Consider the following 110195-nt stretch of genomic DNA (forward strand, 5'->3'; position numbering starts at 1 on the left):
AATAATTAACTAATGATAGAAATGTCCATTTACGTGTTTTTAGAAATGAAATTCGTTCATTAAGACTTTTCTAGTTTTACGCGGTATTGTTTCGAAATAATTTGATTTTTGAAATAAAATCGATGGCATTGTTTAATAAAAGAAAATAATGGGTTACAATTTCGAAATGATAGCAAAACAAACAAGAATGATATAAAACGAAACTCGTTCATTAAGACTTTTCTAGTTTTATATGCTTTATATGAAAAGCATGTCTTGTCTTCTAAAAAACTGTTATTCTGATACTGAATCAATTTATATATCTCGTATATAAAAATTTTGCCGAATGACGCCTCTATAGAAGATGCGAACTTTTTATACTCACTTATTCTCAGGACAAGAAGCTAGATAAGTTGATTTACCTTCAGATAAAGACGATTAAAGCTTAATTCAAAACACATGTTACTTACATTTCAGCTCCTGCTTCATCCTGTCTGTTCCTTGCCATCTGTCAATTTGCCATCTAGTTCAAGTTCAGAAACGTATCCTTCTATTCGACTTAGTTATCTACGAACATATATAAAAATCTATGTTTTCAAATATATATTTCTGTACGTATAATTGTTTTATCTATACAGTTTTAGTAAATCTCTGAGCCGAGAAAACACGGCCATCCGTTTGTCCGCCTATTTTTTCTGAGAAAGATGGGAACTGCCTCGAAATTACGACCTTGACCTTTCTTTCGCTATAACATTTTAGATATATTATAACTAATGAAAATATGTCAAACGGTTTACCCATGTTTAATCATACTAATCCACAAACAAAAATTATATAAACATGGGACATGATTTGGTTACTTATGATTATAGCTATTTATATTTTTTTCTGTATGCAGAAAAAGGAAATGCGTCACATTTTTATACCATTTTTTAAATCGCATTTGATAGATAAAACAAAAGATATATATGTATGAAATGTTCAGAGGAATTCACAATGCTTCTACATTTTTTTTTTTTTTTTTTCATTTTTCAATCTCGAATTTTTACTAAATCGCGTTTTGTCTCTTTTTTTCTTTTCGTGTAAAACGTTTTTGTTAAAATTACGTGAGGTATTTCTAATTCTATCGTATTTAGGAACATAACAACCATTACAAGCATGAAATTAAGGCGGAAGAGGTATTATACAAGAGCCAAAGAATGGAATTACATATTAAGTAATGTAACAGATACAGTAGGTGTAATGATGAACACAAAAGTGTATCATACAGCTGTTCAGTCTCTCAAGGAATTGTCAGTGATGCTAGGGACCTAAAGAATCAAAATACAGTAAGGAGGGTAAGGAGAATTTAATCGAGTGTAGACAAATGTTTGAGTTAGAAGGAAGGTATACGAAATACTTTCATAGATAAATATTTACATTAAATCTTACCTTTAATAGTAAAATTCCATCTCCGTCGTTTTCTTCGTGTAGATGAATGGTTTCTATATTTACAATTAAATGTAATATGCTACACTATCAGTGAAAATGAAAGTGCAACACGTGCATGTACGGCCAATTTACTTCGCCAGACTTGTTATATATAGATACATTGAAGTACTAAAGTATCAACTTTTGCTGAAGGTTTTTTTTTTCTTCTGTGTCTTGAAATAGGCCACGATAATCTAGGCCACATGTGGATGTGATGATGAGAACAATGCCCGCCGCTGCTAGCCTGTTTAGCACGTGTCAAAACTTGTTAACCCCAGGTCCTCAACTATGCAACTAATAAAGACATACATATCCGTGCACAGATGTCGATTTCACCAGCTGACAAAGAACGTGTGGGACGTGTATATATCATATTAGGTGTGATAAACACGTGCATTTCATGTGTATTAGACTTATAGTTATTTTCGGTTTATTCGCTGTTTCTTGTTGAGAATTGATTACTATTTGTATTTTCTAATTAATATTTAGAGTAATAATTCAGGGATAAAAACTTCTTGGTAGTCTGTGTTACTAAACAAAATAAACTATTTTTCTCCTTATGATAATCAGAGGACAATTTCATGAGTAATTTGGCGTCGTCATTAAATTGATATATATCATTTATGTGTCTATTATAAATATTATGCACTTCAATTTTTTGTTGTTTTACGACCAGGAATTGACAGACAGATTGGAAAGAAGAAACCCGTCATCTTGTAATCAAGATCGATCTCTACTTCATTTATTTACAATGCAGCTCGGTTAATTCTTTGTTTCCAAATTACAGTATCTTAATCCTTAACATGAACTTTTTGAAATAATATTCGTGATTATATTTTTGTATTTTAGTAAGTTACGAGTCCACTGCCTCCACAATTACATTTTTGGGTAATTTTTGCTTATTGTCTGTCACGTTTAAATATTTCCATTTCATATTTAAAACGTCATTAATTACTTTATTTAATTGGAATATCAACATTATCAATACTTTTTTAAGTAAGTTTTCGCTTGCGTAGATTTTGTATCTTTGGAATGATTTTTGTAGTTCACTTTATTATATTTGTATGCTGTCTGTCATAATCATATTCTTACATGTAATAAACAATTTGCGATTCATCAATACAAATTGATGATTAATCAACACAAATTGACGATTTCATCAACACAAATTGATGATTAATCAACACAAATTGACGATTTCCTCAACACAAATTGATGATTAATCAGCACAAATTGATGATTAATCAACACAAATTGATGATTAATCAGCACAAATCGATGATTAATCAACACAATACACAGTTATAAAACAATAACTTTTCTATTTCTTTTATTATCTTCGCTGGTAACACTTGGGTTTAACGAAATGCGCCTTGCAGCAGTATACATATACGACATCATTCGTATCTATCATTCTGTTTCCTGAGTGGTTTATAATTACTTCCGACGGAAGCTCCAGAGTGAATAAACTTTTATCAGTTATTACGATTCTAATTACCGTTATTAACCGTAGTTCCTCTTTGTGTAAATTTTAATGCATAAATCATCAAGCGAGTCATTGGAATCATCTATGGTTTTCATTTCTAAACAAATAAAAACCAACTTTTTTTTTCTCTAATCAAATAAATAAATTTATTCATGCTTGGATATTTTAAAAACAACATATCTCTGAAATATTATTCGATACGTGCATCGCGTTGTCAGTTGTTTTTAATATTTTGTTTCCTTTTTCGTCAGCTTGCAAAGTTTTACATGGAAAAGGGTTGGATCATCGGAACAGTTTCTGCAAAATAAAAGTGGACGAGCTGAGACGTTGAGGAAAAAAACCATTAACAGAATAATTATATATTCAGGAATAGCATCATCATCATCATCATCATCATCATCATCATCATCATCATCATTTATTCAGTTCATTTGGCTTATTAACAACTCATTACCCTATCAATATAAATATCGTAATTAACGAGTTCAAAATTAATAATATATCGATGGTCCTTTTAAGCAACATTGTTGTAAGGGAGATTTATTTGCGCTTTAAATTTACATCAGGGATTAAGTAAAGGATACGTCATTTCTCTGTCTTTCTGTCTTTCTTTCTTTCTTTCTTTCTTTTGTTTATTTACTTACCCGTACAGGTACTTGCCGTGTAGTGCGTATCCGTCCGGTATTTGGAAGTCAAAACCAAGTTTGAATGAATAGAAAACGTTCTGTTTGACGCAGTCAGTCAGGCAAATATCTGTATAGAGGACATACGCAAATAATCACTGAAATTGTTTATATTATTTGCCGATGTGTGCAATCATGCAAATATATACTCAAATATCCGTATCAGCCAAGTACAAGTCTTCTGGGTGTATCCTGTATATGATATTTTTTCAGAAAATAATGACTTCTTAATTCTTACGTGAGGCTTGCCATTTAAAGCTCGATAAACAGCACTTATATAATGCCCATTGTGCAAAGATACAAGGACTTGTGTCCAAAGCATGGCTTTACATTGAAAAATTAAAAGCGAAACCAAAATCTGCGAACATAGTGCTACGCATGCGTGCCAGACTTAAGGATGGATCAGTTGTCGTAATTGAGTTCATGACGCATTAATGCTGTATGTATGGCGTATATCATATATTTTACTGATGGTGATAATTGTATAAAAATAATCGTTTAGTTTCCTACCTGGTTTCAGCTTGCAGCAGACAGGCCTATTGTTGTTCGTGCCGACCACCACACGGTTGTCAGGGCAACAGAAGGATTCTGTTTTAAATAAGGCCACTATGCAATATAAAAATTACAATATGTTACGTATTTAGCAACGCACGTTGCGTAATTGTCTAATCGATTAATACTTTATTTTCATTTCTGGACTTCAATTCATTAAGAGTTGTCTCCCGTAGACCATAATTCAATATGGTATTAGTAGATTTATTGAACCTCATCAGTATTCTGTCAAGTGAACCCAATATCTTTCTCAGTGACTGTTAAAGAAACTGTCTACAACTAACTTTTATTTAAAGGTTAAATGTAGAGATATGCTGATAAACCGGAAGTCTCCATTTCCCAAATAAAGAGTCGACGACACACTGAATGCAATTCCATTTAACTGACCGACCGAGGGTCGCACCGACTAAAGTGGATCGTTTCGCCAGACGGAACACACTAAATTGCGGAAATGTGATAATAATGATATATTGATTGATAAATACTTACAGAGTGAAATACAATCATCCGATATTTTTTTCGTTTTTTTACACTCCACCTGGAGTGTCCCGACGCTGGGATCAAACAAACACTTGCTAGGAACAGACTTTTTCTTACATATTCCCGGAAGAGCTGGTTTATCGCATGACGCAGGACTGAAATACACCAGACGGCACAGAGTATGCTAAATTGTGATGACATATTTCAATCCTTGTGATAATCAAGAGGTAGTATGTATCATTCGAAAATTATTCTGATATAAACATGAACCTCACATTAATTCACAGCTTCAGCTCAAAAATCATTTTATAAATGTATATATTTTTAAGATTTTTAATTTACACGTTACATAAGTCTTAATGTCGTTAAAAGCTTGGTTTAGCTTATTTGATGACACTTGATTGTCATTTCTTTAAGAGGAATGGTTTCATCTCCATGCATGTTAATATACCGGTTGAGCATTCATTACTTTGTTTTTCCAATAATTATAATATTAGAATATCAATTTATATTAACAAAGTTTCGAATTTACTCACGTGACGGGTTGCATTACTCTCGACTCGACAATATTAACACTCAAAATTATAACCAGCAAAAGCGAACAGATTTCCCGTGTGGACGCCATGATTTGTACCCGGATGTTAAAAGACTGTCAGACTGTGAGGTATCTGTTTAAAATGATCGAAAGAAAGAAAATAAAAAGCAAAGAAAGAAAATAAAAAGCAAAAAAAGAAAAAAAAATTGCCCAGTAGACCATGCAACTAACTTGAAAGTTAAATTTGGACTGGTAGTTGGGAGACCAATCGGTGTCAACTAACCATCCCTCATTTTCCGCCATACTATGATTAGCTAAAACACTGGTACCTACATTGTATGTGTTAAGCACTTTGTGGAATATGGAATTTTCGGTAGCCTAGAAATTTATTTCCATGATTGAAATAAGCAATACCTTGGTACATCTATGTAAAGACAGAAATAGGAGATCATAATTTCGAGTTGTCCTCTGTTTTCGATCTAAAAATCGTAAACAGTCTAGTCCTATTCTGGTCAATTACTGTTAAAGACGGTAACAAGCCCTTTTCGGTCTCAGTTCAAACCCTCGTCAGTAACCAAGACACGTGGCCACAGGGTAAAGATGGACAACGAGGACTTCATACAACTATCCCAAAGGAATGTAAGGAAGACCCAAAATGCGAATAATACTATTGGTTGTGAATTAAGAAAATAATAAAGTTTATACGGAAAAATTAATTAAGAGGCATTAGCTGTTGCTCATGTTACGAAATAAATGCCAATATGAGTTAAGAATATATTTCGATTGAATATCTTTCTTGTTACATTATTGATATTTAAATATAGAAATAAATACACCATTCTACATATAAGAACAATATATCTTCCCTTCGTCAGAAAGATATTTGCATATCACTTTTATGGTTAAATAAAGTCTAATCTTCCCCCAGGAATGCAAGTTTAGGATTTATATAAAATACAGAGTTATGAAGATATGTTCATATTATGATGTAAATGTTCTGTACTAAATGATGTAAGTGTTCTGTGCTAGTGTATTCTCTGTATACATACAAGTATTGTAATGTCTATCATTCTTTATCCTAATATTAATCGCCACATGCTTCAGAATTTTTGTATAATGTATTATGCTCTGAAATTGAACTTGGCTAATGGAATCTGGAAAATATCATTATTACAAAAAAAAAAAAAAAAAAAAAATAATTTAAAATAAAAAAAACACAATACCGAAACATTGACAGACGCCTTTAATATTATAAATGGATATATTGTGGTATATATAGTACATGCAGTATGACTTTGATAATATGATAATACCGGTAAATATCTACCTGTATATATGCACATTCACAGAACAGACTATAATTGGCGTGCCATTGTTCTCAAGTGTTTATATATAATTCTTTTGATCTCCAAAAAGTGGGAGAAAGGCGAACACACCCGAATATATATGTATAATACAGCAAATCACGTGTTTCTGAATCTCTAAAATATCAAAGATATAACTAAGTAGCAATGTATTTTACACCTACAAAAATTTCATGTTATTTGATTTTATAACGTCCGGATTTAGGGCGAATTAATTTTTTGAGAAATACACAAAATTTCACAAAAAATGCCTGATATAAAAGCAGGAAATTACGCGGTGGCCGTGTGGTTAAGGTGTCCGGCCCCTTTATCACTAGCCCCCAACTTCTGGATCGCGAGTTCAAAGCGTACGTAGGGCAGTTGCCTGGTACTGACCGTACGCGGATGGCTTCCCTCCAACTTCAAAACCTGGCACGTCGTTAAATGACCCTGGGTGTTAATAAGACGTTAAATAAAATAAACTTAACCAAACGATTTAAACTAATCAGCTGTCAAGGTTGCCAATTTGGCAAAAGGTATCTTTAACTAGAGAACTGTTATGACCTCCTCCCACTCCCCTCCCCAATTTACACACATACCATCTACATAAACACCAATGCACACATATAACATTGAGTCGATGTACTTACCTGTTGGTTTGAGCTGACAGATATCAGACAGGGTACAGGAGATGTTTTGATGAATGTCGTTACGACGGCAACAGACGAAGGTCGTTTTTACACACACTTACCAGCTTTAACACAGAACAATCATATTTATACTCCAGCTTTCGTAATATTTGATTCAGCTGACACTTCGAAAGTCGTTTCAACGATTATTATAATGGAAAAATCAGCTGTTACGAGTCATGAAAAATCCATCAAGAATGTCATTATGCGTGGTATGACTTTCAATTTCCGTTTGAAATATGTTTCTCATTCAGGAATATCTATAATCAGGACAATGGAGATTACGTTTACATAACGTTGAATCTTTCAATACTAATTTACAAATATTGAACAATGTTACGGCTCAGTGGAAACGTCACACTGTTACAAATATTAATTTTATTCAATCTATTTTTCCAATTGGATATGACGTCACGTATTTATGGGCTTAACATCACTGTTGATTCATCTTTAAATATTATATTCTAAGAACTATCTCACACTTGTTATATAATTGTTTAAGGAATGAGTTCTTTTTCAACATTCATGAAGTCATCACAACGTTGACTTCTGAACCAAATATGTCCAGAAAGCCAATGCTGCGCTTACCTCATGAATGTTGAAAACTAAATTCTATTCCTGATAATTTATATTTTTGCTCTTTTTTTTATTTTACCTGTAAAAGCACCAAATGGTCCCCGACGTTACTATACACTGTGATGAGGCCAATGTTGTTATGAACAAATGAATACAATTTTCGCCAATGCTTTCAAGCATACTGAATGTAAATATATACGAATGAAGGCATCTTAACTGTCAGTAATATGGAGGAATCAATCTATGATATCAAATTCATATTTATCTTCAGTGATTTCACAGACAGTAAGGGTTTTTTCTCTCAATTGTATCACAGAACGATAAGACACCTGTTTGCACCTGGCAAACAAATGCATTTTTGTTATGTCGTTAAGAAAAAAAGATGGTCATGTCTCAGATAGCAACACATTTTCTTATGTCGTTTACTTGTTTGTAGACATTTTCTGGTGACGCCTGTATACATGTATAAAGTCTGGTTTAGATAAACCTATCGTGCAGATTGTCAACGTTTATTGAACGGTCCATATCTGAGCCTTGCTTACTTTTCGCAAGTTGAAGAGCAGCCAATTTTTGAAAAAAACATCTTTCATGTTATCCGAAATACATTCCAGTACCTTTCACAATCAACGTTTGTTTCATGTGTTTTTTTGTTTGTTTTTTTGTTTTTTTTTTTTTGTTTGTTTTTTTTTTTTTGCTTTTTTATTTATTTTTTTGTAAGCACATAGATCTTTTCCAGTCAGCTGTATGCTGAACTACAATAATGTATAAGCTCAAGCTAACACCCTTCATCTCACATCAGATAACCCCTTCTGTAAGCCCATGACTATCCTGCATCTCTCTACCACATCCCCTATTCTAAATATAGACTCTCCTCCGGTTGTTTCCAGTTCCCTTCATTTTCTTCCTTTTCCATTGCAACCTGTCTATGATAGCATCGAAATCTTTTCAAATGTCTGCAATAACATTGGTAGAAAATCTAAACGGTTTACGCTACCATTGAAACGCTACATCTATACTGTCTGATATATTTGAAGCGATATATATGTAGTGTCTGTGATATCATTGAAGTGATATATCGATACTATCTGTGATACCATTGTAGCGATATTTCTATATTATCAGTGATATCATTCAAGCGATATATATATATATCTACTGTCCGTGATATCATTGTAGCGATATATATATGTGGCAGGATTATTTTTATGTATATTTTGTATTTAAATTGTTCCGTAATTACCTAGTTGTAATAAGTATTATGTTCAAAATGTAATGTTATATCGTTTCGTTATATTCTCGTCCGTCCGTATTCTGTACTGTGGTCAATGGTCAAGTCTTTTGTTTTACGTCATAGAGATATGTACATTTTTATTGGTCCAATGTTTTGGCGCCAGATCGGTTTTCCGGTCATTGTCAAATTTACGATCGTGACAACCAGAGGTCGGACTGTACTTTTTTGTCGCACTGGCCAAACATTGAATGTAAGTTGACTTATTTATATTTGCCACTCTTCCCATGTTTGTTTAGTAAGATATATATATATATATTATAGTTTGTTCAATGTAATTTAATTTTTAACTATAGTAGCGAATTTCAGATCTTTACATGTATTTTTACATGGCGATCTATATGACGCCACGAGTTCAAATTAAGACATTTGATCTTTTTCTGAAAAGGGCAAGTTATTCCTTTATGTCAGTTAGTGTTATTATTACATAATTCTATATGCTATCGGTTGTCTTTTATTTGTAACTTTACAGATACAGTCCTGATGTAATATTTTCAAGTCTCTAGTATGACGATACCATGAGTATCTTAGACTTTGTGACACACGCAGGTAACTTTACTTATATATATATATATATATATATACAGATAGTTGTAATATCTATCTGTACTATATTGATTATGTGTACGTCCGAATTTACCTTGGACACATCTATGTATTATAAATATGCGAGATGTTTATATATGTGTGTAATGTAATTTGTATGTACTAACTACAAGAGTCATGTAAAATTCTATATCATATATTTTATATATTGTATCGTCAGTTTGTTAGGATAGAGTAATACGTTTAGTACGATGTGCTGTCAGTACTGTAACACGTTAATACGTAGTGTCTGTCTACACTGTGAGAGTCTGTTAACGTAACGTCCACTGTACTTATAGTGTTTTATATTTCTGTTTTGTAGAGAGTCTGGTATATATATCAGCACAGCTAGGATATACTTGAATAAATGGTCCGAACTCAACACAGGATTTCGTTTTGTCCGTGATATCATTGAAGCGATATTTTCAGTACTGTATTGTATATGTGAGCTTATTGAAGCGATATATCAATATTTTCTGTGATATTCACTGTCTGTGATGTCACACACAGTACGTATAGGTACTGGTCATATGCATGAATCATATGACGTCATAACTAAACATCAACATTAAATGTAACAGAACAATATATTCTACACCATGTTTTCTCTTTATTATTCATAGAGATATAACTAAAATCATCAACCTACAACAGGTCCATGATGATGGTTGTGTCCGAGCTCTGTTGCGATATGCTAAAACAGAATATATAATATTATAAATGACGTAATAGTGAAAATGAAATAAGATAAACAAAAACTTAATGACGTCTTCAGGTGTTAATGCGTTATGAATGATAAGGAGGAACAGTGATATTTTATTAACGAATGCACAGCAGAAAAGTTATTGATTATGATGAGTTATGAAGTTTTGTGCAGGTTTACACGATGATAGCAATACTTACTGTAGACAAGTAGTGCAAGAACACGTGAGTTTCAGACGGTGCCATAATGTCTACAAAATAAATAAATAAAAAAATAAATAAAGAAAATAATAATGTCCTGTCTATATATCATCAGACATATATGTAAAGGTAATGTAATAGCTACTTACTAACATCTTGATACTTTTGATAAATTTCGGTAGATATATCTTTCAGATAGATTTTGATATTGCATTATATATTGGATTTTACTACTGTAAATGCTGCTTTATTACAAGGTATTCTAATTATAGCTATTATTTTCGAAGAAATCGCGAAAATGTATACTATCTACACAAGTAAATTGTTTGCTTCATGATTTAAACAATACGGAAAGGACATTATGTTGTCCTCACATTTCTAGTAAATTGATAGTCTACAGAAAAAAAAAGAAAAAAAAACTTGCACAGGACTTTGTGAGGGGACAAGGTCATTGGTGTAGTTTTTTTCATTTAATACAAAAAAAAATTAGTAGGTTGTTTAATACTCCCTTATATTAATATCGGAATGGGCAAGTTCTATTTGAGCGAACTTCTCCTTTAGTGCTGTGAACCAATCAAGTACGATGTCGATGACTTTGTTTTAGACGATCTTAGGAATTGTCATTAAATCTTCCTTACAGGACCAAACTCTCAACCCAAACACCACACTTCAGGCAATGTCATGGCGCCCATAAGTAAAACGGAAGATAACCATTATAAACTGCATAAACAAAGCACGCGTACTATTGTAGTAGGAGTGGGAAAATGCACCGCCAGACTGGGGTTCGAACCCGAGACCTTCGACCACCAGCCGGATGCTCTACCGATTGAGCTACCTGGCGCCGATGATCGACCCGGTCCAGTTCCGCTACACTCTTCCATCCCTTTACAAGTCTTCAACCCCGAAGACCTAACAACTCACAACCAAGGTTCGGCTATTCCCTTGTCAAGTATTCACCTCACTTGAAACAAGCTTTGGTTACAGGCACCAAATGTAAGAGGAGTGGGGAAATGTACGGCCAGACCGGGGTTCGAACCCGGGACCTCCGAACACTAACCGGATGGTCTACCGATTGAGCTACCTTGTCGCCAATGACCGACCCGGTACGCTTCCGCTACACTATGAAGTTACCACTTACGTTCCACCAAGGCGAGGATCCTTGAGTATCCGACTTGTTCCACATATTGTGTAGCGGTTCCACTCTCGGCCGCCTTAGCAAGATCTAACATAACGTTTTGGTCGTCGGTAGATAGCGCCTTGAATGCTGCGTTATTGGTGATGGTACTGAGAACATCTTGAAGACTTCGTCGACCGAGCTGTCGGTATATATAATATACATGTAATACAGTTTATAACACAGCAATAATGCGTTATACATTTTCAGAGGAAAATATAACATTTACTCATGCTAATGTGAACTTTGGCCTCACGAGATTTGCATATGTTAATGTAACAAATGAAACAATAGGAAATTACAGCCAATCATAACGTTATGTCTCGAATAGATTATGTCCAATATTGTATAATTCTCTTGTGACTCATAGCTACATAACCGATGGATTGTTTTTAAGTGAAATAATTTCGTTTAATGCATGCTGTTTACAAACGGGTTTGGCCGCAGGATGCTCGGTCATTGAGTACCACTAATACTTTACATGGGTGTTGATACAGCATCATACACGCACAAGTGTATACAAATCGTATAACTTTAGCGAAAACGGTCGCAATATTCAGGCCTCTGATTAGGCTGAAACCCCATTTGCCTGTACCTTCTATTTCATTTTTGCCCTCACAAATATCTTATGAACTTAATTTATTTCATTTACTTTGCAACAATTGCGAAACAAGTTATATCAATCTAAAGTTATCACTGCTGGCCCGGATGAGGAGAACGGGGAATACTAAAAGAGGAAAAACCAATTGGAAGAACGTCAATAAAAACAAGCGATGCTTTTGATCATGAAACCGTGTACATTGTATGATTTTGGTGAAATTTCTGTGTGATTATAGCATAACACAAAAAATATTATCATGACTTCCGTTTGCTTATCTGACAAATTGCTTATCTGACAAAGTCCACCAGTTCATGACCTCTGATAAGTCGAACATGTGAAATGTCCGATTTAATCCTAGCATCTAGTATGTAGGTTATCATGCCGCAGCAAGTATTATTACAAATTTCAAATGTGGGATTTTAGAAGAGCAGTTCTGACCAATAACATTTTACAGGCGATATTCCAAATATTTTCAGGTAATATGTCAGAAATATAAGTTGAAGAAATAAAAGGTCAATCATTTAAAACATATTTCGTATTTCCCTCGCCAGAACTATTTTTTTTAATGTTTATGCATAAATTTTTAAAAGGAATTCCCCAATATGACTTGTTAGACTCTGACGGTGCTTCACTATCAAGACTATTATTGGAATTAAAAGATTTCTGATTACGAGAAAAAATATTCGGGTTAAATGTAATCCTCATTGAGGAAATTGAAACAAATAAATAAATAGATAAGAAAATAAATGATACTCCAATCCCCCAATAAAATGAATAAATCCAGGGGTTCATGAGATGCTTAATACAAAACTCTTCATTTTGGAAGTAGCTAAGTTTGGCCTTTGACCTTTAAGCTTAACTATTCAAAACAGAAACGTTATTAAGTGAAGAATTTAATGGAGTGACTTTGAACTAAATCTTCAAAGGGTTCAATAGATGATATATTTGTTTCAAAAGAAGTCAAGTGCGGCTTTTGACCTTTAACCTTGACCGATAACCAAGTTTAGCACTTATAAGAGTGATATCATCGGGGGATTATTTTTCATTAAGATGTTCATGAAATATTACTTTACAAAATCTTATCACGAACGGACGAACGGAAAGACGTACAAAATGATTACTGTTTGAATGAAGCCATACGTAATCAATTTAGAAATAAAAGTATCTTACCCCTGGCACTGTTGTTGTTTCTTCCATTCCGAGCTCCTAAAATAGAACATTCAGAAATAACATGTCTACCGGTTGCCATTCAGAATATGTTATTTTGCGTACACTAGTTTAAGCTTATTTTGACATTGATTGTTTTGAACATAAATATATCATCACATTTAGTTATTGTGATTAATATAATTTTTTTCATCATAACGTTGTTGGTTTTTTTTCAAAAAAATATTCAAAGTTGTTTACGTTATATCCACACATTTTCTTACACACACAGAGTATTGTGCATGGATGTGTATCATAATCATCATGGGTTCAATACACCTCACCCATAAAACAAACATCCTCACCATTATGAAAATAAGTTTACAAATGTATATCATGTATATCATCATCATCATCATCATCATCATCATCATCATCATCATCAAATTACCAATGCATCAATACAGCTATCATCAGCACTTTCACTGTTCTTTACAAATGTTCGAACCAGGAAATGGTCTTTGATAAGATTGATAACATTGATGAGTCCATTTAGGTTTCAGTAGTTGCTGTAGCATCAGGTTTTATAGATATAGTGTTCGATAAAAATTAAAATCTTATTATCTACATAAGTACAGTGGAAAAACGTTATAGGTAAAATGATTACGAAATAGGTCAAGAAAAGTTTCAAATCTCTGAAGTGAGTTTTGCGCCTCCTGACACTGAAAAATGTACATAATAAAATTAACAATGGGCTATTGTCTCATGTTCCATGACGTACATGAGGTCGAGCAGCTGTGTTTAATTTATAAAGGAAGGAGTTTGTAATAAAAAAAAATATGATGTATGATTCTAAGTTGGAACCGCTGTATTTGTGAACTATTTGTGACTGAAAAAAGGGTATTCTAAATATCTTGGTTCATATTTCCTTATCAAATTCAAACTCATGGTTCAACTTCCTGATCCGAGTTGGCGACGTTTTTGGAGTAATAATACAATTATAAAAATCTTTTGATCCTCTTTTACTTTTGAAAAACATATTTCCAAAAGCTGTGGTATAGCTGACAGAGAGGACCTTCTAAGCATTAAGATTTCTTAAAAAATGTTTGAATGCATTAACTGTTCCATGATATTGTAGAAAGTTGGTGCTCGCATGAAAAGCATGTATAAATTCATCAAAAGAGTAAAAGGTCAATCTATCAGAGTTTTTAATAAGGTCACTCAATGTAATCACATCTGCTTGAAACCAAGTAGAATAACACACAGGTTTATTTTTTTATATCCTTATTGTACTATACAGCAGTTTTCAAAATAGTTTTTTTTCTACTAATCTTCAGAATGTCAATACTCTTTAGTTTGACTTTAAAAAACATCTTTCCAAAATAAAATTGGACAATTGCTCCGCAAAAAAATATGTATTTATTTCCGCAATTACACAGCTTGTATATATCCATCTTTGTGTTGAGAACTAAACTCAATTTTCCCCGAGATTGTACTACTCTCTTTATCCAGTCTAGGTAAGAGAATCTATAAAGGCGCAAACATCAATCATCTTTAAACCTCCGTCCTTATAATTTTGAATTATCACATCTTTCATAATCTTATGACATTTTCCATTCAATGAAAAATCAAATAATACCACATTAAACTGAGCAGTATATATTTTTTCTGGTAGGTTTGGTAAAGTAATATACAAACAACTAAATTGTGCATTCAACAATGACTTAATAACATGTTTTCCCTGTTGGCGTAAGGTTTCTTCTATTCCAAACACTAAATAGGGTTTTAAGTTTCCCAATTTTGTTTATATCAAATTATTTTTTTGTCAATTTCACTTAAATCCACATTGAAATCTATCCTCAAAAACGTTTTCTTTTCACCACTTTATCACTGTACTTTCTACTGCCTATCCAGATGACTTGTGTTTTGCTGGTGTTTATGTTTTAACCTGAAATGTTGGTGTAATTATTTAACGAGTGATTCTCTGATGAATCTAGAATCAACCCTGTGTCATCAGCATACTGAGCCTTTAATATTGTTGTATTTTTAACCTTGATATGACGATTTTTTTTTGTGTGTTTGTTTGTTTGTTTGTTGTTGTTTTTTTTAGGTAAAACGTCAGCAAGGAAAATGGAAATATATGACGAGATAGGATCGCCTTGCCGGCAACACGTTGAATCTTAATAGATTTAGAAATATTGCCACCTTGATTGATTGATCCATTTACATTATTATGAAAAGTTTTGGCCCTTTTTCTTGTTTTATTCTCCAAAGTGATACACAATGAAAATATTTTTGTACTATATGTTCCTACCTGATAAAAAAAGTGTCAGATCTTCATTGATGACATTTCCCAATACTGTTTTACTCTTATTTGAGATCGCTCCAGATGTTATTTCATAAGTAATATTTAAGAGAGTTATAGGTGTTTTAAAGAAATGATGTGGCTTATCTCCCTTTGAAATATAGGTTATAACACCGAACCTCTGAGTAATTGAACACTGACCAATTATATAAGCATAGTTTATGGAACAGACAACCAAATTCCGCAGTGAAACCGTCTGCCCTAGAACTTTTATTGTTTTTTCGTGTTTTTGAAAGCTTACCTGCTTCATCACAAAGTATTTAGCTTTAACATTACAATTTTAAAGATGGGTTTCCAAATAAGCCAAAACATCCTCTTGGTTTGTTAAAAACTCATTTTCCTTTCTGATATTTGGAATAATGTTTGAGGTAAAGTTTCTGTTTTTCAGATTTAGAAAATAGGATGTTGCTTATTTTCCTTCTTCAACCAAATTGACCTAGCTCTTAATATGCTACCCCTCTGGTTTTTTTTTCAAACGGACTGCCTCCAATTTCTTTTGTGTTGAATCTTGTTGCTCCTGATCTTTATGAGTTTGGCTTACTAGTCTTACGCTCAACCGATCGAGCAAAAGAGAAGATCTCTCTAGCCGGGCTAGTATTTACTAGGGTTTCAATATTATTAATTGTTTATACAGGTACAAGTATGTACAAATATAATTGTCGTGTTAGGCTTTTAAAATGTACATGTTATGAACATACCTGTATCAGGTATTTTTCCAGCTGATGTGCTTCTACCTGGTTTATTTGGTTGACATCTACAATAGAACAAATGCAATGTTAACCAACCTCTCGCCGAGTGAGCCATAATTTGCCCTCTTAATTTATAACTGACCATTTAGTGTCAATAACTACGGGGTTTTTCCCCCCAGGATAGTTCGTTCTATGACGATACTCCGTTTTGGATTAATTGTGTTATTCACTCCAAGATAGGAATTACAGCTTGTACAATGTATATTAAGACTGATAACGTCAGATTTAAAGCTAGGATTAATACAATATAACGATTTGACTAGAGTTTACTACAGTCTAAGTATACATGAGAAGAGTAGTTTTCTTCTGAAATAAATAGATATAAATAAATGCTCTTCATCAGATATAGTGCATTACTTTGTTACAGCAGAATATTTCTAGTACCTTTAATATTTGCTATTTCGCATGAGTAATTTTCTAGCGTCACATTTTCACAAGCTATTTGCTACATTTCCACATACTATTTGATATAGTTCCGAATGTTATTTGCTACAGTTCCAAATGCTATTTGCCACATTTCTACATGCTATTTGCTATAGTTCCGAATATTATTTGCTACAGTTCCAAATGCTATTTGCCACATTTCTACATGCTATTTGCTATAGTTCCGAATGTTATTTGCTAAAGTTCCCAATGCTATTTGCTACATTTTCAAACGCTATTAGCTACATATCCACATACTATTTGCTGCAGTTCCAAATGTTATTTGCTACATTTCCACATGCTTTATTCCATATTAATTACAGAGTTGCTTATAAATATATATAGAAATGCACGTGAACGAGTAAGAGTCACCAATGGAAACGTATTAAAATATGCAGACTTACGATCAAGGAACTGAAGAAGCCTGTCGAAGCCAACCCTATCCACATAATGGGTGACGGTGTCTGTTTCCGCCGCTGCAATCAATTCCACAAGAAAAATCTGTTCCCGCGCTGGTAATTGATTAAATGTTTTGCTACTATGCGCAGCCTGTAGTACAACTAGGAGGTGATCACCCTGAGGAACAGTCGGATGGGCGGCAGTCGCAAACGCTATCAGCGACACCAACACGGCGGGAAATAACATCATCTATTCAAATTGTACCAATACGTCAATATACATGGAATGATATGTCATAACACCAACTCACTGAGGAGACAGATAATAATGTCATTATAATACGATTGTAGGTATAACGGAATCGACAATAATCAAAGGGAACATTTACTGACACCAAGACACGCCAAAAAAAAATATATTTAGATGCACCATAATGACAAAAACATATAATTAACATACAAAAACAAGACCAAATACTAAATCAACATACATGGAACAAAGACAAAATTCTTAATTTATTTACATAGAACAATGACAAAACACAGAATTAACGTACAAAGAACAAGACAAAATACTAAATTTATATGCATAGAAAATAACAAAACACTAAATTAACATACACAGAACAATGACAAAATATTTGATTTTATATACATAGAACAAAAAAATAACAAAAACCAAACTTTCATTCTCTGATCAAATTGAACATTTCTATTGATGGAGTATGTTGATGTACAAAATGTATTTAGAATTGATAATCAGTTATCTAGACAACTCACCATGGTGTAGATCGTGGAAGGATAGCCCGATAGTGTATTCTTATCTTCCACGAACTTATATATGTACATGTTTATAAAAATACCGTGGCCTTCCCTTACACACGTGGTCTGTCAGTAAATAACAGGTGTCTAATTCACGAGCTGATCGCTATTCCGGACAAAACACTCGCCTTTCACGTGTGATCATAGAACATTGGCAATCTTGACCCTTACGACGGCTGTCGTTATTAATATACTAAATCAACTCGGAGACTACATGTATTAAGATATATTGGCCTATTTACATTATATATTAAATGTGAATGCTGTAAACTGTTTATACTACACAAGCAAAATTCCATCTCTTGAAATTCACATGAAATTGACATGAAAATGTTCATCTGAAATTTTACATGAAAAAAGAAATTCCACGTGGATTTCACGTGAAGAAATTTTGCCTGTGTAGTACCAAACGACAACAATATGCATTTCACAGCAACATAACATCTCAAAATTTAGATTCAATCCCCCACAAATCCAAAGAAGATTTGTTGGTATTAAGATAAAAACGTATTGAATTGTGTTGTGTTACCAATACATTGTCCCCTACCGGCGCCCTCAAGTTAAAACGTTAGCGAACTTTGAGTAAAAAGGTTAAGCCAAAACTGAAACATGATCGTTTTATGAAAATAAATTCATTCCCAACAATGTGTAAATTCAACTCTATTGGATTGAATAAACAATGTTTCCTGCCCATAACAGATATTCAGGTATTCTTTTGGTATGTCTACTGTACAGAGTAAAAGAATATTTTAAAGTGAAATTTGTAATAACAGCATTGGAATGAAATATAAACATGATTCTGCATAGCACAGCATAATAGTACATAGTAGTAGTAGAAGATGAAATGTTAGATGGAATTGCACTGTTCATTCAATTCAATGGAGATGCCAGTAGGTTACATGTATATAATATTTCAATTTATACTCAAGTTGGACTCAATGAAACTACAAAACTTAGTCTGTTTCATTTGCTCATGAATTTGACCAGATTAACATTGATCATTGCGTATGAATACCTAGACAAAATCCTTCCGCGGAACGATTTCACTTTTTCTACATTGTTGTTATAAACATGGAATAATTATCGAAATTATCCAATTTAAAATGTATTCTTGTATTTTATGAAAGACCAGATATGCTAAATACTTCTATTTTGACAAAATAATGCTGTTTTTTAATCCTAAAATGGCGGACTATTTTACTCGACCGACTTGACATGCACAATCCGGAACTACTCGGGCTTTTTCCGCATTTGGACTTGAACAAGCGTCGAGACATTAAGTCTAGCGACTTTTTTATTCGAAAAAAAAAACAATTGAAATATAAGGATTTAATCTTGATTTGGTCGATTTCATGGGGTCATGAATTGAGTTGCTCTTGAGACAAATTCAACATGAACTTTGTTAAATTTCTTCATTAAATTTGTCTCAAGAGCAACTCAATTCATGACCCCATGAAATCGACCAAATCAAGATTCAATCCTTAATTGATTCATTAATACTCACAATTAAAAAGCAGCATCTTAATACCATTATTAAGTGAATGGAGAGCCATTACAAAACTTTAACCTTTAGAATACAGAGAAAACAGTCAATAATTTGGGAGGGGAGGGGGGGGGGGGGGGGGGGGGGGGGGGGGGGAATCAAAAAAAAATATTTTTTTCATTTTTAACTGTACAAAAGTAATGCCACACACCCAAAGAACCTCTATGCAAAGAATCAGCATTCTAATAATATTATCAAGTGAAAGGTGTGCCATTATAAAACTTTAACCAAAACTTTAACCTGAAGAATACAGAGAAAACAAGTTAAGTTCATAATATGCAAAAAAATTCAAAAAATGAAAATAATTTTTTCAGTTTTAACCGCACAAAAGTAGTTCCACACATCCAAAGAACCTCTATGCAAAGAACCAGCATCCTAATACCATTATTAAGTGAATGGTGTGCCATTATAAAACTTTAACCAAAACTTTAACCGGACGGACTGACGTACGGACTGACGGACGCAGGCAAAACCTATAGCCCCCCCCCCCCCCCCCCTGGTGTCACCGGTAGGGCACTAATTACATTAAATAGACAATAGTTGCACTGTATTTAAAGACTTGTATTTAATATGAAGGTAGCCGTAGTTTCAGTCTCGAAATAACTTCATGCAATGAAATCTTTCTGTGAGCCTGTACCTTAAGATTTGGGATATGATGAATCCATTGGTTGTACGTGATAAAGGTGTCAACATGTATCTGTGGAGCAAAGTCAGTCTCTTTCAGGAGAAGATGTCAACCGTGTCCAATTCGTGTCAAATTAATACAGGATGCAAAAATGTTCCTCCGTTATCGGACCTCTTATGTAACATTTGTGTTGTGTTAATTAAATGCTTAACGAAATAGAATCTCTACGGATTTACGACTCAGTTTTCGCGTTCGTAGTATTTGGTACACACTTGTGAAATATAAATGCCCAGTCTTTGACCACATGTATTGTTTAACTCAAAAAGTGTAGCTATTTTATGATAGACTTTCGAAATATCCAGGAAAAATGCATGGTTATAAGTCTTTTGGTTATTTCATGTACTACCAAATTAGCACTGGGGTTGGAAATAGAAAGTTATTGCTTTTGAAAGCACAACAAGAAATTGTCATTGACTTTTATGTAGTTCATGAATACTCCGATTTATTTATAACAACTCCGCTTACCTAGAGTGCTACGAAACTCTCCTTTCGTATTAAGCATCATTGGATATCAAAGTTTGGAATAGTTAAAACCAAGATCGCTAGTTTCGAAACGGCAGGTATTGTCCCATTCTCAAAAAGAGATATACTAATCCGCAAAACTTTAATTAACGTCACAGGAATTTATATTGCAATACTTAATGCATTAGTTAAAATAAGACATTGCGGTGAAACTGACATGTTGTTGATTCTGAATACAATTCCTCTGTGTTGTATATAAATGTAACCCGTAGCAACACCACTGTCGTGGCGAGTAGGCAGCTTAACAAATAGCACATGAATTGCATAATATGAGAATCGACTGTATAAAAAATTGACATAACTAACCTTGAAATAATGGGAGACCGTTATGAATATTCATGTATAGAATTACAAATTAGTTTCATTTCTAATACGCCTGCAATACAGATATTTCTCAATAGTTCTGACGGGATATATACGTTGACCATGAATTCAATGCCACTCGAAAGAGTATCGTTACTTATGGAGCTCCAATTATATGAATATTTTCCTTGTAGCGGAGCAAATATTTGCATACAAGCATCAACGGGAAACTCTTATGAAAAACGCTATTGATTAGATTTTAAAATTTCAAAATTCAAACATAATCAAGTGATGGAGAACAAATTAAGAGGTAGGTGGTATTTAAATTGCTATCTATAATATCGCATTGTTAATTTGGTGTTGAGGCCAAAAGGGGCAACTCTCGTTTCGGACGTTCCAGGATCGCATGAAATGCATTTTATTGCGTTTGGTCAGTGATGTAAACTACTGCAAACTTTGCAGGTCATTCATTACTAAACGAAAGGGGAAATTTTTGCATTTTACCTGGAAAACTTTACAAATGTTCTTGGTCAAGTTCAAATTCAATTGTTAATACCATAGTCCACCCTATTTTCCTACTTAAACTTCATTTTTAATGGTGCCTCCTCATTCCACTCCATTCCCGGTCACCACAGCTATGTTACCGAATGAAGTATACCGTCATGGCATTCTAGGTAAGATGAGGTGTTAAATGGTCCTATGTTGGCCCCATGATCAGTGTACACCGCCTTCGTGCCACTCAAATATCCTTCAGGTGATCAAAGGAATGGATTAACAAATATATAACAAAAGATACAAAAGCGATACAATCGATCCAACAGGGACGACGAAGGGGTTATCATTTCCGGAACCAAACAAAACCATACTGAGCTACAATGAATGCCATCTGAAGGTCCTTGAGGCGTTTATATGGAGTTTCGTGTTTAGGTTTCAATAGTTACACATGTCGCATCGTCATTTAAAACTTGGAATCAAGAGTATACGTTTAGTCGTTACCATAGTTTATCTATTTGAATAAGTGATTGAAAGCGTGTATAATTATTAAAAAATCGAAGTATAAATATTTAACCAGTAGCACTCATAATCAATATAAATTATGGAGATAAATTTAGATACTCACAACTATTAAAACAGGTATATACGTCCGTCGTTACAGTGACAGACCTGCAATGGAGTGCTTGGCTGATTATTAGAATATATGGCACAAATGTACGTATTATCGTAGACTCACAGTTACTGCGCCGTTCTTCCACTGATGAACAATGGGACCTGGATGGAAGCGGCTAATCATTGGAATTGGAGTTTTTGTAATGATATCCCTTTCAGGTATTTATTATGACGTTTCAATTGTATTACTATAAACCAACGTATTTTCACGGTGACTTATTTTCGCGTTTTCATGCCAAACGACTTTTTCGCGGCGATTCAATTTCGCAATTCTCAGTCCTATTGAACATGTGATTAAAAATATTTTTCGCAGCGATTAATTTTTCGCAAATTTTGATCTCTCGCGTAATTCGCGATGCGAAAATAAATTGATTCATAGTATGATGCTAAATATGCGACGTATAGTTGGCAGGAACACATGTAATGTTAGATTAACTTAAGTTGGGGTCAACATTTGGCCCCACTTCAATTTCTTTTATTATTTTTTAACATTTGTAGATGCATGCAAATGGACCACAACTACATGAATGACTTGTTATTATCACTACTGATAGTCGTAGTGGACCTCCTTGCATAACACCAAGTTGTGTAAAGGAGGTAACCTCACAAAATGATTAATAATTTTCAGATGACAATGTACATATGAAAATCAATTATAACAGTTTAGAGTGAATAAAGTTACTGTTATTTTGATACCGAATATCTTATATTGACATACATGAGGTAAGAGAAGTGATACATTTAATTAGTAAAACATACAAAATTTCGATTATCGTTGATTTTTATTTCAAATACCGATATATTTTCTTTGTAATGTTTATTAAAATACAACTTCATTATTTTATACTTTTTTACGTTATATTCGGTTGTTTTGACTCATACATTTTAAAAGAAATATATCGTCTGAAGAACTACTTGAGGTGAAAATGGTTTTGTGAACATATGTCAATATATACAAGGACAACAATTTAATTATCGTACATAAACTAATATATGTGTGGCTTTATTCTGTCTTTTTCCCGATCATTAAACAAAACACGAGGGCATATTACATAATTATTAATCCTCATCTCTAAATGACACTTAAAAACAGAGAACCCTTGTCTAACACACAATACAAGTTGGTTCAATCCCATCAACAGGGATATAGTATCATAAATTCAATTACATACCTTTTAGAAAGCTCACTTAGATGTAAGTGAGATATTCCGGAAAGTTTACCTCCTACTACCGATCATTTTAAGATAATTTCCTCGATACCCACGATAGATAACATATGTGCTTGGCTTATGGATGTAAATCACACTGAAAGAATTATCTCAAAGGTCCAAAGTTCACATATGACATTTCTATTTGTTCAAATATAATTTGCTGTAGGCGAACATACACACATGAAAAACTAGAGATTTGTTTTTGTGAATAAACACGTATTTCTGATTCTCCATGTTAAAAGTTTTAAAGGATGGGACTAGTGACATTACCTTGGCGAACTGTCAAAAAAATTGAATCTTCAGAGGATTGATTCCAGAATGCACGTTTGTGCGACATCATTGTATGTAACAAAAACTCATGTTTAAGATGGTGCAATTGTGTTGTAAAAGACAAAAATAGAAAATATATTGGTTTTCAAAATAAAAATCAATAATAATCAAATCTTCATGATTATTGGAAATTATGCATTGGACATGTTTGACTTGCTAAAAATGATCTTATCGATTCTTATACTTCCTCAAATTAATTCTGCAGAAAGTATGTAATTAGGGAATTATTTAAAGAAGTATAAAATGTAGACTGTGATTAAAAGTTGACAATGTTTTTACATTTTAATTTTCGTGGAAACTTTTTATGTTTTTCTAATTAAATATATTATAACGCGTACCTCATGCATGCGATATGACATATTTGGGATCAAAATAACAGCATTTATACACTGCACACTGGTAAAATTGATGTTTTTAATCTTCATTAGCCGGTGAAAAATATTTACAATTTTGTTAGAATACCTCCTTCCCTCAACTTTGTGTTATGCAATTAAGTCCACTATGGATATCATTTGATATAATGACTACTCATTTATGCGATAATGGTTCAATTTGATGGATATCTACCTATAATATGATATAACTGGGGGCCGACGCGAATGTTAAATATGCACAGGCGTTAACCCAATCTTTTGAAACACCTTGCTTTCCATTTACTGTGGGCATTTGTTTACTTCCTATTGTGCCTATACATAATGTACAATGCTCTATACATACATATGTATATTGATTGTTTGTTTGTTTTGTTTATTTGTTTGTTTGGTTTATTTTTGTTTAACGTCCTATTAAAAGCCATGGTTAGTGGAGGAAAGCCGGAGTACCCGGAGAAAAACCACCGGCCTACGGTCAGTACATGGCAACTGTCCCACGTAGGTTCCGAACTCGCAACCAAAAGGTGGAGGGCTAGTGATAAAGTGTCGGGAATTTTAACAACTCGGCAACCGCGGCCCTTTACAAATAATTAATCTCTCATTGTATCGGTCTTGATTTCTAAAATTTATTTTTTACTTAAAATTCATTTAAATGTCTACATTTTGCCTTTATTTTCTCTAGTTTGGCATACTACTCCTTTTTTTATTTCCTTTATTGCATCTTGTGCATCTTTGGCATACATTTGTGTTTAGTTCATCAATTCGTACTGAATTATGTTTCCATTTGAAACTAAATCAGGTAAACGTAGTGGACACTTCCTGTTGTTTATGTTGACAGGGAATAAATTGTCTTTTAAATTGTCTTTTGTAGGTCCAGTGTATAGCGATGCGAGGATTTTCTCGTACATGGTAGGATTTATGGAAAATACCCTTACTTCAGAGGAAGATATTGAGCTTGAGGTTGTCACTACGAATACTCGTAGGGAACCAGCATCTCTGAATATCACGCTCCACTCAGGGCAGATTGAAGAAGTTGTACTTGAAGAAAGGTCATTTCGGATTCATAACATTGCGGCGGCATTACTGAACATAGATTCTAAGAAAAGCTTTAAAGGCATACGGGTTGATTCAAATGCAACAATCAGTGTAGTTGGAGTCAATCGTGTTAAAACGGATTCACAAAATTCCATGGATTTATTTGCTGGAGTCGAATATTCCTCTCTCGGGGCACAATACTTCGCGGTGACGTCATATCATTCTTCTGAGATTCTTATAATAGGCACAACAGACAACACGCGTGTCACTGTAGCGCTTAGAACCGATAGCAAGTACGTGGTGTACGAAGGCACAAACTACGAAAATGCAGACATCATAAATGAGACTGTTGATGAATTCAATACTATTCAAATACAGAGTGCAGGGGACCTGACAGGAACAAAAATTACAGCCACACACCCTATCAGTGTCTTCAGTGGAAACAAATGGTTTGGATTTGAATCAGGATCAAGAAAAGGCTCATATCTAGTTGAGCAACTGCTTCCCCTAGAACAATGGGGAACACGCTATGTGGCTGTGCCACCAGAGGAATTCAGCTACGTCTTCAAAATTGTCGCATGTGCGGACGACACTGAAATTTATTTAACTTGTGCTGAAGCAAATAGTGATCCTCTCATTTTGAAGGAGAGCGGAGATTTCTACATGTCAGATGAGTTAAATCACGCATGCGTAATTACCTCTAGTAAACAATTCCTAGTTGCAATGATAACTTCTCATATTTCAGATAAAGACCCGTCCTTGATTATAGCACAGCCTATGGAGACACTCCTGGCGGATGTCTTCCTTTATGTACCGACAAGTTTCCAATCTGCTGAACTCATGTTAATAACAACGGAAAACCAGTCTTTACCAATATTAGATCCGCAGCCCCTTGGAGTAGAATTCTTTAGCATCGACGAGGAGTTCTTCGGGATGCGGATTCGTGTCAGTGAAGGAGTGTCTGTTCTTGCTGCACCTCAGTCTTACATGCATGTGTCGGGGTACCTCCATGGAACAAGATACTTCGGCTGGGGGTTCGAGTCGTTCGGATATCCTTTGTTGCCAAATGACTTTCAGGTAAGATCACAATTTATTCTATTTCGGTAAGGTGTCCTGCTTTGAATACTGATTCCTAACCATTAGTGGTATGCTAATCGGAGGAAGAGGGTAACCATCGGTGTCTTTAGCGAAAATATAAGTCTTGTGCTTGGATGATATTTTCTATATTTCACGAGAGTGTTGCATTGGTGTAACCATGGTAGGTACTACCCGCAGTATAACGCTCGGCTGATCATAACTTCTCATTTGCTCGATCTAATTGATTTGATTTGATTTTTTATTTTCATTTTCATTTAGTCAGGAGCATCTATTATGACAAATCAATTGAAGTTAATCAAGTACGTCTTTCAAACTTCATTTATTTTTTTTTTGCAGTTTTTATTAGTTCTCTCTGCTTCCCGCCAAGAAAGACTGTAATTCCCGCGTTATTACACCTGTAATCCTACCTCATTCTATTTTAAGTAGGATTGTATACTTTTGATTTTCAAAATTTCAGGACCTTACTTTTTTCGGATATGGAAAGTACCAATTTCAAGTGTTATTTACTCAGGAAAACGGCTACAAACCTAAGAAACAGATTTTCTTTGGGAACTTTGTTCAAGTGAAACAGCAGCTGATATGTATCGTCGCTAAAACCCTGTTTATTTACATTTGTTTGTTCATTTTGATACCTAGAAATGCCGAGTGATTGAAAAAGAAAATGTCGTCAATATTTTGCTTGTGACGTCAGACATTTCAAACACGGATCCAATAACTTCAATTTTGTTATCCACAGTAACGTAATATTACAAGTTACGAATTCAAGGAAAGCATGACAATAATTTAAAATGAATGTGAATTTAATGACTTATAAATGCATAAATTCTGTGATAAGGATGTTTACTTCCACTCAGAAATAAGTTTGTATGTGTCTGCTTTTCAGCATCAGCCGTCAACAACTGACCTAACGACTTCATCTCCTCTGACCTGCAGTACGAAAATATGTCTTTGCTACACCAGTTACACCGCCGATCAAATAACTGACCTAACTAAGGAACTTCAAAAGAAGCTTACAGTTAATAAAACACAAACAAACAAGTATTTACGGTCCAAAATTTCCGCATCAGACGACAGAACGTCCTCAGCCGCATTTGGTTACGTCGCTGTAGTCATTCTTGTCACACTGGGTGCGTGTGTGCTCGCTATAGACGCTGGGAGATTGTTGTGTATCGCAAACAGATGAAGTCCAGCACACGTAAATTTTGCTTTTTGATAATTGCATGCTTACTGTTAACCATATATTTTTGAAGAATTCCTTGAAATTTATTTCAGCTGCAAGCTAAGTTTGATTTAAAGAAATCAAGGACGCTTCATACTTTTCAACATCAGCTGTTTACGATGAGTTTGACTTGCAACGTATTGAAAAGCACGATTCCTGTTTTAACACAAATGTATTTAATTTTTGGATATTTAAACTTACCATGTCCCAGTTGATTTGATATCGAATGACTTCTTCGAATTGTCATCATCAAGATTTACACGACGCTACAAGTGGAAAAGACTAGCAATGTATAATTTTAAGAAATAAAACATCATCAATTTCCTGATCTCATTTAGGTATTGAACTGTTTTTGTATGGTATTTATGATATATTTGAATGCCAGAGCTTTGCAAGCAAACAACATAATGTACGTTAGCACATTATGATGTGTTTGTTTGCAAAGCTGCCCAGGCATTCAAATAGATCATAAATACCATACAAAAACATGTCAACGCCTATATTTACATTCCTTTTACTTTTTTTATTTTTTTTAAATGCTATAATTCATATTAAAAATTCATAATTCCCGTTGGACCAGCCGGAACATGGTCGCATGCTTTTTGGCAAACAAAATAGTACATGGAAAATTCTAAAAAAAAATATCAATTTTGTCAATCATTTTATTATCAACGTAATGCGCAAATGTCATATTTTTTATAACAAATAATGTAGACAAAATAATTAGTCGTCAAACTTAATTATCCTGGATATTGTAGTTCCGGTTTGTGTTGTATTAATACGCTGATACGTGTAGCGCGTGATGGGTTGCATTTAAACGTACATCAATGCCAGAGCTCTCAAACAGACAATGCCAGACAAATGTAAATATATGGATATATTTTCCCTGAAACTATGTGAAGTCAGACGTTGCGGATCACCTGGTCTTACTGTAAACGTGATTTTTTTTCGCGGGGGGTTAATTTCGCGATTTCAATATGTAAACTATACGCGTGGGGATAATTTTTACGATCGATCCACTTTCGCTTGTTGTTCAAGATTATGCAAATTGATATCAAATTAATACGCGTTGTGGAAATTTTCGCGAACAAAAGGAGTCCACGTAATATGCGTAAATTTCCCCCTCGTGTAAATTTAAACGTTTACAGTATTCATAATGTACTCTGTGTAAATCTAGATTTCGTGCATATTTTATCTTTGTATTTTTCACAAGTTAAATGTAGCTATAATTACGATTTTATATTCATTTTAGCTCAAGGGTATGCGTATTTTGGTGTCGGGTAAGGTGTGAAAACCTTAAGATCTTATTTTGAATTTTATGGTTACATGTGTAATTTAGTTTCCGGTGCAATAGCGACGCCAACATGTACCAAGGATATTCTCAGAGGATGTATTTTCTCGCCTCTTGAAGAACTCTCCGTTTCTGCGTTGTTTTAAGTGTTAAAATTTCAGTGTTTCGGTCAAAGTGTTCAAAAGCAGGAAGTAACCGTTTTACGATTGAACTCCGTAACTGATACTGAGTTTCTGCGGATGGGATTGGGTGAGTGTGTGTGCGTGTGTGTGAGGGTGTGTGTGTGTTGGGGGGAGGGGAGCTTTCATCAAGTGAAAGATATGTTTTTTATTTATTTGTCTGGTTGTTTTTTTAAGTAAATGCTACCGAAAATTGATATTCTGTACATATCCAGATTTTGGTCCATATTATCACTGGTGATTATTATTTTTTCTTTGATGCTGCGTCTTTAACACAAATAATATTTAAATGTGATTTTCGCAAAATGTTTTGTGCCTTCATAATTTTGATAAATGTTATATCTTCAATTTCAGGTTTTTTTTTATCTAAATATGACCATTGGATTTGTTTGAAATATTCAAACTAGTCTTTTCAATTTGTTTACATAAGGACGGGTAATATGTTAAGCACAGTAACCTTCCACACTACCCATAAACAACAGATACATTTACTAAATATATATACATATAAATATATATACACGCTCACTCATATAGGTGATAAATAATTCAAATGAACAATTACAATGCAATTCGTGTAAATATTAGATAAGTGTACTTTATAGCAATGATTTAGCAACACTAAAACGTATGTTGGTTGCGTGTTAAGAGACTTCCATTGTTTTGATATATAGAGTAAATAACACACATTTGGGGCCGCGGTGGCCGAGTGGTTAAAGTGTCCCGACACCTCTGGGTTGCGAGTTCGAAACCTACGTGGGGTAGTTGCCAGGTACTGACCGTAGGCCTGTGGTTTTTCTCCGGGTACTGCGGCTTTCCTCCACCTCCAAAACCTGGCACGTCCTTAAATGACCATGGCTGTTAATAGGACGTTAAACAAAAACAAACCAAACATGCAGGAACTTTGCTATGACCTATTTCAGGGGTCCGAGAGCAGAAATGAAAACGAACTCCAGCATTTTTTTAAATTTGTTTTTTAGTATTTTAGTAATTATGAATGAAATCGTAAATATAGTTTGGGGATAGTATTGCTATGGCGACACACTGGTTGCTATGGTAATTACACAACAGCTTAATACGTGTACAGGATATTTATGTCGTATAATGGTATATATTGTCTACTTCTGAAAGAGCTAGGTTGAGGGGGAGGGGGTTGCAATATACTAGATAATATTTATTTATACTTTCGATCTCCATATTCAAGAAAGGTGCATGTTGAAAAAATCCTATGTAGAGGAAATAGATACAAAGGTATGTAAAATGATATTTAATCACTTGGTTCTCGTCAACGCAACATACCATTGATGTCATAAATCTAAATGTATTTTTTCTATAGTATAGAAATAAAGGGAAAACATATTCCTTGTTGTGAAAAATTTCCTTGTAAATCTAAACAGACTTTCCATGCTATCGTAACATGTACGTATTTTTTACGTCTATTATTTTAGATTAATATCACATTACATATATATCTACAACCAGATGGAAGCAGGAAACCCCAGTTATACGTTTTTTAATCATTTTATTAACTACAATGTATTTAATTATTTAATCAAATTCCAACTGATGTTTTCTCATTAGGCTCTACTGTCATTATGATACGATGTTGTGTTTTATCATGTCTATGCTGTTATGTAACGTCAATCTATATATATAGATGTCAGATTTATATAAGTGTCTTGACACTTGTTTCTGATTTCTTTTTGTATAATTTAAATGATATATATATATTATTAAATGAAAATTGACAAATAAAACAGTTTAACACAAAGAAAAATCCTGCTCATACATACAATCTCATTGTCATATGGAGAAATGATTAGGTGTAAATTGGTACTATATCAACATATGTACACCTCTTAACATCTATATTGACACAATCACCTAACCAGACCAATTGAAAAGAGTAACATCTGAAATAACCAAACAAATAAAACAAAACATTCACATTAATTAAATCGATATCTATTGGTGAAATCAGCAATGAAATTGACACTATTCTTTTCTCGTTCACGATAAAATGTATTCCAACTTCCGGTATTTTTTTAGAGAGAAAAGGCCTTATAGTATTTTTTTTTTATTTGGACGACTGTTGTGTGAATCAGATATAAAATTGACATTTTGATATCGTAGTTATGGTTTAATATATACATACACTTGATGTATTTGATTTGAAGTTGCACGAATATTTAGACAAACATTTTCAGTACATTGATATCAAAGTAAAACACACTTCAGGCTAATGGGACAAACAAAACGCCCAGCGTTGGTCTTTTCATAGCTAACAATTCTGATATATATCTAAATGTCAATTTCGATTCAATATCAACAAAGGCGCCCATTGTGATAAAGATAAGAGTATCCTGATATCGGAAAACAATGGGCGGAAAATATATTGATTTTGATGGTTAGACCCACTTGTGAATTGTGTACACCTCTCGCGATGTATCATAGAAGCTATCCAGCGAGTCCTATTATTTGTAAATAAAAGGATTATTCCATTTTGCTATCGCCATGTTCTATTGTTTTGTAGAATAATAGTTTCTTTCGTGTCCTATCGCCATATTCTTTTGTTTTGTTTCATTTGATTTGTTTACCTGCAATATAAGGTCATGTATCTTTAAATTCAGCCTTGGTGTGAGCAGATGTATATAATATTCATACAGTATGTGTTTCACGCAGAACAGAGAAATTTGTTACAGTGATATTGGGCTTAAGATTATCACAATGATTGCAGACAGAACACCAGCTTAGTACAAGCAGCATGCGTTTGCTACACAAGACACACAAATGACAAATAAGTATTTGCGTTCCAGAACTGATTGGAGAAAGCCTGTTTAGGGACAATGGGTGTTTGTATAGGGGTTATAGACTTAGAACAATTTGTAGGCGTTTTTACACAGATCAATACAAAGATAATCCCAGGTTGACCGTTATTTTAATGTGTATCCATCATTTGATGTTTAACCAAAATTGACAATTGGTTTGTGGAAAAATGATAGATAACACCAAAAGATCTTCGTTATTGCAAAAATTATTGATAAATTAACTTCTTGATTTTCTATTGATAATTGTCTGATGAAGACGTGGCCTCCAGCTGTAACTTGTGAGTGACAAGTACTGTAAGAAGGGAGGTTACTCCTCAAATGATAAAACTGGGCAAAAATTGTTAAAACCTAATTAGATTTTTTTTCAAACACTTGTAAAAGGGAGTTAACTCTTCGATATCACATTTAATTGCTTTAAAAGTCTTTGAATAAATAGAGCACAAAACCTTTTTCAATCTTATAAATTGTATGACGAAATATTTTCAACAAATCGAACTCCATTACACAGATTTAAAAGGACTCACGTTCCGTTTTCGTGTAGAATACAAATCTGCATGAACCACTATTTAACAGATTATAAGTACTCTTAAGAAAAAACAAACTTTTAAAGAGTTTTGCGTAATGTTGGGGAGATCGCTTTAATTTTGCATTTTTACTTGTATAAAGCGACTGTGGTTAGATCCCATACTCATTAAACAGATATTCCTTCTCATACATAGTGAAATCGGTTTAAGACAGCGTGTCTATATCGCACACAAATTTGATAAAATATATATGTTTACGTGGTTTCAAAGCCTGTTAATCTCGGTGATGTTGTAAACAACGCTATACACGGAGAAAGCCGAATGCAGTCACGTGATTGTTGGTGACATGCCGCACAGAGTTGTTTACGAGCGGTCACGTGTTCATTCTTGCAGAACCTACCGAACTGTAAAGTTATTGTTTTACAAGACACAGTTGCGGACAATTTTATTACTCGTATTAAAAAAAAACCTTTAGATTGATGATATATATTCCCTTAAATGCATTTATGTAAATAATCAACAACACGATCTCCGAGTTGTTTACATGTTATATGATTCATGAGGACACATGACTTCAGAGGAGTGAATGTAGTTCCTAAAAGCCATATCAGTGTTACTCACCTGAATGAAAAAACAGGAGGTACATGTACGTACATAAACACAAACGATTACTGGGAACTTGTAATAATCTGGTATATTGTGAGCTAGGACGACTACCAATTAGGTCATGCAGGAAGCTCAAAATTCGCAAATATCGGTCAAAACTGAAGTCGACAAATAATCGTATTTTCAAAACATGTTTTGAAGAAAGGGCAGCTTCTAATGACAGTCGGGTATTGAATATTCAAGTTGAGCTGAACAAATAATAATAATGATTTATGGAATTCTGATTGTAGCGAGAAAAGAGCTTTTAATGTGATGAAACAGATTAAAGATTTTATGATGTTTATCAACAGGAGCTTTTATCTAATATTAGTGATATTTCTAAAGGTAAACTATATCAACATGTTATTGATAAATTCTCTTAACAGTTCTACTTGTGTAAGCCTATAGATGACCAGTATAAAAAACAAATAGCTAGATTTATATTAAGCTCTTACAATCTCAATATAGAAGAAGGAAGATACAGAAATCAACAGAGAGAGCAAAGAATATGTACATTATGTCAAGATTATGATATTGAGGATGAATATCAATTTATTCTCAAATGTAATTTTCATAACAATATTCGAAGTACATACATACGGTTTATGAAGAGAGTACACTCCAGTTTTTTATGTTATGGCTGTATAACAGAAAAAATAATTAATGTTAATTCTTATAATTTAATTTCGTCTTATACACACCAAGATATTTCACTTTCTTTGGCGAACTCTTTTCTGTGATAAATTATTACGCAACGTCATCAGCCAATCAAAAATGACGTTACATTTTGCAACGTCAAAAATTTTGTTATGGAGGTATAACAAAATTATTTCAGCCAATGAAAATGCGTGCTTCATCCAAAATTAAATTATATAGTAATACTTAAGTGTACTTATACACATATGTGTATGTTAGACTATTAAACGTAATGGACATTTAATTTTGTAATTTTGTATTGTGAAATATTTTATTACATTGTATTGTTTTGTTTTGTCTCTCTGATGTGTTGAAAAGCATAAAGAAATAAAAGAATCTGATTCTGTACATATAACAATACACCCCGACAATCTATTGTATTTTCTCAGAGCTCATAATACGCGATAATGAGTAGTTCATGTTAATTGGAGACCTCATTGCAACAAATATAATTTGCATGAGTTTTTAAATGGTTGGGTGCCTCGACGTTCCTGGAGAACAGGTAGAAACTGTACTTATGATTTTCAACAGTGGTTATGTGTGCTCTATTTGATCAAAAATTAAGGACCATGTTTATTTTTTTAATCAGTACAACATGAAGAGGACCATTGGGACTTATTACCAGGTATATATGAAAATAAGCAAGAACAATTGCTGACATTTTATGAGTGAACCGATACCCATTATAAAAAGATAAATAAAAAAAAATGCCTTAGTAGATCATGTATATACGGAAGAGCATTAGGGCCATGAAGCAAAAAAAATAAATTCATTTTTTCGTGTTAATAACTCGAAATTTCGAGATAATAACTCGAAATTTCGACTTACTAACTCGAAATTTCGAGATAATAACTCGAAATTTCGACTTACTAACTCGAAATTTCGAGATAATAACTCGAAATTTCGACTTAATAACTCAAAATTTCGAGATAATAACTCGAAATTTCGACTTACTAAGTCGAAATTTCGAGATAATAACTCGAAATTTCGAGATAATAACTCGAAATTTCGACTTAATAACTCGAAATTTCGAGATAATAACTCGAAATTTCGACTTAGTAACTCGAAATTTCGAGATAATAACTCGAAATTTCGACTTAGTAACTCGAAATTTCGAGATAAGAACTCGAAATTTCGAGATAATAACTCGAAATTTCGACTTAATAACTCAAAATTTCGAGATAATAACTCGAAATTTCGACTTAGTAACTCGAAATTTCGAGATAATAACTCGAAATTTCGACTTAGTAACTCGAAATTTCGAGATAATTACTCAAAATTTCGACTTAATAACTCGAAATTTCGAGATAATAACTCGAAATTTCGACTTAGTAACTCGAGATAATAACTCGAAATTTCGACTTAATAACTCGAAATTTCGAGATAATAACTCGAAATTTCGACTTAATAACTCCAAATTTCGAGATAATAATTTTAGTTATGGAGATTGGTAATGCACTAGATTTAGTGTCTTCATTCATCATTTGTGTTTCTATGTTAATCATAAGTATATTCAACACAATCTATCATATTCACTTAAAGGGGGATCTCACGAAAGCAAACTAATTTTACTTTTGGTTATTAAGACGAATTGGCTATAAATCATCCTGACCTAAACTGATAGAGAAGATGAAGTTGATTTCCCATTCTTGTGTGTATATATGTATGTGGGAGGCCACTTAAAAGGGGCCAAGAACTAAGAAGGCTTATAGTAAATTGATAGTGGAGGTAATAATGACTATAAGGAGGGGCCTTTCATCTATGTTTTCAGTCTTAGACAAATCACGGAATTACAAGTACAGATGCTATCGAAGACTTTGATTAAATGAATTTAACAATTCTGCTTAAAACTTCATAAAAGTTTAAAGATGGTCACACATGTACCTGCATATACACGTCATAATGTGGTAACCTAGACGTTGAATAAATGAATCGCCTGAAGATGGCCGTTAGGCCTGAAAACGTTAACAAAACACAACAGTTGTCATGTTGAATTTATATTTTTCACATTTATACATAAACATACAGTGCATTCCTCTTAATATCATGTCCTATTTGTCAGACAAAAACATGATATTTACAGTAGTGACATTAAGAGAAACATGTTTTTTCACTAAATCTAGTGCATTACCAATCTCCATAACTAAAATTATTATCTCGAAATTTCGAGTTATTATCTCGAAATTTCGAGTTATTATCTCGAAATTTCGAGTTATTAAGTCGAAATTTCGAGTTATTATCTCGAAATTTCGAGTTATTAAGTCGAAATTTCGAGTTATTATCTCGAAATTTCGAGTTAGTAAGTCGAAATTTCGAGTTATTATCTCGAAATTTCGAGTTATTATCTCAAAATTTCGAGTTAGTAAGTCGAAATTTCGAGTTATTATCTCGAAATTTCGAGTTACTAAGTCGAAATTTCGAGTTATTAAGTCGAAATTTCGAGTTAGTAAGTCGAAATTTCGAGTTATTAAGTCGAAATTTCGAGTTATTAAGTCGAAATTTCGAGTTATTATCTCGAAATTTCGAGTTATTAACACGAAAAAATGAATTTATTTTTTTTGCTTCATGGCCCTAATGCTCTTCCGTATGTATAGCCGTTTTGATATAATACCTGCTATCTGTTGAGATTTATAAAACCATTTAAAAAAGAAGTTTAAATAATACAGCATGAATATAGATTCAATGAAATATTATATTTGTCATATAGCTAATAAAATCATGTGAAAAACAAATTTCAAAAATTTTGTATACTTTCAAACACGTCATTTTTGACAATCAATCTTTTACCAATATCAACCTAATTTGAAGGCTCACAAATTTACCAAAATCAAGAATCTAAATTTCCCTGTAAAGCTACAAGTTTGAGTCGACTTTCTTCAATCGTCACTAGCGGCTGAGAATTGAAAACAAACCCTAAAACTTCCAACGTCAGCCTGGTCTCCAACTATACCTATTTTTTGTTCATACCCTAACTATTCATCTAAATTATGTACACTTTGTATTTAGTGTTGAATTAACGATGTTAGTTACTTATCTCTATTTATATCTATTTATATATATTGTTTGTTCATCATCTAATTATTCTCACAAAGTATATACTTATATTAGTTATACCTATTGTTTGGTAACTACTATCTATCTACTCTTATAAACTGTATTATTTACTTTTTAATTATGACTTAAGGTACTCGTCTCCAGTTATGTTTATTGTTTTGTCCACCCACTGACTACTCTGACAAATTGTGCTTTTGTTGTTAAAATCAATGTTTGCGGATGCTTTTCACCAGTTACGCCTACTGTTTTGTTCATCCTCTATAACAATTAGTTACGTATTGTATATATGTGTATGTTGATGCTTCTATGTTATACTTATGAGCCGTAAGGCTTCAAGTTAAATAAACTATACTATACTTTACTTTGATACCGTCTCATATGTAACATCACAAGGCGTGGGGGATAATCTCGTGTTTATGAATAAATTAGCTTTATAAGGGTAACGCATAGATTTAAATTTGTATCGACACGGACAGTCTCATTCATAATGAATTAATTCACACAAATTTGTCCTTGGGGACATGTCTTTGACTTTACAATCTGGGTGAACTTTGATATATCCCTTTTGTACGACTCGGACGGGTTGTCTTCATTTCGTGTGGTCAATGGAACTTAAGTGGTAACATCTTCGTCTGGTCAAGGGACAAATTACGTGATAACATTTTCAACTTCTTCAAGAAACTTACGTGACAACTATGGGACAGGAGGATGAGTAAGTATTAAATGATTAAATTATTTATCTATTACTTATCAACATTTAAACATAATCCGAGGACGCAATCAATGATTCTAAATTATATTCACACATAAAAATGTATGTCATTACCTGTTGTGTGTTTGTCATAGAGACATATCTTATTTTCTTACATAATCAGTGATTGATTGACTTTGAAGGCCTTGTGCAATAGAACAGCGGTCGATTACCAGGCCTTCGGCCTCGTGCAATAGAACCTCGGTCGATTACACGTACCTCGTGTCAAATATTCTGGACTATTGCACAGACACCCATGATAAAGTTGTATATCATTTTTTTATATAACCATCATGCATGTACAAGTTAAAATTGTGATTTCATTCAAAAATCAAATAATATATATATATATTTTTTTCATTTAAGTTTCATTCCAAATCAATCTAGAAATCGAAGGAATGGTTCATGGGTTACAAAACGTCCAGTACTAATTGTCGGACTTTGTCTGACCTTTGTTGTCATCTACACCGTTGCTTTGACGCTTGGAATTGTACTTTCTCACCAACGGAGTGATGGACACACGGCAAACGTCCGAAAGATCACGATTGCTGTTGGCGCAGTTGTCAGTGACCATGAGACGTGTTCAGAAATCGGACGGTATGTAGGAAAGACCAATAAGGAAGATTTAAACGCAACGACTGTGTCTTTTCGTAGAAGGGCAACAACATCAAGATGCTGATAATCAATTGTCCTTTTACCTTTATATAGGTTTCTGTTTTTGAAAGTGTTTAAAACATAACCAAATGTATGGCACCGTTTATTTGAAAAATACATTTACAAATATTTACGTGTACATGTAGTTGAACGTGAACATGTTGATGTTGATTATCCTCTAAGAGAAAGAAACAATACGTTGGCTGTACACATTGTACAAAGGTAAACAGCTGAGAACCCTTGGATTTAGGTAGTAGACCCATTCGATACATAACAAAGAAACCACTGGTTAGTTTAACAGCTAACGTATAATTGAGTATGTGTATGACGTCATAATATATCACGCTGTTTTAGGGTAAATATTCATTATATAAGAAATTCGAGTCATTAAGTATGTGTGTGATTTATTTCAGAGACATGTTGGCGAGAAACGGGTCTGCAGTTGACGCCGCAATTGCTGCACTTCTCTGTGACGGGCTGATGTCAGCACATAGTATGGGGATAGGGGGAGGTAATCAAGAACATTATTCAGCAGGTTACACACCACTAAATAAACAAAATGAGACACCAAATCTTGACCAAGTCTCCATATCCAAAATAGTCAAATGTTGTGTTTGGTGTCCTTAACTTACGCAACTTGAGCGGGAGATAAGATTTTAAAAGATATATCCAATTTCTTTATTAACATAAAAATATGCTATTTTTAAGTACTAAGAGTTCAGAAAGTAATTAACTTGCATATTTTGAACATATCCAAAGATATGTAATAATTCTGAATCACGAAATTACGTACATACTTGCAGCTTGATAAAAACGGAATTGACCAATATTACGGGATATTGTTGGTGGAAATAGCGATTTATAAACGTTTTAAGGTACATGTATGTGCACTCCGGGAGAAGAAAACAGCTGTGTTTGATACGGGGAATAGTCGTTGATAGTCATATTGAATTTCAAATCAGGCTTAAAATCAAAATCCAGCAAGCAATATTTTGATAATACAAGGTTTGAATGGCTGATGCAAATGAAAACACCGCAGTATGAGTTATGGCGCTGAAATGGGTGAGGGTCGAATGGGGATGGAACTGAACCTATGGCATTTATATCTAAAATTAAGTCCAAATTGAACAAATTGAATAACTGAAGACGGAAAACGACATTACGACATATCAAAGCGCTATATATGGCACGCCGAAACTTCCATTTGATAAATCACAAAGCTCAGACTCGAGAGATGAAATTTGAGAACATCTCGTAATATCTAATCCATACAGTGGTGTTTCATAAGATAGATTACAAGTCGATTTGAAGTGTGACCGATTAAAACCGGAAATACCCGAAGTCATCTGATGTACATTATACATTACAATGTACATCAAATGGCATCCGGAACTCCTCAGTTGAGGTATAGCCAGTCCGAGGATGATCCGAATGCATCAAATGGTAGATTTGCTGTAATGACAAGCAGTTCTCATCCTCTGTTCCCATAGTGCAACAAAAATATGGCGCCCGAATAAAATCTAAATATAAAATGACTTCCGTTTCAAATTTTTTTCTGTAATTTGCCTTAAATGGTAAAAATATTGTCTTTAATCAGGGACGTACATACATCTATGCATGTCCCTGCTTTCATCCAAGAATTAAAAAAATAACTGTAAAAGTAGAGATATTTCAAGTGTGTAAAATTTGGCATATTTCTTCTGTGACGAAACTAACACTGTACTCTGTTATAAAAGGAAGCTTCTTCGCCATCTACGATTCCAAAACTAGACAGACCAGGACAATAAACGCCAGAGAAACAGCTCCCTCAGCGCTCACATATAGTCTAAATACACAAAGGAGTGTGAACAGCAGTAAGTATAGTGATATTTAATCTGGACGATTAGGATTTAAGACTTGTGGTTTCACCGAGGTACTAAGAGACTTTTAACGTGAAGAAATTATGTCAATATCAGGTCAATTTCAGGTCAATTTCAATGACTTTTACCATGAAAATAATTATGTCAGTTCTTGGTCAATTTCAGGTAAATTTCTTGACATGAATTTGAGATGATTTTTTGTCAATGTGAAACCCAGAAAGAACACGTGTCAATTTCATGTATTTTTTTTCAGACCAAATTTGTTTCATGACATTATATCCGTGTAGACAACGTTTCACTAAATTCGTGTCAATATATGCACATCAACAGCTCCTTCAATAGAGATTCAAAAAGGTTATACTTTCGTTGTGGAATCAAAGCTACACCCATAGAACAAATTCGGTCCAACATAAGCATGCTACTGAAATTACAAACAAATATATTTTTTCTACAAGGAAATTACTGTAACTGGAAAATATTTCGTTTTTTTTTTTTTTTAGTTAAAAGGCAAATGAAAGTCAAATTGAAGCCAATTTCAGGACAGATTTAGCTCAATTTCTTGACATGAATTGACTAAATTGTTCTTTTCATGTCAAATTGACCTGAATTTGGCCTGAATTGACATGCAAACAAGTTCCTTGTGTAAATAAGTGTTTGTTTGTATGATACCGTGATATTTTGACAAAAAATTGGTGAAACGTTGTCAAATTAAAAATTTACGTGTATGCGTTAGTGCGACAATGGAAAAATAATGTAAGTTTGTTAATTTACAGGTTTGTACAAGGAATTTGTATAGTGTTTGCTTAGATAAAAGTGGCTGCAAATTTACTGTAGAGACAAACACTTTTAAACACATTATCTAAATATTTTAATGTAATAAAAACGCCAATTACTCACAACTCCTAGAGGTGTTTTCTTTGTAGTATTTCAGCTGCAGTTGTCGGCCTTGCTTCGACCTGCATACTGGTTTCATTTCTTTATTTATATTTATTTATTTATTATCTATTATTATTATTTATTATTATTTATTCATTATTTATTCATTATTTATTCATTATTTATTTATTTATTCATTTATTTAACCACAAAGAACAAGCTTATTTGTCCTAGTTAGTTATATCTTATCTGTCCAACAACAGAAGTCCTGTCGATAGGAGTACCCGGGGAAATCCGTGGATATTGGGAAGCCCATAAGAGTTATGGACGACTGCCGTGGGCGGACCTTTTTCAACCTACTATAAATCTGGCTGAGAACGGCCACTACCTCTCCCAACCTGTTCACAGAGCATTTAGGGTCCTCAAGCAGAAATTCAACATGGATTTCGCTAACAACACGGAGTTCTGGTAAAGTGTTTCGTTTACAAATGCTAAGTTTTGGCAAAACGTCGTTTTGAATATTTTGTGGGAAATATCAATGTCAAAAAGACAATGTTTTGAATGTTGATACAATATGTCCGATAATTATTTTTATTCGGAAGAAGCATGTCATTAAACGATCGTGCATATCACGATGTGACTTAAAAGAAAATTTGAGAGATTCATATTTATTATTCAAATTTCATAAATAATAATTTTGTCAACTCGTTTTAGTAAGATATATTGTGACGACACTGGACAAATAGCACCCGAAGGAGCCATCATCAAGAACCCACGTCTGGCCCGGACCCTGAGAGGGATCGCTGAAAATGGACCGTCCTACTTATATGAAGGGCCGATAGCCGATACAATTATTCGAGAAATTCAAGAAAAAGGTTTGACACGATGTGATGAAACTTAACTACACTCTCTGCCCTATCGACTGTCAAGCTTATCGCTGATTGGCGTAGAATGTTCACGTGATCAAGCCTCGGTTTAGAAACTATCGATGATTACGTCAGTGGTAATGGAAGAGTGGAACGAAGAGAAATAGATTCCTAGTTCCAAATGTCATCACAATTAATAGCTTGATTGTAGTGTATAACAGCGAAATGCGAGACGGATTTTCAAAATCAAATAAAACTAGTGTTTTTGTCTTTTTATTCCATTGTAATTAGGAAATATGTCCTTTTATTTAATCATGAGTAATAACTGCTACATATATAAAGAATGTGAAATTCAAATATCTTGTAGGTGGTGTTATGACGAAAAAAGACCTCGCGGAGTATACCCCGATTGTGGAAGATGGTATTGCCGTAGATCTTGGTGACGTCACGTTGCTAACCATGGGTGCCCCTAGCGGTGGACCAGTTTTAGGTCTCATCTTAAATATACTGAAAGGTACGTTATCTTTAAAACTTCGTCGTCATGGGAACAGTTGAACACGGCAAGCTAACCTCGTTTTGAATTACAGGATTATATCCGTGCGAGATTTAAGTTTGAATACTTTATTTTATTTAGTTTTTTCTTACGTCAGTGTTGTTTTGTTAATTTGAATATAAATTATTATTGTCATAATCTGTTAACTTCCAGAATATAAATATATGACATGGATTATTGACTAAATATGACAAATCACAGATGATCACATGAACATATGTATCAAAACTGCTTGACAAGACAATGGTGAAGATTATCAGATTATAACTCTCAAATTTGAAAGTTGATGTCTCCTGTTCACAAGAAAACCATTGTCGTTAACATGACTACATCACTTCAGCACTTTCCAGGTTGTATGAGTTTTGTGCCATATTGTGTTGTGAAACGTTTATAAGGTATTGTTTAATATGTTGCATATATCTGTCCTCATTTTAACGAGAACATTTTAATCTACAGTAGAAATGCACCTTACACATATCGTATACTTTCGCTGAGATTGAGTTGCCTCCCCTTAACAGTTAGTTATACCGTAAGGCTGTATGCTCAGGATTCGATAAAAATTGTATGAAATACTACATTTGTATCTCAAGGTCATATGTAATTATGAAAGACCGAGTGCTGTCGATTTGTACACTGAAAATAAAAAGTAAGGACGCATGAATTTTGCATCGTCTATACCATTTGAACTTTTTAGTACATTTGTACAATGGATGGAATGAATGAACATAGCTCAATCAGACAGTAGCGAGTATAAAAATATAAACCCACTAAAGACAAATGGTTACCGTTCTACAATAAATTTCAGTTACAATATTGTATGAACAATGCATACTTGGCTGGCAAAGAGATTCCACTACGAGTGCCTAAATGCTAAAGGAACCAATTTTCCTTTTGACGTAAAATGTTTTCGTTTACTTTTTGGGGTTGGTATTTTGGGGGATGGCTATTTGTGGGTTGGTATTTTGGGGTTGGTATTTTTTGGGTTGGTATTTTGGGGGGTTGGTATTTTTGGTGTTGGTATTTTTGGGGTGGTAATTTTTGGGGTGGTAATTTTTGGGTTGGTATTTTTGGGGTTGGCAATTTTGGGGGTTGTTATTTTGAGGGTTGGTATTTTTGGGGTGGTAATTTTTGGGTTGGTATTTTTGGGGGTGGGTATTTTTTGGGGGGTTGGTATTTTTGGGGGTTTGTATGGTGTCTGATTTTGGTCATATCACACTGCCGCATTCAGCCCCATATTGATATAATACTACATTGCTTAGCTGTTGTCTACTATTTCATAATTTTGAAGTTTCTAAACGGAAGACGAATAAAAATAGTCTTAAGATCACATAAGAATAAAAAATAGAATTTAATTTTTACCAAAATTGTCCAAATTGCAACACTTGGAATCTGAAATATTTCAATCTTTCCTTTCTTTCCTCATTACCCTGTATGTCTGTCTCTGTTTTGATATCGTTCTCTAGACGTTCATATGATCCTGGCTGTTCGGCTGTGAGGAGTCCGTTAACCCTCGTATTTTGGCGTACTGAACCAGTATCATTATTCATTAAAATTTTAAAGGGGCATACCTTCATTCGGCCATCAGAAACATGCACAATTTCTATTGATGAAATCTATGTCTGAACGATGATAATATGAATGTCTGCGCCTACGTGTTGTGAAATTAACGCCGAAATGTACAAGAAAAAGTCTGATAATATACAAATACTGTATGTCTTTGAAGTAATTAGCGATACTTCGGGTCGAGTTAAGAATTTTCAGGACTTAATACTCGAAGAAGTTTAGTTTATCTTGAGAGTAAAACTGCCTTATTAATGTAAAGATTATAGCTTTTACTATTTGGAAAAAATACGTATTTCACCAGTAAGTTTAATTTTGACGACCTAAACCTAATTCAAAGGAAGAAATGTCCCTTTAAACGTTTTTTGTTTTGATACAATATCTTCAGGAAACCAATCATGTATGCGGTCAACAAGTTTCCTTCCAGTATTTACAACACTGCACCTACTCTTGTCAGTTGAAAGTTGTATTTTCACTTCACTAAACTAAAAGCTAGGAACATGTTTTTATTAAACAGGAGTGCTTCATCTTGGGAAATCCGACATGGCTACACCTAACAAGCGCTCTGCTACTTTCCATGCTTTGGTGGAAGCCACGAAGCTAGCGTATGGCGATAGATGGCAGCTGGCTGACCCGGCTTTTGTGCCAGACGTGAAGCAGGTACCACAGTTTGTCATGACAGTTTCCTCATATTTTTTTATTTTTTAAGATGCGTTTTTGATAATCTGTGTTATTAGATACTTTCCGGAACCAATTCACCGTACTCTAATTAATCCAGTTCGAAAAAATTATAATATTTTATTTTCATGACAAACACAAAAGTGACTAATGAGACACGCAAATCACATTATTTATGAACTTTTAAACAGAATCACAGTTTATTATCCTAATAAATGTGACCTCAAGACAATATTCTCTTGTGTCTAATCCTCTGATCCGTATGGATCTCCAACATACACAGGACTGGTTTTCAAATCTGATGTCTTTTTACACAAATACAAAATTCCTAAACACTCTTCGTCTACATTTTAGGTTGTTGATAGAATGATTTCTGATTCGTACGCATCGTTTCTGAGGAAGGAAAAACTGGACATGCGCAGAACACACGAGTGGTCGTATTACACCAATAAAACTTACCAGCCGAAAGACCACGGTACTGTGCATGTGTCAGTTCTAGCTCCGGACGGAAGTGCTGTTTCTGTGACAAGTAGCATCAATTATTAGTAAGTAATTGATATCTTATGACATTCTGGTGGAAAATTAAGCTTTGTAGCTTGTACTGTAGTTAAACATGTCCTGAAGACGAGATGGTCTGAAAAGGAGAAATGAATAAATCATATTCTGTAGAAAAAGAAACCAAACAAAAACAATTTAAAAAACAAAACAAAACCAAATAAATAAAAACTAAACAAAAAACAAAAACAAACAAACAAACAAGAAATTTCTTTAAAAAAGATAAACGGCATAGTTTTAATGCTGATGGTTAAAACTGCTGGTGAAATAAATTAACAAACATAATGCGTGTCAGCACGGATAACAAAATTATATCAGTTTGAATCATTCAGGATATAAGTTTACTTTTGTGTCATTTGAAAAGATAACTCCAGCTTGCATTCAATCTTAACTTTGTTTCGTTTTAAACTGCCTGTCTGCATTTTGCATTTGCCGCTACATTGACCAATCACATACTTCATCTTGACCAGTAACGCCACCTGTCGCGTCATATTCGGGGCCAAAAGAATATTATACGGTTATGCCGAAAAAACAAAACAGCATTCCTTTTGCTTTATGAAGCATTAATCTAAAAATAGATTTAAAACCAAATTACCTGATGCATCTAAAGTGAAATGTTGAGCATATTGAGAAGCATCTATTCGTTAGAGAAAGCTAAAAATGTATTGAATCCTAAGAGAATTTCGAACGATACCATGCCAATTGTACAATGTAAGCCTACCAAGGTCATATATGTAAACTATTTGATTAGGGTCTACTGGATTGCGTAGATGTCGTTATTCAAGCCGACAATAATCACATCACCAAAAATAGTCACAGTTCCTAGCCAACACAAGCCATGTCCCTATTTCTAATCACCATAGACGATGTTCTCATTTCTAGTTACCACAGCCAACATCTCTATTACTACCCACTACAGACCCGCCAGGGACATTTGAAATAACTAAATCAATTTCATACATATATCTTTCAAACTGATATGCAACATATTCCTTCTTTTATTACAGTTTTGGATCAGGAATTTTATCCGAATCTACTGGAATAATTTGGAATAACGAAATGTCCGATTTTTCTAAGGTAAGATATTTATATTATACAAATATATCAAGGATGAGAAGTCAGGCCTCGTGCAATAGAACATCGGTTGGTTACCAGTACCGAGGGTCAAATATTCTGGACTATTGCACAGGCACCCATGATATACGTGTTTTATTACATAATCACTAAAACACAATTATAATCACTGAAATCTCGACTTTTCTGTAGGCCTAGAAGTCACCATGACTGTCGTCTGGCAATGTTTGCATCTGAGTGACTTTGACGCTTGAAAGGGTAGGACTAAATTCCGAAACGCCACCAGTGTTCAATAGTTCGCACGTGGCCGACCTCCAAAATGCCACAGGTGTTCAATAGTTCGCACGTGACCTTGTAATAGTCATTTAAGCCGTGCAATAGTTCAAAATATCACTTGTGAGTATAGTTTAGGAAAATGAAACGCAGTATGTAATAAAATGAAATGTTGTATGACGATCTTGTATATATTATCATGTATATATATATATTTGCACAGTACATAGTACACTTGTGGGATTGCAATAGCACACTAAGAATTGTAAAACTAATTTCTTACACGATATATTTTAAATATAAACCGTTCATCATATCTGTGAAAGCTTTAGGTAGATATGTTTTAACCTATTGCCTTTTTAATGAAAACCGCTTTATATCATCGAGCTTCGTGTAGCGGTATGCCGGATATTCCCTTAACATAAGTTTGATATAGATTTAACGCGAACAGCATTGTATTACTGATCAGCATATTATATTAATTCAAGTAGGTGTCATGTGATCAGACCGTTATACTTCAAAGTATAATAACTGATCTATGGTGAACTTGTTGCGGGGGCCGCGGTGGCCGAATGGTAAAGGTGTCCCGACACTTTATCACTAGCCCTCCACCTCTGGGTTGCGAGTTCGAAACCTACGTGGGGCATTTGCCAGGTACTGGCCGTAGGCCGGTTGTTTTTCCCCGGGCACTCCGGCTTTCCTCCACCTCCAAAACCTGGCACGTCCTTAAATGACCCTGGCTGTTAATAGGAGTTTAAACAAAAACAACAATGATGCACCAAAGTCCCATTATATTTAAAAAGCATGTTTTAATTGACTATTTGATAGAAATGCCTCAATCTTTTTGGGATTTGCTGTGTCTTTTACGCCGTTACATGCTAAAGAGTTAAAATACTAAAAGATAATTTTGAATCGTGTTATGATATTACCGAATCTATATTTAGGTAATGCGTCAGCGATTCGAGACCGTCCTTCTTCACGTTTGTATATATCTGACGATTTTCATGTGAGAAGCATGATAATAGTACATATGCATTTAGCTTATCTGATCACGGTGTCAAACTTGAAATTCATTTCAGTTAGACCTGTTTCGATTCTTATCGGTACATGTTCTAGAACATGACACCATTTAAACATGATATAGTGGTATTGCATTACAATTCTGATCAGTCGATCTAAAGCCTTCTTCACTACAGACAGTACTTGGTATCGCTTCACGGAACCAGAAATAGAATAACGGCACGCGCTGTATCGTTGCAATCAAAATCATTAAAATGAACTGTAAACGAGCTTTATGGCACACTTTTATTATATGGCTGTGTTTATGACCAAGTTGCTATTCTAATGTGATGTTCACTCGTATGTTTATGATCAGTAAATTTGTATTGATACATTTTAACACAATGACACTAAAAACCATATGTTTCTGAAGAATAAGCGTCTTTTGGTGTATTTAGATCTAAGCCAGAAAATAACCTCAGAATAAGAGCAGGTTGACCATAGTCCCGTTTTGGTATGGCTTGTTAGAATACCGGTAAACAAAATTGAAATATTAAAAACAAAATTATATATTTATATATCAAGCACAAAATTATACACATATGGCGGTCGCCATGGTTACTACTGTACATGTCACAATATCAGCTTCCTATCGAATAAGGAACAAGATATTTTCAAATTCTATACTCTGATAGACTACAAATAGCAAACAAAAAATTCACCTTTATTTCTTTTATCACTAACATTTCAAAATTGTTAGCCTATCCCATCAAATGGATTTCTTTATTAAGTTTAGCGAGAACTGGACGAAGTTTGACTAGTGACCTAGTCATACGAAATCTTAAACCTGGTGCAGTGAACACAACTATTGCATGCTTGTGCAAAAGACTATTGAATACTTGTTTGATACGAAGACATCAATTACCACCTTACAACTGAACTACACATTGCATTTCTAAAGCCACTTCCGTAATGCCATACCAATACTTGAACAAGTGATGCTAGAACGTGAATGTTGTTATTGCACGGTGACGCTGGAATTTGCTGTGAACATCGAGAACTACATATGATGTATCTTCAAAAAAGATAAACGGCATAGTTTTAATGCTTGTTATTATAATGTAAAACTGCTGTTGAAATAAATTAACAAACTAATGCGTTTCAGCACGGATAAAAATATATATCTATCAGTTTGGATCATTTTTGGTGATATAGGACCGTATTTGTATCAGGAATATAATTTTATTAATGTGTCATTTGAAAAGATACATTCACTTATTCTGCTTTCACATTCAATCTTAACTTTGTTTCGTTTTTAACTGCATATCTGCATTTTGCATTTACCGCTACATTGACCAAACACATACTTCATCTTGACCAGTAATGCCACCTGTCGCGTCATATCCGGGGCCAAAAGAATAGTATACGGCTATGCCGAAAATAACTGACCTAAATATAGATCTTATGCATTACAAAAGGATGAAATATGTAAACAAAATAAAATAAATTCTAAGAATGACCGAAAAATGAGGTAAATTATTATTTATTTTTTAACTTTTCCGAAGCAAGTTTCATAAACGTTTAAATGTACTAATCACGCTTGTTGACACGTGTGGAATCGCGCGCGGGGTCACACTTAAATTGGGGATACACAGAAAATAAAAATGGTCGACCGATGATCCCATTCATGGATCTTTTTACGTCAGATCATTGAATCCAATCCCGGTCACTCAAAGGAAGGGGGTATGCTATGTGTGTATTTGTCCCAACAGCACCATCAGACCATCCAAGTGTAGTTCTAAGTGAAAACATATTAACACTGTTGCTACTACTAAGCATTGTGTCTTTAACGACGGAAATCTCGTAGACTATTTGCATATAAAGTCATTGACATTGAGGTTCGCTAACCTATGGACAAAAGCAATAGCGTTGAGAGCGATATGGTGTCAAAAGACTTTGCTGAAGCTAGGCGCCGCCTTGGTGACTTGTCGGCTGGTGTCCTGGAGACAGTTGACATCTCTCACGGCACAAACATGTCAGTAATTATCGACTAACGAACGATTTGTTTTCAGATAAAGGTGCCATGTTGTTGTTCAGGAATTGCTAGGATATTAAGCATTTCTCTGAAAGTGTTAAGCAGATGAACTAGTTTCTTGGATACGAATAGCTCTAGTGTTTGGTGTTTTGATGGATACGCCCATCATGACTTTCATTTTGTATTTCTCTATGTACAGTTGAGTGTAGACTAAAGGTTACACAAAGTGCACTCCGTTTGGATTCGGAGTACACTCCGTTTGGACTCCAGGTAAACTTGAAGTGCACTCCAAGTGCACTCCAAGTTTACCTGGAGTCCTATCAGGCTCCATTCTACCTGGGTCCACATGTTCCTGTAACCAAGTACATATATCCATAATGTTTATAGATAGATGTATACTCATATACATTTAGACTCCTAAAACATGTAACAATAAGATTTATCTTTGTATATATCATCTTATTATTTTGTTGGTTAATTTTTAGTTCGTTAACTAACAATGCATCTGATATAATTGATTTTTTATTAGGGTTAATGATTTTATTTATTAGAAAACCCTATATAAAATATATAGATGTATTCTGCACACACTTTTTGTTGGTGTTCTGGAATATTTTCTTAGGTTGGTAAAGTCAAAATGATAGAAGTTATATGACACAACCAATATGATATATATGAGTGTGATGTTCGATGACCACACTGTCACCTTCATCAGACTGATGACCAATGTAAAGCACTGTCTTATGTAGTGTCCGAGATGGTAAAAGATTAGATTTACTCTGAAGGATGTTTCGTCTTTTCCATGATCCTATTGACACCAACTTCGAAAACAGTGGGACGAGATGGTAAAAATAAAAAAGAATCAGAAAGAGATGGTGTGACGTACTGTAGTCGAATCGGCTATGCTTTGTTTAACACCTGGTCATAGATGTGCGAGAGTCTGTTGGTGTCTTTCCCGACTTAGTTTAGCTTTCATTTTTGTGATGGTATATGATTTGTAAACGTTAATTTATTTTTTGCTAATTAGACATTTTTGTCTCTCATTGTCATTGACTTAATTTAATTCAATTATATTTATTACATATCAATTCAACAACAACAAAACTTGTTCCTTTAAAATTGATATTCAATTTGGACTCTTCCAGACCAACCCTCGTAATTTTGTCGAGCCAGGTAAGCGGCCTCTGTCGTCGATGGTTCCCGCCATATTTGTGGACAAATCCGGGGAGGTACAAGTAATAGTCGGTGGTAGCAGGTGGCGCCACCATCACGCCTGCCGTAATGGAGGTAAAATATCATACATTATATTTGACTAAATCATATCAACATCATGTCTAAATCAGAGCTGCATATTAACGTGCATTCCTTTATTGGGTTCTTACCAGTTGTACCAGATAGGTACGATATATTCTAATGGAACGCAATTTAATATCAAGCGAGTTCCCAAGATGGCGGCTATCGCTCGCTTCATATATAAAAAAAAAAACATTTTCCTTTTTGACAACGCAACGGATGTGAAATCAATACCTGAATAGTTCCGTCAAATATTGTCATATATGATTAAAAGGAAAGAAAACTCACAAAAGGCAGTCCCATTCTCGTTTGTAAGAAACGGTATTCGTTCATGACAAATGAAGAATCATAATACCGCCATCTTGGATTCAAATGGTACGCTTAAAATACGATTCACGAGAACCGATTCGGTTGTGCTGTTACATCGCGTTCCGTTATGAGTACAGCAGATCTGTACCGGTACAAATGGTCGAACTCGATAAAGGAACGGACGATTAGAGTTGGCTAAGTATTTCCTGATTTCTTTCTAAATTTAGTTCATGCTTTGCCCCTCGCTTTTGCGATGTTGGGTTTGAATTAAGTATCGTTTACATGTTTACTAAGGAAGCTCGCTGGTTCTTTTACATACAAGTGCTGAGTAGGCTACAAACGTTTCAATATACATTTTTTTATACCATATCAAAGAAAACTATATGTCATTTTAAAATCTGTTTGCATTTAAGGCCCTTAGCATCACTGATGAGTCCTACGATGGCAAAACATCTGTATGGTGCTACTCTATCGTACCATTAATTTACATTGAACAGCTTACATGTTTTTCGCAGTACACAAACCCTCATATTGTGTATTGAACTTACCATGCATTCATTTCTTTCAATATTGACACAGAATAAATACAAATATACAAAAAAACAAAAACAAAAAAAAAAACAAACAAAAAACAAAAAACAAAAACAAAAAAACAATTTCTATAAGGACATATTTATTTTCTTCAAATATCTTTTTATACAAACCAATAAGTGATATGTATTATTTTCCGTTGGCAGGTTTCCGCTTTCCTACTCTATCTGAAGGACAGTGTCGATGAGGCTGTAAGGCGAAAGAGGTTCTTTCATCGTATAAAAACAGATACTGTTGAATACGAGAAAGGTTTCCCACAGGTCAGATTAACTCTTCATAGTACATTTTAGTTTTGTTTGGTGTCTTCCTATGAACAGCTGTGGTCCTTTAAGATGTCAGAGAAATCACTACATTTATATATGGAAGCAGACAGTGATATCCCTTAAAACGGCTCACGTGCCTCAACCTCCTTCATATGATTGGTTGGATTGTAATATTGCATTATGGGTACACGATTGTCACGTGATTGTGTGTTTACTTTCATATGTATTGATTTCTCCGACCTGTTGAAGGACTCATACGTGTTATGTGCTAGCTTCATGCGTGAGGTGGTCTGACTGATGTGTTTTAAGAAATGTTGGTACATTTTGTCCTTGTTTGTCTCCTAGTGATAATGCGGATCTGATCCAAAGTTTATAGTGCTGTCTCACTGAAGCATACTGACGAAAACACCCAGCAGGACACTCCACCTGGTCAAATTTTAATGACAGCTTGAGAACCAGTAGTCCGAATTCAATCGACTGAACGTTATGCAGGGATAAAAAAAACAGAATTTAGAGGTATATCTCGACCAGGGAATAATTAGAACTCGGAGTTTTCCTCGCAGATGCGAATACTCAACTAAAAGTAAAAAAAAAATATGGGCGTTCCAAGGGAGATATTAGGAAAAAGAAAGAGAAGAAAAGATAAAATCCCAAATTTAGTCGCCTCATTCGAATCTTGCAATGACAGTAGCTAAATTTTCACGCCCAACATGCAGGTTTATTGTGATATATAAGGAATAGTACAAAAGTCCCTCTACTGATGTGTATAATGGTACGATACAGAGTATACACAAATAGCTATGTGCTTGACGTTCTTTCCAAATCCGACATCGGAAACTTTTTTTATATTTAATTACTTGACTAGTACACATATCCATCATAATTTTGATATTTCAGTTGCCCATCGCTCTCTCGGGCCTCCTAGATAATTTAAAGCCTCAGCGTTTTTTAAACGAGTCCCAGAATGATAAAATGTGTAGCTATATAATGTAGATAGTTGTATTCGCTCTAATGTATCAAACTCCCAATTAGAATTTGCATTATCGAGTGTGCCTTTTATAATCCTTAGATTGACATTCCTACTTCTGTAAATTTTACGATAATCCATTGTGTAGGTTTTGGTAAAAAAAAAACGAAAAAAAAAAACGAAAAAAAAAACCCGTAAATTAAAAGCATCAAATGATTAAATCTAATAAGAAAAGTCTTTAGCTAAAATCTATAGTGACTTAAAATTGAAATATTTTGCAAAAACGAGACAGCTGAAAAGGTGTAGCAGTTTATCTTCCCTGCTAACTGCAAGGAAAAGCAAAACGCCTGCCAAGAATTCCTGTCAAACATTCAATCTCCGCTGAACTCGAATCGAGCAGGCTTGGAACGTTAAGATAGTTTTTACGGATTTCCGTCAATGCTACAAAGTATTGAATTATCTTTTCCTGTGCGTCAAAATATTTATCTAATAAGATGCTATCAATAAATCGATCTGAGGGAAATTTGCAATTACCAGTTATAAATACAATGTATGTCGTTTTAAAAGCTTTTTTCACTTTAAAACCTACTCTCTGTACATACAGACCATTACCCTAGGGATTCTTAGCTTAACGAGACGCCAGAGAAACAAAGGGATATTTATAATATTAGAACAATAACGAATAGCAGAATTGATTACAGTGGCTGACAAGGAAGAAACTAAATAATGTATCTTAATATAGACTTTAAAAAGTAGTTTCTGCATCATTGACGGATTTCTACGGCTCTATTATATATGGGTAAAGTAAATCAAGCGCGCGCGTTGTATACTTGGCAACTGACTGAGTTTTTCGCGTAGAATGAAATGAGTTAACAAGATGTTGGATTATTGGAAATTTAAAAGTATGGTCGGACGAGTAATATTTGTTTAACACTTTCACAGTGACAAGCAAGTCGTACGTTTATATAACTGATAAATCATTGATGTTTTAGTACAACAAAATAGCTTCACTTCGAAGGAGACGTATTGTTTGACAATTCAGTCGTTTATCAATAAAATATGTATTCAGGATTTCCCTCCTTAGAAAACTCCGATCTACTACCGCCATTATCATAAGCTGCCCCCCCCCCCCCCCCCCCTCCTAGTACATATGTATCATTGTGTCATGTATTGTAATTCATGTGCTTTACGTACAAGTGGAGTAGAGATAACAAAATTGTGGGATCCACATGTGGGGTAAAGGTAACAACATGTCGGGTACCACATGTGGAGGATATGAAACAACAAGGCGGGTACCACATGTGGAGTAGAGTTAACAATATGGCGGATACCACATGTGGAGGAGAGGAAACAACATGTCGGGTACCATATGTGGAGTAGAGGAAACAACATGTCGGGTACCACATGTGGAGTAGAGGAAACAACATGTCGGATACCACATGTGGAGTAGAGTAACAACATGTTGGGTACCACATGTGGAGTAGATGAAACAACATGTCGGGTACCACATGTGGAGTAGAGTAACAACCTGTCAGGTAACACATGTGGAGTAGAGGAAACAACATGTCGGGTACCACATCTGGAGTAGAGTAACAACATGTCGGGTACCACATGTGTAGTCGAGGAAACAACATTTCGGGCACCACATGTGGAGAAGAGGAAACAACATGTCGGGTACAACATGTGGAGTAGAGGAAACAACATTTCGGGCACCATATGTGGAGTAGAGGAAACAACATGTCGGGTACCACATGTGGAGTAGAGGAAACAACATTTCAGGAACCACATGTGGAGCAGAGGAAACGACATTTCGGGTACCACATGTAGAGTAGAGGAAACAACATGTCGGGTTCCACATGTGGAGTAGAGGAAACAACATTTCGGGTACCAAATGTGGAGTAGAGGAAACAACATTTCGGGTACCACATGTGGAGTAGAGGAAACAACATGGCGGGATACCACATGTGGAGTAGAGGAAACAACATGACGGGCACCACATGTGGAGTAGAGTAACAACATGGCGGGTACCACATGTGGAGTAGAGTTAACACCATGTCGGGTACCACATGTGGAGCAGAGGTAACAATTTGGCGGATACCACATGTTGAGTGGAAGAAATAACATGTCGGGTACCACATGTGGAGAAGAGGAAAGCAACATGGCGGGTACCACATGTGGAGTAGAGGATACAACATGTCGGGTGCCACATGTGGAGTAGAGTAACAACATGTTGGGTACCACATGTGGAGTAGAGGAAACAACATGTCGGATACCACATGTGGAGGAGAGGAAACAACATGTCGGGTACCACATGTGGAGTAGAGGAAACAACATGTCGGGTTCCACATGTGGAGTAGAGGAAACAACATGTCGGGTACCACATGTGGAGTAGAGGAAACAACATGTCGGGTACCACATGTGGAGTAGAGTAACAACATGTTGGGTACAACATGTGGAGTAGAGGAAACAACATGTCGGGTACCACATGTGGAGTAGAGTAACAACCTGTCAGGTAACACATGTGGAGTAGAGGAAACAACATGTCGGGTACCACATGTGGAGTAGAGGAAACAACATGTCGGGTACCACATGTGGAGTAGAGGAAACAACATGTCGGGTACCACATGTGGAGTAGTGTAACAACATGTTGGGTACCACATGTGGAGTAGAAGAAACAACATGTCGGGTACCACATGTGGAGTAGAGGAAACAACATTTCGGGCACCACATGTGGAGTAGAGGAAACAACATGTCGGGTACCACATGTGGAGTAGAGGAAACAATATTTCAGGTACCACATGTGGAGTAGAGGAAACAACATGTCGGGTTCCATATGTTGAGTAGAGGAAACAACATGGCGGGTACCACATGTGGAGTAGAGGAAACAACATGTCCGGTTCCACATGTGGAGTAGAGGAAACAACATGGCGGGTTCCACATGTGGAGTAGAGGAAACAACATGTCGGGTACCACATGTGGAGTAGAGGAAACAACATGTCGGGAACCACATGTGGAGTAGAGGAAACAACATGACGGGTACTACATGTGGAGTAGAGGAAACAACATGTCGGGTACCACATGTGGAGTAGAGGAAACAACATGTCGGGTACCACATGTGGAGTAGAGGAAACAACATGACAAGTTTAAAGTGACAGGCACCAGAACAAACACTTCCGTCTGTATCATAACCGATAATGCGCTCCCATGAACTTCTGTTTGTTTATTTGTTTACTGAGCTCTATTTTCACTTTCTAGATGTAGCATCTCTATGTTCCGATTTTGTTCATGTTTTAACATTCATTTCTAACAGTATTCGTAGTGTTGTAATAGAATGCTATGCATCCTGTACAATGGCAATTTTTGTCAGGAATGACCTGCTTTAACCCACTGTATGATCACAGAAACCAGTTGATAAAGGAAATAATATAGATATATTGCAGACATTGGCGGCTTGTCTCTGTGACCCATTCTTGTCACAAATGAATACCAAAATTTGAATTGTGGAAAAAAAAAAATTACATTCCATTTTTAATTGTTCATTTTTCATTATTGTTCTTTGTAAATCAAATTTCAGATTTTTGGGGACCAGATGTGGTATCGTAGTATTGTTCCCAAATTATCCTCTTCCACGGAACCTACATATTTCATTACCAGTAAAGTGTACCTTCAATCAGTCCGTATTGTCTCCGTAATGTTGTTAACAGCTGCGTAGAAAAAAAGTTAATCAATGAAAAAAAGATAATCCAGGCTTTATCGACAAAAAATAGCATCGCGCGGTTTCAAGGGAGGAAGGTTGATGAAAAAACGGGACATTTTACGCTCAACATCGTGATTTTAATTTGAAATTTTCTTGTTCGGTGTGAAGTCATATGTTTTGGTTGCAATAGTGGACTTGACCTTGATTTGACCTCGTTTAATAAGAAACAGAACATGTTATTAGCTCCCTACCGTGAAACGGGGGAGGGACATCACTTTCTGGTATGCCGGACACAGCCGACAGCTTGTTGGGGTAACAAAAAAATCAGACAATTTTAAAAGACCATGATATCTCGGACAAGTTTCAGGGTTTTTGGTCAAGGTCAAGGTCATTGTTACTATTTTTAGCAGGGAGCCACTAGGAGACATATTGCTACACCCAATTTACCTGTTCTCCTTGAATATTTCAAGGATTTCAAGGTAAATCGATATTTAATTGTGTATCGCCATGGTTTGATCGGTTAAAGCCGGTTGGGACCATTTTCGTAGAAGTAAATAATTTTTTTTTCGCGTTATTACGCGAAACTAACGCGTTATTACACGAAACTAACGCGTTATATCGCGAAACTTTCGCGTTATTACGTGAAAATTTCGCGTTATAACGCGAAAAAAAATTCTTCTACGAAAATGGTCCCCATCGGCTTTCGTATGATTAAGATATTTGGTTTAGTTTTGATTTTCCCTATTATTGGTAATTCCTTTTTTTTACACAGGACATCATGAAGGATCTGGCGGCGCGGTATGGCCATACGGTAAAGGAGTATAGGGGAGAATATATGGCCGTTATCCAGGCCATCGCAAGAAATCCTAGAACAGGGGAGATAACTGCATTTTCAGACGAAAGAAAAATATCAGGAAAAGCGAAATTCTTAACAGAGGAGATTGAAGTGACTTTGTAATTAGATATTGATTATTAATCAGTAATTAGTATTGACTAATTATGCAGATTATTATATTTTTGCTTTTCTTACATGATGTACATCTAGATTTTGCCCAATCGCATACTCGGGGAAGCTTATTGTATGCCTCAATCGATACCTGTATATATACTGGACATACAGTTGATGTATTTTGCTTTCAGAAAATGTTTTTTTTTTTAAATAATTAGAGAGAATATTTACTATACTACTCGACGGATGTGCATCAGATTATATATGTATATTTTATTTCATACTGTCACAGAGTGTGCGTGTGTGTGTGTGTGTGGTTTTTTTTTATATATTATTCTTTTATTTGAGAGAGGAATGATATTTAACATTTTAGAATTAGGATATTTATCGATAATTTTACGTAAACGAATATTGAAACGCCAGTCAATAAATCTGACCGTTGGTTGTATGATGGAATAAAAAACTAAATAAAAGTGTTTTTTTAGACATAGCTATGCCAAACACCAATGTCATGGTAATACGCGACGTCAGTATACAAGAAAGATTTCTCGGAGACCATTTTTTCTTCATTGACGTCTACTGCTTCCATTAGAATACTTGTTACCAATGTTTTCTCTTTCCGCTCGGATCTATTTTTAGTCTAAGACCCTTAAGCCTAAATGAATTATACGGCGCCCTTTCCGAGGACCTTGGATTGAAATCCAGTAAACAGACATTATATATATATATATATATATATACATACAGCATGTGTCTCGGTTTATAAATCACCTCTAAACGGTAATGGAATATTTCCATTAAAAGTAATCAATGTATTTTGCAATATTTTGAATGACAGAAAGGAACAAGGATGTGATCATATTTCATGTAAATTCCTTTTATTTACCATGGTAACGTAATCAATATCCGTCAGTGGTGCCTTGCAATAGTGCGGAAAGCAATGTTGGCGAATTATGCGGCCAACAAGTTGTTATTTAATGAACGAAACGCCAAGATGACGTCATAGCGAGCCGCCGGAGTAATATGACGATGGATCATCAGAAAAATGTAATACCGAACACCGCGGCTACGATGACGTATTACCGAATCACCAGAGCGACGAAACAACGAAACAACCGTTACAATTTACCTAGCATTCAGAAACGCAAAAGCGACGTAACGTTGGGTAGACTAGGATTGCTTTTGACTATCTATCCAGACCTTCAGCCGACCCGGCACGTGGCACAAAAACACAAACTGAAGAAACAATATAAGAAATAATAATAAAAAAAAATAACCCCCCCCCCTCCCCCCCCCCCCCCCCCCCCCCCAAACAAAAAACAAAAAACAGAAAAACAGTAAAATCAATTAAAAAAAAAAAAAAAAAAAAAAATGAAAAAAAAAAAAAAATAATTACAATTTTTTAAGACAAATTTATGCCAAAGATCGTGTCATGGTAATAAGCGACTTACAGTTTACATACAAGAAAGATTTCTCCGAGACCGGTTTTTCTTCATTGATGTCTGCTGCTTCCATTAGAATACTTCTTACCAATATTTCTCTTTCCGCTCGGATTATTATATTTTTTGCGGGGATTAAGGGTTGGGTTGGAGGGGGTTGAGGTTCGGGTGTGTCTTTGTGTGTTTGGGGTACATGGGGGAGGGGGCATATTGAAATAAGGCTAGAATAAAATTTCCTAAAAATGACACCGGATGTAGGCTAATGTACATCGTGCGTCATTTTTACAGAATTACATACATGTATATACACTAGGAAAGGTTAAGACACACGTAGCCATTCACAAATTCTCACTTCCCTGTGTCATGGGATCGCACGCACGAAGTCAGTACTTTCCGCTGTTCAGACATGACGAGCAGAACACATAATGTCATCCATACGGTCTGCCATTGTGAGGAACTGTTGTTTCGAATTACCATTAAATCACCTCTCATTATGTTTGTCAACAATCACGGTTTCAAGGACGGAACACGTTACAATCGGCATTAATTTCAATCCGAATTCGATTTCTTTTTCAAAGCATACAGCTGATGTGCTATCAAACTTAATGTGGTGTTACTGTTATTTGTAGTTTTTGTTTTTTGTTTTTTTATCTCCAGTTTTTAATTCTTTTTGTTTTTCATTTTTTTTTTCATTTTTTTTTTTTAAATAAAAGATGAACAAATGATCAGCAATTCTCCTCCTTCTAAATGCCGTTTTCTTCACATGTAATCAATTCAAATTTGAGAATCTTTGTATGAAAATTGAATTATGATTTCACCCTTTTTTATCGATAATTCAAGATGCATGTTTTATCTTCATTAATTCAGAAATCCATAATTTGTTCCAAAATCAATGCAAATCGAAGATAAGCTGAACAAATGTAAAATACAATTTAATGAAATTGCTTGAGAAGTGTTGGCCTTATATATAGCTGAATCGAACACAAATTATCAATAAACCCACAGTAAGAACATAAAATGCATGCACTCGCCTTATTGTCGTTATTTTCAATCAAGCCTCACTCTTTCGATAAGATTTTATGTTTTACGTTAAGGAAATCGAATATAAACTGCGGCCAATATATCTGTCTAAATGTCTGCCCTTTTTATCAGTTAATTATCATGATTTTGAAGATGTCATTGGCATTTCATAACTCAATGCTGTTCGTCCTGTTACAGCAACAACTGAACTTAACGAGACCAATTTAGGAAAATATTCTTGCGATTTTTTGTTTTTCTTTTGTTTTGTTTTTTTGGTTTTGTTTTTTTTTCATTTTTAGTTTTTGTTTTTTGTTTTTTTTTTTTTGCTTTTGTTTTTGACAGAATTACCGCGAAATGTATTTAATATGTTCGCGCGTTGGTTATGATGTAAACATGACACGAATCATCAAGTTTAATTGACAGTTTTCAATTTTTCATTTTCTCATTTTCTTTTAAACTTTGATATCTAAATAAATCAATGTGTCAACAAATTGAAAAAGATGATTTAGTAAATACTTAAATAATTAAATGCTTAAAATTTTCAAACAGTAAAATCAGAGTGAGCGTAGTTCACTTTATAAGAACAGAGAGCGTTGCCAGTAATGTCTCGCAGACCCATAAAGTACTTACAACTTGTACATACAATATTGGCGATTTTTTGTAGCTTCAAATGGTCATTATCGATTTTGATTGTCCCTAATGTGTATCTAGAAGATGTGGACATGACCGTTATAAGAGCTAAGCGTGAACAATTACGATAAGCCTTTTGGCCACGCGCACTTACCTAAACCGATGACCGCTGATGTACTTCCGGTGAGATTTTGTCCCTAATGGCGGCAATAATTTGCCCGAAATAGTTATCAGTGTTTTTACAGATACGATTGATATAATTGGTCTTTATTGTTCAAATACAACAAATAAATAGTAAAAATGGGATCACAGCTGGACAGCATTGTCTCGTCCGCCGCTCGAATGTCAACTGGAGTTCAAGACGTTGGTTAAATGTTTATAGCCGCAGTGACGGAAATATCTGTGAAATGAATATTTGATTTTGTTATTGTCCTTCTATCCTATCAATGCCACTTAAATCCTGACCAATAGGATCATACATACCTGTTAATCCTCCGATAATAGCGTCCGTTATTAGCTAGGATGTATCTTTTTACCAAGCATAACGTGAGCTGTCTTTCTAAAGCGAGTATGTTACACTACATGTTCATTGATTGGCTGACAGCATAACCCATTATCCAATTAAAGAAACCAGAACAATCATCAATTGTGGATATTAGTCATTCCGAGAGGGTTATAGCTCTGAAACTATAAACCGGGCGATAGTAGTCAAACATAAAATATGTCCCGGTGATTGCACAATCTAATTAAAATTAGACTTGTAATTACCGCTCCTTAACGATACACTGCAATACTTGTATTACAGTGTATCGTAGAGTATCGTAGAGGAATGGAAATTGCATGTCTAATTTTAATTAAATTGGGTGATTGCAGATATTGGCCTTATTTTAGGATTCATATTGGAAAGTTCTGCTTGTCTTCTGGTTTGGTTCCGGCACAGAACAATAAATATATAGACAATCATAGGGTCCTGTCAAGAATTTCCAACATATATATATATGTATTATAGTGGCAAGTCCCTGTGGTAAGTGGACAAAAATGAATGCGTTATCTTTGCAAGAAGTACTTCACTATTTCGTTAGCGATTGATAAAATGAAAACACAATTAACAGTACTAAATCTTGTAAACTTTGTAGAACAGCGATGATCATTTTACTGAAGGGTTCTTCAGCCTAATGAATACATATCATAAAAGTGTCTCATTTGTGGCGATACCTTACAATTCTCGCAAGACAATCACTTTTCGCCTTCCGGAAACCACTCGTGGAAGATTCCTGGAAAATTTTGTGTTCAGAATCTATACAAGGGAATGCGGTTAATCTGTCCCCGAACTTAAATGGGAAAACATACATGCTTTGGGATTACCAAACTCCTAATCCAGTAAACGGAAGCCTTCCACGTGTGAGGAAACATTGGCGGGAAGTATGCGGATGATACATGACATCTCGTGCGTTCGCTTTCCGTCAGCCAAATACGAGGAAAGATCAGAACTAGTAACGATACACTTCTTCTGTAAACCAATATGAAGGAAGAGTCTTTAAGAAGGTGTTCAGTAGTCGAATTCTTTATTTGCTTAAATTTTACAACCGATCACACTAACACATGTCATGACACAATATTTACATTCATCGCGAACTTTAGAAACAGCAGAGTGTTTTGAAAAGTGAATAGTGTGAACTTCTGCTATCGGCATCGGAATAGTTTACTTGAATTGTTTATTCATTTGATAATCTATAGTCATAACGCGACCATATCGCCGCGCATTGCCCGAGTTTCCCCTAACCTTGGTACCATGTCTGGTTTATAGGCCCTACACTAGACATGGTGTCAGGGCCAGATGAAACTTGCTGAGAAAATGTTAAGAAAAGCTGGAAAAATAAATATACATATATAAATCCAGTTTCTGTGCCTATGCATAAGGGCCTAGTCCTATCGAGACACATTCTTACGGAAGTAGTCAGAGAAAGTTTAAATACAAACTTTCAACTGGAATCTAAAGAGAAATTATTGATAAAACAAACGGAAAAAAACTATCAGAAATATAAAAAGTTGGTTTGGTTTTTCAAACGTTTTCAAATGCAATTTATTCGAACATCAGTCGTTCATGCCATCAGATTTTAGCAAATTGAGTGGAGAGTGTAATAAAATTCAGCGGTATCTGAAATGCTCGTGAATTCGTAAGTAGAAAGGCTTATAACGTTGTTCAAATTTGATTTATAGCAAACTAAAAAAATGGTAATAATAATTATATAAAAAAAATGGGAAAAAAAGATCAAAAAGGCAAATAGTGATTGGGTGGCAATAAAACAAATGGATTGGACGTCCCCGGTCGATGTAGTAAATCTAGTGGCTATCGCTCACCAATTATCTACACACGACATATCCATTACGTCAAGTCACGGCTGACTGACGACACTGCCGTCGTCGGCCGTTACGCCGCCATATCGGATATCACCACAAGTGTCGGCAGCGATAACGAGGCTGATATACAGACATTTAGCGGGGTTGTCTTCCTGTTTTATCGGTCGGAAAACTTAACAAATGTACACTGTAGCGACAAATTTAGTGTGAATGTGGAGAATGGCTGACTCAGGCTCAGGTTGGACATTTTTTCTGTGCTGCAGCGAGCGTATTACACTGTATGGAGGTCAAAATAGCTTTAATATGTATTGGAATAATTCAGCTTTGATGTTTAGATTATATATGGTAAGTCACGGTGTGAAACAAAACAAGAACACAAAAAAAACGAGAAAAAAAATGTCGGAATGATAAGTTACAAATAGAAGTTACACTGACCTCTAAGTTACACTGACCTCTAAGTTACACTGACCTCTTAGTTACACTGACCTATTAGTTACACTGACCTCTTAGTTACACTGACCTATTAGTTACACTGACCTTTTAGTTACTCTGATCTATTAGTTACTCTGACCTATTAGTTACACTGACCTATTAGTTACACTGACCTATTAGTTACACTGACCTCTTAGTTACACTGACCCCTTAGTTACACTGACCTCTAAGTTACACTGACATATACTTTACACTGACCTCTAAGTTACTCTGACCTATTAGTTACACTGACCTCTTAAGTACACTGATCTCTAAGTTACACTAACCTCTTAGTTACACTAACCTCTTAGTTACACTAACCTCTTAGTTACACTGACCTCTTGGTTACACTGACCTCTTAGTTACACTGACCTCACAGTTACACTGACATATAATTTACACTGACCTCTAAGTAACAATGACCTATTAGTTACACTGACCTATTAGTTACACTGACCTCTTAGTTACACTGACCTCTAAGTTACTCTGACCTATTAGTTACACTGACCTATTAGTTACACTGACCTCTAAGTTATACTGACCTCTGAGTAACACTGACCTCTGAGTTACACTGACATCTAAGTTATACTGACCTCTTAGTTGCACTGACCTCTTAGTTACACTGACATATACTTTACACTGACCTCTAAGTTACTCTGACCTATTAGTTACACTGACCTCTTAAGTACACTGATCTCTAAGTTACACTAACCTCTTAGTTACACTAACCTCTTAGTTACACTAACCTCTTAGTTACACTAACCTCTTAGTTACACTGACCTCTTGGTTACACTGACCTCTAAGTTACACTGACCTCTTAGTTACACTGACCTCTTAGTTACACTGACCTCTCAGTTACACTGACATATAATTTACACTGACCTCTAAGTTACAATGACCTATTAGTTACACTGACCTATTAGTTACACTGACCTCTTAGTTACACTGACCTCTAAGTTACTCTGACCTATTAGTTACACTGACCTATTAGTTACACTGACCTCTAAGTTATACTGACCTCTGAGTAACACTGACCTCTGAGTTACACTGACATCTAAGTTATACTGACCTCTTAGTTGCACTGACCTCTTAGTTACACTGACCTCTAAGTTACACTGACATATATGTTACACTGAGCTCTAAGTTACACTGACCTCTTAGTTACACTGACCTCTAAGTTACACTTTCTTCTAAGTTACACTGACATATACGTTACATTGACCTCTTATTTACACTTACGTCTAAGTTACACTGACATATACGTTAACTGACCTCTAAGTTACACTGACCTTTTAGATACACTGACCTCTTAGTTACACTGACCTCTAAGTTACACTGACATATACGTTACACTGACCTCTAAGTTACACTGACCTCTTAGTTACACTGACCTCTAAGTTACACTGACCTCTAAGTTACACTGACATATTAGTTACACTGACATATTAGTTACACTGACCTATTAGTTACACTGACCTATTAGTTACACTGACATATTAGTTACACTGACCTATTAGTTACACTGACCTCTTAGTTACACTGACCTCTTAGTTACACTGACCTCTAAGATACACTGACCTTTAAGTTACACTGACCTCTAAGTTATATTGACCTCTAAGTTACACTGGTCTCTAAGATACACTGACCTCTAAGTTACACTGAACTCTAAGTTACACTGACCTCTATGTTACACTGACCTCGTAGTAACACTGACCTCTACGTTACAATGACCTCTTAGTTACACTGACCTCTTAGTTACACTGACCTCTAAGTTACACTGACATATATGTTACACTGAGCTCTAAGTTACACTGACCTCTTAGTTACACTGACCTCTAAGTTACACTGACCTCTGAGTTACACTTTCTTCTAAGTTACACTGACATATACGTTACATTGACCTCTTATTTACACTTACGTCTAAGTTACACTGACATATACGTTAACTGACCTCTAAGTTACACTGACCTTTTAGTTACACTGACCTCTTAGTTACACTGACCTCTAAGTTACACTGACATATACGTTACACTGACCTCTAAGTTACACTGACCTCTTAGTTACACTGACCTCTAAGTTACGCTGACCTCTTAGTTACATTTACTTCTAAGTTACACTGACATATACGTTACACTGACATCTAAGTTACACTGACCTATTAGTTACACTGACATATTAGTTACACTGACCTATTAGTTACACTGACCTATTAGTTACACTGACCTCTTAGTTACACTGACATCTTAATTACATTTACTTCTAAGTTTCACTGACATCTTAGTTACACTGACCTCTAAGATACACTGACCTTTAAGTTACACTGAACTCTAAGTTATATTGACCTCTAAGTTACACTGACCTCTAAGATACACTGACCTCTAAGTTACACTGAACTCTAAGTTACATTGACATCTATGTTACACTGACCTCTAAGTTACACTGACCATTAAGTTATACTGACCTATTAGTTACACTGACCTCTATGTTACTCTGACCTATTAGTTACACCGACCTATTAGTTACACCGACCTATTAGTTACACTGACCTCTTAGTTACACTGACCTCTAAGTTACACTGACCTCTAAGTTACACTGACCTCTTAGTTACACTGACCTCTAAGTTACACTGACATATACGTTACACTGACCTCTTAGTTACACTGACCTCTAAGTTATATTGACCTCTAAGTTACAATGACCTCTTAATTACACTGACCTCTTAGTTACACTGACCTCTAAGTTACACTGACATATATGTTACACTGAGCTCTAAGTTACACTGACCTCTTAGTTACACTTTCTTCTAAGTTACACTGACATATACGTTACATTGACCTCTTATTTACACTTACGTCTAAGTTACACTGACATATACGTTAACTGACCTCTAAGTTACACTGATCTTTTAGTTACACTGACCTCTTAGTTACACTGACCTCTAAGTTACACTGACATATACGTTACACTGACCTCTAAGTTACACTGACCTCTTAGTTACACTGACCTCTAAGTTACGCTGACCTCTTAGTTACATTTACTTCTAAGTTACACTGACATATACGTTACACTGACATCTAAGTTACACTGACATATTAGTTACACTGACATATTAGTTACACTGACCTATTAGTTACACTGACCTATTAGTTACACTGACCTCTTAGTTACACTGACATCTTAATTACATTTACTTCTAAGTTTCACTGACATCTTAGTTACACTGACCTCTAAGATACACTGACCTTTAAGTTACACTGAACTCTAAGTTATATTGACCTCTAAGTTACACTGACCTCTAAGATACACTGACCTCTAAGTTACACTGAACTCTAAGTTACATTGACATCTATGTTACACTGACCTCTAAGTTACACTGACCATTAAGTTATACTGACCTATTAGTTACACTGACCTCTATGTTACTCTGACCTATTAGTTACACCGACCTATTAGTTACACCGACCTATTAGTTACACTGACCTCTTAGTTACACTGACCTCTAAGTTACACTGACATATACGTTACACTGACCTCTTAGTTACACTGACCTCTAAGTTACACTGACCTCTTAGTTACACTGACCTCTAAGTTATATTGACCTCTAAGTTACACTGACCTCTAAGTTACACTGACCTCTTAGTTACACTGACCTCTAAGTTACACTGACATATACGTTACACTGACCTCTTAGTTACACTGACCTCTAAGTTATATTGACCTCTAAGTTACACTGACCTCTAAGTTACACTGACCTCTTAGTTACACTGACCTCTAAGTTACACTGACATATACGTTACACTGACCTCTTAGTTACACTGACCTCTAAGTTATATTGACCTCTAAGTTACACTGACCTCTAAGTTACACTGACCTCTAAGTTACACTGACCTTTTTCTTAGTACAGTAACATTGACGTCTGAGTCATCCATACTTGTAGACAGTACACAGTTCTTTTACACGGGTACGCAAACAACGTCACTGCCGTTATTTCGACGGCCATTTTGTACATGTACCATATCTTCGGTAAGTTGTCAACCCGCGTTGTACAGACAGACCTCGCGGAACCCAGACAAACACGGTGAAGTTAAGTATGATCTAATTTCCCCCCAACAACGCTTAATCTGTTTATATCGCATAACAGGGCTACTGTATACCCTATGTACGGCTTTGTAACCTTTGTAGATTTCTGGCTCGGAAATCCTGTCTTTCAGAAATCCTGTCTCTCAGAAATTCGGTTTCTCAGAAATCCGGTCTCTCAGAAATCCGGTTTCTCAGAAATCCGGTCTCTCGGAAATCCGGTTAAGAAACATACATTTTTCATTTGCCCATTTTATACATATATATATATAAATATCACAATGTTATATCAGAATTTACTTCATTATTGTTTTAATACAGATGTATTTAGACATGTTAACGAAATATGACCTTTTTCTCAAAAGTCAATATTGCATAACAAATTCCACAGCGACGAGAGAATTTGCTAGTCTATGTGCATTTGGAGTACATTTTTCAGATTTTTTTTTGGAGAGGGGAGGGGTTAGATCAAATGACAGTTCTCTCGGTTTCCGTTATAAGGCATTAAATTATGAGGGGTGTCATTTTTGCTGAATTTTAATCTTCCTTTTTTTTCTACATATTGAGATTGGTTAATTTTTATTGAATACGAACATACGAGTTCACGTACATATACAAAAATAATATTGATGAATCTTTAAATTGATGAATTATAAATGATAAAAATTACTGAATATCAAAATGGATACAAAAATAAATAAATGAATGAATATTAAATACATGTCAAAATAATTTAAAAAAAACGTTGCATTTGTGTATGAATCACCAGTCCATCTAGCTTACAGTAGATTAAGTACGGGGTTGCTCTATACAGACAAACTATTTCCTAAAAGGAAGGAAACCGTTAAAGAAACTGTTTTAGGAATTTAATGTGAAGGAAAATGTTCGACCGACATTTAGGTAAGTTTAGATATTGGTACTTGTGTCAAGCATTGGATTCTTGCGTTCATGCATAATATCATAACGAGTCTAAACGGCGGGTACTTCATCGTGACGAAAATGGAGCAAACCCCTCAAAGAAAATCAATATCATTCAATGAAATGGACATTCTTGGGCAAAGTAATACCAGCTGATAGCCGCCATTATCGAAAGTGTACTTCACCGACAAAATGTCGTCAACACAGCTTGGTCCATGGTCCAAGAGGCTCAGGCGAACACGATTCTATGAATGCGGACGTTGGCAAAGTACTTGTTGGCTTCAAAGGGAATTTTTACCGGGTAATTCATGAAAATATGGATGATGAAAATATAAATGTATAAACGATGAAAATAGAGACAATTAAAGTATATAGGATGTCGATGAAAATAAAGACGATGAAAGTATATAGGAAAACGATGAAAATATAGACGATGAAAGTATATAGGATAGCGATGAAAATATAGACGATGAAAGTATACAGGAGAACGATGGAAATATAGACGATGAAAGTATAGACGATGAAAGCATATAGGATTACGATGAAAATACGGATGATGAAAGTATAGACGACGAAAGTATATAGGATAACGATGAAAATCTAGACAATAACAAGATTATCAATATTGATAAATCTGATTCAGCATGAATCCTCAACGCTTTTCATTGAATTTTGTCTTTGTTCATATGACATTCATATTGCACATGAATGCCAACCAAAAGCAGCTCGATTTTGAAATTAATGCAATGATGAATTCTGGTAGTATGTGTACAAGGACCTGAGGTGGAATGCGAGCCTCTTTTTTATTTTTCAAAGATTCATTCTTTTTCCTGACAAGACTCGACACCTATAATTAATTAAGAGAAAACTCCGTTTTGATATTTCGTTTGTAACTAGAAAAATCACAATCGCGGGGTAGACTCTAATTAGTCTAAAAGGCTTCCTAATTAAGATGTTGTTTCTTTCTTTGTAGGAGAAAAATGATAATGAAAATACGTATATTTCCGAAGTGATTTGTTCTTTTAAGTCCAACATTGTCCGATATAATGATATCTTATATTTGAAGTGATATTGACCTAAGTTTCGATACATGTACACTGAATGATAAACTTTGAAAAAATCTATGAATACCAAATCAAAGCTCTGTTAATAGATTTACAGCAATGTGGCTGCAAATACGAAGTTCGTAGTTACAAATGTCATGTAAAGCGTGGCTAATTAAATGACGCACTATTCGTACTTTAGCTTACCAATCATTGCCAAAAACAGAGCTAGCGAAATTAAACCTTCCCTGACCTTGGAAATGTAAAACTAATATCCTTACGTCATCTTAAAAGATAGAAAACACAGAAGATGGATATCAATGACGAAGGATCGAAATGCCTTAATTACCGAAAGACTCCGAAAACCGGAAATGACTCGTATAGCAATTTGTCCAATCGCTGTCCTTTATAGCTGTTGTTGAAACTGTATCTATAGATCTTAATTGATATGAGACACTCATAAAATGCGATCTCCCGAAAAGAAAAAAATCAAATTGGCTCGTTATTTTCTGACCGTTTCGTATTTCTTTAATTAAAGGAGTTTTTATTTCATGAGATTTTATGACGCGACTCTCTCCAAGGTTCGCATAATAAAAACTTAGTGACAAGTTACTTTTTTTATCACATAGTTTAAAAAACCTACATGTAGGATTTGAAAACGTTCTAAAGTATATCACGTTACTGCAATACATGAAAGATATTTTATGGACGAAATCGCTGGTAACAATCTGATTATGGAATAAATGTGGTTTCAGATAAAATTTTGTTTCGTCTTTTATTTTACAGAAATTTAACTTAATTGTTATGAATGCTGCAGTATCAGACATAGGACAAGGTACATGTATGTTTCATGTTACTGAGTGGCCGCGGTGGCCGAGTGGTTAAGGTGTCCCGACACTTTATTACTAGCCCTCCACCTCTGGGTTGCGAGTTCGAAACCTACGTGGGGCAGTTGCCAGCTACTGACTGTAGGCCGGTGGTTTTTCTCCGGGTACTGCGGCTTTCCTCCACCTCCAAACCTGGCACGTCCTTAAATGACCCTGGCTGTTAATAGGACGTTAAACAAAAACAAACCAAACATTCATTTTACTTTATAATAGTCGAGACATTATGCATGAGGATTTTTGATAAAAAATCTAATTGTAAATATTTTCAGTTGCAATTTTGTTTTAAATGTTGTGCAATATAAAATTGAAAAACATAAATGCACCAACAGGAATATTGAACAACTATGTTCTTGATTGCACAGGCGCTTGCATATGAAATGCTGATTTAAAAAAGTATACATATGGGAGGGGTCTGGGTACTTTGGAAAGTTTTAGAAATTAACATTTTATATGCAAGTGTCTGTGATTGACTGTACACTAAAAGGATAAAAACAAACAAAAGGTGATGAAACAATTCTTAACCCAAATAATGCAACTATATACATGTATACGGAGTAAATAATACCACATCAAAATATGTATCAGTAAGTTTTGAGATGACCCCTATATCTGTGCCAGCGTGTAACATTCCGTGATAAGTTTTGAGATGACCCCTTATATCTCTGTCAGCGTGTAACATTCCGTGATAGGAACACATCTGTTACAAAATCGAGTGCACATACGACATCCAGATTTAGTTGTGCCAAACGTGTACCATTTCATTCGGAACTCCTCGGGATTTTTTTTCGGCATAGGCGTCTAATTTTGTTTTGGCCCCGGATATGACGCGACAGGTGGCGTTTCTGTCAAGATGAAGTACGTGATTGGTCAATGTAGCGGTCAATGCAAAATGCAGATATACAGTTTAAAACGAAACAAAGTTAAAGGGACCTCACGGTAAACCAATATTTATTTTGTATTTTCTATCATATTATTGGGTATATCATTGCCAACGTGTAATTGTCAAAGGCAAATCATCGATAACTTACCCAGTAATCAGTGGTATTCCCCAAGGAAGTGTACTAGGTCCAATACTGTTTGTAATATATATAAATGATCTTCCTGAAATAACAGCTTCCCAGTCGCCATTATTTGCAGATGACACTAAACTATACAGGCAGATAAACAGCAATGATGATGTTAAAATACTTCAAAATGATCTGGACAAACTTCAAATTTGGTCAAATACATGGCTACTGAAATTTCACCCAAAGAAGTGTAAAGTTCTCTCAATTAAATCTTCTGAGAAAAGACAATACTACATGTCAGGACCGGGTGAAGAAAAATTTCAACTAGAAAACATTACGTGTGAGAAGGATATTGGTGTCATGATCGACGAAGATCTGAACTTTAAAAAACACATACAATTAAGTGTCAACAAAGCAAATAGCATAGTTGGATTGATACGGAGATCATTTGTGTATTTAGATGAATCAATGTTTACATTACTATTTAAAGCACTAGTAAGACCCCATCTTGAATATGCTGCGAGCGTCTGGAACCCTTTCAGAATTAACGATATTGATCTGATTGAAAATGTGCAGAGGAGGGCAACTAAACTCATCCCAGGACTTAAAACGCTATCGTATTCGGAACGTTTGGAAAGATTAAATCTTCCAACACTTTCACATCGGAGAACTAGAGGAGATGTCATCAATGTTTTTAAAATAATGAACAATATATATGATAGTCGAGTAACGAAAAACTTTTTCCAAATGGATAATAACAACAGAACTAGAGGTCACTCCCAGAAAATTTTCAAAAAACGATGTCGACGGGATGCAAGGAAACACTTCTTCAGCTATCGAATTGTTGATCTCTGGAACAGTCTTCCCCAACATGTCATAAATGCAGAAACTGTTTATCAGTTTGAAATCCTAATGGACAATTATTGGAAAAATAACCGGTTTATATCTAAAGAACAATAATCTCCAAATGCTACATGTTCATTGCACCGGACTGATATTATTTAATTATTATTTCTTTGTAATTTACTGGATATGGATATAGAGGCTTTCAGCCTGCGTCCATAATGTTTCCTAATAAATCCTAATAAATATATCTTTTAAAAAATTAACCTTCTGAACAATAACCATTCGAATTTGATGATGTATGTACATAAAAAATCAATTATCAATTATTAAAAGGTTATCACTCTGAATATGCAAATTTTGTGACATATACGATAAACGCATGCGCACAACAAACTAAAACACATGGAAACAAAAATGGCTTCCATTGTGAATCGACTGCGGTTGGAAACGATAACAGCTTCCGCAATGAAGAGAATAATAGGGAAATGGGTCAAACACAATCCTAGAATTAAACTTGGGAAGCAGTACAATAGATTGTAACAGTTCAAACATGAAAACAGCAGTAATACGGACGCCGCTCGTATTCTGCTTGATTGTTTGATAGTAGGTCATGACAATCTCTGTAATATTTACACAAACTCTGTAATATTAACACAAACTCTGTAATAGTTCCACAAGCTCGGTAATATTTACACAGTCTGTACCGGTACATTGCTACTGTCACTATACTATATGAACAGTGTTTACACTTATTTACACATAAATATGTGTGCCGTAATATATGTACAGAACGTGTTATTTAACATTTAAACCACTGTATAATATCGTTATCCAACTAACCCAGGCGGAATATAGATATCGCCTAGTAAACTATCGTCTGTTTGTGTTGCCACGATTTCAAAACAGTCACGTAATAATTTAAAAATAATTTCCGCGCTAAATTAAGAGGGGGATTCCCAACTAAATCGAGTGGTCAAGCTGAACATTGGGACAGCACAGAAACATAACTGGAAAGGAACAAAACGCGTACATTCAGTGAAAATTGCAACGTTTATCGTGATGTCCCTTTTAAATTGAATGCAAGCTGAATAAGTGGATGCATCTATTCAAATGACACATTTGCAGTCCTATTATCACCAAAAATGATTCAAACTGATATAATTTTGTTATCCGTGCTGAAACTGCGTATTTATTAATTAAAATGTAGTTCATTAATTTATTTCACCAGTAGTTTTACATTATAACCACCAGCATTAAAACTATGCCGTTTATCTTTTTTAAAGATATTTCTTGTTTTAATGAAACCCGAGGAGTTCCGGATGTTACCATTTATAATGCCAAATTAGCTTAAACATAATACTTTAGAAGCTACAATTACTACTACATAATCAGAAGGTTTAAACCCCCGAAGTGTTTGATCAAAGACACATCCACAAGAATTTGACACAAGAGTTTAAACCCCTTGAGGTTCGTAACCACACGGTCGGTACAAACCGCGCGGTTTGGAATTTGTTTCCCTGAGGACACATCCACACAATACGAATATATGCACGGTCTCGGAATTTTTATGGAACTGTATCCCATATATCTTGGGTTTTTTTATCTCCTTTTTTGTCTTTATATTCTAATAGAAGTCTTTACGTAATTTAGATATAAGAGTTTCCGTAATGACCTCGTATGTTCAGATCGGCTATCTGATACAGCCCCGTACAACATAATCTATCGATAATGGAAAGGCAGCCCCTACATGGTCTCAGAAACATCCACATACAATTGCCAATGCTAGCATCTCTCATTGTCAAATAAAACTGTTCTTGGGAGTCGTATTATCCCTAGAAAACATAAGATACAGACTTACACAAAAAACATTGCTGATTTTGTCTCGACAATTTTCCGGATAAGATGTATTCCTAATTTCGCTATAGTAGATGGTCTATAAATAGACACTGCACGTGCTTTACGGTTATTGACCATTAGTGTCCTAAGTAAACGAAATGCATATATCGTATTGCGTGATCTGCTGGTCGATCGAAGAGTCGGAAGCAAAGCTATCAATATAAATGGAGAGTTACTGATGAAATACCTGATACCGGGAAAATATTATTGTTATGGCAATGGAGAAAACGCTTAGAGATAGGAAGAGTAGGGAAGAGAGAGAGAGAGAGAGAGAGAGAGAGAGAGAGAGAGAGAGAGAGAGAGAGGGGGGGGGGGGGGGGGGGGGGATTCCTTCCTCGGGCGGCATGGACCATAAACGTTCTGAAATATTGGACGTTAGCATAAAGATAAACAGAAACCCGTGTACCGGTATGAAAATTCGCATCAACATACATACTTAAGAACGAACATAAAAGATTCCGTACGTATGAATGTCTGCTTGAACATAATTATTTTCTGTTGGTATAAACACCAGCATGAACAAAATATATTCGTTCGGTAGTTAAAACTTCGCATGGATAAAATATAATCTTTCTGTAGGTATGAACGTCCGCATGGACATAAATATAATCTTTATGTAGGTATAAACGTCCGCATGGACATAAATATAATCTTTATGTAGGTATGAACGTCCGTATGGACATAAATATAATCTTCTGTATGTATGAACGTCCGTATGGATATAAATATAATCTTCTGTAGGTATGAACGTCCGTATGGATATAAATATAATCTTTATGTAGGAATGAACGTCCGCATGGATATAAATATAATCTTTATGTAGGTATGAACGTCCGTATGGATATAAATATAATCTTCTGTAGGTATGAACGTCCGTATGGATATAAATATAATCTTCTGTAGGTATGAACGTCCGTATGGATATAAATATAATCTTCTGTAGGTATGAACGTCCGTATGGATATAAATATAATCTTCTGTAGGTTGAACGTCCGTATGGATATAAATATAATCTTCTGTAGATATGAACGTCCGTATGGATATAAATATAATCTTCTGTAGGTATGACCGTCCGTATGGATATAAATATAATATTCTTTATGTATGAACGTCCACATGAACATAAACATAAGCTTGCATGTAGATGTCCGCATAAATATGAATTTTTATTTTAGAATGACCCTCCGCAGGATCTTAAACATGCCTAGTTAACATGTACAATGTCAGACTTTATATATTGACGGTAGTATGAATGTTAACAAAAGTTGCTGTAGTTCTGGAAATTGGCACAAGCATCCTTCAGCATAAACTATATAGGACATAAGCAAAAAAAGATGTATTATTATACATGTATATATATACATCCATGCTCTAAATAAAAAAGGATCTTAATCAAAACATGACCTTAATAAACAAAATCTTAATAAAAACATGATCTAAATCAAAACATAATCTTAATAAAAAAAACATAATCTTAATAAAAAAACATAATCTTAATAAAAAAAACATAATCTTAATAAAAAAACATTATCTTAATAAAAAAACATTATCTTAATAAAAATCATGATCCTAACCAATCTCAGTAGTCTTAATTAACATAACACTGATCTACATCAACCTTCTTTGTGTGTTATAAATAAATTCACATACATACAAACAACAACAAAATCCACCACCCCCCGTCCGTAAGTATTTAAATAAACATTAACATACCGTAAAACTGTTCATGTTTTTTTTTCTCTTCATTTTGATAAAGACGATTTTTAACAAATTAATACGTTTAGCTAGAAATAACGTTTGATGAAATATTGGCGGAACAACGGTACCGGTAATAGCTGTAAAACAAGATTTATTAAATCTCTGATTAAAGAAAGCCTAAGAAATCCCAAGTTCGATAAGACCGCAACATCAACTGTTTGTATTTAAACAGCTTCGCTCGCTATGTGTCCTATCGATCATACACAATGTACGTCATCGCCCCTGTCACGTGATCGGGAGCACATGGGAGCTGGACCTCCTATCACTTTGAAGCCAGTCAGGACAAGCGGTACTAATTCAATATTTATATCTTAATTAATAAGTGTACAATAACAGAATGCACCTGTCTGGTTTCCACGCATCAAAAATCGCAATGCGCATGCGCAGCTGTCATACACCAAACGGCGCTGTCATAGGGCTGCAATTAGGATCACTTCAATGTTTGCTTATCTTGACAACTGATTCAACACTGTTGCACTGTGTGTGGCGGGCTGACAGATCTGCGTGAGGGGGACGCTTCGTTGTCATGCAGGGACTGTCATGCACGTTGCATGCACGCATCGAGCCTGTCTCCTCACATAAGCTTCCGTAGCGAATTTTGTCAAATCGATGGCAACGCACCGAGAACAGTAAGATAGTATTTCTGGTATCTTCGGAGTACTCAACTTGTCTTCGCTGAAACATGATGTGTCTTAAATAACAGTGACATGGAATCTCTACAGACAAACAAAAGGTCTATTTTTGCGCCCAAATCATCTCTGATTCCACGGCTCTCAGAATCACACAATCGCCGAAACTCAAACAAAATTGTCATAAATGTCGGCGGTGTACGATTTGAAACTTATAAAACGACTCTTAAAAGTATTCCGGATACACGACTATCATGGTTAACGGATCATTCCGGACACAATCCGGATTACGATCCTTTAACCGGAGAATATTTTTTCGACCGACATTCTGGAATGTTTCAAATGATTCTGAACTATTACAGAACAGGAAAGTTACACGTATCCATGGACGTCTGTGGTCCGGCGTTTGAGGAAGAATTGGCATTTTGGGGTCTGGATGAGACCCAGATTGAGCCGTGTTGTTGGCATACGTATAGGGCCCACAGGGACGCACAGGAAACCCTAGCAGAGTTCGAGGGAACCGAAAATGATATTGAAAGTGATAATGAGGAAGAATTTGAAATGAGACAAAAGTTTGGTATTTCTGAGGATTTTAAACAAGTAGAACTGTCACGATGGAATAAATGGAGACCGAAAATGTGGCGCTTTCTCGATGATCCGAAAGCAAATAAGATTTCGAAGGTAAGATTTCTCAGTGGCAAGCTTTAATCTTTTTTTGAATTCTGTAATCTAGAAAAGGAAAACGTAACAATCTTTTCGAATTCTCTTTGATAAAAAAGACCCAAAAAACAAAACAAAACAAAAAACAAAAACAAAAACAAAAAACAACAACAAAAAACAAAAAAAACGAAGAAACAAAAACAAGAAATCTATGCTATGTTATACTTGATATATTATGTGTACCATGAACTTTATTAGGCAAATCTATAATCTGTATTTTCATATTTTGATCTCCTTAATCCACTTTTTAGTTTGAATTATGGTTTCATTATTATTTCGGCGTTCTTTCTTGTTTTTCGTGACGGTTACGAATGATATCTTTTTTTTTCACATGTTCGTTGCGAAGAGAGGAAAACTAAAATATACAATATCATAAATTGTAATTGCTATTTATACAATATGGACAGTGTTATTGAATAAACTACGTATCTAATTACATAAATTTAACAAACCTTGTTTTTTGATATTCTGTTTAAGTCTATATCACAGTTTCATCATGCTAACTGCACTGGGGGAGACACGCCATATAATTTCATTGATTTTTAACTTTTGAAAAGTTACCGAAATAATTTCAAGTTGGCATTTTAAAGTATATTTTAAAAAATGAACACTTACTTTTTGATCAAATCTTGCTTGTTGGAGAGAACGCGTTTTATTTGAAAACTTTCCCTCCCGATTAAATTTCACAAGTCAAATTACATTAAAGAGCGGTGGGGAAAATAGATAAAGTAAGGACTCTCGCAACAAGTCGTTTCACCTGCATGTCGGTGTTGTTTTGTAGTACTAATCTGTTAATGGTTGCTCCCAAAGGTAAATTTACCAATCCGTACACCGTGAGGGTGCCATTTAACATTTCTTAAGAACACCCCCAGGAAACTATCGACAAGCACACTTATGCTGGCTGATTACGACAATCTTAACTTTTTCGCTTTTAAAGGTCGAAAAAGCGTTGTTAAACGGCGCCGAATACAATATTACATTTTTAAGTGGTAAAACAAGTTGATTTCTTGTCACTAAACTGTATAACAAACACGCTATCATATTTATCACGAACACCCTTATCAATTCCGTGACGTCATTATACGTTTCCGATCCCGGATTGACGGAAATAGACGGAAAACCCCGAAGTGCCCCCAAATACCTTCGCATATATTTTTACAGCAATTTTGCTATCGGTTGCTAATTTTACCTACGGACATTTAATTAAGGGCGACTATGTACAGTATGACGTAAATTCTGATGACGTCAATACTCTTACGCAATGTGGGTGTATGTAAAGGCGAAAACATTACCTTGTATAACACTCCCGGTACATTTTGATTCCCCTTTAAAGTTCAGTCTTCACGGGTTGTAAGTTAATTATTCCGATACTTGACCTTTATACGTAGGCAGACTGTTACTTTTAGTACATTGAATCAACCTCGAGTCTTGGGAAGTCATTCTACAAATATCAAGTACATGCTATACCGATCCGTACTGTACCATTCTCGTGTATGTTGATCGGAGAGTTGGAAGCGTAGTTTAAAGTTAAAACCACTTGGTGCTAATCTTCATAATATTTGAGATAAATTTAGTCAAAAACTACCCTGTTTCCCATTCTGATATCTTGACATTACCTGGATTTGACTCAGATTTATATGTCGTCCATAAAACAGAATGTGCTAATCCTCCCGGAACACCTGGTTCTGTATTCTTAAAACCGTACTCTTTCTCAAATACACATGTTGTGCTCCAGCTCAAATATATTTGGTGATAAATCTGATATGTGAATCAATATTTTTTCAACGATTTAAAGGAATTTCGGTAAAGACTTCGAGTGATAAATATTTTTGTTTTTGTTTTGTTTTTGTTTTTTCTTTCAAAATGCTGTTTTACGATTGAAGCGAGTTTAAACAAATTTGATTTGCCTTCCACCTCTTGTTTGCGAGTTCGAAACCTACGTGGGGCAGTTGCCTGGTACTGACTGTAGGCCGGTGTTTTTTCTCCGGGTACTCCGGCTTTCCTCCACTTCCAAAACCTGAAACATCCTTAAATGACCCTGGCTGTTAATAGGACGTTAAATGAAGTAAACGAAACCACAACATAGATTTCATGCTTGAGCATGATTATCCGGGCCTTGGTGGTATTATACTAATACGCTTCCGAGAGACGTCAAACATTATCTTGTTAATATTTTAGACTCGTTGTATTGATTTTGAATTAGAATTACGGTTTTTATTTACAAGTTTTTTTGTTATCTATGTGAATGGACAAGTTAAACGTAAATTGTGTTATGTTTTCATCCATAGCACTGTTAAATGCACATTGTATTTGTTTTTAGTTTATCTAAACTTTCAATTTGTTTACATATCGGTCAATAAACATAACTACAAGCTAATTTGCGTCTGTCCGTCTCTACATGCGTTGAAGAAAACTTGACTGGCGCTGAGCTTAGTAAAATAATTTAATTTCTTTGCCATTTACTATTTGAATTTGCTTTTTCAATGACGCTATGAACGATAATTAATTAATCCCGCAGTTATGAAAATATGATTCAATAATAAATACTTTTCTACTCAAATTATCAAATTTTGTGTGTAGCGAGGTTCATGCTGTAATTTAATATTTATTTGATTAGAATGGCTAACCATCCTGTTCAAGGATAGATAGATTTCTTCAAACGGCCCTGATGAAATAAAATATGGTTTTGTTCCAATAAAATCTCTGATTCGTGGCTGACAATGCAATGTCCTATCACTATTAACGACAAAATCTAAAAGGCAAATGATGGCGCATTAATACGCGGGAGGAAAATCGCGTGATGTGTTCTGTACAACAGTGCGGGCTGACCTGCTCACCTCTGTCTGAAAGATCTACGTCCGCATGCAGCCGTAGCGTCTGACAGAAAAAAAATGCCAGGGCTGTCACATATCGAAAAAAAGACAATCTCTACAACTGAAAAAAAAGTGTTAGTTCGACAGAGAATTTATATAACCCAGATTGTTTTAATTCAAGGCCAAGATTTAAAAATGTAAAATCGAACGTTATTTGTTACGCATGAATACTATTTCAGAAATTGGGAAAAAATAATATAAACTTACTGCTTGTTTTCTATTTCCCCCATACATTGTTTCAAAGATAATTCTTGTTGTTGTTAATGTTGTTGTTGTTGTTGTTGTTGTTTTGTGGTTGAATTAACGTAAGTCTACTGCTTGTTTTCCATTCCCCCCATACATGTACATAGTTTCAAAGATCATTGTTTTTGTTGCTGTTTTTTCTCAACTTTCTGAAATAATAATACCGTTTCAATCGTACAGATACACAAGTAAATACAATTAACCAAAAAAAGTTTCATCATGAGCAGCCTCTATTGAATTGTTTGACAGTTGGCTCGGAATAGCTACATAAATGTAGGTGTTGGGTTCGACAGGTTGACGTGTTTCATTCTTCAACTGTGTGTTTGTCAGCATTAAATATTTACATTTCAATTAAAATTTTGGAATGATGAAAAGTAGAAATGGCGTTGCCGACTATCCAAGTTATGCATGTACCTGAAGTCTGAGGACCAAAGTTAATCGGCCACACATACTACAAAGTTTTCATTTTTTTCTTCCCTTTTTTGGGGTGTGAGATCGGCAAGGGATTTGCCGCAGCCATTGCCAAACTGGTTCAAATTCACATAGTTCATAATACAGCTTGGCTCTGGCTTTGTATATTCAACAAAAAAGGCAGGGTTGTTTCATCATCTAACTAAGAGACAAGAGTTTGTTTGTTACCGCATTATAATATGCAGAACGATGCACGCACTTCGGTTTTCTCTGTGAAGCATTATGTTCCAACATCAACCGAGGAAAACTTTTATTAATATTCATTTACAGAACAGCTTTCACGGTTGTCGCTATACCTTAAGCCTATTTTACTATTCATAATAAAACAACACCGTTTAACGGGACAAAGTATATTGACACGTTTGTATGTCATTTCTTCTTTCCTGTCTTCTCTTTTCTCTCTTTGGTATTCTCTCTTGCGGTTTCCTTGACCTCTGTGCTCATATGACCCCGTCTGTTACAAGAACGCTTGAACCTGTAAAAATCAGCTGTAGCATTTCGGTGTGTTGACACTTTACAATGACCCCTGACCTTATCACTAGTGGAAATAGTCTTCATGTGACGTTCGCAAACGGATATTGAAAATCTAATATAAATTTAGGTCGGGGGACTGATAAATTTTCCGGATTTCGTTTTTTTCTCTCTTAGAAACAACCCTCTTACGTATTTACACAAAATGTTGTTCCAGAGTAACCTAGATGCGCGAGGACTATCGATCTTTTAAAAATTGATTGATTTTAGTTTCAGCGCAGAAACTGTCGGACACAGTAACTGTTTTCTTAGCGAATGCTCAGGAATTAAATTTTCTGTCATTACCTCGAGACGAAAAGTCAAGTGCATTACCAGAACTCGTTTTCTGATTAACAAAATGTCTTGTGAAGACATATGAAAGCATGGAACCATTTCGACAGGATTTCAACACTCTTGATTCAACCTAGTTCTTCCAAAGTGAGTGAAATAATTACGTATATAGAAAACAATTTAATTCTGGTAAAACTATCCTGTAGTTCGTCAGACGGATTCAGCGAATCTCGATTAGTATTTCATCGATCAAAATCTCCATTTCTTTTATATTTTTAACAGAACATTTTCATTTTTAACAGAACGTAACGAATTCCCGGCAAAGAAGACTTTTTATAGTATTCGGTTCGGCTTCACAGCTTAGTCAAATCTACACGCATCCCGCACAAATTAAGACGGAGCGAGTTCATTTATTTTGAAATTATAATGCGCTGTTGAGTAGAAACAGAAGAAGATTTGTAGAGTTTTATTCCAGATCACCCCAGTGCTGTTACGTGTAGCTGTTGCTACTGTATAATTAGGTCGTTAATGGATAACTGCATCGCCATGGAATCAAACATGATAAAACAATGCAAACGAATCTCCTTTTAATTTAAATGCTTGTATGTACTGTAGACGTACACATTTAACCGGTTAGATTATTTTTGCGCTTTTCGCTTTATTAACAATCCGCTAAATTATTATACCGCTGATTTTTGGTTCAGTCTACGTATCACTCGTCACATCTCGGCCGATTCCGTACCTACATCTAATGATGAAGGGTACCGGAATCGGCCGAGTTTAGCCGAATATTTGATGAAGGCTACCGGAATCGGCCGAGGTTAGCCGAATGTCTACGTATATTACTTTCTCCGTAATACTTTCTCCGACAAGTCATTTTGGAGGGCTAATTCATCGTTGCGCTAACCCGTTTATATCCAGTTATTCGCTAAAATCTTATTGTCCAAAATAAGATAGCTTGCAGTATCTCTCTACAATTTCCTCGAACTAAGCAGAGTTATAGGAGCAGTTTTATATGTATCGTTTGGCTGACGTTTTATATGTGCTAGTAAATTTATATTCAGAGGTGCAATTCGCTTCTGTGTATTTTTACCCTATGACCTATTCGTATGACCTATGTTAAATACTATTGTGACGCCATAAATTGATGACGTCACTCGTTTGCCTTGATAATGAAAGCGAAAAGTTGAGATTTCATTCTCCTATTTCATTCAGGATAATTTTGAATGTTTGATAAATAGAATATTACATTCTTGTCGGCGTGTCCATAATCAAAACTCCTTCATTACATCATACTCCACCTGGTATTAGTCTCGTGTCATAATCAGCTTATATTATTGAATTCAACTAATGCATTCTAATTTTAATTGGCATTTAAAAAAAAAGAAAAAAAGGAGAACGTCGTTTTACAATGTGTACAGTGATGTGAAATTACTAAGTACGGTAATTTTTTTTTACATCGTAAAAGCTGTGAAATTGTTTTTCTCGACACCGTACGTATCTACATAAGTCAATCACCGTGAAGTCAATAGGTGTGATTTGATTTAAAGTACAAATGTACACTATGGAATGAAGTCTTCAAATAAGTATATTGTAGAGAACAAAAGGGGATAAAAGATGAATATAAACTTTCATTAATCATTTCGCTGATGCAAAACGTGTGGATGTCTATAATAGATGGTTGAGACATCTTAATGAACCTTGATAAATGTCGAAACACAACGCGGGTTATTTATTCGAAAATGGAATCAATTTAGGGAATATTGGATATTTAATGATTTTTAAAGAACATTAAAGAAGTGTATAAAATCTGTTCACAGTGAGATTAATGTACGTCTCCAAGCAAATTCTATGTGGAAAAGTACAGGTTTCGCAACACATCAGAGATTTATATCAACTTTACGTTCGGTAGCTGTATCGCTGTAAACCAGAGCAGTATACAGAGAAAACAAAAATATGTTTACCTTCGCTTCACTGCAGAGGCAAAATAACATATAGGTAATGGAATAGCAGTCTTGTATATGTTATTCCTAATGTTATTGGAAATTTAACGTAATTAAGACAGAGCGATTTGTGTTAGCAAAATAGCCTTTTATGTGTTCTCGGGGAGGTTTGGCTGGGAACTGTGACAAATATAGACGGACAAGTCGATGTTCCACAAGGCTGGCCGGCAATATGTAAAACATCGTTATCTCCGCGACCGATAGACGAGTAATCAAATTCCTGCTTCATCAGCCCTCATCAAATCGTCGCTTATCATTTTCCTGAAATATCTCAACCACGAAACACATTTTGTGACAGTTTAATGTTTTATTAACCATTCCCATCACTGCGGTGGATATATATGAGAGACAACATCTGATATTGAATTTATGACATGATTGGTTAAATGTCCATTCCGCTGATAAAACTGTCTGTGAGTTCCCCCACGACGACGCCCTCTGTCTGTGTGTTAGCGTTCGGCCGCGATGAATTCGGTTAGGCTTTTGGCTGAGTTATGTTGGCATTCATAGTCAATATAATGACAATTGTGTGTCATTGTCACGTGTATAAATCTAATCATATATACATATATACAATATATAGCAAATTTGATATATCGGTTATATACAATTTAGCCATTTCTAAAAATTAAAAAAAAAGATAAAAATAAATAAATAAATAAATAATAATAATAAAAGTACGCCCCCTTTATTAATTCCCATCCCCTAGATTTACACATCAGTTAAAAAAAACATAACACAAAATTAAACATAAAAATAAACACCATTAGTGTCTGATTTCATTTATTTTCAAGTAACGCCATTAAAACATCGTAAAGATAAAACAAATCCAACCTACTCAAACCTCTCCTTCAACAGAGCTTTCCAAAGTGTCTCGGATTTTATTTTGATTGAAACAATTACGTCCTGACAGATATCGTATGTTTCGGTGCACATGCACTCTTTTGCCTTTGCTGTATTTTTGTTTGTTTTGCTTTCATTGTATTTTTGTTGTTTTGTTTTTTGTTTTTTTTTGTGATGTATTATTTTTATGGCCAGTTTTGCATATGTTAAATGCTCACTAGTATTCAAATTATTCGTAAATATCACGTTTATTCATTCCTTTTCATTTTCTTGTTAGTCACATCTCTAACTATTTCTTTCCTCACATTTCAGGCCTATGCTGTTATATCTGTGATATTCATCCTGACGTCGATCGCCGTCTTTTGTTTGGAGACTAATTCTCACTTCCGGTACAACCCAAATCCAAACGCATCCCTGGAGGATCTGCCTGTTTTGGAAAGACAAAAACACACCAAGCCCCTTCTTTTCATGGATATCTTTGAATACATCTGCATCATCTTCTTCACGTTTGAGTTGCTAGCCCGGATTATGTTCTGTCCTCGACTCTGTGATTACGTAAAGGAACCATTTAACTGGATAGATATTTGTTCCGTTGTACCGTTCTACATCACAAAAGTTATGTTGGTTTGTGATGGCAATCTCGAACTCACCGATGCCTATTATTTCCTTAATGCTCTGCGATTGATAAGAATTTTTCGAATTTTGAAACTAACGCGTCACTTTAGCGGATTAAAAATTCTCGGCCATACGATACGAGCGAGTGCCAAAGAGCTATTTCTGCTGTTCCTTGTCCTGATAATTGGCGTGCTAATCTTCGCCTGTCTTATTTTCTATGCAGAGCAAATTGACGAAAGTCAGAGAAACGACTTTCCTGATATTCCTATGGGTTTTTGGTGGGCAGTTGTTACCATGACAACGTTAGGATATGGCGATATGGCTCCTAGAACCGGTTTTGGATATGTTGTTGGAACTATCTGCGCAGTTTGTGGTCTTCTGATGTTATCACTTCCGGTTCCGATTATAGTCAGCAATTTCACACTTTATTACTCCCACGCGCAGGCTAAAATGAAACTACCCAAAAAGAACAGGAATTGCCTCTTTGGTGCCGCTAATGCTTTGAAGGAAAATCATCCAACGCCATCACCTTCTCCTTTACCGGAATCGGTAAAATCAGAATTCGGCAGTAAAGGCAGTTTGAAGTCTCTGGATCGTAAGTCCAGCAATGATAGTGCGTTTGGTAGCTGTGACAGCAACAGTGAGTTCATAATACAATTATCAAAACCTAATATAGGATTAGGATAATGTCCTTGTAGAATTAGGATAATGTCCTAGTAAATAAGGATAATGTCCTAGTAGGATAAGGATAATGTCCTAGTAGGATTAGGATAATGTCCTAGTAGGATTAGGATAATGTCCTAGTTGGATAAGAATAAGGTCTTAGTAGGATTAGGATAAGGTCTTAGTAGAATTAGGATAATGTCCTAGTAAATAAGGATAATGTCCTAGTAGAATTAGGATAATGTCCTAGTAAATAAGGATAATGTCCTAGGTGGATAAGAATAAGGTCTTAGTAGGATAAGGATAATGTCCTAGTAGGATTAGATAATGTCCTAATAGGATAAGGATAATGTCCTAGTAGAATTAGGATACTGTCCTAGTAAATAAGGATAATGTCCTAGTAAGATTAGGATGATGTCCTAGTAAATAAGGATAATGTCCTAGTAGAATAAGGATAATGTCCTAGTAGGATTAGGATAATGTCCTAGTAAATAAGGATAATGTCCTAGTTGAATAAGAATAAGGTCTTAGTAGGATTAGGATAATGTCCTAGTAAATAAGGATAATGTCCTAGTTGGATAAGAATAAGGTCTTAGTAGGATTAGGATAATGTCCTAGTAGGATTAGGACAATGTCCTAGTAAATAAGGATAATGTCCTAGGTGGATAAGAATAAGGTCTTAGTAGGATAAAGATAATGACCTTGTAGAATTAGGATAATGTCCAATTAGGAGTAGGATAATGACCTAGTAAGATTAGGATGATGTCCTAGTAGGGTTAGGATAAGGTCCTAATAGGATTAGTATATGTCATAGCAGGATTAGGATAAGGTCCTTGTAGGATTATGATAAGGTCCTAGTAAGATTAGGATAATGTCCTAGCAGGTTTATGATAAGGTCATAGTAGGATTATGATAATGTCCTAGTAGGATCAGTATTAGGTGCTAGCTTCACAAACGTTCTTTGTTGAAAAAAAAATCCCTCAAGATAAGAATGTCTCGTTTGAAATCTTTACTGAAATGAAGCAAAATATTAGATAAAATAAGCCTTTACGTCAAAATTGATTTTCAACTGGAAGGCAGGTTTTAAGGATTTTATCTAAAGGGTCATGTCCATTACTGGAGAGAGAGATCAACACAGTGGGCCTTCTTGATTTGAAATAAACAAGAAGAAAAAAACCAAAAAAAACATGTAGTGATAATGTAGCTCATTTATCTCTTGATAATGAAAATAAATCGAACAAACGTTCGTAAAACCGGGACAGTTATGATAATCTTTACTGGACTCAACAAATGTTCTCATTTAGAAAAATATGACCAAATACGAAAATTATCCATTTCTTAATGCTTCCCTACTTATAGGGGCAATTTTGAATCCGATAGCATTTATTTATATAGATGTAAGTAAAAATTGAAAGGGACCCCGACGTAACGTATATATACTACAGAGAATACAGACATAACGAAGATACTGTAATTCTTAATCTAGATCGATAATACGCAGACAAAAATAGATTATATCCATTACTTGGGCCTGTCTCGTATTTACGCGATCGTCACAAGGTATCTCGTCCTGAACAGCCATTGTAGAAAATGTGCGACGCAGTTTCTGTATTTTACTCATATTTTCCGAAATTTTCAAAAATATGTGTTTTAGTTAAAATTTAATTAATGTTTCTTCATCCGACTATGATATATGAGTAATTGAAATATCCGTTTGTCACAAAAACCAAAAAACAATGTCGCCACAAATTAATGAAAAAGTTTCTTTGTCATTTTGAGATTGGGATTTAACAAGATTTTGACTGATATTTGTATGGCGTGTGTAGTCAATAAAGCAGAAGAAGTCAATTTTAGTTAGAAGTAAGAGTTCGTTTTAATATTAATATTATCTGTTTTCCTCGAGTTTATCGCTGCTGTACCAGTTATAGCATTATGAATATCAAATTGCATTTATTGTCAAAATGAACGCAATATGGGAGGCGTATTAATATGATGACGTCATTTCCATGTTTCTACGAAAATATATCGTATCACATACTTGATGCACTAAAATCGTTCTGTAATCATGACCTATGTAGTGATATATACAGATAAACCTGACTTTATCGACCAATGTCTTTAACGACATCCTGTAACATCCGACCATACCCAACAAAACAGCGATATACTTCCCTAATATTGCCGACATTGACTAAACCGACACACTTTCTTTTCTGACGCATTGTCTCAGTCCCATACAATAGAATGATATTAGTATAAAGTTTGCTTTTGGAGTTTCTATTTTTTTTTTTTTTATTGATTTAAACATTAGATGCATTGTCTATTGCTTTCAAGTTTATGAAATAAAATATGATTTAAACAATGCACTTTAAGCGGCAACAAAATAAAAAATTAAACAATTAAGTGACGGTTGTACAACCCGAGAGGCGTTAACGAAATCCTAAACGCCTTCTCTAGATGATTTGGTTATATACATAATTCATTTTTCAAAATTTAGTAAAAAAAAACCAATCATTTTTAATAATTGACAGAATATTGAAATTGAATTTTGAAATTGCACCGAAAGCTAACTTCGTTATTACATTGAGGCCAATTCAAGTAGCGTGTTATTTGTAATATAGATTTGTAATTTTCGTCATGGCTTGGTGATCGATCTTCATTACTATGAGCTTTATTTCATCAAATGCTTTATATTTTAGATAATTGAAGTAGCAATGGTGGCATTTCGATGCGAGAAACCCATTAAAATCCGCAAGAGGGAGCTTTTCATTATTTCCTTGCAATCAAAGCATCCGTTTCAAGCCGCATCGCTCATATTGGACTCTTGTCAGTTTGTTTATGTGTCTGTTCAAGCATTATTTAACATCTTGATGATGAAACCCATTCTCCTCTCCGTGAGATTTGAAGACAAAGGCAATTTCTATGAAATGCACTTTAGAGTAATCTCCCTTGTATTGGTTGTTTCCGGGAAACATTCTTCTGTTTTTTACGGTAGCATGTTTCATAACTTAGCATATATTTCCTCAGTTAAGATTTTTTTTTTTTTATTATTATTATTTCTTTTCTCTAGTTCATCAGAAAGGACAAGAAGTCGTTCCAAAACTTAATAAAAAAAGTAATTTCAATTTCAACATATTTTATTGACTGATGTTATATCATTATAGGATTGGACATAAGTCCTAAAAAGTAATATTCTTAAAAAGAAAAAGAAACCACATACACAAGATAAACAAAATCGTGATCTTAACTCATGGACACCGATGAGAAATGATCAGGTCAATAACCTCATGTGTTCTTGAAGGGCTAGCGTCTTCTGCTAAATGACAACAAATACCATACACATCTGGGTTAAATAAGGACATGTTCTCAAAATGAGAACAAGGGTAGTGGCAATGGGACCATCACGCAAATCAACGAGCACCGAACAAAATATTTTCAAATGAGATCCTGAGGTTGACCATAAATTGTTCCCATTGTCTTAATCAACCTATAGCTGTCGAAAACCTGTGCTTTAGAATTACCTCAACGGTCGATAGCTGACGCGAAAATCGAGATAAAAACCTAGCGTGATTTTGAACATCGAATCTATTGGGACATTAAACACCACATGTAGGGGAAGCTGGAGCGTTGCTATCTAGAAACGGAAAATTAACAATAATTTAAATCACCATCCTTATCATACAGCATAGTTCTTAGCTGTCCCTGCTGGCAATATTGTGAGTAAAGGTCGAGGTCAACGGATACTGTTTGTTTTTTGTTCTTGATTTCAAGATGAATGACATATCCGATCGTTAATTAAGATTTTACTTTTTGAACCAAAACACCTCGTCAATTTTTAAAACAAGAACAAGTCGGCCACGTGAGGAATGTCTTGTTCCCATGGAAATGTCAATGTTCATTTTGAAGATATTGTGACCTAACAACTCAACAAAGATATTGGTACATCTACATGCAAATTGCATACAAACTGTAACCAAGCACTGTGTCCCTATTTCTATTTCCGGAAATGTAAGGTGACAACGATAACGACAGCAATTGACAATCTATGATTTCTTAGACGATGCTACAGAGAACCCTTTCAAATTTCAATTCTCAGTAGCATAAACAATTTCAACTTCGAACCAAATAAATATGATTAGAGTAGAAAGTAAAAAGAGTGATATACATATAAAAACTGAAATGGATATTTGATAAAAACAAATAAAATTTAATAAGAAATAATTAGTTTAAATTTTGTTTTATTGATCAATTTCCATTTAACAATATATATACAACATATAAAAAATACAAAACGGAATCGGAAACAAGGGTCAAGACAGCCGATAATCCCGCCAATGCATCTTCGTTTACCGTGTTCTTCCGCTCCGTAAATTCCAGTCAATTTGTGTGTGCTTTATTTTTCTTTAATTTAAAATTAAAAAGGACATCAAGTAAAATCATATGCAATCATCAGTGTTAAATAAGAATAAGTTTATGTTCATAGATAGCGAAGAAAACACAATCTACGAAAAAGGAAACGGGGACTATTTTTCAGACGTATTGATATTTGACTGATGTATTGTGTGGAAAATCAGCAAGTAAAATGATGTTTTAAAACTGTATTCATGGTGTTGGTTAGGGTTAGGGTTAGGGTTAAGGTTAGGGTTAAAGGTTTGTTGTTTTCACTTGGTATGTTCATATAAAGAATTAACACTCATGCAGAATGTAAGCATTAATGTATGAGCTTTATGACATATACCCATCTATTCTTAAACATCTGTTAGGCCTTTTTTTTTTGTTCCTGGTTTCCCTTCCGGATATCCGGAATCTAGACACTCACCGTTCGCGTGCGTTTCTTTATCGGGTTCGTACCAGCTAGTTGTACCGGTACGAATCTGTTGTACTCGTAATGGAACGCGGGGCACCAGCAAAACCGAACCGATTCAGATGGTCTGTTGTACTGAATAGGCACGGTAACATATCATGGAACGCAATTGAATCTCAAGTGAGTTTCCAAAATGGCGGCCGTCTCTACAAAGTATTCGCTTCATAAAAAGAGATTATTTTTGTTATTAAAGTGTTACGAATGTAATATAAATACCTGAAATGTTCCGTTAATATCAATACGTTAAATATATACAATTTCATCGCAAATGAAGATTCCTCGTCTCGTATTTAACAACACGTACATTAGTATGCCAAATGAATCATCACAGTTCCGCCATCTTGGATCTAAGTGGTACGTCTCAGGAAACGAGCCACGTGAACCGGTCAGGTTCTACTGGTACGCCGTGTCCCATCACGAGTACAGCAGATTAGTACCGGTACAACTGGTACGAACCCGATAAAGGAAGACACGACACATCACATTAAAAATGATTATATTCATATGAAGTGAATAAATAAATAAATCGGAAAGACGTGTAAGCGGCGTTTTTCGGCATAGCCGTATAATTTTCTTTTGACCCCGGATATGACGCGAGAGGTGGCGTTACTAGTCAAGCTGAAGTATGTGATTGGTCAATGTAGCGGTAAATGCAAAATGCAGATATGCATTTAAAGACGAAACAAAATTAAGATTGAATGCAAGCTGAATAAGCGGATGTATCCATTCAAATGACACATTAATAAAATCACATTCCTGATTCAAATGCAGTCTTATTATCACCAAAAATGATTCAAAATGATATAATTTCGTTATCCGTGCTGAAACTGCGCATTTATTAATTAGTTCGTTAATTTATTTCACCAGCAATTTTACATTATAACCATCAGCATTAAAACTATGCCGTTTATATTTTTTAAAGATATTTCTTGTTACACTTTATTTTTCAATATTGACAAGTGTGAATTTATATCAGTTTACAAACCTGCCAATAATGCCTGTATCTTATAATGACACGAAGTCCCGTCGCCATTCCGCAACTTTATCTACCAGACATGCATGGCACAGTTCCTCTCATGCTGGTGAAGTTTATACATTTCTGTCAGAGGTAATAACTTATCGACTATAAAACCTTACAAGGCAGGTATATAGTACTGCCTCTATAGACATTTAGGTCCTCTTGTTTTCTCTCAGTCACGCAATGACTTTTAAATCAAGAATTTAACGTTTGGCAATTTGACAAACAAAAGTAACCTAAATAGATTATTCTGTCCTCCACCAGTCAATTTATATAAATTTCAGACTAGCATATCAATAATTCATACCCGCCAGGAGGTAGTTAGCATGCATGCAGTCGTTTGAAAACCTCAGGAATAGAAACATATTGTCAATTAAGGGTTGTCAATGTAAAGAAATCACATTTAGTTATTTAAAAAAGGGACAAATATCTACAAATTGCACAAAAATAATCGTGTAAATTTTATCCAATATTTATCTAGACATTGAGTTTCACAAAATCATCAATAATTTGATGCAGATGCTGACCGTTTCTCATGTAGAATTATTTTGTGGTAAAATACAGCAGCGAATAATCTCACAAATCACACAAATAATCAAATCTGAAAAATAACCATGTCGTTATACTTACACATAGTTCCTATTTGATTGACCGGATTTGACTTTAGATATGTAAGAAAACTTATTATATATTGACTTTGAAATGCAAATGGCGGTTCCCACTTTTACTTCAGCTTTTGGTGTTGGCCTTGATAATAGAATGTTCTGTATCTTGTGTTCCAATTTAAGGTTTCCTAATATGGATCAAGTAGCCGTATATATATCATCAAATATCAAAGCAATGTTATTTGGGATCGTAACAAGCGCGTTGGTTATTTAGTACTGACTCAGCTATTATCGAATTCCTATCAAAGCGACAGGGTTCGAATATGAATAACATGTCATGAATTCAAATTCTGAATACAATGTTTGTTTTTCTGAATTGATGATAAATTGTGAGTTGAAATTTTCCGACTGATTATAAGGATTAGATTTTGGGAATGTTCTTTCAAAGGTATTCAATTCAGGAAATATTAATTTGATCATTGTTTTAGTGCACAGAGACTATTTCATTGACTAGGGCCCGGTAGTTCAAAAGGTGACTAGGTTTAACAACAATTTTAAGATCCTGATTAAATCATTTCTGGTAAAACTAACTTGACAAAATTTTATCAAATTATAGCACTCGTCAATCTTCCAACTTCTTTTGAGGAATACACACACTCAGGTTTTGAAGAAAAGGAGAAAAAATGAGATTTTCACGAATCAAGTGATTAAATTAATCACCTTTTGAACAAATGGGCCATGATCTGTATAGGATTGTGGTATTTTGAAGTTAAATTGTCTGCACTTTAATGTGATATCAAACGCGGATGAGACAGCGTTCATTAGAAAGTTATTATTACAAACATATTAAATAACATGATATTCATTAACAATTTGTTTTAACGCTATGCCATAATTCAAAGATAAATTAACCATGTTTTCATCAGATATCAAGAATTTACCGTTAAATGTTGATTTCTAGAAGAATGAAAGAGCTGCATGATGCAGTTTGATTCATTTTGGCTATAGTGAACAGACCTGTTCTGAAGTCTATGTATATATAATATATATGGGGCAAAAAAGTAATTCTAACATTGTGGACAATGGATAATGTCAAATTTTTGAGGCAATCCGTCGCTTTATCGAGACAAAGAGAGCAAATATAATCACATGATATATAAACAATACTAGATCATACAATAGGAAATACTTATCCTACTGTATCTTATTGTATTTTCTAGTATTGTTTACTGTGTCTTGATAAAGGAGCGGATTACCTAAAAAAATTGACATTTTTCATTGTCCACGCTGTTAGAATTAACTACTTTTTTGCCCTATATTAACATTTCAAGTAATTCATATCCTGCAAACAAATCTTTGCAAGGATTCAGTGTTTCCTGGATAATAATCGTTTTTATTACATTTTTACCAGTGAAATATCAAAAATTATTCATTCTATAAAAGTGATATTTTTCACATATTTTTCATATCACTTTTGCTGATTTGACCAATCAAATTAATGATTAGAAAATACCAAAATAATTGACCAATCAGAAAGCCCGACATACATGTATATGTCAGCACCTGGACAGGGGAAACTACTTTTTTTGTTTACAAATTATCGCTGTAGGCCTAGTTAGCATACGGGTAGGTTTTTCGTTGATAAAAAATGTAATAAACATAATATCTAACAGTGTCTTCAGTAATACCAAATATATTTCACTCGTGTGGCTAATATTTTGATATTTTTCACTTGTGCTGCGCACTCGTGAAAAATATCAAAATATTAGCCCCACTCGTGAAATATATTTGGTATTACTGAAGACACTGTTAGATATCCTCTATATATTACTTCTTCAACCCATATATATACATGTATATATAGTGTGTGATGTATTTTTCATAAAATCCTTTTTTTATGTTTTCCGGATTTTTTTTTTCTTATTGACAGAATCACTCGTCCACAACATTCCTAATGTACATGTACATTTGTATATTAGAATAGATTTCATGTCTTTTGGTTTTGAATGGTTAAGAAAATTGAAAATGATTTATTTTGATGTGAAAAACAAAATCAGACAGACTAAACAATTACAATACTCTGAAATGTTACCAGAAGTACATAGTTGTCATGGAGATTTAGTAGTCTGACCCGAGATAACCCCATCCATTGTTTAAGAATGTCTACGTCACTAAACGGATTTAAAATCAATTTCTTTCTCCGCAGCGTCTCCAGAAAAAGAAGAAGTGAGAAAGATAAGTGTAATTTACACGGACGAAATTGTAAATTCTCCAGTGTTAACTGTAAAACGGAACCGTTACCTTGGAAACCAGTCTCCACCGGAAGCGGAAAGACTACCAAGGATTCCTGAACGATCCCACTCTCCAGCGGCGGAAGCAGATGTGAGCATGCGCACGAGACGGGGCAGCCGAGTCGGAATAGGTTAGTATATTCTTTTTGTTTAAAGGGTTGTTATTGAAATGTTTTGCCGCGAGTTTATTGTGTAAAATTCATTCGGAATTGCTGGTTATTAGATATTAAATCGAATCATAAATTTTTGTCTCTCAGACTGTGCCTTGAAATAAGAATTTGATTTTCGAAAAAAAAATGTTATCATCCCTCAACATTTTGAAAATGACGTCACTGTTTGTAAAGTCACTTTTGATTGGATGGAAAAGTAGTTGTGATGGGTTTTAAAGCTACATCAACGATGTTTGTACTCAATGGGTGTTCGAAGAGTGAAACTTTTGTTGTTTTTAATTTTGTTTTGTTTAACATTTTTTCTTTGAATTTTGATTTTTGCTAATTTGCATGTTTGTTTATTTTATTTTTATTTTTAATCATTTTTGTTTGTTTGCTTATTTTTTCGTTTGTTTATTTTTGTTTTGTTTGTTTATGTTCTGTTTTTCTTGTTTGTTTATTTTTTGTATGATGATTCTAGAACATTTAAAATTATCCCTAAATACTGTAATATAATGTCACCGAAGTAAGATACTGCCTGCTTCCTACCGGCTGAGTTTGGACGAATTCATCAATAGCTCATTCGGTACCGCGCTAGTCTGGTAAGCCAAGAGTCAGGGTGCGATCCCAAGGAGGGGCATGTTGATAATGATCTCTATTTCAATGGATGAATTGGGAAAATATTGACAAAAACACCCAGTCTTACTTTCACAAACATCACTGCTATCGCTAGACATCTGGAGGCCGAGTTCATAACTGGAGAGAGAGTATATGACCCCGGAAAGATACCAAGAACCCACTTTCATTGAATATTAATACAAATAATGATGTTGAAATGAAAAATATCATATCAATAAAAAGAAAAATAATGGAAGAGTCATAAGCATGGAATATACGCGCGGGGTTTAGCAACCGTGTGTGTTGATAATTGCCCTACATACATAATATAGTTTGATGTTTTGTGGAACAATACGTATAGTTATGTACATTTCACGTCAAAAGACGTTATCACCAACAATGGTGATTGTATCAATTCTTGCGGTTTTCACCCGTTTTGTTTCTAATTAAGTTCACACCAGACGACCCTTCCATCGTGATTATATCTGTAAATTGTTCTCGGCTGTGATGTTGCGTCCATTGGAGGTTTTACTGTTGTATTAGATTAGTGATTGATGAACATGGCCGAGTCGCACGCGATCCGCACGTTCTGTATCTCTGTTTAGAGCCTCCACGCTTCTCACCTCGCTCATTCCTTCACAAACAAACGTCCATAGACAGCATTTGTGATGGGATAAAGACAAATTGAACTGAATTTGAACCTAAACCAACGTAATGATAATACGGTATTTATGAAATATGTTACTTTTTCATTAAAGGGGCATTCCTTCGTTCGGATATCAGAAACATGCACAATTTCTATTGAGAAAATCTATGTCCGAACGATGATTATATGAGTGTTTGTTTCTTCAAGTAATGAAATTAACGCCGAAATGTACACAAAAAAGGTATATTGTAGATAAATACCCTATGTCTTTGCGGTAATTAGTGATACTTCGGGTCGAATTAAGAATTTTCAGGATTTAATGCTTAAAGAACGTTGGTTTATCTTGAGAGTAAAACTGCTTTATTAATGTAAAGATTATAACTTTTACTATTTAGAAAACATACATTTTATCAGTAAATTTAATTTTGACTACCTAATTCAAACGAAGGAATGCTCCTTTAACAAATGACCGAGTTTTATTCTCAGTCGGTATGCTTTTGATTAATCGCCTAAATTGAGCATAGTATTTCATTCTGCCACGTTATGCACGCAACGAATTAACTGGAGGTAAAATTTCACAGTCCAACAAAACTAATTTATCAAATCTTTCTTCATAAAACCTATTCCGTTATTGTAGCTGTCATTTTCAGAATGTGACTGAAGTCAAATTTGACCTAGATTTGTATAACGCTTATTCTACTGGAACTCTTGGTTCTATTCTCTTTGTATATGTTCAAATTTGTCCATGCAAGTTTTTTTTTCGTATTTTTCCATTGCTTGCCAATTTTAAGTTGGAATTACGGTTTCGTTAATTTCAGTATTTTCTCTCTCCTTTTTAAAAGTTTTTCGCCGGCATTCATTGACCTTGGAGTTCGACCTTCATGCTATCGTTGCAGATGCTGCTGTAGATTAGAATAAATGATGCAGTTCTAATGTATACTGTAACATGAAACAATTAACTCTCACAAAGCAAACCATTAAAGTAATCCAGTTGGAATCGGTTTTCATAAACATCTAATGAAAATTGTCAAATTAGAAATAATGTTCTGCATTTTCCTGACAACATCACTTTTTAAAAGGGCTTGACGATATTCCAGGAGAAATATAAAAAAGATAAAAATGTAGTTAAAACATTTCGGCGTCATTGTCATCGGTTCTAAATAAAATGTGTCATGTTAAATTGTCACAAACAATTAATTACCTAGACGGGGAACAGTTAGTAAATTGTTTGGATTTTACTCCAGCAAATATCTGGGTTGTTTTAAAATAAACTGTCTGTCTTGCTTTGGTTCATTTCAAATGTGTTCCTTGAAAAATAACATTTGTCATTTATTTAATATTTCAATTTCTACTCAAGTTGGACTCAATGAAACTACCAAACTTAATCTGTTTCATTTGCTCATGAATTTAACCAGATTAACACTGATCAGTGCGTATGAATACATGGTTAAAATCCTTCCGCGGAACGATTTCACTTTTTCTACATTGTTGTTATAAACATGGAATAATTATTACAATTATCAAATTTATAATGTATTCTTGTATTTTATGAAAGACCAGATATGCTAAATGCTTCTATTTTGACAAAATCATGCTGTTTTTAATCCTAATATTGCGGACTATTTTACTCGATCGACTAGACAAGCACAATCTGGAACTCCTCGGGCTTTTCCGTATTTGGACTTGCACAAGCTTCGAGACATTAATGTCTAGACCGACTTTTTTATTCGAAAAAAAATAATTGAAATATAAGGATTGAATCTTGATTTGGTCGATTTCATGGGGTCATGAATTGAGTTGCTCTTGAGACAAATTCAACATGAACTGCTTCGCAGTTCATTAAATTTGTCTCAAGAGCAACCCAATTCATGACCCCATGAAATTGACCAAATCAAGATTCAATCCTTAAATGAAGTGGCGTAACCTTCAAGAAGTTTTTCTTAAAGGGGCCTTCCTTCGTTTGGACATCAGAAACATGCAGAATTTCTATTGATGATATCTATGTCCGGACGATGATAATATGAGTGTCTGTGCCTACATGTAGTGAAATTTACGCCGAAATGTACAACAAAAAAGGCGTTTCGTTTACAAATACCGTGTGTCTTTGCGGTAATTAGTGATACTTCGGGTCGAATTAAGAATTATCAGGACTTAATACTAGAAGAACTTTATCTTGAGTGTAAATTTTTCTCATGAATGTAAAGATTATAACTTTTACTACTTGGAACAATGACATATTTTTCAGTGAGTTTAATTTTGACGACCTTAACTTTATTTAAACGAAGGAATGCCCTTTTGAAAAGTAATTGACATTACCCAAAGGTATTGATCATTTTTCTTTTGAACGTGAGAACATCGATAAGTTTTATGAAATAATATGGGAATAACCTGCATGTCCCCCTAGTCTTAGAAAATTCAATCTAGAAAAATCTCCCTGATACGGAGCGTTTCACAAAAATAGTAGAAAATTTAACAGTTTTATCGGTAACTGTAATTTGCCCGGTGTCTGGTTCAAATTAGCTGTCATGTCACCAGTGGACGTGGATCACAGACACGTTACTACGTAGGGAAGGGTGTTATTGGGTGTATAGGGGAGGACAATTTAGTATATCAATAATCGGAACGTGTGCCTTTGCAAGCATGTCCTAATTTTATTTTTCGAGCTAATCAAATGAAATTATCTTTGTGACTCAGTATGTAGAACCGTTTGGATCGTATCGACCATATAACGACAAGGAAGACCCTATTCTAGCAAAACAATGTCTGTAATTTTATTTATCTATCTGTTTGTTTTTGTAAGATATAACAAATTTCTGTGATTTAGAAATTGTGTCCTTGTGGATGTAAATATCATATCGAGATGATTAGTTTTTATTACCACAGCGACATCGTTCTATGGCGTTAAACTCACAAATTAGCGTAGCAACGCTCTCATAAACAACCCCTGAGTCCGTTGTTTCTATTTTCCGGATATCACTCTGCAGTCGTTTTAAATTTAATCTCCCTTTTCCAGTTCCGGTCTTTAGTTTCAATGAAAAAGCAGAGTTTCATCACTGTTTCTATAAACATGCCCTAATTATGATAATTGTTTTTTACAGGTTGTAAATCCGTTTCGCCAGCAGCATCTTCTAAAATGACCCACCTGCAACCGGATCCGGACGTGTGAATAAAGTTGTCGTTATAAAAATGGAGACGTACCCTCTTTTTTCACGGAAAGTGTGAAACATATGGAGAAGAAAAAACAACTTACAGAAATTTCGCAGGAAGAGAATACGTGCATAATTTAAAACATAAAGGTTTATTGTTGTTGTTTTTTTTTACAGAAATGTACCACATCAAATTGGAACATAATTTTGTGCACATGTAATTGACATTATGTTGTGACGGGATTTCTCCGAAATTGAAAAGAAATAAACAATCAAACAAACTATGTGAATAGTGGTCAATACTGGTTATCCACACAGATGTCTTGATTCAATAAGACAACATGAACCGTTCAACAAGAATTCACATACGGGCACCTGTATTACAATTTTCAGGACAGTATAACTTGTTCAATGAGGACAAGCGAATCACCTAAACGTTTATATTTTCAACTTCTGGCTCGCCGTAAAAGGAATATATGGAACCTGTATTCGTTGTTTATTGGTGAAGTGTTGATGAGTTATGCGTCTGAGTTACAGTAAGTTATGAATTCAACCAATAAAACGTCATTAAATGAGCGTTCAGTCACCTCTTAACTTCCTTAGTCACCACTCCACTTCTCATTTTTCAAAATGTGACTTATCCCGGATTTAATCTAGATTTGTATGCCTGATGACGATGACGTCGATGAAGCAGAAAGCGCTTACTCTACCGAAACACCTGGTCTTATTCTCCTTGTACTGTTTCATGAATTCCCATTTGGACCTTTAATTTTCTTCATATTTTGCCATCATGAATCGACTCTGACTTAGAGTTACGGTTACGTTATTCTGTCCGTAATATTTATTTGTTTGTTGTTGTTTTTGGGGAGTTTTTGGGGGGTCTTTTGTTGTTTTTTTGTTGGGTTTTTTTTTGGGGGGGGGGGGGGGGGGTATTTTTGTTTTGTTGGTTTTTGTTTTGTTTTGTTTTTTGTTGTTGTTGTTTTTTGTTTGTTTTTTGTTTTTTTGTTTTTTCTAAATTTTTTTTTAAATTTTAATTTTCCCCTTTTTATATCATGTATATGTTGTAACATCCAGGATTACACAATGCATAAACAAAGTCATTGTTGAACACCGAAACATGAATGCTTCCTGTCAGCCTCGCGCGTCAGCACTCAGTACTCACGATTACCTTACTTTGTTTTGGTCAATTCCTTCCAAACAGATCCAACAATTATTGAAATTAATACCTCAACCTGCTGTAGCACAAATATATCGATATCAAGGACGCGCACTGCCTGGGACATATAGATGTGACACAGACAAATGGGATAATTGAAAACCGGAAGTAGCTCCACGTTTCTTTAACTGGATGTTCTTTTCCCAAATGCATCTAAATAAAAGGCAATCGGAATACCTCGCCTACGTCATCCAGCGTTTAGTTTCATACTTAATGACTAGTGGTTTCGATTAAACAAAATGTGATTAGAAACTCTCTTCATTTCCTATGAATCTAAACTGGAAAACGTAGGCGAGGTGTTCGATAAGAACAAATATGTGACCACTGAGCCCCACTCGATTTGCACTCTTCTGCATCTAGAAGATCTTCTACCTCTTCCGTCTCGAAACTGGTAGATTTATCTTCAAAGATGGTGGCAACCATGTTTAAGTGTGTGAGTGATGAGTTTCACTAGAAAAGGACATATGACACATACATGCACGTGTTTGTGTCATAATGTTTGAGAAAACTTAAAAACTTGTTTATTTTGGTTATATTCTTCCGGTTTACTCGATTTACATATAACGGGGTGCTGTCCTAGAAAGCTTCTCTTCCGAGAAGAGTGCAAATCGAGTGGGGCTCTGGATTGTACACCTTATGCTCTGGATCATGAACGTCATCAAAACAGCTCTCACAACTAATCTTTTCCATGTGTGATTACTAAACATTTTACCTAAGAACTGTTAAAAGTTCATACATGTGACAACTGCCTACATTCACAGATACATACCTTGCAAAGACTGCAAAATTACTATTTTGATAGGTTCAATGGCATATTTCAGTATCAAAGCCTCTAGAAGATGACAACCGGAAGTTTACAAGCAAAACTACAGACCAAAAACAGAACTAACCTCCGACTTTTTGTTTCAAAGTTTAATCGAAGATAATTTTAGATGGACTCGTTTATATCAGTGAGGATGAACTACCACATTACTTACTATACATGTTTTTTTTTTTATCATACCCTGTTTATTTTATTTCCTTGTGCGATATGTAGTTTAATATACTATGCTCGTCAATACCACTTGTGGTTCATATATCGCCATATCTTGGTTCTTGTTTGGGGAACGTGACATTTGCTGCATTTGATCAAGATTGGCATGACCCCCTTCCATTTTTTATATTGATCTTGAGCTAGAATTGTGTGGGTTTTTTTGTTTTGTTTTGTTTTGTTTTTGTTTATTCCTCTTCCTATTACCGTGTGTTTTACATATAAGCAGTTCAATTTCTTCATCTCTGTCATATCTAGGTGTATCACTACTTTATTTGTGAGATTGCGAATCCTAACGATAACTTGTATCTGAAATTGTGTCACTGTAAAAAGATTTTGAAAAGTAGTACATTTTAAAAATAATTATAAATGCAAGCAATATTTGATTTAGTAACTTTTTCTTGGTTATTATCAAGACAAAAAAGTTTGTTTTTTTGTTGTTTTTTTTAATTTCAATTTTTCATTTTTTTTTTTTTCCCCATTTTTTGTCCGTATTTGTCTTTTTTTCTTAAAATTTGTATTTGTGGCTTTGGTAAGTTTTGACACATTAACACAGGAAAATGTTTTTGCATCTTGGATCGTTGGCTAATTGGGACCTAAGTACGGGCCACATTTTACGATTGAAGAAAGGATCCATTTGTTCCCTTTCAGATAAAACTGTGTTAGTCTGTCTTCAGGTCAGCCATGCTCCGAGAATCGAATATTCTGCGAATCAACCGATAAAGTAAACAGAGGAACCAACATGAGTTCAATATGCTCCCGACATGATAACTCTCGGCGGGATTGTTAAACTATACACTTTGTTTACTTAATAACAATTACGAGACATATTATGTTAATTATATAAATAGTTCTTGTTGACTCGGATAGGAGCGCGTGAGGAAACCGGAGTGACCGGTGAAAACCAAATTACAGTTACGTGGTCAGGCAGGTGACCCCATATCTTGTCACGCCCGATCGGGAAATCGAACCCCGGTCGCCTATAGTTGAATGAGAAAAATGCGCTACCAATGATTAACTTAACCATCCGTGATTATTGTCTTCATATCATTGCAAATCTTATTAGTCGTGTGTTGTTTGCTTGGCGGATCAGCTCAACAATTTGACCGTAAGCAGTTCACAAAAAAAAGATTAGAATCACTTCCTCAACCCAGAAATTTACAAAAAATGACATCATTCATATTTACAAGTTAATCATATATGTTTTTTAACAGATACTTATATATGATAGGGGGCCGCGGTGGCCGAGTGGTTAAAGTGTCCCGACACTTTAACACTAGCCCTCCACATCTGGGTTGCGAGTTTGATACCTACGTGGGGCAGTTGCTAGGTACTGACCGTAGGCCGGTGGTTTTTCTCCGGGTACTCCCGACTTTCCTCCACCTCCAAAACCTGGCACGTCCTTAAATGACCCTGGCTGTTAATAGGACGATAAACAACAACAAACCAATATATGATACCCACGGTTGATTGCACAACACCACCCTACATATGTCCACGGTTGATTTCACTCCATCACATAACATATTGTACCCACGGTTGATTTCACTACACCACCCTACATATACCAACGGTTGTTGCACTACACTTGCTAAAGTGTCACGTGGGGTATTTTGACCTTTGGGATACATAAGTAAGTAATCGTAAGTGTAATTAGTCGCACATAATGTTTGATCTACAGGCGAACAATCAAACCAGCCACCATTTTGACACTGTTTTGTTTTGTGTTCGTTTTACGAGTATCAATATTCTTCCTTTAAATACAGTTTCTCGTTAAATGCTTTCAGTCTGATTGTTCAATACATGTTTGATAAACAATGTCTACACTTAATGATGAATACAATTATATAAACCATTAAACAAAAGCTGTAGTGAAACGATTGCCTTTTCATCTCCTCAAAAGTTACGTTTGTAGTTGGTAAGAGAGTTAACTCCCCTTTCCGATAAACGACATATTTTTAAGTATATTTGATATAAATCAGAGAATTTGAATTCATAAACTAGTTATTTATCATGGTATACTGACATGCATTCATCAAACGGGATCTCTATAAACCACTGTTAGAGCCCCCAAAAATACGAACTGTTTTGAGTTCCAAATCTCAGGTCGCAATATGTCTCAAAATATCAGCTTTAAATCGCAGACATTCAGACTTATTTTGCTCGGTAATGTGTACATTAGTCCGTGTTGAAAATGTCACTTCTTTTTAGGTGACTGAAGAGTTTTTGATATTACGGTAACCAAACCTAACAACAACAAATTGCATCCGAATAAAAGTTTGCACTAATTCATATAAAAAACAAAATGAGAGTTTGGTGCACGGTAGTGACAAAATTATCAAACTGTTAATCTAATTAGAATGTGCTTCCAGTAGACGTCTGGCGCTTAAATGACATGTGTCTCAAATAGACGTCTGGCGTCTAGCTGTGAGGATGTGTCTCCAATAGACGTCTGGCGCCTAGCTGTGAGGATATGTCTCCAATAGACGTCTGGCGCTTAGATACAATGCGTCTCCAATAGACGTCTGGCGCCTAGCTGTGAGGATGTGTCTCCAATAAACGTCTGGCGCCTAGGTGTGAGGATGTGTCTCCAATAGACGTCTGGCGCCTAGGTGTGAGGATGTGTCTCCAATAGACGTCTGGCGCCTAGGTGTGAGGATGTGTCTCTAATAGACGTCTGGCGCCTAGGTGTGAGGATGTGTCTCCTAGACGTCTGTCATCTAGCTGTGAGGATGTGTCTCCAATAAACATCTAACACATAGCTGTGAGGATGTGTCTCCAATAGACGTCTGGCGTCTAGCTGTGAGGATGTGTCTCCAATAGACGTCTGACGCCTAGCTGTGAAGATTTGTCTCTAATAAACGTCCGGCGCCTAGCTGTGAGAATGTGTCTCCAATAGACGTCTGGTGTCTAGCTGTGAGAATGTGTCTCCAATTAAACGTCTGACGCCTAGCTGTGAAGATTTGTCTCTAATAAACGTCCGGCGCCTAGCTGTGAGGATGTGTCTCCAATAGACGTCTGGTGTCTAGCTGTGAGGATGTGTCTCCAATTAAACGTCTGGCGCCTAGCTGTGAGGATGTGTCTCCAATAAACGCCTGGCACCTAGCTTGGAGGATGTGTCTCCAATTAAACGTCTGGCGCCTAGCTGTGAGGGTGTGTCTCCAATAAACACCTGGCACCTAGCTGTGAGGATGTGTCTCCAGTAGACGTCTGGTGTCTTGCTGTGAGGATGTGTCTCCAATAGACGTCTGGCACCTAGCTGTGAGGATGTGTCTCCAATAAACATCTAGCACCTAGATGTGAGGATGTGTCTCCAATAAACGTCCGGCGCCTAGCTGTGAGGATGTGTGTCCAATAGACGTCTGGTGTCTTGCTGTGAGGATGTGTCTCCAATTAAACGTCTGAAGCCTAGCTGTGAAGATTTGTCTCTAATAACGTCCGGCGCCTAGCTGTGAGTATGTGTCTCCAATAAACGTCTGGGGCCTAGGTGTGAGGATGTGTCTCCAGTAGACGTCTGGTGTCTTGCTGTGAGGATGTGTCTCCAATTAAACGTCTGACGCCTAGCTGTGATGATGTGTCTCTAATAGACGTCTGGTGTCTAGCTGTGAGGATGTGTCTCCAATAAACATCTAGCACCTAGCTGTGAGGATGTGTCTCCAATAGACGTCTGGCGCCTAGCTGTGAGGATGTGTTTCCAATAAACGTCTGGCGCCTAGCTGTGAGGATGTGTCTCCAATAGACGTCCGGCGCCTAGCTGTGAGGATGTGTCTCCAATTAAACGTCTGACGCCTAGCTGTGATGATGTGTCTCCAATAAACGTCTGGCGCCTAGGTGTGAGGATGTGTCTCTAATAGACGTCTGGTGTCTAGCTGTGAGGATGTGTCTCCAATAAACATCTAGCACCTAGCTGTGAGGATGTGTCTCCAATAGACGTCTGGCGCCTAGCTGTGAGGATGTGTCTCCAATTAAACGTCTGACGCCTAGCTGTGATGATGTGTCTCCAATAAACATCTAGCACCTAGCTGTGAGGATGTGTCTCCAATAGACATCTGGCGCCTAAGTGTGAGGATGTGTCTCCAATAGACGTCTGGCGCCTAACTGTGAGGATGTGTCTCCAATAGACATCTGGCGCCTAGGTGTGAGGATATGTCTCCAACAGACGTCTGGCGACTAGCTGTGATAATGTGTCTCCAATAAACGTCTGGCGCCTAGGTGTGAGGATGTGTCTCTAATAGACGTCTGGTGTCTAGCTGTGAGGATGTGTCTCCAATAGACGTATGGCGTCTAGCTGTGAGGATGTGTCTAGAATAGACATCTGGCGCCTAGCTGTGAGCATGTGTCTCCAATAGACGTCTGGCGCCTAGCTGTGATGATGTGTCTCCAACAAAAGTCTGGCGACTAGCTGTGATGATGTGTCTCCAATAAATGTCCGGCGCCTAGCTGTGAGGATGTGTCTCCAACAGACGTCTGGCACCTAGCTGTGGGGATTTGTCTTCAATAGACGTCTGGCGCCTAGGTGTGAGGATGTGTCTCCAATAATAGAAGTCTGGCGCCTAGCTGTGAGGATGTGTCACCAATAGACGTCTGGTGTCTAGCTGTGAGGATGTGTCTCCAATTAAACGTCTGGCGCCTAGCTGTGAGGATGTGTCTCCAATAGACGTCTGGCACCTAGCTGTGTGGATGTGTCTCTAATAGACGTCTGACGCCTAGCTGTGAAGATTTGTCTCTAATAAACGTCCGGCGCCTAGCTGTGAGAATGTGTCTCCAATAGACGTCTGGTGTCTAGCTGTGAGGATGTTTCTCCAATTAAACGTTTGACGCCTAGCTGTGAAGATTTGTCTCTAATAAACGTCCGGCGCCTAGCTGTGAGGATGTGTCTCCAATAGACGTCTGGTGTCTAGCTGTGATGATGTGTCTCCAATAAACGTCCGGCGCCTAGCTGTGAGGATTTGTCTCCAATAGACGTCTGGTGTCTAGCTGTGAGGATGTGTCTCCAATAAACGCCTGGCACCTAGCTTGGAGGATGTGTCTCCAATTAAACGTCTGGCGCCTAGCTGTGAGGGTGTGTCTCCAATAAACACCTGGCACCTAGCTGTGAGGATGTGTCTCCAGTAGACGTCTGGTGTCTTGCTGTGAGGATGTGTCTCCAATAGACGTCTGGCACCTAGCTGTGAGGATGTGTCTCCAATAAACATCTAGCACCTAGATGTGAGGATGTGTCTCCAATAAACGTCCGGCGCCTAGCTGTGAGGATGTGTGTCCAATAGACGTCTGGTGTCTTGCTGTGAGGATGTGTCTCCAATTAAACGTCTGAAGCCTAGCTGTGAAGATTTGTCTCTAATAAACGTCCGGCGCCTAGCTGTGAGTATGTGTCTCCAATAAACGTCTGGGGCCTAGGTGTGAGGATGTGTCTCCAGTAGACGTCTGGTGTCTTGCTGTGAGGATGTGTCTCCAATTAAACGTCTGACGCCTAGCTGTGATGATGTGTCTCTAATAGACGTCTGGTGTCTAGCTGTGAGGATGTGTCTCCAATAAACATCTAGCACCTAGCTGTGAGGATGTGTCTCCAATAGACGTCTGGCGCCTAGCTGTGAGGATGTGTTTCCAATAAACGTCTGGCGCCTAGCTGTGAGGATGTGTCTCCAATAGACGTCCGGCGCCTAGCTGTGAGGATGTGTCTCCAATTAAACGTCTGACGCCTAGCTGTGATGATGTGTCTCCAATAAACGTCTGGCGCCTAGGTGTGAGGATGTGTCTCTAATAGACGTCTGGTGTCTAGCTGTGAGGATGTGTCTCCAATAAACATCTAGCACCTAGCTGTGAGGATGTGTCTCCAATAGACGTCTGGCGCCTAGCTGTGAGGATGTGTCTCCAATTAAACGTCTGACGCCTAGCTGTGATGATGTGTCTCCAATAAACATCTAGCACCTAGCTGTGAGGATGTGTCTCCAATAGACATCTGGCGCCTAAGTGTGAGGATGTGTCTCCAATAGACGTCTGGCGCCTAACTGTGAGGATGTGTCTCCAATAGACATCTGGCGCCTAGGTGTGAGGATATGTCTCCAACAGACGTCTGGCGACTAGCTGTGATAATGTGTCTCCAATAAACGTCTGGCGCCTAGGTGTGAGGATGTGTCTCTAATAGACGTCTGGTGTCTAGCTGTGAGGATGTGTCTCAAATAGACGTATGGCGTCTAGCTGTGAGGATGTGTCTAGAATAGACATCTGGCGCCTAGCTGTGAGCATGTGTCTCCAATAGACGTCTGGCGCCTAGCTGTGAGGATGTGTCTCCAATAGACGTCTGGCGCCTAGCTGTGAGGATGTGTCTCCAATAGACGTCTGGCGCCTAGCTGTGAGGATGTGTCTCCAATAGACGTCTGGCGCCTAGCTGTGAGGATGTGTCTCCAATAGACGTCTGGCGCCTAGCTGTGAGGATGTGTCTCCAATAGACGTCTGGCGCCTAGCTGTGAGGATGTGTCTCCAATAGACGTCTGGCGTCTAGCTGTGAGGATGTGTCTCCAATAAACGTCTGGCGCCTAGCTGTGAGGATGTGTCTCCAATAGACGTCTGGCGCCTAGCTGTGAGGATGTGTCTCCAATAGACGTCTGGCGCCTAGCTGTGAGGATGTGTCTCCAATAGACGTCTGGCGCCTAGCTGTGAGGATGTGTCTCCAATAGACGTCTGGCGTCTAGCTGTGAGGATGTGTCTCCAATAGACGTCTGGCGCCTAGCTGTGAGGATGTGTCTCCAATAAACGACTGGCGCCTAGCTGTGAGGATGTGTCTCCAATAGACGTCTGGTGTCTAGCTGTGATGATGTGTCTCCAATAAACGTCCGGCGCCTAGCTGTGAGGATTTGTCTCCAATAGAAGTCTGGCGCCTAGCTGTGAGGATTTGTCTTCAATAGATGTCTGGCGCCTAACTGTGAGGATGTGTCTCCAATAGACGTCTGGCGCTTAGATAAGATGCGTCTCCAATAGACGTCTGGCGCCTAGCTGTGAGGATGTGTCTCCAATAAACGACTGGCGCCTAGGTGTGAGGATGTGTCTCCAATAGACGTCTGGCAGCTAGGTGTGAGGATGTGTCTCCAATAAACGTCCGGCGCCTAGCTGTGAGGATGTGTCTCCATTAGACGTCTGGCGCCTAGCTGTGAGGATATGTTTCCAATAAACGTCTGGCGCCTAGGTGTGAGGATGTGTCTCTAATAGACGTCTGGCGCTTAGGTTTGAGGATGTGTCTCCTAGACGTCTGGCGCCTAGCTGTGAGGATGTGTCTCCAATAAACGTCTGGCGCCTAGGTGTGAGGATGTGTCTATTAGACGTCTGGCACCTAGGTGTGAGGATGTGTCTCCAATAGACGTCTGACGCCTAGCTGTGAGGATTTGTCTCTAATAAACGTCCAGCGCCTAGCTGTGAGGATGTGTCTCCAATAAACGTCTGACACCTAGCTGTGAAGATGTGTCTCCAATAGACGTATGGCGCCTAGCTGTGAGGATTTGTCTTCAATAGACGTCTGGTGCCTAGCTGTGAGGATTTGTCTTCAATAGACGTCCAGCGCCTAGCTGTGAGGATGTGTCTCCAATTGACGTCTGGTGTCTAGCTGTGAGGATGTGTCTCCAATTAAACGTCTGACGCCTAGCTGTGAGAATGTGTCTCCAATAGACGTCTGGTGTCTAGCTGTGAGGATGTGTCTCCAATAAACAACTGGCGCCTAGCTGTGAGGATTTATCTCCAATAAACGTCTGGCGCCTAGGTGTGAGGATGTGTCTCCAATAAACGTCTGGCGCCTAGCTGTGAGGATGTGTCTCCAATAAACGTCTGGCGCCTAGCTGTGAGGATGTGTCTATTAGACGTCTGGCACCTAGGTGTGAGGATGTGTCTCCAATAGACGTCTGGCGCTTAGATAAGATGCGTCTCCAATAGACGTCTGGCGCCTAGCTGTGAGGATGTGTCTCCAATAAACGACTGGCGCCTAGGTGTGAGGATGTGTCTCCATTAGACGTCTGGCAGCTATGTGTGAGGATGTGTCTCCAATAGACGTCTGACGCCTAGCTGTGAGGATGTGTCTCCAATAGACGTCTGGCGCCTAGGTGTGAGGATGTGTCTCCAATAGACGTCTGACGCCTAGCTGTGAAGATTTGTCTCTAATAAACGTCCAGTGCCTAGCTGTGAGGATGTGTCTCCAATAAACGTCCGGCGCCTAGCTGTGAGGATGTGTCTCCAATAGACGTCTGGTGTCTAGCTGTGAGGATGTGTCTCCAATTAAACGTCTGACGCCTAGCTGTGAAGATTTGTCTCTAATAAACGTCCGGCGCCTAGCTGTGCGGATGTGTCTCCAATAGACGTCTGGCCCCTAGCTGTGAGGATGTGTCTCCAATAGACGTCTGGCGCCTAGCTGTGAGGATGTGTCTCCAATAGACGTCTGGTGTCTAGCTGTGTGGATGTGTCTCTAATAGACGTCTAGCTGTGAGGATGTGTCTCCAAAAGACGTCTGGCGTCTAGGTATGAGGGTGTGTCTCCAATATACGTTTAGCTGTGAGGATGTGTCTACAGGACTGCTTCTAAAAGTAATTAATGGTATCCTACAAAATAAAACAAATTACTTTACACTGTCGTCGAACACATCTAGGTGAATCTCTATGCATCAGATT

General features: G+C 35.7%; 5 protein-coding genes across 5 annotated transcripts; 3 read left to right on the plus strand and 2 right to left on the minus strand.

Moving 5' to 3' along the window:
- Positions 1-3052: 3052 nt before the first annotated feature.
- LOC117336323 lies at positions 3053-5367 on the minus strand. The gene is made up of 5 exons (XM_033896816.1): positions 5187-5367; positions 4660-4805; positions 4129-4224; positions 3580-3688; positions 3053-3232 (listed from the first exon to the last, which is right to left on the minus strand). The coding sequence occupies exons 1-5, from the start codon at positions 5273-5275 to the stop codon at positions 3160-3162; spliced, it is 513 nt and encodes a 170-aa protein (XP_033752707.1). The 5' UTR covers positions 5276-5367; the 3' UTR covers positions 3053-3159.
- Positions 5368-10256: 4889 nt separating this feature from the next.
- LOC117336324 lies at positions 10257-18291 on the minus strand. The gene is made up of 7 exons (XM_033896818.1): positions 18206-18291; positions 17432-17675; positions 16554-16609; positions 13515-13550; positions 11708-11885; positions 10570-10619; positions 10257-10360 (listed from the first exon to the last, which is right to left on the minus strand). The coding sequence occupies exons 1-7, from the start codon at positions 18272-18274 to the stop codon at positions 10307-10309; spliced, it is 687 nt and encodes a 228-aa protein (XP_033752709.1). The 5' UTR covers positions 18275-18291; the 3' UTR covers positions 10257-10306.
- A 6994-nt stretch (positions 18292-25285) lies between these two features.
- On the plus strand, positions 25286-27415 carry LOC117336701. Its single transcript, XM_033897311.1, has 3 exons — positions 25286-26491; positions 26970-27093; positions 27396-27415. Exons 1-3 carry the CDS (start codon positions 25286-25288, stop codon positions 27413-27415), a joined length of 1350 nt encoding a protein of 449 aa, XP_033753202.1.
- Positions 27416-37506: 10091 nt separating this feature from the next.
- On the plus strand, positions 37507-57967 carry LOC117336512 (glutathione hydrolase 1 proenzyme-like). Its single transcript, XM_033897121.1, has 13 exons — positions 37507-37660; positions 38066-38296; positions 38767-38864; positions 40090-40206; positions 41352-41556; positions 41803-41963; positions 42322-42468; positions 44585-44727; positions 45100-45290; positions 46308-46377; positions 50827-50968; positions 52021-52134; positions 57574-57967. Exons 1-12 carry the CDS (start codon positions 37644-37646, stop codon positions 52059-52061), a joined length of 1563 nt encoding a protein of 520 aa, XP_033753012.1. The 5' UTR covers positions 37507-37643; the 3' UTR covers positions 52062-52134; positions 57574-57967.
- An 18600-nt stretch (positions 57968-76567) lies between these two features.
- On the plus strand, positions 76568-99883 carry LOC117336833 (potassium voltage-gated channel protein Shaw-like). Its single transcript, XM_033897492.1, has 4 exons — positions 76568-77413; positions 84999-85941; positions 94658-94873; positions 99254-99883. The coding sequence occupies exons 1-4, from the start codon at positions 76811-76813 to the stop codon at positions 99319-99321; spliced, it is 1830 nt and encodes a 609-aa protein (XP_033753383.1). The 5' UTR covers positions 76568-76810; the 3' UTR covers positions 99322-99883.
- Positions 99884-110195: the final 10312 nt, after the last annotated feature.

This window comes from Pecten maximus, chromosome 10 (genome assembly GCF_902652985.1).
Source record: "Pecten maximus chromosome 10, xPecMax1.1, whole genome shotgun sequence".
In the NCBI taxonomy this organism is placed as follows: Eukaryota; Metazoa; Mollusca; class Bivalvia; order Pectinida; family Pectinidae; genus Pecten; species Pecten maximus.

Coding starts and splice junctions, on each gene's coding strand:
- LOC117336512 (XM_033897121.1), top strand. Junction 40,207..41,351: donor ACAAAGGAGTGTGAACAGCA/GTAAGTATAGTG, acceptor GTCCAACAACAG/AAGTCCTGTCGATAGGAGTA. Junction 42,469..44,584: donor CATCTTAAATATACTGAAAG/GTACGTTATCTT, acceptor TTTATTAAACAG/GAGTGCTTCATCTTGGGAAA.
- LOC117336833 (XM_033897492.1), top strand. CDS start 76,811: ATGGAATCTCTACAGACAAACAAAAGGTCTATTTTTGCGCCCAAATCA. Junction 77,414..84,998: donor AAGCAAATAAGATTTCGAAG/GTAAGATTTCTC, acceptor CTCACATTTCAG/GCCTATGCTGTTATATCTGT. Junction 94,874..99,253: donor GGGCAGCCGAGTCGGAATAG/GTTAGTATATTC, acceptor TGTTTTTTACAG/GTTGTAAATCCGTTTCGCCA.
- LOC117336324 (XM_033896818.1), bottom strand. CDS start 18,274: ATGTACATATATAAGTTCGTGGAAGATAAGAATACACTATCGGGCTAT. Junction 17,676..18,205: donor CTTCCACGATCTACACCATG/GTGAGTTGTCTA, acceptor CAATTTGAATAG/ATGATGTTATTTCCCGCCGT. Junction 10,620..11,707: donor GATCCTCGCCTTGGTGGAAC/GTAAGTGGTAAC, acceptor TTTATTTTGTAG/ACATTATGGCACCGTCTGAA.
- LOC117336701 (XM_033897311.1), top strand. CDS start 25,286: ATGGTAGGATTTATGGAAAATACCCTTACTTCAGAGGAAGATATTGAG. Junction 26,492..26,969: donor TGTTGCCAAATGACTTTCAG/GTAAGATCACAA, acceptor TCAAAATTTCAG/GACCTTACTTTTTTCGGATA. Junction 27,094..27,395: donor AGTGAAACAGCAGCTGATAT/GTATCGTCGCTA, acceptor TCTGCTTTTCAG/CATCAGCCGTCAACAACTGA.
- LOC117336323 (XM_033896816.1), bottom strand. CDS start 5,275: ATGGCGTCCACACGGGAAATCTGTTCGCTTTTGCTGGTTATAATTTTG. Junction 4,806..5,186: donor AGAGTAATGCAACCCGTCAC/GTGAGTAAATTC, acceptor GGTGTATTTCAG/TCCTGCGTCATGCGATAAAC. Junction 4,225..4,659: donor GGATGATTGTATTTCACTCT/GTAAGTATTTAT, acceptor TATATTGCATAG/TGGCCTTATTTAAAACAGAA.